The sequence below is a fragment of the Hemiscyllium ocellatum genome, chromosome 11 (assembly GCF_020745735.1).
Source record: "Hemiscyllium ocellatum isolate sHemOce1 chromosome 11, sHemOce1.pat.X.cur, whole genome shotgun sequence".
NCBI lineage: Eukaryota > Metazoa > Chordata > Chondrichthyes > Orectolobiformes > Hemiscylliidae > Hemiscyllium > Hemiscyllium ocellatum.
In genome coordinates, this window is record NC_083411.1 from 93,154,785 (window position 1) to 93,285,606 (window position 130,822).

At 40.2% G+C, this 130,822-nt stretch overlaps 1 protein-coding gene across 1 annotated transcript; it reads left to right on the plus strand.

Moving 5' to 3' along the window:
* Window positions 1-2,817: 2,817 nt before the first annotated feature.
* On the plus strand, window positions 2,818-108,468 carry zdhhc9 (zinc finger DHHC-type palmitoyltransferase 9). Its single transcript, XM_060832264.1, has 9 exons — window positions 2,818-3,241; window positions 70,745-70,905; window positions 77,865-78,023; window positions 80,650-80,787; window positions 88,730-88,778; window positions 93,538-93,640; window positions 94,982-95,085; window positions 103,409-103,496; window positions 106,289-108,468. Exons 1-9 carry the CDS (start codon window positions 3,084-3,086, stop codon window positions 106,511-106,513), a joined length of 1,185 nt encoding a protein of 394 aa, XP_060688247.1. The 5' UTR covers window positions 2,818-3,083; the 3' UTR covers window positions 106,514-108,468.
* Window positions 108,469-130,822: the final 22,354 nt, after the last annotated feature.

Here is a 130,822-nt window from a genome sequence, read left to right on the forward strand (position 1 = left end):
ATGCAATAAGCATTGTTTTTGTGTGTGTGTGTGGTGTAGCTGGTGGGATGATCTAAAGGGAGGACAGAATTCATGTCTGAAGTTGTTGAACTCAGTAATGAGGTATGAAGGTTGTAAAATGCCTAAGCAGAAAATGAATGGCAGAAAATTAGGATTGTCAGTGGAGCTTGCACTGTGCTGTATTTACGTGATTTGGAATCTTCATTAATTTATATGGCCCCATACTTTGCAGAAAGGAAGAATAAGGACATACTCCACACCTATTTCACCTCAACAAATTTGGTGACAGCAATTCAATTGTTATTTCGCAGGGTAATTCCATGACTATATGAGTCTGCCTGATTTAAAATTTAATCAAAATTTAATCACTGTTAGCAGTGTTAGTGGGTTCATTGTCCTTGGCAAGGTCTCTACTAATATCACAGTCAACTTGTCAACAGTTTGCTCTCTCCTATTAATATTCGTTTTCCACTTGAATTTCTGTTTCTGCAAAATACCCTGAAGAGTACCAAGATGAAAAGCTTTAACAAAATGTAATTTTTCAGCTCTACTCTAGTCTGTCTTATTGTTTAATTACACTATAATGTGAGCACAAACCGACTGTTTTGGTATATACAGTATACCTAGTGTAAATGGGAGAGTTTTTTGTAGACTAGTGCATGTTGATTTATTCATTTCTTCTTCTATATTTGGATTTTTAAAAATGTCTCTAAATAGAAAGAAATCTGCTGCTATTGCTGACAATAGTCTGCTTGTCATTTTAAAAATTGCTCTAACAGTATTTTGTACTCCTGCAAAGTGTTAAGAACATTGTAACCACTGTGTGGAATCATTGCTCAGAATTTGCGTTAACTACTAATGACTTGCATATGACTCGAGACAATATCATGTTTTTTTTGTAATTGAGAGGACATATAATCTTGATCTTTTAAAATGCTATGAAGAATGGTTAACTTGGATGTATTCAAATTTTTAAATTGGACTGAGTGTGCAGTTAGAGGATGTGTCGAAAATCAATTAAGCTTAACTCAGCTTTCAGATTGGACTGCTTTTTGTCCAGTGGTGCTATATGAACGGACATTTTTTTTGGGGGGGAGGGGGCGGTGAGTCCAAGATGATCAAATACCAAATACTAATTTGGCCAATTAAATATTTTATCTTAATTAGAATATAATTTCCAACCCACTAGTTTTCTTTAATTTAACAACAGATTGATTGTGAAAGCAAGACTTACTTGGAAACGATGTACAGATAATTAAACAATTTGAAATACCACGCCAGCAGGTTATAGTCCAACAGGTTTATTTGAAATTACAAACTTTCAGAAGTCGGCTCCTTCCTCAGGCCTGAAAAAGGAGCTGAGCTCCTAAAGCTTGCAATCTCAAATAAATCTGTTGGACCATAACCTGGTGTTGTTTGATTTTTGACTTTAGAAATACAAAAGTATAAAAATCAATCTTTCTCATACCCCAACATATGCGCTTCCTTTCACATCAGGAAAGAAAAGGTGGAGAAAACTGATTTCCTTTATGCAAAGATTCACTATGTGAAATGCTGGTTAGTTCTTGAAGCCAAAAAATAAGATGTGGATTATTCAAATAGTTAGCAGTCTGGCATTCTGACACATAGAAAGAGGTGTCACCAAACACAAGAACTTATCTCTGGGATGTTTGCAAAAACCAAGTTCCCTGGGAAGCACAGAATCAACGATTCTTCTGGTTACTCTTCAACAGGACAACTCAATTTCGCACTGGATTCACTTTTTTTACAGTAACAGTAAAGGTTGCTAATCACCAAATACCATAAGTAATATATAGCTAATGCAGAAACTGAAATATGAAATTTTAACCCAGGGAAGTGCTCTTTATTTAGCAAGACATGACTACCAAGAAATATCTTACAGTCTTTCATTGTCCTTTCATTGATCTCTAAACAAAATCCAGATATCCTTCAAATCCAAGTTCACAAAACATATTTAATATGAAATCATTACAAGAGTGGAGAAAAATAAAGATTGGATTGAGGGAAAAGAGCTTTAAAACTTATATTTCACATATTTAAAATATTCAACAATAAAAATCCCGAGAAATGAAACTCTACAATGCTAAAGTAGTTAATTGACTGTAGTCAACAAACCTATTGTTTGAAAAATTCTGATGGCTATTCTAGTCTTAATTAGATATGCAAACCTGAAATAGCTTCACAAAAAGCAGGCTCCTTACGTCAGTGGAGAGCAGCTTTAACTTTCTGTGGCGAGTATCTACTGCACAAATTCATTTTTACGCCGTTCTACGTAGCTCACTGTTCAACTAAACAGACACTGTTTTCAGAAAGATAACAGCATGATGTCTCTGTGACATCAAGTTTTGGATTTCCATATTGAATCACATATTTATATTTGCCATTAGTTGCCGAAACATTTACGCATCATTGAGATTTTGGTGGGGAGGTGGGGGAGTGTAGGACGATATTCAGCGCAATTGTTGTGATCATGGATTGAGACACTGATTTTAATAGATTTAATACTTCCACTGAAACAATGTAAAAATTTCCATCCCAAAAATGCCCTTGATGATTGGCTAATAATATCTGCAAAGACAAGCCTCTATTCTGACCTGATGCTCTTTCGAAACCTGGTTAAATATACGGTGTAGCAGTGACTCACAGCAGCCTCTGTGACTCTCGGGTAAAGATGGTGCGAATGAATGGGTCGCTTCAAGCTGTAGGTGCGCGCTCGCGTGTGCAGGCGCGCCCCCACGGGAACCAGCAGGTGAGCGGGGGCGCGCACGGGCTGTCTCACAAAGTGGAGCTGGGAAAGGGCGTGGCTGATAGCATTGGCTGAGTCTCAGAGATGGAGCAGCGTACGGAGAGGTAGTGCTGAATCTGCTTGAATATAGGAGCCGGCAGAAGCAAGAAAACAGGGGACTGCATACCCAGGGAACAAAGGCAAAGAGCAGTCCGCTGGGGGATATGCTGTCATCGATCTGAGACTTTTGTTTAAAGACTTTAATACATTTGATTGAGGTTTTTTTTTAAAAAAGAGATTTTTCACTGGAAAGAGTTACCGAAAGGAATACAAAGCCATGAAGAGCGAGAAAAAGCCAACGCGGAAATGGCAGAAGCTGCCAGGGAGAAACACGTTCTGTTGCGATGGTCGGATCATGATGGCTCGACAGAAAGGAGTTTTTTACCTTACCGTCTTTCTCATCGTGGGAACCAGCGCGTTGTTTTTCGGCTTTGAGTGAGTAACAATGACAAGAATGTAGAATTGTGTTTTGAGAGAGATGCGAGGACTGTAAGGACCTGGACTTGTAAAACTGGCGAAAATCACATCTAAGCAGAAAATCCTTGTGTTTGAGGGGCCATAAAGCTTTCGCGGCGCAGCTTGGATTTCTATTTAACACCTTTTTTTTTGGCGTACAGCTTGCAACTGATTTTCATGAATTTTAAATCGTGGTATGTGAAATCGAAACATCCTCTGTCCACTACTTTTGTTAGCCACCTGCCAAATCTTAGCTTTTTGAATGCAAGTCGCGCTATTTTGTAGAGGGAGAAAAATCTCGCTATTATTTGTTTGTTTCAAGTTTGAGCTAATTATTCTCCATAAAATCTCACTTGTGAGCGCAGTGACCTTGACAACTATGGTGTCTTTTTTTTTAAACGTTTGGATCCTTTTTAGATTCTGCAGTAGTAATCATTTTGCAAATTATTATTTTGGTCAACGAAATACACTGCTTCAAAGGTGACAGTTCCTGTGGATTGGGAATGGAGCCCAGCAGGACATCTCGAGTAAATGTCATCGTGGTGACGTTCGCGGTGAAATGATGCGTTTTAATTTGATTTCCTTGATGCTGTTGTATCTGGTTAATGTGAACAAGATAGCCTGCCGAATAATTGCATTTGCAGCGTTCAATTTAAGGTAGTTATCTTGGTTGGAATACTTTGTTTAAAAAAAATTCCTCCTTTTTTTTGTTCCTTTTTTTTAGTTTTTAAGATATTTTAAAAGTTTCAGAACTACTTTGTGGTAGCATAAACGATGGTGCTCTGACAAGTCCTCAATTTATTTTCTGCCTTTTATCCTAGTGAATCTCTAGGTAAAAAGTGGCTACCTTATTATTCTGGCTGTAGAATAAGGAATATTAGCCAGGTTTCTCTGGCTGCAGAGCAGTTTGTGGGAACTGTGTGCTGAGCTGCCCTTGTCCTCCATTGACAAAGCAGGGTATTTTTGTGTCTTCAGGACTAGAAGAATTCGCCTTTTAATGCATTAGACACTTGTTTATTCATTTGGAGGCTCACTGAAGATGTTGAAAATGTGTTGCTGGTTAAAGAGTCGCAGGTGAGGCAGCATCCAAGGAACAGGAAATTCGACGTTTCGGGCATAAGCCCTTCATCAGACCTCACTTTTTCTTCACTGAAGATGTTACCTAGTATGGTGATGAAACGTCTGAAAGCGAACCTTCCAGCTCAGCGAGCAAACCTACATCCACACTTGTTTATGTTTGGGGAATGTCTAGTTTCTGCAAATCTACATCTCTTTTTTAGGAAGGGGAGAAGGGTATAGACTTTTTTTAAAAAATGCTTGTGAATTCAGAAAATGCAATAGGGTCTTAGGTTGGACTAAATTGTTCTGTTCCTCATTTTACAGTTACCAGATAGTTGTGTATGTAAATGCAAGTTATAAATTTCTTGCCTTCAGGTGTTTACTTAAATTCACAGCATTTGACTGTTTTCTAAACAAAAATATTTATATTGTAGGACACTAGAATTGCTTATTATAATGTTACCTGTTTTCAACAAATATATTACAAAATGTGTTACAAACATTTTGACTTAAACTGTACTAACTTCAACTGATCTTAACAACATGATCCATTTTCAGCTGACTGAACAGAATTGTATCAATCTTAGTATTGACAATAGACAACCATGTCAGGCATCTGGCCTGAGGGCACAATATTTATAATTGACAATGACAGTGCTGTAGAGACACTCTTCTTCATGTGCTGTGATTCATGTTTTTGAGGGTCATCAGTACAGTTTTAATACATGGAATAGACATTGTAATTAGAAATGCCTTGCCCTTTCATAGTGTATTCAGCTTTTCAACTCTGATCTGCAATTCACTATGATCATGTCTCCTCTATTTGTTTTTAATTCCTATACCCTTTCTTTTGATGCCTTGCCTAACAGGTTTCCATCATCTTCCTTCAAAAATATTAAATTACCCTATCTATGCCACCGTCAGAGGTAGAGTTCCCAAGTTGTGCGATGTTTAAAACTTCTCCTCAACTAATTCTTTCTTTCTAAATGGACTCACCAGAAATACAGCTTAGTGTACAGTTTTTGGGGTGGTGTTAGTTCTTCTTTCTGTAGTCTCCATGTAGTCCCTTTGGTATTGCTATTCAGATTAATGTTGGTTAAGCTAATTTCCATTGGTATGTTTCCTTAAATTCACTTGTTTGTATCTGTAAACTGCACTTTAACAGGACATTGGTCAGGCCACTGTTGGAATATTGCATGCAATTCTGGTCTCCTTCCTACCAGAAAGATGTTGTGAAACTTGAAAGGGTTCAGAAAAGATTTACAAGGATGTTGCCAAGGTTGGAGGATTTCAGCTATTGGGAGAGGCTGAACAGGCTGGGGCTGTTTTCCCTGGAGGCTGAGGGGTGACCTTCTGGAGGTTTACGAAAGTGAGGGGCATGGATAGGGTAAATAGACAAAGTCTCTTCCTTGGAGTTGGGGAGTCCAGAACTAGAGGGCATAGGTTTAGGGTGAAAGGGGAAAGATATAAAAGAGACTTATGGAGCAACTTTTTCACACAGAGGATGGTACGTGTATGGAATGAGCTGCCAGAGGAAATGGTGGAGGCTGGTACAATTGCAACAATTAAGAGGCATTTGGATGGGTATATGAATAGGAAGGGTTTGGAGGGATATGGGCTGGGTGTTGGCAGGTGGGGCTAGATTGGGTTGGCATGGACGGGTTGGACCAAAGGGTCTGTTTCCATGCTGTACATCTCTGATTCTATGACTCTAAGTTTGAAGTAACATTGTGACTGTTGATTAGAATTGAGGCTGTATGTATAGGTAAAATAAACACAGGTTTGGTGTTCCACCTCTTTTAAATTATCTTGGAATGTTAATGAGACAGCTTGTGTATTTTGGAGCTCAAAAATTGTCCCTGAGCACAACTTCAAATTCTCTATTCAATGTTAAAATTCTTCTTTACAATAAAAGTGCCAGATCCTGTCATCAAAGCTCTGTTTTCTGTGTTAGTCTCTGGTTTCGTATGTTGGAATCAAAAAGTGTTTCTGGAAAAGCATAGCCAGTCAGGTAGCATCTGAGGAGCAGGAGAGTTGACAATTTTGAGCAAAAGCTCTTCCTCAGGAATGTGGGTCATCTGTCTGTACTAAGTTCTAATAGCATCCTGACCTCAAACTTGTCCAATCCTCACCCTCCTTTTCAATTCATTCCAGCTTGCTGTTGAAATCATGTAGATGCTCTATATAATTGTTTTAATATGTAGCTTCTCTTGTTTACACCCTACCTCTAGCCAATGTTGTATTGATTTAGTCTTCGTGTATTGCAGCTTTACTACCTCAAACCAAAAGCCTTTTCAAAACCATGAAATTTGACCGTAATATTTCTTTTTGCATGTGTCATCTGATTTTCTGTAAAATATTTATTTCCCTGTTTTGGGAGCTGCTTTGTAAGTGTAAGTTGCCTTTTTTTTTGTCCTACTTCCCTATGCCATCTTTCTGGGTCCCTTGAAATTACCTGTAACAAGCATTTTGTTGCAATATCTCACAGCTCAAGAGAATAGGTAAACTGAGAAAATGAAACCTACTTACTCTAGAGCAGTTAGTGTGTTGAAATGTTTTTAAAAAACCTTTTAAAAGCAGTGCAGCATATTAAAATTTTTTGTCTATCTATGTGCTTTACTCTTTCAGATTATAAGATGTTTTTAATTCTGGGATCTAATTGGAATACAATTGAGTGCCTGAAGTGTGGTAATTCACAAGTTCTATAACTTCATGTGCATAGAAGTTATGAACTGTGAAACAGCACATTTAGAAGATTTAATAATCCAATTTATTGGATCAGGTTTGCATAGAATATGTTGTCAACTCGGGGGATGTTTACACTGAGTTAAAGCTGGAGAATATAATTAGACTAAATGGGAAGTGATGAGGTATGTGAGAGATCTTGTGCTTTGTTAGGAATGCTTGCACTAGAATTTCTAAGTAATTTTTTTCCTTGTATCCAAGCACTTTTCTATGAATATCTGCTTTGTGTTCAGAGTTATTGCCATATTACACAATGTTTTCTTTGATAATCAAGGGACATAATGTGTGACATCAAATATTATTTGCAATAGAGAACAATGAGTCAGGGTCCAAATAATGGCCTGTAGAATATAGGTACAGAACTTTCGCTCATTGCACTCGGGTTTAGAGTGCACAAAGTACTAACTTTTAATCACTGACCAACAGTCATGTTGCTTTGAGACTTTTATTTGGGATGTGGGCATCCACAGTGGTTGTTGCCAATCCCTAATTCACCCTTGAATTGAATAGTTTGTTAAGAATTTTCAAGAATCGTTCAGAGTAAGCCATGCTACTATGGATTTGGTGTCACCAACCAGGCGAGGGAAGGTTGGCAGAATTTAAGCCTCTCAAAATGGAGGCATCCTATCTCCAACTTCAAAGTTACAAAAAATAACTCCTTTTATGAGGAAGGTGATTCTAACTGCAATTACATTTTGAGGGTAGGTAGGCAGGGAGGGCTTAAAAGCTTACTTGAAATACTGGTTCCCCCGGTGTGCATCTCCTAGACCTCTGTTAGAGGTTGTGTCTGAGCTGACTATCTGCGTGGTAGCTTTCCCCATGCATTTGTTCTCCCTTCTGATAATTAACCATGGTTTTTTTTCCCTGTCTCTGTCTACCCTAATGAGTCTCCTCAGAATTTTGAGTTTTAATGAGCTTGCCTCTTCTTGTCTTTTGAACTCCTTTTTATTTTGTCTCAACAAACATCTCTTTCATCCCAAGAATCAACTTTGGAATTGCCTGAGAACTGCCTCCAAGGTGAAGCATGTCATCCCCTTAAATGAGATGACCAAACCTGTATCCAGATATAGTCTTGTTAGCACCATGTATAGTTGTCCTATATCTATATTCAATCCCCTTGCAGTAATGGCTAACAATCCGTTTGTCATCTTAATTATTTGCTGTACCTGTATACAAACGTTGAGTTCTGTGGTGTCTCTATATTTAAATATCTTACATTTCTATTCTGACACAAGTGAAAGGTCTTGCATTTTCCCATATTATACAGGCACTCCATTTATCAATTTTTTTTTGCCCATTCACTTAAACTATCTATAACACTTCATTTTTTTTTATTGCATTCCCCTCAAACTTTCTGACCTATCTCTGTATTATCTAGAAATTTAGCTGCAATGCAGTCAAGTTCATCAAGTAAAGATCCACAAGCCTAACCGTCCTGGCCGACCCATTGTCTCAGCCTGCTCCTGCCCCACTGAAATCATCTCTACCTACCTCGGTACTGTCCGATTTTCCCCCCCCTAGTCCAGGTACTCCCCACATACGTTCGAGAAACCGCCCATGCCTCCACCTCCTCCAAGACTTCCGTTTCCCCGCCCACCCCAACGCCTCATTTTTACCATGGATATCCAATCCCTCTACACCTCCATCTGCCATGACCAGGGCCTCCAAGCCCTCCATTTCTTCCTCTCCCAACGTCCCCAACAGTACCCTTCCACCGACCCTCTTGTTCGTTTGGCCGAACTGGTCCTTACCCTTTAACAATTTCTCATTCTAATCCTCCCACTTCCTGCAGACCAAAGGGGTAGCCATGGGCACTCGTATGAGCCCCAGCTATGCCTGTCTCTTTCTTGGCTACGTAGAACAGTCCATCTTCTGTAGTTACACCGGCACCACTCCCCACCTCTTCCTCCGCTACATTGATGACTGCATTGGCACCACCACGTGTTCCCGCGAGGTGGTTGAGCAATTCATCAACTTCACCAACACATTCCACCCTGACCTTAAATTTACTTGGACCATCTCTGACACCTCCCTCCCCTTCCTGGACACCTCCATCTCCATTAATAACGACTGACTTGACACCGACATTTTTTACAAACCCACCGACTCCTACAGCTACCTGGATTATACCTCTTCCCACCCTATCCTGCAAAAATGCCATCCCGTATTCCCAATTCCTCCCCCTCTGCCTTATCTGCTCCCAGGAGGACCAGTTCCACCACAGAACACACCGGATGGCCTCCTTTGTTAGAGACCTCAATTTCCCTTCCCACGTGGTTAAAGATGCCCTCCAATGCATCTCGTCCACATCCCGCACATCCGCCCTTGGACCCCACCCTCCAACCGTAACAAGGACAGAAACCCCTGGTGCTCACCTTCCACCCTAACAACCTTCGCATAAACCAAATCATCCAACGACATTTCTGCCACCTCCAAACAGCCCCCCCCCACCAGGAATATATTTCCCTCCCCACCCCATTCCACCTTCTGCAAAGACCGTTCCCTCCGTGACTACCTGGTCAGGTCCACGACCTCCAACAACCCTCCCTCCTGTCCTGGCACCTTCCCCTGCCACCGCAGGAATCGCAAAACCTGTGCCCACGCTTCCTCCCTCACCTCCATCCAAGGCCCCGAAGAAGCCTTCCACATCCATCAAAGTTTTATCTGCACATCCACCAATATCATTTATTGTATCTGTTGCTCCCAATGCGGTCTCGGTCTCCTCTACATTGGGGAGACTGGACTGCCACCTCCAAAAAAACACCACCACCAGGGATATATTTCCCTCCCCACCCCTTTCCACCTTCCACAAAGACTGTTCCCTTCGTGACCAACTGGTCAGGTCCACGCCCCCTACAACCCACCCTCCCATCCTTGCATTTTCTCCTGCCATTGCAGGAACTGTAAAACCTGTGCCCACACCACCTCCCTCGCCTCTATCCCAGGCCCTAAAGGAGCCTTCCACATCCATCAAAGTTTTATCTGCAGATCCACCAATATCATTTATTGTATCCGTTGCTCCCGATGCGGTCTCCTCTACATTGGGGAGACCGGACGCTTCCTAGCAGAGCGCTTTAGGGAACATCTCCAGGACACTCACACCACCCTGTGGCCCAAAATTTCAACTCTCCCTCCCAGTCTGCTGAGGACATAGAGATCCTGGGCCTCCTTCACCACTGCTCCCCCATCACCAGACGCCTGGAGGAAGAATGCCTCATCTTCCGCCTCGGAACACTTCAACCCCAAGGCATCAATGTGGACTTCACCAGTTTCCTCATTTCCCCTTCCCCCACCTCACCCTAGTTCCAAACTTCCAGCTCCGCACTCTCCATGACTTGTCCGGACTTGTCCTACCTACCTAGCTCCTTTTCCACCCTCCTCTCTGACCTATCACCTTCATTCCCACCCCCACTCACCTATTGTACTCCATGCTACTTTCTCCCCACCCCCACCCTCCTCTCATTTATCTCTCCACCCTTCTATTCCCTACTTTGTACTTAATGGTTATATTATGTTTTTCTCTCTCTCTCTCCCTGCCCCTCTCTATTTTTCTCTCTTGTCTCTTCTCTGTCTCTCCTCCCCTTTAGAACTGTGCTGTTAAATATTGTTTCTTTCTATGCTTTTGCTAAACAGCAGCACCATTCAACCATCTTTCTCCTTAAGCCTTAGTTTTGTTAACCAGTATTTTAATGATATGGACAACATCCACTGCATTCCCCACATTATTGTTCTATTTCATATGAACGGTTAAAGGCCATTTGGCCCATCAAGTCTGCATTGACCAAGATCATCCCTTCCAGACTCCGCATCCTAACCTATCCCTGCATTTACCCTGGCCAATCTACCTAACTTGCACATTGTTGGATTATGGGAGGAAACCAGAGCACCCAGAATAAACCCAGACAGATGTGTGGAGAACATGCAGACTCCATGCGGACAGTTGTCTCAGGCTGGAATTAAACCTAGGTCCCTCCTGCTGTGAGGCAGCAGTGCTAACCACTAAGTCACCATGCTGCTTGGTTTCTGTGCCTTCATCAAAAAAATTCATTTAGATTGGTTAAACATGCTCTGCCTTTTAGAAATCCCTGCTGACTTTCCTTAATCAAATCAATATGCACTTGGCAAGATTTGAGGCTTATGTTCCCAAATTTATTGCTTATATAAAATGATCCATTCCTGAATCTGACTGGTTTGTTACGAGAAATGCCTTCTGCATTTTTCTTCAATAAGTGTGTTGTGTTTGCCACATGCCAATCCTCTGGTTGACCACCATCAACATTGTCTTTTATTAAATCTAGGGAGGATTAGAACATCAGGGCAGTCTTTTCTCATTTTCTTAGCTACTGAAAAGCAAGCAATTCAGGCAAGAATTACCCTATCCAAGCATAGTCAACCCTTTCCACTACATTCTATTGATCAGTTTTTGTCCCCATGCTTTAACGCAACAATTCCAACAATATTTTATCATCCTCTTTGAACATTCAACACTCCTGTTAAATATTCTAAACTGTGGGTCGAAATGTACGTCATCTTTCCATGTCTAACGTTATGTGATGCTTCCTAACTGTTTGCTATTTACTTGCTGGTGGGAAAATTTAGATTACCTTTTTAATGCCAACTGCCATTCTGTTCACCATCTTTGCCAGATAATAGACAATAGGTGCAGGAGTAGGCCATTCTGCCCTTCGAGCCTGCACCACCATTCAATATGATCATGGCTGATCATCCTTAATCAGTATCCAGTTCCCGCCTTATCTCCATAACCCTTGATTCCACTATCTTTGAGAGCACTATCCAACTCTTTCTTATACGAATCCAGAGACTGGGCCTCCACTGCCCTCTGGGGCAGAGCATTCCACGCAGCCACCACTCTCTGGGTGAAGAAGTTTCTCCTCATCTCTGTCCTAAATGGTCTACCCAGTATTTTTAAGCTGTGTCCTCTGGTTCAGCACTCACCCATCAGAGGAAACATGTTTCCTGCCTCCAGAGTGTCCAATCCTTTCATAATCTTATATGTCTCAATCAGATCCCCTCTCAGTCTTCTAAACTCAAGGGTATACAAGCCCAGTCGCTCCAATCTTTCAGCGTAAGGTAGTCCCACCATTCCAGGAATTGATCTTGTGAACCTACGCTGCACTCCTTCAATAGCCAGAATGTTTTCCCCCAAATTTGGAGACCAGAACTGTTAGTTAGTCTAGCTTCCTGCTTGAGGAATTCATCTGACCTATATAACACAGCTTTTTATTTTATCATGTTTCTGTCTCCCTTGTCATCCAAGAAATCCTGCCTTTAGTTGCCACTTGCAATGTGTATTGAAACAGTTTTTTCCTTCAGTCACCTATTAATGTATTGTTTTTTTTTCTCTGTCAAAACTTTGGTTCTGTTTTTACCTCCCCCAGCAGCCCCCCCCCCCCCCGCCAAGCCATTCCTAATTGAGTGATTCTCTTTCAGACCTGGACCTAGGTTGCAATGCTCACTCTTATCTAGATGATCTCATACAAATATTTCCTTACTCATTCCATGGCATCAGATACAGCATTGTCTTCTTCCTAATGGGACTGAAATGTATTGATCAGGAAATTCACCTGACATTCCTCTTCTTGTCTTCCTTTTTCTAACATAATTATGCTGATAAGAATAAAAATATCTTCACATTGTAGTTCTTGCTCATCTGTATGATTTCCCTGCAGATTTGCCCTATTAACTGTTCCTTGATTATATCGATGCCCTCCGTACCATGTTCATACTTTCTATTTTCCCTCTGAACTCTAACCAATTGAATTCTATCCTTTTTTGTCTTGATCAAGTGTCCTTTTTTCAAAACACTACAATGTCTTCCTTAATCAATGCTGTTGCTGCACATCTACACTTTTCCCAACCAATTCTATTAAAACGTTTGAAAGCATGTGCCAAAGCAATATTGAGAAGAATAAAATTTATTAGATGATTTGAGTAATGCTAGCAAAGCCTGGATATGTTGCTTTTAAAGGCTGTGAATTCCCACTTTTAACTCACTGCAGTACATTCTTAGGGCTTTGGCTCTAGGATTTAGATCCAGCAACAGTGAAGCAGCAACATTATATTTCCACATGAAGCAGCTGCATGATTTGTGTGGATTTTGGGTGATGGTATCCTGTGCTTGTCCTTGTCATTAAGGTATTGTACTGGATAGGGTGCTGATCAAATATGCTGCTTTGTCCTGGATGGTCTTCAGATTATCTGAGCTGCATACGTCCAAGCAGATTTAAAAAAAACACTCCATTGCATTCCTGACTGCTGTTATACAAATGGTGAATGGGAATTGGAGATAGGAGAAGAACTAGAAGTGGAGGAATTCATACTGTCTGATCTAATTTCAACAACAGTGTTTGGACAGCTGGTTTATTTTTCTTTTCTGACCAGTGCCAATGCTGGTATATTGATTTGTGGGGAACTTGGGGACAGTTGCGTTATTGAATGTGATTGGAAAATGGTCATTGAGTAGGGTGGACATCAGCTAAATATTGTTGAGGTCTAGTTGCATTTAGGCGCTATTGGTTGGTCTGTTATTGGCAACATTTGTGAATGGTAGTGAATACTAATCATGTGTGAGCAGCATCCCTGTGACCTTTTTATGGTGGAGGAACAGCCATTGACGAAACCGCTGATGATGCTTAGGCCTTGGACATTTATCCTGAGGAACTGTTGCAGTGACATCCTGGATCTGATGTGGTTGTTGGGAATAACTAATTACCTTTTTTTCTAGTTATAAAACTAGCCAATGGCGAATTTTCCCATGGTTTCCTCATTGAATTAAATTTTACTGGGGCTTTTTAGTGCCACATTTGGTTAAATGCTGCTTTAGTATCAGTGGAGTCCCTTGCACTTGACCTTTTGAATTGCACTCATTTCCATTTGTGAACCAGGAGCAATGTGGCCCCGGTAGAACCTAACCTAAGTGAGTAGGTGCTATTTGATGGCTTGTCAGTTACAACTTCCACATTGATGGAATAGCCTGATGCATCTCCTATGGCTGGTTTTATTTTATTTTGGATAGGACATAACTGTCCAGTTCTCAACATTCACGTAGATGCTAATGTAGTAATACCGGAACAGTGAGATTTAAAAACTTTGGCTAGTTCTAGAGCTCTGTCTTTCTTTTCTGCACTATATTCCCAGATATACAGCTTTTATGTCTAGTGCTTTTGAGTGTTTCTTGAGATCTCAGACTAATTCATTGTTTTAAGACTGGTACGTAGGATGTCGATGGCCTCAGGAGGCTGAGATGTCATCTCATTGACTTGTCTGCCTTGTTTGCACTGATATTGTGGGTACCACCATCATTTGAGGATGGGAATGTTTCCATAGTCTCTTCATTCCTGTTAGTTGTTGAATTATACATACATAATCTTGATTAATGCAACATGATGACGCCAGACCTATGCTCCATTGGTCATGGGATCACTGTTTGGTTTATAGCATTCTGTAATGTTTAGCATCCATATTTTCCAGTATTGTGTTGTACTTTGCTAATTTGGTATCTCGCACTTGATGCAACTCCTGGCATTTTTCCTGCACTTCTGACGTTATGATGAAAGGAAGTGCATTCATAAAGGAGCTGAAAATGATCAGACCTAGTCTTTGAGGACTTTGCAGTAGGAACTCTGAATGTCTTGGATATAAAACAATTGGCCTGTAGCAACCACAAACATCTTGCTTTGTGCAATGTATGACTCCAACCAGTGGAGACATTGTCACCAATTTTTATTGGCTTTCTTGTTCTTCGGGCTTAAAGTCACACAGATCAAATGTTGCAGTGAGATTGGGAAATTGTAAGAAAGTTAAGGATCAGATGTTAAATATCAATTGGACTGCCATATCATTTAATAGTATCATGTGTTTACTGATTTTTTTTTATTTGTGTTGCTTATTAGTTTGTGGAATTACTCCCTTGCTTTATTTGAAGAACTTATGACTTGATTGTGTCAAAAGGCCTTTGGGTAATTGCTTGTGTCAATACCACACTTGCTATAACAAACTGTTCAATTGATGGTTGGTTGATTTGAGTTAGTTGATGTCGTGAGTGAGAAAGTATTGCCCATCAATTCTAGGCATTAAAGGATTTAAAACTAAGCCCTGGGCACTGAAAGGCCTTTAAGTGCCACATCAAAGCTTATTGTAAAAATAAAGCTTTTAACCTGAAGGGCAGACTTAGGTATGTGTATGAGAATGGCCAGCTAACAACGAATAGGCAAAAAATGAACTTGTTTTAAAATCTAGTGAAGGTGTAATGAATAGTGTCAGCCATACAGCATGGAAACAGACCCTTTGGTTCAACCAGTCCATGCCAACCATGCTCTCAAATTAAACTAGTTCCACTTGCCTGCACTTGGCTCATATCCCTTCAAACCTTTTCTATTCAAGTACTTACCCAAATGTCTCTTTAAATGCTGTAACTGGATCTACATGCACCACTTCCTCTCAAGTTCATTCCACACATGAACCACTCTGTTCTTTTTTTTGAAATGTTGCCCTTCCTGTTTCTTTTTTTTCCTCACCTTAATATGCCCCTAGTCTTGAAATCCCCCATGACAGGTGTCTTTTCCCTATGATTCACCTTTTATCTATACCCCCTCATGATTTTATAAACCTCTGCAAAGCCGCCCCCAACCTCCTGTGCTCCAGTTAAAAAAGGCTGTAGTTTATCCAGCCTCTCCTTGTAACTCAAACCCTCCATTCCTGGCAACATCCTGATAAATCTCTTGTGAACCCTTTTCCAGTTTAATAATATCTTTCCAAGAACAGGGATCAGATCTGAGGCCTCAAATGTTTTAAGATTTTGTTGCTTAATTTGCTGATGAGACTAAGTTAGGCAGGAAACTAAGTTGTGAAGAATGCCTAAAGGAATCTACAAAAAAGCAGAATAGATTGAGTGAGTGAAGATCTGGTAAAAGGAGTGGATTGTGGGGATTGTGAAATTGTTCCAATCCAAGGATAAAAGAAATCAAATCTATTACCCTTTTAATGGTGAGGGACCTGGGTGTTCTATGGAATGAATTACAAAAGGCTGTATGCAGGTACGGCAAGCAATTAGGAAAGATAATGGAATGCCTTAAGAGAAAAGGCTAGACATGCTGTAGTTTGCTGGAGTTGAGAAGAATAAGTGGTGTCTTGATTGAAATTTACTAGAACCTGTCAGAACCTGACCGGTTCTATGTGAAAAGGATATTTTCTGTTGTGGGAGAATCTACAACTAGTGGTCATTTTTCTTAAAGGCTGATGTGCTCCAAAGTTAACCAACTTGGTATGTGTTTGTACTTATGACTTTGCCTGTAACATTTTTTTGGGTCATAAACAAAGCTTCAGATTAGTAATAATGTGATCTCCTATTATGGGTTCTGGAAATAGGAAGATTTTTTTGTCATGGTAGCTGTCCATATTCTGTATGGGTGGTTGCTTTACCCGAAAGACTACTTAGGTAGTGTGTCCCACTTGTCTTCGTCCTCATCATCCTAAAAAGACGTTCTTTGCGCTGAGTCTGTAAAGGTCACTGGTGTTTTTTTTCCATGGTTTTTTTGGCAATTCAGAACAATGGGAATGGATATTAGGGCAGTTGCATGCTCCTCCTGTGGGATGTGGGAGGTAAGGGTCACCATTAGTGTCCTCACTGACTTCATCTGCGGGAACTCCAGCTCTAAGGAGGCGTGGGTTCGCATCCCACCACTGCCATCCGTGCAAGTCGCCTTGTGCGCTTCAGTGTGTTAAGCATTTATGCTCAACGCAGCAGGCTCGGTTTGCTTTAAATGAGTGGCACAGTGGTTAGCACTGCTGCCTCACAGTGCCAGAGACCTGGGTTCAATTCCCACCTTGGGCAACACTCTGTGTGGAGTTTGCACATTCTCCCCATGTCTGCATGGATTTCCTCCGGGTACTCCGGTTTTTTCCCACTGTCCAAAAATGTGCAGGTTAGGTGAGTTGGCCATGCTAAATTGCCCATTGTATTAGGTGTAGGGGAATGGGTCCCTCTTCGGAGGGTCGGTGTGGACTTGTTGGGCTGAAGGGCCTGTTTCCACACTGGAGGTAATCTTATCTTTTTAAAAAAAAAACACCCAGCTCCAGCTCCTTGGAAACAGTGTTAGGGAACTGGAGCTGGAGCTCCAGCTGGATGAACTTTAGATCATTCGGGAGGCAGAGGGGGTTATTGAGAGGAGTTGGAGGTAGTCTCACCTCAGGTACAGGAAAAGGGTAGATGGGTTACAGTCAGGGGATGGAAAGGGAACAGGCAGACGGTGCAGAGATCCCCGTGTCCATTCCCCCCAATAAGTATCCCATTATGGATATGGATCAGGGGAGGGGGAATAACCTACCAGGGGAAAGCTTTAGGTTGGCCAGATCTCTGGCACTGAGCCTGGCTCTGTGGCTCAGCAGGGAAGGGTGGAGAATAGGAAAACACTCATGGTAAGAGACTCAGTTAGGGAAATGGACAGAAGATGAGGAGATTTACTAGGATGTTGCCTGGTATGGAACGAACGTCTTACGAGGAAAGGCTGAGGACCTTGAGGCTGTTCTTGTTAGAGAGAAGAAGGTTGAGAGGTGACTTAATAGAGACATACAAGATAATCAGAGGGTTAGATAGGGTGGACAGGGAGAGCCTTTTTCCAAGTATGGAGACGGCAAACATGAGGGGACACAACTTTAAAGTGAGGGGAGATGGGTATAAGACAGATGTCAGAGGTAGTTTCTTTATTCAGCGTAGTAAGGGTATGGAATGCTTTGCCTGCAACAGTAGTAGATTCGCCAAGTTTAAGTGCATTTAAGTCGTCATTGGACAGGCATGTGGACGCACATGGAATTGTGTAGGTGGGATGGGCTTCAGATTAGTATGACAGGGCGGCGCAACATCGAGGGCCAAAGGGTCTGTACTGTGCTGTAATGTTCTATTGTGTGGTCATGAATGGGACTTCTGGAAGTTATGTTGCCTCCCAGGTGCCAGGGTCTGGGATGAGTTTGCTGCACCTCTGGAGATGATCTTTGCATCCTCACTCTCCATGGGAATAATACTGGCTGATTGGAGGGAGGTGAATGTTGTTCCTCCATTCAAGAAATGGAATAGGGAAATCCCTGGGAATTACAGACCAGTCAGCCTAATGTCTGTGGTAAGTAAGGTACTGGAAAGGATGCTGGGAGATAGGAAATCATAACTATTTGGAAAAACATAGTTTGCTTAAAGATAGTCAGCATGGCTTTGAGGGGCAGGTCATGCCTCGCAAGCCTTATTGAGTTCTTTCAGGATGTGATGAGACAAGTTGACTAAGGTCAAGCAGTGGATGTGGTGTATGTGGATTTCGGTAAGGCATTTGATAAGGTTCCACGTGGTATGCTCATTAAGAAAGTTAGGAGGTATGAGATATAGAATTGGTTGGTTGAAAGAAGACAGCAAGTGGTAGTGGATGGAAAGTATTCTGCCTGGAGGTCAGTGACCAATAGTATAACGCAGGAATCTGTTCTTGGGCCTCGGCTGTTTGTAGTTTTTATAAATAATGTGGATGAGGAAGTGGAAAGGTGGGTTATAAGTTTGCTGATGATACTGAGGTCGGTGGTGTTGTAGATAGTGTCAAGGGCTGTTGCAGGCTACAACAAGACATTGATAGAACAAGAGTTGGGTGCAGAAGTGGCAGATGGAGTTCAACCTAGATAAATGTGAAGTGATTCATTTTTAGGAAGGTTGAATTGGAATACTGAATACAGGGTTAAAGACAGGATTCTTGGCAATGTGGAGGAACAATGGGATCTTGGGCTCCACAGAAATCCCTCAAAGTTCCCACCCATGCTGATAAGAGGGTGTATGGTGTTTTAGCTTTAATTTAGTAGGGGGATTGAACTTATGAGCCACGAGGTTTTGCTGCAGCTCTATAAAACTGTGGTTAGACCACACTTGGAATATTGTGTCCAGTTCTGGTTGCCTCATTATAGGAAGTGTAGATGCTTTAAAGAGGTGCAGAGGAGATTCGGGATGCTGCCTGGATTGGTGGGTATGACTTAAGAGAGACTGGGTGAGCTAGGGCTTTTCGCACTGGAGAGAAGGAGGAAGAGAGGTGACTTGATAGAGGTCTACAAGGTAATGAGAGGCATAGATAGAGTAGATAGCCAGAGACTTTTCCTTAGGGCAGAAATGGATATCATGAGGGATCATAATTTTAAAGTGATTGGAGGAAGGTTTTCGAGGAGATGTCAGAGGTAGGTTCTTTACACAGAGTGGTGGGTGTGTGGTTTGTTCTGCCAGTGGTGATAGTAGACTGAGACATTAGGGACACTTAAGCGACTGCTGGACAAACATATGCATGGCAGTAAATGGAGGGGTGTGAGGGTTAGGTTGATCTTAGATTAAGATAAATCTCGTGGGCTGAAGAGCCTGTACTGTTCTATGTTCTATGTCATGTTTTGACCCATTTTGGAGTTTCTTGCCAAAGTCTTAATGATTTGGAACTTCTGATATCCGGAACTTCTGTTTTCCTCGGCTACTTTTCATGATTCTATTGGCTGAAGACTTCTGCACATGGACTGCATACTTTCTAGTGTTGGACTAGTTGTTGCGACATGTCCAAGCTGTGACTTTGACCAACCATATCTTTGGTTTCTAGATGGTTTCCCTTCGCTGGTTTGTGGTATGGCTTTCTGGCCTGCCAGGAAGGGCAATGACAAATGTTTGTGTTGTGCACTCTGTCTAATTCAATGTTGGTATTTTTCTTTTCCCCGTTTGGAAGATTAGAAACTGTTCTTGGTTTGTCAGAGACAAATTGCAAACATGATTCTTTCACCCCTCTTTCCCCCACTCATACTTCATTTGGAAATCATGGATTCTGTCAGGGCAATAGTGTATATTTTTGGAAGGTCTGATTTTTAGTTAAGTGTAAAACATTGGGTTGACTTTTATTTCCTAAACGTTTTTTTAGTTTTAAATTTAATTCCTGTCCCATGCTTGCTTAGGAAGCTGTGGGTTGTGAATTCGTGAAGAGAATGCAGTCAATGATCCATTGATCTTTGCCTCTTACATGGGGGAAATGTGCGATGTTTACTGTTAGGGCTGTGCGACTAGAGCTATTACTTGCTCCTCAATTGAAAATTAAATAATGTGTACTTTTTTATTAATGTTTATGTCCATCTTCTTGTATTTTGTTTTTCCCTCCCTCTAACATTTACATAAGTATTAGGTATACCCTGGAGCTTGAATAAGATCTAATAGACATCTCCACTTTGCTGTCTTGAGTCGATGCTGTAGGCAAGCCTCAGTGATTCACTACATACCTTTTTTTTCTTGCATGTCCAACATCTACCAATTTTTTGATTTGCAATCCTATGGTTGAATTTACAAACAAAATTGCTTCAGTGTTTTTGCTTGTAGTTGATGCCCTCAGGATTATCTTTTGATTTTGGAAAGTGGCAGAAAAAGCACTTGACTGCTTGGGCTGTCACTGTCCAACTTTAACCAGTTAAATTCATGTGGATTTGTAAGAATTATAAATGTTGGGCAATGTTCCCTGTAAGCTGGAGCAGCTGGGAGATTTTGTGCAATCGATGGGTGTGTTCACCCAATTACTGCTGAGCAATGACCTTGGAGGTGCAGTGAGGGGGAGAAATCCTTACAGGGAATTATACCTTTTAAAGACAACTGCATACGATTATCATTGTGTATCCAACCATTGTAATCTGAGGGTATATAGGTCTCGGACTCTATCCTACTGAGGCCTTCTGCTACATGACACTGAAAGTGTGCTTCTGTTTGTAACTTAATGGCTTACTCTCATTAGTCCAGCCACATTGTGAGAATGTGTATACCAGCAGCTGTAATGAACATCGATTCAATCTTTCATTATCACGTTACTCAAGTTTACTACTTGTGTTGGGATCAAACCAGCATTGCCCATTAGGTACAATTACCTTGCCGCATCACAGCTGCAAATAAACAGGTTTAAGTATGCCTACTCAAAGGATGAGAAATTGTTCATGAGGATGGTCCCTGGTATGAAGGGATTGTTTTACGAGCAAAGGTTGGATTTATAATGAGAGGTAATGTCATTGAAGTGCATAGGATTTTTAAGGAGTTCGACAGGGTAAATGCTGAAAGGATGTTTCCCTTTATGGGAAAAGCTTGGACCAGATGACAGTCTCAAAATAAAGGGGCACCAATTTTTAAGACTGAGATGAGGCGGAATTTCTTCTGTCAGAAGGTACGGCTGTACAGGACACTGGTTAGGCCACTTTTGGAATATAGCATGCAATTCTGTCTCCTTTCTATTGGAAGGAAGTTGTGAAACTAGGGTTCAGAAAAGATTTAAAAGGATGTTGCCAGGGTTGGAGGATTTGGGCTACAGGGAGAGGCTGAACAGGCTGGGGCTGTTTTCCCTGGAGCGTTGGAGGCTGAGGGGTGATCTTATAGAGATTTATAAAATTATGAGAGGCTTGGATAGGGTAAATAGGCAAAGTCTTTTCCTTGGGGTTGGAGAGTCCAGAACTAGAGGGCATAGGTTTAGGGTGAGAGGGGAAAGATTTAAAAAGGAACAGTGGGGCAACTTTTTCACGCAGAGGGTGGTGCGTGTATGGAATGAGCTGCCAGGGGACCTGGAGGCTGGTAAATTGCAACATTTAAAAGGCAAGTGGATGGGTATTTGAATAGGAAGGGTTTGGAGGGAAATGGGCCGGGTGCTGACAAATGGGACTAGATTAGCTTAGGATATCTGGTCGGCATGGACGAGTTGGACTGATGGGTCTGTTTCCATGCTGTACAAGTCTGAGGAGGTTGTGTCTTTGGAACCCATTACTACAGAATGATGTAGGGGCAGAGTCCTTGTACACATTTAAGACTGAGAGGGGTTCTTAATCAGTGGGGGAGTTAAGAAGTATGGGGAAAGGTAGGAAAGTGGACGTGAGGAATGTCAGATCAGCCATGATCCAATTGAATGGCAGACCAGGCTTGCAAGACTTACTCCTTTTCCTATTTCTTTATGCTCTTGCGGGGAATTATGCGTGTTGTAAACTTAACCTTGCATATAGTCAACTTTCTTGTTTTGAAGTTTAATGCATATTGTTCAGTGAGACCGTGGTTTTTTAAAAATCTATCTTTTGTGCTGGAGACTTCAGGAGGCTAAAATGGATCAGCCATTTGTCTTCATGTGGTTGCTTTGTTATATCTTGCTACAACAGCCAAGATCTTGAGAGATTATAGGCAAAGCTGCTTCACTTTTGACACACTCATCCTACACCAGATTGCACAATTAACTTATCTCTGTGTGTACATTTTTTAATGCCTGAGGTTGAAATATGCATTTTATTCCCTCCTGGCTTTCAGGATTTATCATTTAAGGTTGCAGGAGGGAGCTAAAATCCCTGTTTCCCAGTTTTGGGATTCAAGACTGGACTTAACTCTAGTTGCTAGTTCTGGATCTTTCATTAGAATACAAGTAATGTATATAGCTTGCTCAATCTTTTGTTCTGAGGACCTACTTTCATTTTTAGAAAGAAATACTAATGCAACACTATTAGTTGAAATGTCATTGATGTTGGTTTACATATAGTTGCTTCCAGAATTATTGTTGAGATTTCCTAGCTATTGCAAGTGTTTTTGTAATCTCAAAGGTACATGTTGACAAAGCTACTGACCTCTAATGGCAGAGTGCCAGTGACATCAATAATTACCCAGTGAATAATACAATATGCAAGCTTTTGAGGTTATGGTGTTCCTTGTGTACCTTTGGTAACAATTATCAGTCCTGTACAACATGATGTTTTAATAAACACATATTTTGAGGCAATTTGGTTTTTTTTAATAAAAATAAATATGATGCTGACTAACTTAAATTAATTAGTCTGTTTTGTTCTTTAAGAATGAATACATTTAAAAATCTTTATCAAATTGGAATGTTGAGTAAGTGATTATGTTGCTGGTGGGGTCTTTCATTCTCCTGCCTCAAAAGATCCTTTGACTTTGAGAATCAAAGGATTTGTGTAATAGGCAAGTAAGTGGAATTGAAGCCCAAAAATCAGTTGTATTGGGTGGCAGAGCAGGCTTGACAGACTACATGGTCTATGTCTCCGACATATTGTTGTGTTGCTCTTGTGACTAACACACAAACAATTTGACAGATTTTGTTGTCATAAGATCAATTCAGATAGAGATTTGTTAAAATGGTTGACAAGTTCAAGGCAGATGATATGCACATTTCAGCATGCCAAGTGTGATCGGCTGACTAAGTAGGAGTGGGGAAAAAGAAACCAAGCCATCGTTAGTGCAGAAGAAAGCTATTCAAATCATTGTGGCGACCATTGAGCAATTCACATACTGCTGCACTTTGCACACACCTCTGCACATTCCCCTTCCGGTATTTGGAATGTTTAAAGAAGTGAAACATTTTAACAGCACAGTAGGAAGCTGCTCTGCCCATTCAGTCTGGACCTACTGACTGACAACTGATCCATCTTAAACCCATTTTTTTTCACATCTGTCTGTATTACTGGAGGTTATGGGACTTCATGTACATATCCGGACAGTGTTTAAGCCCTTATCCTCCTCACTACTCTACGAGGAAGAGAATTCCATTCTTCTGCCACGCTCTCTCAATTTTCCGTCTAATCATTCCACCAATCACTTTTAATCTCTGCCCCCAATTCCGAACATCAAAGAATTATAGTTCCTTTCCCATCACTCTACACAAGCCCCTCAGCCTTGCACACCACAACCTGAACTCCCTTCAGCCTCCTGTATTCTACCCCTGCTACTGTTAAGGGTAATAGGTCCAAGGCAGGTATATGGAATTCGGCCATAGATCAGCCTGGTCTCATTGACTGGTGAAACAGACTTGAGGGGCTGAATGGCCTACTCCTGTTCCTATATCTGCTGCAGTTTCCACCCCCCCCACCCCCCATGATCAAACAAGCAGATAATTTTTATTTTGCCTACAAATGTCTTGATTGTGTTCCCCTACATTTTAATTCCAAGTCACTAATATATTGCATCCCAGCCTTCTGTGCAATATTGAGCATTATAGCAGTCAACTGGAACCAGCCTTCCACTTGCAAAACATGCCCACAAATGATTAGTTTGTTTTCTACCACGGAACCAATTTTGTCTCAGCTTGTTACATTCCCTTAGAACCCAGAGGCTTTTGTTTTTAACTAGTTGCCATGTGGTAATGTGATACTGCTGGTGAATCCATGAGTTTTAATGAAGGAATGAGCTAGTGGTGTCTTTTGTGCATTTTTGTTGTGTCTTAAAATAATAAGATTTGCCCTTATCCTAACAGTGTAAAGCTGAATGGGATCGTGACTACATCTGTATGGTGACGTTCAGGATGCAATTTTTAGCTGATTTTTTTTTTAATTGTGGGAGATGAGCATGAGTTTTCAACTGGAACGTCAGTATTGTCTAGCTGATGTTGATTTTCTGAGGTGTACAACATTAAACATTTTTAATGTTGTACACCTCAGTCCAACACTGGCACCTCCACATCTTGATTTTCTGTGGGCTCATTGCTTTGTTGCAAAATGAACAAGTACACTTAAAGAACTTATTGACTGCTGTTAAAATTGGTCTGTAATGTTTAATGAATGGAGGGTTGCCAATCATTTGTAGTCGATTTTTTTTAAAAAGAAAAGAAAATTTATCGGCTGTTGAAAGTTATGCCTGCTTTAATGTGCTGTTACTATATATAAAATGAAAATGGAATGGAACAATGAGTAGATGGCATATGACTGTTCAGTTTCCCAGTCTGACACCAATTATTTTCAGAACGTGCTGATTCTGAATGACATCTGCTGTGTAAAGTCAAGTTATGAAGGGCTGACTGTGGAGGCAATATGATGTCACTTGTATTTTTTTAAAACGGACTGCAGTTTTTTGTCTGTCTATCCGTGTGTCTTGAATTAAGGTAGTCATAGGCTAAGTAGCTAAGGAATCGATCAATGTTCAAGGTTGAAACCAAAAATTAGTTGGGGTTAGATTGGGGTGGCATGGTGGCTCAGTGGTTATCACTGGAGCCTCTCAGCGCCAGGGACCCAGGTTCAATTCAGCCTCGGGTGACTGTGTGTCTATGTGGAGTTTGCACATTCTCCCCTTGTCCATGTGGGTTTCCTCCAGATGCTCTGGTTTCCTCGCACAATCCAAAGATGTGCAGGTTAGGTGAATGGGCAATGGCCGATAGGGTTCAGGGGTGTGTAGGTTAGGTGCATTAGTCAGGGGAAATGTAGAGTAATATGGAAGGGGAACAGGTTAAGGTGGGAAACTCTTCAGAGGGTTGGGCCGAAGAACATGCTTCCACACTGTATGGATTCTATGTTAGTAGATAATGGTTATAATTGATGTTTTTTGGTTTATTATTCTCCAATGGAATCGAGATTAATACAGTTTAAGTTTGTGTTTTAATAACAAACACATATGAACAACTATTTTATACAAATAACAGCTGACTGGATCCATTGTCATAAATGCTCTTTAGTAAATAGTGTAGGCCATTGCCAGCCACATTGTTTTGAGTTGATTTGAAATTACTTGGCTTCTGTATTTTGAGGTTTTTAATATTTTACTGAAGTTTAAAGGCAACATTATAAATTTGCAAATTTCTCAAGCTTTTTATTCTCAAAGGGTTTGCATTAGTGCACTTTGCTATGAGGAGAAAGTGAGGACTGCAGATGCTGGAGATCAGAGCTGAAAATGTGTTGCTGGAAAAGCGCAGCAGGTCAGGCAGCATCCAAGGAACAAGAGATTCGACATTTCGGGCATAAGCCCTTCTTCATTCCTGAAGAAGGGCTTATGCCCGAAACGTCGAATCTCCTGTTCGTTGGATGCACTTTGCTATAACAAACTAGAGTAATTATTTGCATATCCTACACATTAATAGGTTTTTAAAAATTGGTCAGAGTGAGGGTCATCAGTCCTCTGCTAATAAATTAAGTTGAATTTCATTCTATAATAAGGCAGAAGGCCTATACTATTAATTTACCTATTATAATCAAGCAGGTATGAGAATTTTGTTTTAAGATTCATGCTTTTGACAGAAAAATATTGGTTGGTGTTCACACGTCTGAATGAGGTATTTATTTGTGAATGTCAGTTGATGATAAGATCTGGCTCCATCCCAGCAGTAACCTGTCGTAAATCTGTTGGAATGACCTGAAAAAGACTCTGCCTTAAATTTAGACAAAATACATTTAATAATGCAGCAAAAGAAGGGAGGAAGTTTTTCATGTTTGCACCAGACATGGGGGCAAAAGAAAAATTGCATTTGCCTTTGGCCTTTTAGGTTTACTCATTCTTTTATTGTTGCCATCCTTAATCAACTGGCTTGCTAGGCCATTTTTTGGGGGGTGTTTTCAGGATCAACCACATTGCTGTGAGTCTGAAGTTGCATAAAGACCAGTCCAAGCAAGAATGGTGAGTTTCCTTCTACCGAAGGCCATTAATGAGTGGCCGAGGTTGTTGTTAATTTGATTTTTTTTCCAGATTTGTCACGGCACGGTGGCTCAGTGGTTAGCACTGCTGCCTCACGGCACCAGGGACCCAGGATCAATTCCTGCCTCTGGCAACTGTCTGTATGGAGTTCGCATGTTCTCCCCGTGTCTGCGTGGGTTTCCTCTGGGTGCTCCGGTTTCCTCCCACAGTCCAAAGATGTACAGGTTAGGTGAATTGGCCATGCTAAATTGCACGTAGTGTTAGGTGAAGGGGTAAATATAGGGGAATGGGTCTGGGTGGGTTGCTCTTTGGAGGGTCTGTGTGGACTTGTTGGGCTGAAGGGCCTGTTTCCACACTGTAGGGAGTCGAACCTAATCTAAAACTGTCCTTGTGTTCACCACCACCCCCCCCACCCCCCAACTTTTTGATGGGATTTGATTTGAATCCCTATCCAGATCATCAGCCTGGTTTCCAACTGCTCAGGAAGGGTTCATGACAACTTTTTGATGCCTTTGAAGCTATGCACTTCTCTAGGTTAATACTCCAGTGTCATTACTACCCGTGCAATTGTCTGCCTGCAAAATAAATAAGCTTCAGAATTATGGTGTTTTATGCTGAGCAACCTTTTTGAGCTTTGTTGTCTTGAATAAATAAAATGTGGAATCGGGTGTCCAAGTTTGCTGCAGTTTTAGCTTTTCCCTTGTCTCCTCACTAGGTTTTTTATCGTTTCCTCATCTTAAATATCTCTTTTCAAGGTGCTGGATGCAGGGTGTAAAGCTGCTGAAATTTGGTGTTGATTTATGCTAAGCAGGTCGTCTTGCATTTGGGAGGAAGCAAATAGAGGAATATTCAAAATTTCATTACAAAATGAGGCCTGATCAGAAGTTTAAAAATTATTAATATTAAAAAATGTTAGAATTTCAAAATAATTCATGGGCCGTGAGCATCACTGGCTGGGCAAGCATTTATTGCCCATCTTTGGATGCCCAAGAGAAGATGGTGATGAGCTGCCTTCGAGAACAATTACATATGCTGGAAATAGACAGACAGGCTATTAAGGAGTGGGGTTGGGAGAGGTTGGGGGGGGGGGAGGAGGTATTTCAGGTCACGAGTTCCAGGTTTTTGATCAAACTGCTTTGGAAAGCAGTCGCTAGGATTTCAATTGAATCTAGTAGTAATATGTGAAACAATCTTGTTCTTATTTTTGCTTATCCTATCACTTATTTTTGTCTCCTCTGTGAATCCTTTTCCCAATAATACCACAAGAGTGTATCTGTACAATTTAAAGTCTGAGCCTGCATAGAGAACCTTGACATGACTAGAACTGCTCTGATTTTATTTTGTGTATTTTAGTAAGGAGTATGGATAAGCCCATGCCAATTAGCATGAGACTCAGCAGCAAATTGCTGTTCAGTTGCATAGATCTCTCTCTAATGTTGGCAGCTAAGCATTCAACTGAATAGGCATCAAGCTTTGGAATCTCTTCCTAAAACTCTCTGCATTACTCTCCTTTTGTAAGATACTTCTTCTGAAGACTTGATTCAAAATCTATATGTCTTAACCTCACTTTAGATAGTACAGTGTCAAAGATTGTTGGCTGAATATGTAAGCCACCTTGGGATGTTTCACAATGTTACTCTATATAAAGTACAGCTGGTTGGAGAAAAGTGGGTTTAGGTAAAAAGACAATGGATAGTGCCCCCATGTCTGACAAGTAGTGTAGTTTCAGACTGGAGATTTCATCAATTTTTTTTCTTTCTGCCTGTTACAAAAATAACTTTTATTCACTCTGCTTCCTATTGTCCAAATACTTGACCAGCTGTTTTCAAAGAAATGATCAAGATAGATAAAATGCTATGAATATTTAGTATGTAGCTGCTTTGTACCACTCAACAGATCAATGGCATTTTTCAATTTCTAGGCCACAGCACTTGTTTTGGCTGCATGGAATGTTAATTTTTTAGAATAAAGAACCAGTTTTTTTTCTTTCTTGGAGAAACTGGCCAGAGGTAGCTGTTCAGCCTGCTTTGCTATATAGCAGTTTTTCTCTTTTGAGCTTTACCATGTTACCATTGTGGACCTGTAGGAAATTGCTGATTTTGTTTTTTATTTGCATATTGGAAGCTTCACTCTTGGTGTGAACCAAATGCATTCTCTTTATTCTCCTACCCTAATGAAGAACTGAAGTTATAGAGTCAGAGATGTACAGCATGGAAACAGACCCTTCGGTGCAACCCGTCCATGCCGACCATTTATCCCAACCCAACCTAGTCCCACCTGCCAGCAACCGGCCCATATCCCTCCGAGCCCTTCCTATTCATATACCCATCCAAATGCCTCTTAAATGTTGCAATTGTACCAGCCTCCAACACTTCCTCTGACAGCTCATTCCATACACATACCACCCTCTGCGTGAAAAAGTTGCCCCTTCGGTCTCTTTTATATCTTTCCCCTCTCACCCTAAACCTATGCCCTCTAATTCTGGACTTCCCGATCCCAGGGAAAAGACTTTGTCTATTTATCCTATGCATGCCCCTTACAATTTTGTAAACCTTTATAAGGTCACCCCTCAGCCTCCGACGCTCCAGGGAAAACAGCCTCTGCCTGTAGCTCAGATCCTCCAACCATGGCAACATCCTTGTAAATCTTTTCTGAACACTTTCAAGTTTCACAACATCTTTTCCGATAGGAAGACACCAGAATTGCACGCAATATTCCAACAGTGGCCTGACCAATGTCCTGTACAGTTGCAACATGACCTCCCAACTCCTGTACTCAATACTCTGGCCAATAAAGGTAAGCATACCAAATGCTTTCTTCACTATCCTATCTACCAGCGGCTCTACTTTCAAGGAGCTATGAACCTGCACTCCAAGGTCTCTTTGTTCAGCAACACTCCTGAGGACCTTACCATTAAGTGTATAAGTCCTGCTAAGATTTGCTTTCCCAAAATGCATCACCTGGCATTTAGCTGAATTAAACTCCATCTGCCACTTCTCAGCCCACTGGCCCATCTGGTCCAGATCCTGTTGTAATCTGAGGTAACCCTCTTCGCTGTCCAGTACACCTCCAATTTTGGTGTCATCTGCAAACTAACTAACTGTTCCTCTTATGCTCGCATCCAAATCATTTATCTAGATGACAAAAAGTAGAGGACCCAGCACCGATCCTTGTGGCACTCCACTGGTCACAGGCCTCCAGTCTGAAAAACAACCTTCCACCACCACCCTCTGTCTTCTACCTTTGACCCAGTTCTGTATCCAAATGGCTAGTTCTCCCTGTATTCCATGAGATCTAACCTTGCTAATCAGTCTCCCATGGGGAACCTTGCTGAACGCCTTACAGATGTCCATATAGATCTCATCTACTGCTCTGCCTTCATCAATCTTCTTTGTTACTTCTTTAAAAAACTGCTTCAAGTTTGTGAGACATGATTTCCCACGCACAAAGCCATGTTGACTATCCCGAATCACTGCTTGCCTTTCCAAATACATGTACATCGTATCCCTCAGGATTCCCTCCAACAACTTGCCAACCACCGGAGTCAGGCTCACTGGTCTATAGTCCCCTGGCTTGTCTTTACTGCCCTTCTTAAACAGTGGCACCACGTTTGCCAACTTCCAGTCTTCTGGCACCTCACCTGTGACTATCGATGATACAAATATCTCAGCAAGAGGTTCACCAATCACTTCTCTAGCTTCCCACAGAGTTCACGAGTACACCTGATCAGGTCCTGGGGATTTATCCATTTTTAACTGTTTAAAGACATCCAGCACTTCCTCCTCTGTAATCTGGACATTTTGCAAGATGTCGCCATCTATTTCCCTACAGTCTATATCTTCCATATCCCTTTCCACAGTAAATATTCATTTAGTATCTCCCCCATTTTCTGTGGCTCCACACAGGCCACCTTGCTGATCTTTGAGGGGCCCTATTCTCTCCCTAGTTACTCTTTTGTCCTTAACATATTTGTAAAAACCCTTTTGGATTCTCCTTAATTCTATTTGCCAAAGTTATCTCATGTCCCCGTTTTGCCTTCCTGATTTCCCTCTTAAGTATACTCCTACTTTCTTTATACTCTTCTAAGGATTCACTCCATCTATCCTTGGTGTTGTGCATTGAGAAGCCAGGAGGTGACTTAATGTCTTTCTACAGTCCATGGAAATGAAGGTAGCTCTCTGTTTAATCTGCCTCAGCAATCAGCATTTTCAAATGGTCTGTCCCTCCCACATGCGCTTTTTCTTTCTCGCAGGTGCCCTAGCCTGCAGTGAGGGTTCATAGGTGGGTTTGCCAGGGAGCAGTAAGTAGAATGAACATTGACTATACTTATTTTAAACTTTATCAATTTAAGAATGTATGCAGTATTTCAACTTACAATGTGTAAATTTCTTTGAAACCTAATTTCAGTTTTTACATTGGTTGCAGTGGCAAAATCTGATTCATTTAAAGTTGTACTTCAAAAGATTGAACAATGTTACATTTGCAATGAATTGCTGTACTTAAAATTGATGATACCCAAGACAAGACAGTTCTCTTAGCACCCTGTTCACCATCTTCAGATCTTCATTTCCTCACATTTAAAATTTATGATCTCTCAGATTTATCATAAGCCCTCATAGAACCTTTCACTTTGAAACTGAATAACTCTTGAATAAAAGCTACAAATTCCTTTTCGGTAGATCAAGGTTTGTTCACCGCGTTGATGCTTTTTATTAAGTGGTGAAACTAAATTTCATAGGTCTGGATATTAAGTGATGGACATAAGTGATTCTAGCTCTAATGAAGACCTAGAAGAAGCACCAAAGTAGCCCTTAGAAGAGATGTCTTGTAAATGGATACAGTGTTTATGAGGACAAGAAAAATATTCTAGAGTTTCATTTGCTTTCTTTCAAAAGTTGGTACTAAGTTTTAAAAATCCCTCCCAGATGAAGTAAATGCTGCTTAAAGTTTTGCAGAAAGATTTTTTTTGTATGGAAGGAAAATGTTCAATAGCGGTTTTCCATATTCAGTGTTTTTGATTTTCATATATGGCAGTCTGAGTGAATAGTGGTCCTTTCTCCCACTCAGTCACTGGCAAATATTTTTATAAAACTTGGTTAAGTTATGATTTACATTGGTTCATTCTGATCTTGGCATTTTGTCTCACCATCTGTTATTTTTAAGTTACAAGACCCACATTTTGGCCATTGTTCATATTATCATGTTTTATAACTCTACAGAAGTAAGGATCTCTCTTTAACTGCTTTCCTTTTTTTTGTCATCTTTTTTATTTTAAAAGTTTTTGCATGCAACAGGTTTCGAGGCATCAAGAGGGCCACACCACCATTTAAATTTATTGCACCATCCAGTCCAGGTTATACCACTGTTACAAACAACATCAAGGGAAAAATATAATCTTCAAAAACAAAACCTAGCTTTAAAAAAAAAGTTCACTTTTATCTCAAGTTATATATTTCAAGAAAGCACATGGTGATTTACCATTGAAGTTTATATCTGTCTTTGTCTACACATAATCTGGAACATGGAATAATATGATATTTCACACCCAGCATGTATCTTGGAAAAACGTTTCTGCATCATAGTGGGTTTGATGCAGAATTGCTAAACTAGTCGAATATTTGCAACAGCCATGGAAACCAATTGTGCAATATCTAAAGTATACCATCTTTAACTAGCATTTGTTCAGAGTTGATATTTTCTTGTCAATTTGCCCATTGTTAAACATTTACCACATTCATGTAGCAATGGATAAAGATGATGTTAACTGACAAGCATTTACCTTCACCTGCTATTATTCACCCACTCCTTTTTGGAAGGGTGGAAGCTATGTTGAATGTGAACTTTATTTTTACCTTTATGTTCATCCAGACCACCTATGAACAGTCATGATTTGGAGATGCTGGTGTTGGACTCGGGTTACAAAGTTAAAAATTACACAACACCAGGTTATAGTCCAACAGGTTTAATTGGAAGCACACTAGCTTTCAGAGCGTCATTCCTTCATCAGATGATAGTAGAGGTCTCGATCGTAACACAGAATTTATAGCAAAAATTTAGTGTGATGTAACTGAAATTATACATTGAAAAATTGATTGTCTGTTAAGCCTTTCATCTGTTAGAATACAGTGATAGTTTCACTTCTTTCATGTGTAAATCACAAAACCATTTTTAAAAAAAAGTTGCATTCTCGGGTTAGCTGTTAACAATGGTGATAGCTAGACAATATGTTGAAGGTGTTGGCCCCCTGTGTTCTCTGTCTATGCCATGATATTTAGATTGATTCTAATCTAAAAAGTGAGATAACAGAGTTTTACATAAATGCATGCAGTTTTTGAGCATAGTACCCATAGGGAGGGCCTTAACCAGGACCTTTGTTCATACCATGTGAATATATCACTGTATTTTAACAGATGAAAGGCTTAACAGACAATCAATTTTTCAATGTATAATTTCAGTTACATCACACTAAGTTTTTGCTGTAAATTCTGTGTTACGATCGAGCCCTCCACTGTCACCTGATGAAGGAGTGTCGCTCTGAAAGCTAGTGTGCTTCCAATTAAATCTGTTGGTCTATAACCTGGTGTTGTGATTTTTAACCTATGAACCGAGCTTGCTGCGTACTCCTAACAGTATTTACCCTGGATATTGGATAATGGGTTAGTAATTCTTACTGATAGCTTGAGTACCAATTGGCTTCTCAAAGTGTAGAAGTATTAAAAGACTGACATTTAAAAACCATAAGATCTGTACTCTAGAAAAATTGGGGTACATGCAGTTAAGTTAGAATTCAGTAAAGCTGTGATTTGTGATTTATACTGCATCCATTTGAATTGTGGAATGTCTAACAGTACAATTTTATGGATGTAGATTATTCCAAATACTGTAATGAGTAACATATTTCCATATGATTAATCAACAGCAGAAGTAATTATATTGATGTTGATTTGCTGAGACATTTGTTTTGTAGTTGCTTTGAAATGGAAGGAACGTTTTTCCAAGGTACATGCTGGATGTGAAATATAACCTGGAACATGGAATAATATGACGCGTTGTCAAAGGTAGATATAAACTTCAATGGTAAATCATCATGTGCTTTCTTGAGATAAGAGTGAACTTTTTTTAAAGCAAGGTTTTGTTTTTGAAGATTATATTTTTCCCTTGCTGTTGTGTGTAACACAGTGGTAAAACCTGGACTGGATTGTCCAATAAATTTTAAATTGTGGTGCGGCCCTCCTGGGACCTGTTTTGAGATCTAGCCCCAAGGATAGGTGGGTTGTCTTCCATTTTTTTTTAAGAAAATGTGTCACAAAATTGTGTATGAAATTACTAGCAGTATTAATACATTTTTTTTATAATTCACATGGTTCAAAATTAATCCAGTGCTAATTGGCAATCAGCTTCCAAGCTGCAGAGGTGTTTTAGTAAATTGAAATTGTTTCTTTGCAAATCAAGATATTTCATTGGAAAGCTTGTACATTCAGAAAACAGTGTATTTTTAAGTTTCAGTTCAAAGGATAACAGGGAAAAAAAACTTGCATTGCTATAGCACCATGCTACACTTCGAAGTCATCCCAAAATTTCAGTTGTCAGCTAATCATGGTGGCTAATTTGTGTGAAGCACAATCTCAGTGCATGGTCAAAAAGAGTGGCGCTGGAAAAGCACAGCCTGTCAGGTGGCATTTGAGGATCAAGAGAGTCGATGTTTCGAGCATAAGCTCTTCATCAGGAATGTGGCATGGTGTTGAGTAGAGATTAAGCCTTAATTTCCATTATGAAAACCACATTTCATCCTGGCAACAAGATGGCTTGCATTTCAAAATTCATCTATAGGCTAAAAACAAGTAATGATACTGATTCGGGACAGTCAACATGGCTTTGTGCATGGGAAATCATGTTTCACAAACTTGATTGAATTTTTTGAGGAAGTAACAAAGAGGATTGATGAGGGCAGAGCGGTAGATGTGACCTGTATGGACTTTCAGTAAGGTTTTTGATAAGGTTCCCAATGAGAGACTGATTAGTAAGGTTAGATCACACGGAATACAGGGAGGATTAGCTATTTGGATACAAAATGGGCTCAAAGGTAGAAGACAGAGTGTGGTGGTGGAGGGTTGTTTTTCAGACTGGAGGCCTGTGACCAGTGGTGTGCCACAAGGATCAGTGCTAGGTCCTCTACTTTTTGTCATTTATATAAATGATTTGGATGTGAGCATAAGAGATACAGTTAGCAAGTTTGCAGATGACACCAAAATTGGAGGTGTAGCGGACAACGAAGAGGGTTACCTCAGATTACAACAGGATCTGGACCAGATGGGCCAATGGCTGAGAAGTGGCAGATGGAGTTTAATTCAGATAAATGCGAGGTGCTGCATTTTGGGAAAGCAAATCTTAGCAGGACTTATACACTTAATGGTAAGGTCGTAGAGGGTGTTGCTGAACAAAGAGACCTTTGGAGTGCAGATTCATTGCTCCTTGAAAGTGGAGTCGCAGGTAGCTAGGATAGTGAAGAAGGCGTTTGGTATGCTTCCGTTTATTGGTCAGAGTGTTGAGTACAGGAGTTGGAAGGTCATGTTGCAGCTGTACAGGACATTGGTTAGGCCACTTTTGGAATATTGCATGCAATTCTGGTCTCCTTCCTATCGGAAGGATGTTGTGAAACTTGAAAGGGTTCAGAAAAGATTCACAAGGATGTTGCCAGGGTTGGAGGATCTGTGCTACAGGGAAAGGCTGAACAGGCTGGGGCTGTTTTCCCTGGAGTGTCAGAGGCTGAGGGGTGACCTTTATCGAGGTTTTCAAAATCATGAGGAGCAAGGATAGGGTAAATAGGCAAAGTCTTTTCCCTGGGGTCAGAGAGTGCAGAACTAGAGGGCATAGGTTTTGGGTGAGAGGGGAAAGATATAAAAGGGACCTAAGGGGCAACTTTTTCATGCAGAAGGTGGTGCGTGAATGGAATGAGCTGCCAGAGGAAGTGGTGGAGGCTGGTACAATTGCAACATTTAAAAGGCATTTGGATGGGTATATGAATAGGAAGAGCTTGGAGGGATATGATCCGGGTGCTGGCAGGTGGGACTAGATTGGGTTGGGATATCTGGTCGGCATGGACTGTTTGGACCAAAGGGTCTATTTCCATGCTGTACATCTCTATGACTCTATTACTGAACCAAATAAGCCATATCTTGCTGGTGGCATTCACATCCTTCGACCAGATATGAAAATAAGTTTTTCATGTAGCCTTCTCCCCCAAACCCTCTGTTCCTTGGCTTTCCTTCTCCCTTCCCCCTACAATTGGGAGTCAGCTTTTCATGAATGAGATTGCATGTTATAGGGTTCCCACAACATTAAACTTCTAATTTTTTGATTAATATCCTTCCTACACAATTGAGATGCTGAGTCAAAGGAGAGGTTATCAGGTCTCCTGGTGCATGTTTCTCTTTAAAGTGTTATCTACCATCTGGAATAATACTGGACAACATGGAGAGAATTGTTTGCTTCCCAATAGTGCCATCAATCACTCTATCTATCGGGTGACAGGTTTACAGCTGCAATGCTTATCAGTTTCAACCTAAGTTACGTGTATAGCCCAAAATGAGGCTTGAACTCACAACCTCTGACCTCCATCTTTTTAAGTACTTGTAAACTAAGCTGACAATCTAGAAGAATTAAATTCTTCCAGTTAATTATCAATTGCTTGAACTTTGTTCCTTCTAAGTCATGATTTTGATTAATCATTCCATAATTACTTTTACCTAAACTTTCTAGGATGGACACTTTCACATTTGTATAGGTCAGTGAATGGCTTGAGTCAATGGTAGTTTCTCTTCAGCTATATGTAGTGATTAACTTCTGTTTAAAAAGTTGCAGTAAACATTATTGCGCTCTGATTCTGCGGAAGGTGATTGAGATATAATATGTATTCCAAATACTTGGGAAAAACCTCACCATCTCACTCATGTTTGTACCCATTTCTGTGTGTCGTGTGTATGATTTCATTAGTCAGTAGAAAAAAGGAACTGCAGCAAGTGTAGAAAAGTTAGCCAGGAAGCCTGTTAATTGAACTTCCTAAGTCCTGCCACTTGATAAGAAACAAGCATATCACTTGTTTATATTATTTATTCATAGTTACAGCAGATTATTTAAAGCACAGTTACTGCCACATAGACTTTGTTCATAAAATTTAACTTAAATTAACTGAAATTACTTTGGCTTTTTTTTCTGAATAGAGACCCATGTGCAAAGTTATATTTTTTTTGTGTGGGCCATGCAGTTTGAATATTTTGCAGCGCATCAGGAACAAATTTAGAAACCTTTCTGCTATTTTATCATTCCGCTTGTGATGTGCAGCAGTATTTTGCATCTGATGTGAGTCTGTAGACAAAACTTTGTGAGGCACTGATTTTGTTTTTAAGCTAACTGGGAATGAAAGAGTAAACACTGAATTTCAAAAATGGCTTCTCTTCAAGAATCTCTCTTTATTTTGAGGGCAATTAATAGAAGATTAGGAAAGAAACTTAAGTATTCTCTAATGGTGCAGAGGACCCCTGGACTGGAAAATCTGGGTTCAAGTCCCGGCTGTTCCAGAGGTGTGTCATAACATCTCTGAACAGGTTGATTAGGAAAAATGGGTTAAATTTTGTCGGCTCAGTGGTTAGCACTGGTGCCTCAGTGCCAGGGACCCGGGTTTGATTCCACCCATATGTGGAGTTCACATGTTCTTCCTGTATCTGCGTGGATTTCCTCCCACTTCAAATGTGCAGGTTAGGTGGATTGGCCATGCTAAATTGCCCTGTAGTGAGCAAGCCAGGTAGGATAGTCATTGGAAATGCTGTGTATGGGATAGTGGGTCTGGGTGAGATGCTGTTCAGGGGGTCAGTGTGGACTTGACTGGCCTAATGGCCTGCTTCCACACTGTAGGGATTCTCTGATTCTTTTCAACAATCTGTTTCCATCACATGGCACACTGAGAGATGTTCAGACTGCATTTACATTGATCAGGAAACAAGCTGGTAAATTCACAATAGATGGATTTTGGTTGTGTGCATTGATGTATGAAAATAAAGCTACATTTAATGTTTTCAAGTATTTGTTTTTGTGTATGCAATTTGATCAGGAAGATTTCTGATAATTCAGCCATTATAGCACTTTCATGCTATTCGGTCAATGATGTGGCTTGGCATTAAATTGTATTTTTTTGATAATTCTATTTGCTGGGTCTTGTGTGGTTTTCACAATTCTGATAGAAATCCTGTTGAGTCAATAAAATGAAGCCAGGGCTCCATGTGGGAGTTCAAGTACTAGAAGTACTTCTTAGAAGTCAAACAGGAAATATTTTAACAAATGGCTTTTTTCTACCAGTTCTTTTTGACTCCTGCTGGAATTTGTTTCCTGGTCACGAGCTATCAGGTTGTAGGTATCTCTCATCTAACTGAGCCTTGATAATGGTGTTGGTGCTACTTTAAATCTGACTGCACACTTTTCTGAGTTTGTGGATTGCTTTTACCAGCAGGAGCCCCAGCGACCATTTGTTCCCTTTGGAACAATGAATGTTGAGGTTTTGTGATGTCTCAATTGCATGTGCAGCTGAGCTTAGCATCTGTTACTAGGTGTGATATAATAGAAAAAATTGCCTACATTTCTGAAAATAATAATTGGTCTCAACATAGTTTACTTTAATTTTTGGATGAAGGACATGGGCCAATAAAAATTAAAGCTGGGGACAATGGCTGGTTTAATGTAATGTTGACTTCAAGTGTATTTTGACTGCAGTGAGCTTGTCGAAGGCCACAGGTCATTAACAAGTTAGCTAATGTTTGGGTGTAATGCAGTTCACCAGATGGGTGAAGGGATTTGAAAAAATGTTTTTGAATTTATAAAGCTCTGCCTTGATGCTTGCTACCCCAATATTTATACATCACAATGTTTCATGAAAATGAAAGTGATTCTATTGCACCTTTAACCTAGGGAATGTGCTCTTGTTTATTTTGCATGGATTTTGATTAAATATATGCAATATTGTTCCCTTGCACTTTGGATATTGCTGTTAAGCAAGCTAGAGTGTGAGATGCACCAATCTAGGATTTTCTTGGTCTACGGTCTGCACTTCAGTACATATCTGAAAATGTGTTGCTGGAAAAGCACAGCAGGTCAGGCAGCATCCAAAGAGCAAGAGAGTCGACGTTTTGGGCATGAGCCCTTCTTCAGGAAGGCAGATCCCTGAAGAAGGGCTCATACCCGAAACGTCGACTCGCCTGACCTGCTGCGCTTTTCCAGCAACACATTTTCAGCTCTGATCTCCAGCATCTGCAGTCCTCACTTTCTCCACTTCAGTACATATCCTTTGAGCCAAAAATACTGGTTTAGAAAGTTGTTTTTTTTAAAACAAGATGTGTAATGTCAGCACGTGCTCTGAAGAGCAAAATATGTTATTCCCTGCTGGTTTCTCAACTTGAATTTATTTATGGTTGAAGTTTCATTTCTTCTGAGAATCAATTCATAAGGTTGATAAACATTTAACCTGTTTATAATCAACACTTTTTTGTTTTGTTCTTTTTGACACTAAAAGAAGTATTTGTTGAATAGTGCTGTATTGGACATAGCAAGAATGAATATTATCACAAAATGAGCCATTAGTAGCACACCTATCATTTAGTCAACTGGCCTTACATTTTTAGTTGACACGAGTTGTTCTAGATGATGAGTGAGCAAAACTTGGAGTCATGAGTTTCAAACAACTGCACACAATTGATTTCAAAGTTTCTCTCTGTGCCATGAAATATATACCCCAATGCAAGCTGAATAAATTCCAGAGCAGTTTCCAATTATTCTACTAAGCTTGTTATTGATTCACTGTTTACCAGTGGTTTATGGACTTTGCTTCTGATGCTTGTTAAAATACACACAGATGACATTTGACTCCAAGAAGCTGTTTTCCATCTGTTCTTATTTGTGATTCAGCAGAATTCAGTGACTGCATTAAGGAATGTAATGGATTCCTCCCTTTTGGCCAGCAAGATCTGATGGATGTGTGTGAGCTTACTGCCCAACAATGTGTGTGTGCGAGCGTGAACAGTTACCGATTTTTGGTTGATTTGTACTTCTAAATTTGTGGCTCAAAGACTAATAGAGCTTTCAGAGAATACATTGCTTGGCAGGGATGTAATTTTAAGGCTTTTGCATAGTTCTGAGTTTGAAGAAGCTAGTTCAGTAAATTAGTAGAACAATGGTGCTAGCCACTTTAAAGTAACAAATCTGCATGCTCCACTCTGTGATGAATAGGTCTTGTACATAAGTTGGGGGTGGGGGGGGGAAATTAATGTAAACAAACTACATTGCAGGTATGAAAGTCTTGTTGTACCTTTATTGAAATTCATTCCCTCTCAATACCCCACTTCCTAAAATGTAGTGGCTCATATCTGATTTTTAACTTGTAGAAACAACTGGCTTTTCACGTATTTACATAATTTTCAAATGCTTAAGTAAATATTTTTCACACTCTGCACATATACATTTTTGTAGTGGTGAGTGGAGCAAAACCTTCGGTCAAAATCTTGCTTCTAGAGAATCATTGATGCTTGTGTAGTGATTGGAACTAGGTGGACCTCATTGACTATGAAATCCTTGATTGGGGCTGTTAATGTGAGTCAATCAGAAAATCCCTGGCTGACCAACTTCAACAAAAAGGGAAAAAAAATAAATGGGAGATTGGTATCCCCTGAATTCAGGGGACTGATTCTGAGCTGGCTGATTTATCAGCCAGTGTACTATACACAAATAAATAAGTGGTGACTGAATATCAGCCTCTACAGTTATTTCATTGTGTTACATGTTAAACTTCTGTTCCTGAACTGAAAGTTATGTACCTTGTCAAGTTGTACCAGGCTCCCTGCTAGGTCTTGCATAATGTTTGTCACCACAGTCATATTGCAATTCACATTAATTATCTAAGCAGGTCCATTTACATTTTCATTTTTAGTTAAGTATACCAAAACTGGCTGTTTTGTTTTCCCCCCAAAGTGAGTAGATTGCAATATCAACACACCAGTTGATTAATGCACATATTTGTTAAACTGGGTCTTTCCAAGGTTGTTTTTTTGTGTGTGTACCTTTTTAAGCACGTTAGCAATTATCTTAAGATTGTGGCAACAAATTTATTGCTTGACAGACATGTGTCTCCTCACCACCTTTTTAAAAGTTTCTTCAAAACTTGCCCCTGGCCCAGAGCAGAGGGGTTTATGGATTAGCTCTTGTATTAGCAAATTGCAACTTCTAATATTTATTCATTGCTTTAATCAGCTAAACTATTTTAACGGCTGGAGTATTTCTACTAAAAATTTGATTTGAGCACTGACTTTGTCACTTGCAGCCACTTCTGACAGGAAATCTATTGTCGTCATACCCTTCTATCTTGCACCATCCTCACACAGCCACTGTCAGTTGCCTGCCACGAACCTGACATCGTCGTTTGGTTGGCTGCTCTTATGGCTGCCCTCCACTCTGCCCTTGAAGCATCAGAACATGTAACAAATAGCTGAAATGCTGGCATTTTCTTTTCTGAATGTCGGTTTGTATTTTTTTTGTTTAGTCCTTGCAATTTCAAGTGCCTCTTCATTTTAGTCTTACCTGTATTTGATATCTGCAGTAACCACCTTTTCACAGCCTCCTGCTATTCCATTGATCTTAACTGTTTTTTGAGGCATAAAGAATTTGCGTTGAATGTAGCATCTTAAGAATTTATTTCCTTGTTAGAAGCTTGAGTTTTCTTGTTAACACATCCTTCACCTTCTCTCAATTACTTACCTGTACTTCTGACTATCTCCTACTCTCATTCTGCATTAATATCTGCTACACTTTGTCATGTGACCACTTGACCTAATCATTAGACAAATGTGTGACAGTGCATCACCATCCACTTCAATGTTTACTCATTCCTTTTGTATTCTTTTATAGCTACTTCCCTAAAATTGTTTTTGTCTTTTTCTGTTCAAACTCCATGCATATATAAACTTCTACAGAGGATTGATAATATTTTGTAGGACTTTCTCTGAATCTGCAAGTAATTTTTCTTTGTTCTTGTGTGGAATATTGGTGCCACAGATCAGGGTGCAATTTGCTTATCTTGTTGCTTATGATTTGGCTGGCTTGCCAGGCTATTGGAGAAGGCAATTAAAATTTAATCTCACTTTCCTGCATCTGGAAATAGACGAAGTAAAAGGTACATGAGTGAGCCAGATCAGTTTTTATGACCGTCAGCAATGACTGCCTTTTTTTAGCCTAGCTTTTTAATTTACATGTCGTCATTAGCCAGATGTCGCCACCTCATTAATTTCAGTCTTTAGATTGCTTGTTCAATACTACCTGGTCTTTGTGTCCCTTTTTAAGTGTACTGTTATCAACAGATTGCAAGTTTGTTTTTACTTCCTGTTTTTATCCCTGGAAATACATCTGACTGCTTGAATGTTTGCTCAATGTATCGATCAAATAACGTTGACTACATACAGGTCATTCTGCTATAATGTGCGTTTTATTAATGTGCATTCACTATACCGCGATTGACAAATTGGGGACACTGTTTCTAAAAGGTGAACTTTTAAAACATATACTTGTTATAGGATGATTCTGGTCTGTTTTAGTTTAAACTGTGCTGTTATTGTGTGATTTGTGATTTTGTTTTAATAACATGGGATTGTGTGAGAATGTAACTACTGCATTACAGCAAAACTGACTGTACAACCTATGTTCCTCCCCACCTGAATCATACCTGATCTGTCACATTGCTCACTGTTTGTTCTTTATTCACAGTCTAGACTTTAAATATTTTAGCAACATTTGTACTATCATTTGGTGATAAACATAATCAAACATACTTTCATGATCCATTAAGCATTTAAGGTATTGCTTGCTTCTAGATGTTGACTGTGTTCTTGGGTTAAATTTCCCTCTCTTGCTACTCCCGGGTCAAAATCGAAACTCTTTCACCGACTTCTGCTTTGGTGCTTATTTCTTTACATTCATGATTCCTCTGGTACTGAAGCAGCTCATGTCCAAAAGCAACAAGAGCTGGACAATATCCAGGCTTAATCTGGAAACTGGCAAATAACATCCATGCCAGGCAATAACAACAATCTAACCTCCAGCCCTTGACATTCAATGGTGTTGCCATCACCAAACTCTCACTATCCACACTCTGGGGATTACCATTGATCAGAAACTGAGCTGGACTGATAATTACTAAATACAGTGGCTACAAAACCAGGTCAGGAGAAGAATACTGCAGCACGTAGTTCACCTGTCTCTCCAAAGCATATTCACTACCTATAAGGCACAAGTCAGGACTGTTGGAATATTCACCTTTTTATCTGGATGAGTGCAGCTCTATCAGCACTAAAGAAGCTTGATGCCATCAAGGACAAAGCAGTAACTTGATTGGTACCACATTCACTACCTCCTCCATACCATGCTCAGTAGCAGAACTGTGCACTAAAAGATTTTTAAAATTTAAATCATTCACAAGATGACGGCTTTGCTGGCCAGACCAGCATTTATTGCCCATTCGTAAGAGTCAACCACATTGCTGTGGCTCTGGGGTCACATGTAGATCAGACCAGGTGAGGATGGCCGTTTTCTTCCCTAAAGGACATTTGTGAGTCAGATGGGTTTTTCTGACAATCGACAATGGGAGATTTATGGTCATCTTCTTTTCAGATATTGATTGAAATCGAACTCCACCATTTGCTGTGGTTGAATTCGAACCCAGGTCCCCCAAACATTACCTGGGTCTCTGGATTAACAGTCCAGTGATAATACCACTAGGCCATCACCTCCCCTGCAAAAACATACTACTGAAATTCACCAAAGATCCTTGGTCAGCACCTTCCAAACCCACCACCACTTTCATCTAGAAGTACAAGGACAGAAAATAAATAGGAACGCCACCATCTTCAAGTTCTTTTCCATGCACCATTGCCAAGACACAATGTATCACTGTTCATTCACTGCTGAGGCGAAATCCTGGAATTTCCTGCCTAATGGAATTGTAGTCTGTACACAGCACTTAGACTGCAGTGGTTCAAGAAGACCGCTCACATCATCACCTCCTTAAGGACAACCAGGGACAGGCAATAAAAACACAATCCAGACAGCGACACCCACATTCCACAAATGAGTAAGAAGAGAAGATTTTCCAGTTGCTTGACTTGAGAGACTTATGAAATTATTACACTGTATTTTTGCTGTCTGTAAGGGTGAGTTTAACCATATGTTTCCTCTTGAGAAGACTTGCATCTCTTTATTTAAATGATAATTTCTGCATGTTTGGGAGTTGTACACATGAAAATGGTATTCAACTGCAACTTCAATCACACACAGGTTTTTTAAATCAATTTTTTGACGACACGCTTCCAGTTGATTCTTTCTACAAATAAATTCTGATCAAAATGTTACACTTTACCCACTCCAGTCCATAAACGCAAATCCAAAGAACTATGAATGCTAGAAATCAGAAACATATATAAATTGCTGGAAAAACAGAAAGAAAGCAGAGTTAACGTTTCAGGGCTAATGACCTTTGTTCATTAAAAGGAATAGTCTCAATGTTAAAGCTGCTTTCTCTCCACAGATGCTGCCTCATTTGAGTTTTCTCAGCGGTTTCTCATTTTGCTCCTATCACTACCCAATTTGCACAGTTCACATTCTGAGTCACGAAACATGATTAACCAATGTGAACATGTATGTACTGCAGCTGGGAGACATTAGTCTTTGATTACCGGTTACCCTATATTGTTTTACCCCCATGGCCTATAGAAGTCTATTTTTCCCTTTTCAGATCTTTCTGGCAACTTAAATAATGAACATCTCAAGTCAATTGGAATATTAACTTGAAATGTATTTCATCCCAAATTCTTTCTTTTATTTTGTCTTTACTTTCTTCTTGGGCTATGAATGTGATGAAGCCAGTAGTTGTTGCCCTTCCCTAGTTGCCCTTGAACTGTCACTTGCTGGGTGATTCAAGAAAAGAGCATCCAAATCGATCACACTGTTACAGGCCCGGAGTTGCATGTAGGCCAGACCTGCTGTAAATATTAGATGTTCTTTCCTAAAGAATATTTGAAAACCAGATTTTTCTTTTCTATAGTAACTTTTATGGCCAATATTACTGAGCCCAGTTTTGAATTACAGAATTTAATTGGTTGAATTTAAAATCCGGCAGCTGCTGAGTTGACCGATTTAACCCATGTCTCCAAAGCATTGGTTTGAGTTCATAGGTTTCTATACACATGAAAGTAACACTTACACCATTTCCAGTTCGTTCTTCAATTCTGTTCTCCAAGGGCTTTCTTCTGTTGATGCTTCGTCTATGCTGAAACATTTCCCGTGCTCATTATTATTTTCAAAGTGTTCCTTCCTTCTGATATCCTGTCCAGTTCAACATTGAGTGATAGAGCATGGATAAACAGGCCTCTCGGCCGAACTCATCCATGACAGCCAGGTTTCCTAAACTGAACCAGTCCTAAACTGCATTTGGTCCACATTCCTCCTAAACCTTTCCTATCCCTTACTTATCCCAATGTCTTATGTTGTGACTGTACTTCAATCAATCTTTCAGCCCTTCTTATTCATATACTCATCTAGTTACCTTTTTTAAATATTGTAATTATATCCACCTCCACCACATCCTCTAGTAGCACATTCCACATATCCAGCACACTGTGAAACAGTTGCCCCCTTGGATTCTTTTTCTTTCCCCTCTCACCTTAAACCTACGCCTTTTATGTTTGGACTTCCCTACCATGGCTATTCACCTTATTTACACCCCTCATGACATTAAACCTCTAAGGTCACCCCTCAGCCTCCACTCCAGGGAAAATAGTGCCTGCTTATTCAGATTCTCCTTATAACTGCAACCTTCCAGTCTTGGGGACATTCTTTGTAAATTTTCTTTTTTGTACCCTTTCCAATTTTAATAGCATCCCTGCTTTGTCAAGATGACCAGAATAGTACACTGTACTCCAAGGGTGGCCTTACCAATATCTTGTACAGCCATAAAAACTCTATACAGACATCAAAACTCCTATACTCAATGCTGTGACTGATTGAAGGCAAGCATGCCAAATGCTGTTTCCAAGGAACTTTGTACCTGCATCCTGAGGTGTCTCTGCCCTATTAGTAACTGAGTAAATCCTGCCCTAGTTTGTCTGAGCAAAATGCAGCACCTCTCATTTATCTACATTAAACTCCACTGTCCCAGTTGGTCAAGGTCCCATCTTCACTGTCCATTAGACCACCAATTTTGGTGTCCTCTGCAAACTTGCTAACCATCTTCTGGCGCAAGATGGCGGAGTTACATAGCTGCATGTGAACATTTGGCCCAGGGCCCATCCACTACCAGCTGCTTCCTTTCTTTGTTTTAATTCACTTTGGCTTTTGCTCTTTTCTTTCACTTTACTTTCCTTTTTTCTCTTATCTGTTTTTCTTTTCTGTGGCGGGTTGGTCAGCAGCCCCAGTGCAGCAGCAAGAGTGGGTTGTACGTGGAGTGGGGGACATGGTTTTTCGTGCTGTTTGTGGCTGGTGGAAACAATTTCTTCAAGATGGCAGTGCTGGCAAGGCAATGATCCACAGCTGAAGTGTGACTTGTGGCCTGGCGTAATAGTGGAGTCAGGGACTGTTGGTTGTAGAGAGAGTGTGGGTTCAGTGGCATCAGTGAAATGGGCCCAGCAACGAAAAGTGGGGTGACTCCTATGTTAGTCAGATCTCCCTTAAGGCTAGGTATGGGTGTGGACAGGGTTGGGAAGATTGATAATCTGAACTTTTTTTTTACTACTTCATTTTTCTAACTTATGACCTATAATATTGGACATTTTATTTTTCTTCTGATTTTTGGTTTCCTTAGAATTTTATCTTGAGTATCTGTACCTAAAGATAGCAGTGTAATGTGGTAACTGCAAACTTTTCACTGCATTCATTCAAATACATGGGACAATAAAGCTAATTCAAATGCCTCCAATTTTCTCATCCAAATTGTTTATATAAATGATGAACAATAGCAGACCCAGCACACGTCCTTGCAGCACACCACTGGTCACAGGCCTCAAGTCTGAACAACAATCCTCTACCACTACTGTCTCCTACTGTCAAGCCAATTTTGTATCTAATTGGTTAATTTCCCTTAGGTCCCACGTGATCTAGCCTTACTAACCAGTCTCGCATGTGGAACATTGTCAAAGGCCTAGCTAAAGTCCATGTAGATCATGTTTACTGCTGTGCCCAGATCTATCATCTTGATCAACTCTTAAAAAGAAAAATCAATTAAATTCTGTTTCATCTGCCTTTACCCTGAGTACTCCCTCAAATTGACATACCAAAATATATACCTCCAAAGTAGTTTGCCAGTAAGTTAACCAAATTCTTCTTTTCCATTTCTGTTGCAACAGCTCATTGTTTGAAATTATCAGTTTGCTTTGGAAACTTTTTTGATTTTTCTCTTCATTTCTGTTTGCCCTTTTGAGAATCCCTGAAAGGTACAAGTAAAGGAGGAGGCCGTTTTCTATCTTTGATCAAGCTGCTTGATTTAAGTCCTTTTTGTTTCCTGCTGCTCTGCAGGCTTTGAGGAAGGAGTGGGGTTCTGAAAGCTTATGGTTTCAGATAAACCTGTTACACTATAATCTGGTGTCGTGTGATTTTCTGACTTTGTCCACCCCAGTCCAACACTGGCACCTCCACATCATGCTGTTTATTCAATTCCCTTTTTATTATTAAATCTGGTTGCATGACTTTTTTTTATAAGAAATGCATTCCAGGTCACCACTATCTGTGTGCAAAACTCAAATCTTCATGTTGCCTTTTTTTTTCTTTTATCAGTCACCTTTTGAAATCCCTGTCCTCTGTTAATCCTTCTGTATTGGAAACAGTTTCTGTTTATTCATTTTGACAAAATCACTTCAAGATTTTGCACGTTTCAAATGTTCTCTTCATTTTCCTTTTTTTTAAGAGAACAACCCCAGCGTCTTACCTGTCGTGAATCAAAGGCAAAATGCCACAGATGGTTCAAGTCAGAAATAACTGAAAATTCTGGAATTACGCCACAAATTAGGCAAAATCTGCTGAGTGTTTTGTTTTGGTTCAGTGACTCTCCATCAGAACATGTGACCTCATTCCTGTGTGGAGAATGGCTACAATATTCCAGACCAGGCTTAATCAGTAGCATAACCTCCTTTTGCTTTGCACTCTTTGCCTCTTTTTATGAAACAATATTATAGTTTTACTTTAAACTGCTTGCTTAATGTAATTTTGTGTATACGCAGCTCCAGGTGTCAGTTTCTGTGCCATCTTAAAGTTTTAACTCTGCTCATTGCCACTTCTGAGTCAAAATGCATCACTTCACACTACTTTCTAAATTTCCTCCGCTATTCATGTGAATATTTAGAAGTTCACCCACGTTGACTTGAAGTTTGTTTTACTATTCTTCTCTCGATTTGCAGATGACACCTAAAAAGCCTGGTATAGTAAACTTTTTCTTAAATTGGAGTATTTAGGCCACAAATATAAATCACTAATACCAACACTGCCCCATAATCTTTGCTTCAATTTTGTTAACATTACAATTCATTACAGTTTTTTGAACACCATTTGACTGCCCTCCTAATCCCCCTCCTACTTCAAAGAAATTAATGGTAACTTATTTTGCCTCTGACTCTAACTCTATTTGTGCTGTGCTTTTTTTTGCCTTTACTTTTCCTAATTGTAATCAAGTGTGTCTATACTATCATCTCAGGATACCCTGTATCTAAAGGAGGATGTGTTGGAGGGGGTCCAGAGGAGTTTCACAAGAATGATACAAAAACAGAAATTGCTGTAATCACTCAGCAGGTCTGGAAGTATCTGTGGAGAGAAATCAGTTAACATTTCTGTTCTGGTGACCCTTCTTCCAGTTCTGAGGAAGGGTCACTAGATCCAAAATGTTAATTCTGATTTGTCTTCACACATGGTACCAGTCCAGCTGAGCTTTTCCAGAAGTTTCAGTTTTTGTTTATGATTTGAAACATCTGCAGGTCTTTCAGGGTTTTTATTTCATGAGAATGTTGCTGGGATGAAGGACTTGTTATAGGAGGAGCAGATGAAGACTGTGGTTCTGTACTCAATGGAGAATGGGGGGGGGGTATCTGAAGGGCCTGGATAGAGTGAATGTTGAGAAGATGCTTCTGCTAGTAGGAGAAACTGGGACACAAGGTACGGCCTTAGGGATGACCCTTTTAGAACTGAGATGAAAAAGGATTTCTTCAGCCAGGAGATGCTGAATCTGTGGAAGTCATTGCCACAGAAGGTTTTGGAGGCCAAGTAGTTGACTTTTTTTTTAAGACTGGTTCTGCACATGTAAGGGGATCAAGGATTACAGGTAGAAGGCAGGAAAATGGATTGCAACCCAATCAGCCATGATTGAATGTGCTTCACCATTCAGTGGGCCAATTGGTGTAATTCTGCAGTTGTATCTTGTGGTTCCACAACACTCAAAGCTTGACACCATTCCAGGACAAAGCTATTTGCTTAATGTGCACATTACTGCATTCAGGTGGTGTTCCTTCCACCACTGGCATAGGGTGGCAGCAGTTTGTATTTGGTGAAAATGAGGACTGCAGATGCTGGAGATCAGAGTCAAGATTAGAATGGTGCTGGAAAAGCACAGCAGGTCAAGCAACATCTGAGGAGCTGGAAAATCGACGTTTCGGGTAAAAACTCTTCATTAGGAATGAGGCAGGGTGCCTCCGGGATGGAGAGAGCAGCTTGTATTAAGCAAGACTGCTTGAACAGCACCTGCTCACCTGGTGACTCCTAGAAGAGGAAAGGCAGCAGACCCATTGGAATCTGTCACTTGCAAGTTCTGATCTGAGTTGTGCACAAAATACTGAAGCTCCATTCCTAATGACTTTAGATATGTCCTTGCATGGCTTGCAGAGGGCTGTACTTTGCACATCATTACCTGACCAAGAGATGGTAATGAGGGCTGACCTGTCAACAGATCCTAACAACAATTTTTAAAATCCAAAGTTGTTAAGTATGCAATAAAATATTAAAACTTAGATTGTTTGGAAAAGCTTTTGAATATTTTGAATGATGAACCTAATACTCCAAGAAGGGTTAAAATTGGTTCATGAACCAATGTCAGATTATTGAGATTGGCTGAAGAGATTGAACCAGTGTAGGGAGTTGCCGTTTTCCACCAAAGCTTGCCATCATTACTGTTGGCAAACTGAGGACAGAAATCCAATTAATTTTAGTCTTTAAGTAGAACTAGATTTCTTTTTCCAACTATATTACAAAAAAGCATCAAAGCAGTGTAAACTTAGCTTCAAACATTTTCTGGGTTGATTTTCATTAAAACAGATATTAGTTGCTATATCTCAGCTTCATTTAACAAAGTGTTGCAAATTTAGCATGGTATCAATCGTTTGTCCTAAGAGAAGGAAGTTCTGAAAGGAGTGAATCATTTGTCACTGGGAATGATTTGAGTTTAAAGGTGTTTGTTTTAAATATGACCCCTTGGTTATGCTTAAATTATTCTTAACCTAATCTATTCATCTGGAAGTGGACTTTGTTTTGTTAGCTGCCTATTTTTGTTCTTCATTGTTATACCTGCTTTTGGGTATTTGTTAAAGAGCAGTAAATAAGGAAACATTGAACAGCTGGTTTTCAATGTTTGATTTTGGTTCCCACGAGAACAATTCACACCAAAAATGTGATACTACTATATCATTACTAGTGTAATATAAGGGGAAAAATTCCCCCCCCCCAGTGATCTGTTCAGAACTTTACTTGCTTATCTCCAAGGAGATCTTTAAAACTTTTGCCTTTTGGTGAGATATCCCCACCCTTTTCTATGAAATAATTTAACCTCTGACACCTGAGAATAAATCTTTTGCAGAAAAACACTTTGTATTCACTAATTTGCATATGTCCAAAGGATGTTTGAATAAATTCATCCTGATCTTCAAGGTCAATGTCCTTTTGTTGATTAGCAAGTGAAATATAGATACGGATTGCTTATGCTAACTTTGTAAGTTTTTGGGAAACTTATCACAGATAATGTTAGAACTTTTTCAAATCTCCAGTCTAGAAGACCTGTAAAGTGTTTGACATTGATGTGCTTTGAGTTTTATGAGCACAATGCCAGAGGTTGGGGATAAAGGGGAGTGTGGAAATGGAATAAATGGGTGTCCATTCAGTTATATATAATTCGGATATTCCTGATGCCTCAAATGTGTATAAATATCGTCTTGTACAAGTAACAAATACATTGGGGTTTGCATACTGCACAGAACTGAACAGGTTTAGTCACTATATATATAAGGATATTTTTATCAATAAGTATATTTTTGAAATAATAAAATGAAACAAATAGATGGGTCTATCTGCTCAAGGATAGATTTCCTGTTTTTGTCCTGAGCGTTCTCAGTCAGATCTATCGATATCAAACTGGTGTTCTTCACTGACCACTGTTTCCTGCTGATGAACTGTCACTTACAGGACAGGTGGGCAAGGGAATATGGAAGCTCAATGTGAAACTGCTGACCCCAGAACACATCAAGGAGCTTAGAAGGGATGACCTCGGTAGGAGAACCGTAAAGCCCATCGGAGTCTCCAGCAGCCTGGTGGGGAACATCTAGAGGTTCTTCATCCTCAGTGATGTTCAGAAGCTAAGAGAGAGAGTGCGAGCAGAGGAGAAAATTGTCTAAAACACCAGAAAAGCATGAAGAACTTGCACCTGCTGCAAACTCTCTGGGGTTCACTGTTGATAGTATCTCCAAGACAAAAACAAGCAAGTCTTGCTCTTTGCCTTGGAGGCTTCCAAGATAATTGTCTAGTTGAGTTCAGATCGTGGAGCCAGATGAGATGTGCTCATGTTCCTCCTTCAAGGTGTGCAGGGAGATCTCTGATCAGCAGCCTAAAGGAAGAAGTTTGATCAATGTGCACTCAGACTGACTATGACAGGCAGCCGTCAGACAGCAGGGCACCCCAGTCATTCCTGTCCTCTATCACGGAGGTATTAGGTGACAGCACATGAGCCAACTGTTTATCTCTGGATGATCTGAACAAGGTCCTTGAGTTAAGAATAAAACTCCCAGAAGTGACCAGCTTTACCAGCTGAGTCATATTCAGCTCTGTGGTCTTGACAGGCCAGGACCTGCTGGAGTTGTGTGATAGTGTGCTTCTGGCAGGAAGCATGTGCAAATCCATGAGGAAAGGTATCATCACCCCCCTCTACAAGCAGAAGGGGAGAGAGAGGAAATTAGAAATTGGTAACCAATTTCACTGCTGAACACGGATACAAAATCCCAGCCTAAGGTAATCATCAACCGAGTCAGGTCTGCTATACTCTGGGGTCAGTGATTTATCCTGTGCGGTACCAAGCAGGATGATCTGAGAGCACTCCTCAGGGATATGTTTTGCCTATGTGCAGGATGGGGGGAGCAGTAGACACTTACCTTATCAATCTGGATCAGGAAAAGGCCTCTGACCAGATATTGCGCACCTACATGATGGATGTGCTGTCCAAAATAAGCTTTGGGGAAGGCATCTGCCATTTGGATCTGTCTGTTCGACACCAACATTGATTAACGAGTGGGAATCTGAAAGCTTCCTGATCAGATATGGAGTCAGGCAGGGCTACCCACTCTCCTGCCTTGTTTATGTTTTTTATTAGGCCTTTTGTGTCCATCAGGAAGGATGTGAGCCTGAGAGGGGTGACTATTCCAGGCAGTGGAGGCCTGTAGGTCAAAGCCTTCTCATATACGGACTGTTTTCAGCTCCAATCTGTTGTCAGTGCACAGACTTGTGAGCATCTGCGACCAGTTTGAACTGGCCTTGGGAGCCAAGATAAATTTGAGGCAAGAGCGAGCCCATGTTCTTTGGGAACTGGGGCAATTGATGCTTTATCCTTGTCACCATCAGGACAGATTACGTGAAGGTGCTGGTCATATGATTTGGAGGACCTGGGCCGTGTTCAAAAAAAAAGGGAGAAATGTATTGCCAAGAGGCAGAAACTAGGCAGGTGAGAGCACTGCTCCCACACCATTGCTGGTAAATGCCTGGTCATCAGGTGTGAAGTACTCCATGGTGTTGCTATATGTGGTGCAGGTTTAGCCCATTCCCAGAACCTGTGCCTTTGTAGTTACCTGAGCCACCTTTCACTCCATCTGGAAGTCAAAAATGGACCAGGTCTGCAGGAACACAATGTACAAAGCTCTGGGTAAGGGGGAAAGGTCTGACAAATGCTGCCCTTTTCTTGTGTGGCTGCGTTAAGCTGTATGTAGTCCCTTGGTCTGCGAACACCATGTGCCACTATGTACTGAGGATCTACGGGTACCTGGTGCATTGAAGGATGGGCCTGATCTCTTTGTAGAATGCAAACTTGTCCATTGTGGAAGAATTCGCGAAGAAAAGCACTTTTTTGACCAGACGTTCGTCAGGAAGTGCTCAACATGTAGTGTCCTTGAGACCCTGTGGAAAAGGAGGGTGGATCCTATCATGTGGCCCCCAGAGCAGACTGTTAGTGGCTTGGCAGAATGCCTCATCACCAGAACTTCCTACCAAGAACCAAGATCCAGCTTGGTTAATAGTGAGAGAGACACTAGCTGAGAGATCCTTTACGCACGTCTGGTTTCTGTGCGCCACTGCATGCTGCCCTCTAAGTGGCTGCAAAGACACATTCCAGGTGGGTGGAAGTCTGGAGAAAGATGCAGTGGTTTTTGTTAAGGTTTGTCCTGAGCAGCACCATGACACAGGACTCTGTCCTCCTGTGACGTGTTCCTTGCGACACACCAAGACAAACATTTGACTGTGCCTGGAAGACCATCAGCACTGTGAAAGATGCTCTTTGGTCTGCCTGAAACGTAAGTATTCCTGTGTAAAGAGCTGAAAATGTGTTGCTGGTTAAAGCGCAGCAGGTCAGGCAGCATCCAAGGAACAGGAAATTCGATGTTTCGGGCACAAGCCCTTACTTCCTATGTAAAGAGTTAACCTTGACTGACTGTTGCAGACTTGCATGTTTCAAAGTCCAGGACTACGTGTTGAAGTTAACACTAAAGCCGTGTGGAAAGACCATTGTCTGAAGTCTTTCTGCAAATGTATGATAAGGGTCCATTCAGACTCTCTCTCTTGCTTCAAAATGAATATAAATAGTTTCTGCGTAAGTAGAAAATGCCTTTGTTTTTACAACTGCAATGAAGTCTGAGAAATGTCACCATTCCAATCTTTATGCTTTCTTTGCAAAGGCTGCTGAATTGATATAGAACCTTTTTATAAGTACTTCTGATTTTTTTAAAAAAATGAATAAAGTACTGTTTTAAAAAGGCAAGCATCCGGTAAATCAAGGCCATGTTTGTAGACTGAAGAGGTATTGTTGAAAACACTCAGTTTCTGTTGCTTCCACAGTTGAGGAGGCAGCATCATGAGCAGTGAGTAAATAGATAATCACTAACACCTTTGAATGTTTGTGGCCATGGTGTAAATGAAGAATGAGGTAAAAATAATGACTGCAGACGCTGGAAACCAGATTCTGGATCAGTGGTGCTGGAAGAGCACAGCAGTTCAGGCAGCATCCGAGGAGCCGCAAAATCGACGTTACGGGCAAAAGCCCTTCATTGGGAATAAAAGCAGTGAGCTGGAAGCATGGAGAGATAAGCTAGAAGAAGGTGGGTGGGGGTGGGGAGAGAGTAGCATAGAGTACAATGGGTGAGTGGGGGAGGGGATGACTGTGATAGGTCAGGGAGGAGAGGGTGGAGTGGATAGGTGGAAAAGGAGCGAGGCAGGTCGGACAAGTCTGGACAAGTCATGGGGACATTGCTGAGCTGGAAGTTTGAAATTAGGATGAGGTGGGGGAAGGGGAAATGAGGAAGCTGTTGAAGTCCACATTGATGCCCTGGGGTTGAAGTGTTCCGAGGTGGAAGATGAGGAGTTCTCCGAGGTGGTGAGGGAGCGGCGGTGAAGGAGGCCCAGGACCTCCATGTCCTCGGCAGAGTGGGAGGGGGAGTTGAAATGTTGGGCCACAGGGCAGTGTGGTTGATTGGTGCTGGTGTCTCGGAGATGTTCCCTAAAGTGCTCTGCTAGGAGGCGCCCAGTCTCCCCAATGTAGAGGAGACCGCATCGGGAGCAACGGATACAATAAATGATATTAGTGGATGGGCAGGTAAAACTTTGATGGATGTGGAAGGCTCCTTTAGGGCCTTGGATGGAGGTGAGGGAGGAGGTGTGGGCACAGGTTTTATAGTTCCTGCGGTGGCAGGGGAAGGTGCCAGGATGGGAGGGTGGGTCGTAGGGGGGCTTGGACCTGACCAGGTAGTCACGGAGGGAACGGTATTTGCAGAAGGCAGAAAGGGGTGGGGAAGGAAATATATCCCTGGTGGTGGGGTCTTTTTGGAGGTGGCAGAAATGTTGGCGGATGATTTGGTTTATGCGAAGGTTGGTAGGGTGGAAGGTGAGCACCAGGAGCGTTCTGTCCTTGTTACGGTTGGAAGGGTTTGGTCTGAGGGCAGAGGTGTGGGATGTGGACGAGATGCGTTGGAGGGCATCTTTAACCACGTGGGAAGGGAAATTGTGGTCTCTAAAGCAGGAAGCCATCTGGTGTGTTCTGTGGTGGAACTGGTCCTCCTGGGAACAGATACGGCGGAGGCGGAGGAATTGGGGTGTTAAACGTTTAATGGATAGGTGGTGTTGGAAGCCGAGGAGGTCATGAGGGTAGCTTTGGAACACAAGTCACTATTCAAATATAAGTCTGTGTTTACAAAAGATGTTAGCACATTTAGGAACAGAGAAAAAAGACAGTGCAGTTCGCATATTAATTGGCATTTAAAAGGAAATAGATTAAGGTTTGAACTTGGCTAACTACTTGTCATCAATCCAATTTGCCTTGAGGCTTGTATTTGTGTGATAAGATTCTGGATAATGACTGGCCATTATATACTCTGTAAGCAGGTAAATGTAATAGCTGCAAGCAAGGTTCATGTGTTTCTAACAACACACATCAGATTTTAACCTTGGACAACTGACAAGCCCCACAGAAATTCCTTTCTCTGAATAGGCAAGATTGATTATGGATAGTAAAGCTGGAGCAAGCAAATCAACAGTAGTAAAAATTTTCCAACGTCGCTGATACTTTTGAATGATATGTTGGTCTCGAATGCATAATATCATCATACCCAATGAAGTAGTGATTGAATAGTTGAAATGCCATTCTTGGTATATTCATTGAAATCATGGAGGTGGATTTTCCTGTAAAGGGCAGGAAACTAGATTAATGTTTGTTTGTTTGAAGAACTGCACTTGTACATTATAGCTTGCCACAATAATGTGATATCTGCAGGTGGGAGAGGAGTGGAGAGGAAAAGCAATTAAAGGCAACATGAGCATCTGTGGCAAATGGAACCAGCAGCATTTCTACCCCTATGGAAGAAAAAAATCTCACCCACTGTCAAAGTGTGTCAGGTCCACGAGTCCAAAAGGGACGGGTTCACTGATCAATTAAGCTGACCGTATGAGTCCGGAACTAGGCTGTTTCAAAGGTTACCTGTATAAGGGTGTCATCATAATTACAAGGCCTTAGATCATAGAATTCCTTTCAAGCTGTCAGCCAGTCCATTAACATGCATCACTTGGTAAACTCTGTCTTACCTTTCCCAAGATTAGAATTCTAAAGCACACAACTATGGAAGCTGTTGTCCATGAGGAGCCCTTTTAATTGAAAATAGGTATTCAGTAAGTCAGAGGTAAGAGGGGAGAAAATAAATCTTTGTCAAAGTTAGTAGCGTGGCCATACATTGGTGAGCTACGACTTATTTTGAGCAGTACAAAGAGTATCAGCAACCTAATTTTTTTCCATGTCGGCAGTTTAAGGTAATCCTTGACTGGAAAATATCACTTTTGACTTTGGCACTAGGTTTAGCTGCGTTTAAGCTGCTATCTTCAATCACTTTTTTTTTGTTTTTTTTAACTGATCTAATTAAGTAGCTCGCTGTAATTAAAGCATGCCAATTCAAATTTTAAAAGTTAAGTCTCCCTTCAAGAAATCTGGCAATGACATCAAGAACTCGAACAGTCAGTATGTCTTCTAAGGGCACTGGTTTTAGAACTCCATATTCAGATTTCTGTTTAATCTGTGTAGGTACTTTAAGATTCCTCTAGAGATTGAATGATTTTGTTAAAACACTTTGTTTTTAAAGTGAAATAAAGTAAATGAACATTATTAGAAGTATCTGCGTTCTTAATAGTCTGATTTATTTGTGGAGAAAGTGAGGACTGCAGATGCTGGAGATCAGAGCTGAAAATGTGTTGCTGGAAAAGCACAGCAGGTCAGGCAGCATCCAAAGAGCAGGAGAATCGATGTTTCGGGCATGAGCCCTTATTTGTGAGTCTGATTGCAAAAGGTAAAAACTTGCTCAGCTTCAGACTTGGTGCTTAATTCTAAGGTAATACTGTATCTTGAACTGCTGCCTCTGATATCCAGTCTGGAATTCTGCTTTTATTGACTGGGATTATTTGTGCAAGGATTATATCTCCTTCCATTTCTCCTTTGTTGTAATTCTGTATTAAATTCTTTCATAAAGCTGAATTGTATTACTCGTTGTACTGTAATTGTGGATAGTCCAAGGCTTGAGCATCATTGGGTGGATGCACTGCAGTTTTAGTCAATGGAAAATGTTAGGCAAATGTAAGGACACTGTACGCAGTAATTTTTGCTTTAGTCGTGTGACAGTGTTTAGTGTGGGAAGAGAAGCCATTAATGCCTGCCTATGAACGGAGGGGAAGGGATGAAATCTGTAGCTTGTAGATACTGGTATATAGTACTGGTGGTTGTTCATTAGAGAGATTTACAAACCAAATTTGAATTTTTAACCATTTGTTGCTTGGAAAAAGTTTGAAGAAATATTTAGTGACATGGCACTCTTTCTGGAGTCACTGCCTGGGTTCACAATCCCTCTTTGAGGAAAGACGATTACTTCTTGTGTGACTCAAACAACATTTCCCATTGGCACTACTAAAAATGTCACAGAAGTAATCCTCAATATTTTCTGGCATCCTCTGTGGGGAGAAATCAAAGTTAGCATTTCAAGTCCAATGACCCTTTAGACCCAGAAACGTTAACTCTGCTTTCTTTCCACAGATGCTGCCAAACCTGCTGGGTCTTTTCAGCAATTTCTGATTCCCAGCATCTGCAATTCTTATTCTTTTTTTGTTCCTCCTGGGAAGTTTTGAATAGATATAAATCCGCAAACTGCGCTTTGTTTCTGCCTCTCTAGGATAGCATAAAAGATTTTCACTTTTTTATATAGGAGCATTTCTTTTGTCAAATTGGCAGCTTTCAATCAGGAACATTTATTTTACACTTTAACATGCTCAAGAGAAAAGATGGAACTTAACATAAGTAAAACAGTGTAAAACTACAGAAAAATGTCCTCTGATTGGCAAATCTTCATACAATACTGTTTTGAACTCCATATGTGGTGATTGTGACACCAGGCTGAAAAGTAGATGGATAGTTGGAACTTTTTTTTTCTCAATGGAGGAACATGGTCTGGAGAGAAGATAGGATTGAAGTGTTCAAATTGATCAGTTGATGAGGTTACTCCCAGTTTGAAAGGATATTGTTAGGGGATCTCGGCAGCTGTAATGGACCAAGCCAGATTCCATCAAAACATTAAGAAATACCATTCAAAGAAAGGAACTAAATTAGTAGTTGAAATGGGAGTTGTAGTGTTTGTCGTGAAATATTAATCCTGCCCCATTTTGTATCAAATTATAACTGCAGTGACATTATGTAAGGAAAAGTAAACTTTAAAAGATTTGAATAAATCTTATTACAACAGTTTTTGTTTTACTGCTTCACTTTCAGAAGTTACGTTTTGGTTTCATCTGTTTCATACGCGTGTAACTGGAGTACACCATGATCTGGGGCAAGAACAACTGGTTTATGCCTGTCTATAGTGTGTGTGTGTGTGTGTGTGTGTGTGTGTGTGTGTGTGTACACCAGGTTATAGTCCAACAGGTTTAATTGGAAGCACACTAGCTTTTGGAGCACCGCTCCTTCATCAGGTGATAGTGGAGGGCTCGATCCTAACACAGAATTTATGGCAAAGCCATATATATTCGAGTAAAAGTTGATTTCGTAAAAGTTGACCCCCTATTTTTGGCCAAAAAATCTGGAATTTTCCATATATCTCATGTAAAAGTAAATCCTTCACAGATAACTGGTCAACATTTGTGAGTTAAGGTGGTGTCTTATATGATATATAATGAGGAAATGAAATGAATTTTTTTGTTCTTATGTGATTTGATGTACAACCCACACCACTTTGGTGCGAAAGAATCAGGTGACAACCAACCTCTTGGAATACTGTCATATACCTAGTTGAAATTTTGAAATTTTTTATGTGAAAATGCCCTCTGGGGAAAAAAACCAAAAATTTAACAGCAGCATTTAAACTGCAAGCTATTGAAATTGCAGAGAAGACAAATAGCTGTGGAGCAGCAAAAGAATTTGGTTACAAAGAGAATGGAGAAAGATAAATACCTTCAGACACCTAGCAAGTGGCCACGATTGGCGAAAAACATTTGCTGAGTGGATACTTGAAAATTGTCAAAAGTGCAAAAATGTTAGTCGTGAAACCATCCAAATCCATGCACGAAACGAGTCAAAGAAGGATAGAATTTCACATTTTAAGGCAAGTGCTGGATGGTGCACAAGGTCCATGAGAAGGCATGACTAAGTACTTTGGCAGAGAACTAAGATTGCACAAAAGTTACCTGCTGAACACAAAGATATTACAGCTTCACCAGTTTGTAATCTGAAATTGGTAGAAGAAAGGCTACAAGTTATCATGCATTGGAAACATGGACAAAATGCCTATTATACTTGACATATGGGAGAATTGAACTGTGAACCAAAAAGGAGAAAAAACAGCCAGTGGTTCTCACCGACACTATGCGAAAATTAAGTTTCCGTGAGTTCATTCTTGTATGGCTGATGGCACTAACTTTAAAAACAGCCATCGGTTTTAAGAGGAAAACTTAGCTAAAGGAGGAATTGTTGTGGTTCTGTTCGCCGAGCTGGAAGTTTTTGCTGCAGACGTTTCGTTCCCTGGCTAGGGAACATCATGGATACCCGAGCTACAAATCTTCAATCAGATTTTAAAAGGAGGAATTTCCAAAAGGAAATGGTCATCCAACCTGCCCTGTGGATGCATACGAATGTAGGTGGATGTAGAAAATGGATAAAGGAAGTTTTTGTAATTTACGACCTGGGGGATTACATAAGGAAAAGATTGCTCATGTAGGACTAGTTTAGGCGACATTTAGTGAAGAATGTTGTTGCTAACACCCAATCGCATAACACTGACGTAGCTGTAATTCCTGGCTTACAAGTGTTTTGCAACCAACAGATGTTGGTTTCAACAAGCCATTTAAGGACCTGATGAGAATGAAGTGGAATAATTGGATGTTTGATGGAGAAAAGACATACATGAAAGGAGGCAGTATGCGGGCTCCATCACGGCCACTGCAAATGGATCGTTGATTCGTGGAAGGAAATAAAAGCTGAGACTACTTTCAAAACATGTAAGAAATATGGAATTTCGAATGCTTTGGGCAGTACAAAGAATGAATGTCAATGGGATGACATACATGATGATGAAGAAGCAGTTGGTGTGCTACTGCTAACTTGCAGACAGCAAAGATGAAAAGGATCCATGCAATGATATAATTCAGTCTGATTTATGAAGCTTTATTTGGTGAAGGTGGTGAACAGTGATTTTGCAGGCTTTTAAATAACTTTTTTGTTCTTGATAAGTTTAATTTAAAATGTAACATGTAACATGTAATTGTGATTTAAAGCCATATTATTTCAGTTTCACTTTGTGTGTATAAATAAAAGCTTATTAATTTTTGTTTCTATTGTCTTTATCTGGTAATTACCATAAATCCATTGTGTTTTTTTTCCCTTTATTCGTTTAGAGATCAATTGGGCTTCTGTTAATGATACGGTATTTTGATTTATAGCATGACTTTTCAGTCCCTTAAAAGTAGTATCCGTGTAATAATTTTCGGGTAAAAAATGAGGTCTGCAGATGCTGGAGATCACAGTTGAAAATGTGTTGCTGGTTAAAGCACAGCAGGTCAGGCAGCATCCAAGGAACAGGAAATTCGACGTTTCGGGCATAAGCCCTTCATCAGGAATGGCTGATGAAGGGCTTATGCCCGAAACATCGAATTTCCTGTTCCTTGGATGCTGCCTGACCTGCTGTGCTTTAACCAGCAACACATTTTCAACTGTCATCCGTGTAATAATTGACCTGATAAATTTAGCCTTAAAAATAATTTTAGAAAATTGAACATTCACGTGGGTATATATGGTAAATAAGCTGTGAACATTTAAAACTACTGAACTTTTTACTCCTTTCACAATCTTTTATAGTTGGTGCTTGAAAGGAAAAAAATTGAGCTTGAGATGGGTCTTGAGTAATTCGCTTAAATGTTGACCTGCTCGAGTAAGCACAATGCAGTAAACAAAACTTGTTAATTATTTCCTATCTTTTGGCTCCAAGTGTTGTCATTTTCTGTTGTTTTTTTTTGAACAGGGGTTTGTTGTGTACCAGGCTTGATTGTGTTCAGTATAATTTTGCAGTATCATGCTATTAGTTACTCCCATGTTGTACATTAATCAAATGACTGATATCTGTCGAGAATGAACATGTGAAAAGACATCTTTGATAGTACACACTAGTAACCTATATAAAGGTGTAAATAATGGGAATATTTTAGTGAATAAGTAGTTGAAAAGTATTTCTTTAATGATGAGCAAACAGGGTGAGGCACAATGTATATGTCAGCACTCCCATCTTGAGATACTTTTAGATCTGTATCTCCCTGTGTAAGTAGCACTCTTGGATTAAAGCATAAGATAAGGCAATATCTATCTAAGAAAGCACTTTTTTTTTGCATTGTTCTTGATGTGATTCTATTTTGCTGTGCATGTACAGCTAGTTTTTGCAGTCTGTAAATTATTTGGACCACTTCCAATTCTTGGCTTTAAAGATGTGCTTGTTTTAACTCCTCCCACTCCACAAAGGACTTGCAAATTCTGGCCGCCTCCACTGCCAAATCCAAGCCAACTGATGCCTGAAGGAAGAACACCTCCTCTTTCACCTTGGTACCCTCCAACCACATGGAATCAACATAGATTTCCCCGATTTCCTTATCTCCCCCCTTCTCCCACGCCCCCACCCCAAACCTTATCCCTCATCCAACCTCCCAACTCGGCACAATTTTCATGAGCTGTCTAACCTGTCCATCTGCCTTCCCGCTTATCCACTCCACCCTGTGGGTTTGCAATGTGCTGTCAAAACATCTCTTGACAAATTGCTGAAGTACATCTTGTTGATGGTATGCTGATGGTCTGACCACTGTACAATGGAGGAAATTACATTTTGGGACAGGCCAGAGATGGTATCTGGGCAGATTGTCCTGATTGAGTGTAGGAGCTGTGCTCTGCAAGGGGAGTGGATTTTATTCTTTCTTCACCAGTCTGCTTTATATTGTATGCAGGCTTTAAGGGGTCAGGAGGGAGTGTTAACCCAAGCCTAATATTGTTCAGGTTTATTGCATATGGGCACAGCTTCATTTAAAAAGCACTGGACGAAATAGTGGAAGCTCTGGATCAATTTCCAATCCTTGCAGCTCAGGTACCAAATGATTGGAGGTCTGCATGTTTTGTACGATTATTGAAAGAGTGAGAGATACGGACCAAATAATAGTCTGACGTTGGTGGGAAAATTACGATAACCAATATTGAGAGATGGGGACAACTTACCAAGAGAGAAACTGATCAATCAAAGATCAGTGGTTAGCACTGCTGCCTCACCGCGCCAGACCCGGGTTCAATTCCCGCCTCAGGCGACTGACTGTGGGGAGTTTGCACATTCTCCCTGTGTCTGCGTGGGTTTCCTCCGGGTGCTCAGGTTTCCTCCCACAGTCCAAAAAAGTGCAGGTTAGGTGAATTGGCCATGCTAAATTGCCCATCGTGTTAGGTGAAGGGGTAAATGTAGGGGAATGGGTCTGGGTGGATTGCGCTTCGGCGGGTTGGTGTGGACTTGTTGGGCCGAAGGGCCTGTTCCACACTTAGTAATCTAATCTAAAAGGTAGTCTGTACTTATTTGTTAAGGTAAGTGCACGTCTTTCTTTAATGATTTACTTTTTGAGGCAGTAACAGCAGAATTAGATGTTCTGTATGTGGATTGTAGCTTACAGTTGACAAGGACCCAAATGGCTAGTCCTCCCTGTCTTCCATGAGATCTAACCTTGCTAATCAGTCTCCCATGGGGAACCTTGTCGAATGCCTTATTGAAGTCCATATAGATCACATCTACTGCTCTGCCCTCATCAATCTTCTTTGTTACTTCTTCAAAAATACTCAGTCAAGTTTGTGAGACATGATTTCCCAATCACAAAGCCATGTTGACTATTCCGAATAAGTCCTTACCTTTCCAAATACATATACATCCTGTCCCTCAGGATTCCCTCCAACAACTTGCCCACCAATGAGGTCAGGCTCACCAGTCTATAGTTCCCTGGCTTGTCTTTATACACTTATACACTTTAATGGTAAGTTCCTAGGGAGTGTAGATTCATAGCTCCTTGAAAGTGGAGTGAAGGATAGGATAGTGAAGAAGGCGTTTGGTATGCTTTCCTTTATTGGTCAGAGTATGGAGTACAGGAGTTGGGAGGTCATGTTCGGTCTGTACAGGACAGGTTATTGCGTGCAATTCTAGTCTCCTTCCTATCGGAAAGATGTTGTGAAACTTGAAAGGGTTCAGAAAAGATTTACAAGGATGTTGTCAGTGTTGGAGGATCTGAGCTACAGGGAGAGGCTGAACAGGCTGGGACTGTTTTCCCTGGAGCGTCTGAGGCTGAGGGGTGACCTTATAGAGGTTTACAAAATTATGAGGGGCATGGATAGGGTAAATAAGCAAAGTCTTTCTTTTCCCTGGGCTCAGGGAGTCCAGAACTCGAGGGCATAGGTTTAGGATGAGAGGGGAAAGATATAAAAGGGACCCAAGGGGCAACGTGTTGACGCAGAGGGTGGTACCTGTGTGGAATGAGCTGTCAGAGGATGTGATGGAGGCTGGTACAAGTGCAACATTTAAGAGGCATTTGGATGGGTATATGAATAGGAAGGGCTTGGAGGGATATGGGCCAGGTGCTGGCAGGTGGGACTAGATTGGGTTGGGATATCTGGTCGGCGTGGACAGGTTGGACTGAAGGGTCTGTTTCCGTGCCGTACATCTCTATGACTTTGTGACTACATGGCAAAAATCAAACCTGTGGGTCACTGCTGGGGAGTTGGAGCCAAAATTGACTCCGTAATAGGAAGCCAAGGGTAACTGTTAATAGGTGCTTTTACAAGTAGAAACAGCTTTCCAGGGTGGTCCACAGGGCTAAGTTGGGTCCATTGTTATGTGATATTTACTTATTCTTCTCACCTTTTGGTTGAAATAATGTTTTGAAAATTAGCAGATGTGTCAGGAATAGATAGTGACATCCTGAAAAAAGTCCATATTACAGAGGAGGAAGTGCTAGATGTCTTGAAACACATAAGTGGATAAATCCCCAAAACCTAATCAGGTGTACCTGAGAACTCTGTGAAATGAGGGAAATGATTGCTGAGCCCCTTGCTGAGATATTTGTATCATTGATAGTCAGAGGTGAGGTGTTGGAAGACTGGAGGTTGGCTAAGGTGCTGCCACTATTTAAGAAGGGTGGTAAGGACAAACCAAGGAACTATAGACCAGGTGAGCCTGACATTGGTGGGGGGCAAGCTGTTGGAGGGAATCCTGAGGGACAGGATTTAACGTATTTGGAAAGGCAAGGACTGATTAGGGAGAGTCAACATGGCTTTGTGCATGGGAAATCATGTCTCACAAACTTGATTGAGTTTTTTGAAGTGACAAAAAGGATTGATGAGGGCAGAGCAGTAGACATAATCTATATGGACTTCAGTAAGGCATTCGACAAGGTTCCCCATGGGATGCTGGTTATCAAGGTTAGATCTCATGGAAGATGGGGAGAACTAGCCACTTGGATACAGAACTGGCTCAAAGGTAGAAGGCGGAGGGTTGTTTTCCAAACTGGAGGCCTTTGACCAGTGCAGTGCCACAAGGATCAGTGCTAGGTCCTCTACTTTTTATTATTTATATAAATGATTTGGATGTGAGCATAAGAGGCCAAACGCCAGCTCGCGGTCGCCTCCTCCTATTACCCCCTTGACCACGACCCCACCTCCCACCACCAAACCATCATCTCCGAGACCATCCATGACCTCATCACCTCAGGGGATCTCCCATCCACCGCCTCCAACCTCATAGTCCCACAACTCCGCACCGCCTGTTTCTACCTCCTGCCCAAAATCCACAAACCTGACTGCCCCGGCTGACCCATTGTCTCAGCCTGCTCCTGCCCCACCGAACTCCTCTCCGCGTACCTCGACACAGTTCTGTCCCCCTTAGTCCAAGAACTCCCCACCTACGTTCGGGACACCACCCACGCCCTCCACCTCCTCCATGATTTTCGCTTCCCCGGTCCCCAACGCCTTATCTTCACGATGGACATCCAGTCCCTGTACACCTCCATCCCCCATCACGAAGGATTCAAAGCCCTCCGCTGCTTCCTTTCCCGCCGCACCAACCAGTACCCTTCCACTGACACCCTCCTTCGACTGACTGAACTGGTCCTCACTCTGAACAACTTCTCTTTCCAATCCTCCCACTTCCTCCAAACTAAAGGAGTTGCCATGGGCACCCGTATGGGCCCCAGCTATGTCTCTTCATAGGATATGTGGAACAGTCCATCTTCCGCAACTACACTGGCACCACCCCCCACCTTTTCCTCCGCTACATCGATGACTGTATCGGCGCTGCCTCGTGCTCCCACGAGGAGGTTGAACAGTTCGTCAACTTTACCAACACCTTCCATCCCGACCTCAAATTCACCTGGACCGTCTCAGACTCCTCTCTCCCCTTCCTAGACCTTTCCATTTCTATCTCGGGTGACCAAATCAACACAGACATCTACTATAAACCGACTGACTCCCACAGCTACCTGGACTACACCTCCTCCCACCCTGCCCCCTGTAAAAACGCCATCCCATATTCCCAATTCCTTTGTCTCCGCCGCATATGCTCCCAGGAGCACCAGTTCCAATACCGTACAGCCCAGATGGCCTCCTTCTTCAAAGACCGCAGATTTCCCCCCAGACGTGATCGACGATGCCCTCCACCGCATCTCCTCCACTTCCCGCTCCTCCGCCTTGAGCCCCACGCCCCCCAACTGCCACCAGGACAGAACCCCATTGGTTCTCACCTACCACCCCACCAACCTCCGTATACAGCGTATCATCCGCCGTCATTTCCGCCACCTCCAAACAGACCCCACCACCAGGGATATATTTCCCTCCCCTCCCCTATTAGCGTTCCGCAAAGACCACTCCCTTCGTGACTCCCTCGTCAGGTCCACACCCCCCACCAACCCAACCTCCACTCCCGGCACCTTCCCCTGCAACCGCAGGAAATGCAAAACTTGCGCCCACACCTCCTCCCTTACCTCTCTCCAAGGCCCCAAGGGATCCTTCCATATCTGCCACAAATTCACTGCACCTCCACACACATTATCTATTGCATCCGCTGCACCCGATGTGGCCTCCTCTATATTGGGGAGACGGGCCGCCTACTTGCGGAACGCTTCAGGGAACACCTCTGGGACGCCCGGACCAACCAACCCAACCACCCCGTGGCTCAACACTTTAACTCTCCCTCCCACTCCACCGAAGACATGCAGGTCCTTGGACTCCTCCATCGCCAGAACATAACAACACGATGGTTGGAGGAAGAGCGCCTCATCTTCCGCCTGGGAACCCTCCAACCACAAGGGATGAACTCAGATTTCTCCAGTTTCCTCATTTTCCCCTCCCCCCACCTTGTCTCAGTCGATTCCCTCGAACTCGGCACCACCTTCCTAACCTGCAATCTTCTTCCTGACCTCTCCGCCCCCACCCCACTCCGGCCTATCACCCTCACCTTGACCTCCTTCCACCTATCACATCTCCATCGCCCCTCCCCCAAGTCCCTCCGCCCTACCTTTTATCTTAGCCTGCTGGACACACTTTCCTCATTCCTGATGAAGGGCTTTTGCCCGAAACGTCGAATTTCCTGTTTCTTGGATGCTGCCAGACCTGCTGCGCTTTAACCAGCAACACATTTTCAGCTAAGAAGTATAGTTAGTAAGTATGCAAATAACACCAAAATTGGAGGTGTAATGGATAGCAAAGAGGGTTACCTCAGATGACAACAGGATCTTGACCAGATGGGCCAATGGACTGAGAAGTAGCAGATGGAGTTTAATTTAGGTAAACATGAGGTGCTGCATTTTGGGAAAGCAAATCTTTAGCAGGACTTATACACTTAATGGTAAGGTTTTAGAGGGTGTTGCTGAACAAAGAGACCTTTGGAGTGCAGATTCATAGCTCCTAGAAAGTGGAGTCGCAGGTAGATAAGATAGTGAAGAAGGCGTTTGTTATGCTTTCGTTTATTGGTCAGAATATTGAGTACAGGAGTTGGGAGATCATGTTGCGGCTGTACAGGACATTGGTTAGGCCACTTTTGGAATGTTGCATGCAATTCTGGTCTCCTTCCTATCAGTTCAGAAAGGGTTCAGAAAAGATTCACAAGGATGTTGCCAGGTTTGGAGGTTTTGAGCTATAAGGAGAGGCTGAATAGGCTGGGGCTGTTTTCTCTGGGGCATCAGAGGCTGAGGGGTGACTTCTAGAGTTTTATAAGGGGCATGGATAGAGTAAAAAGACAAAATCTCTTCCCACTGGTGGAGAATCCAAAAATGGAGGCACAGGTTTAGGGTGAGAGGGGAAAGATATAAAGAAACATAAGGGGCGAACTTTTTCACGCAGAGGTATGTGTGTGGAATGAGCTGCCAGAGGAAGTGGTGGAGGTTAGTACAAATGCAACATTTAAAAGGCATCTGGATGGGTATATGAATAGGAATGATTTGGAGGGATATGGGCCAGGTGCTGACAGGTGGTACAGGATAGAGTTGGGATATCTGGTCAGTATGAATGAGTTGGATCAAAGCGTCTGTTTCCATTCTGTACATCTCAATGACACTATGACAACAATTGGCCAAGTAACTGATAGTGAAGTGGATGGTAGTTGATTGCAGAATGACATTAGTTTGGCTGAATGTACAGAAAAGAGGAAAATGGAATTCCAATCTGGAGAAATGTTATGCATTTGGAGAGGGCAAGTAAAGCAAGAAATTGATTATTAGAGGGTATTAACAAACGCAGAGGAAGTGAGTCCTTGGATAACGTGATGACAAAGGCATGTAGGACACTTGGGTAATGGATTGAATACAAAAGCAGGGATGTAATGGTGGAACCTTGTAAAGTACACATTATGCTACATTGGAGTTTTGTGTTTAGATCTGGACACCACATCTTTTGATGTAGCATGGAGGTAGCAGGTGTTTCAGTGAAGCCTAAGTATTTTAAGATGATTTGAGACTGATTTAGATTGGTCAGTATCGAAAAAGAGAAACAGTGTATTGCATAATAAATATATGTACCTGCTCTAGCAAGGAACACTCCAGCAACTTTGATGAAAGGGGAACAGGAACTTATAAAGACATGAGAAATGAAACCACAAGGAGGCAGATATTGACTACCCAAATACTTCGCCTTCATTTGGTTCAGTGGAAATATGGCAGAGTTGACAGTGATCAGCAAGAATTGTGTGTATGTCCAGAGGAAAAGGTGTGTAGGAACTGTGAATAACCACAAGTTCACAAGACAATGTCCAACATGTGGATCACACCAAGAGCTTATGGAAATTTGAATCATTGGGAAGGATGCGTGAAACAGAGGAATATGGTAAAGAATTTTTTCAAGACCTAGCGAAAGGTTGGATGGGAAGGAACAGGAAACTAAATATCCACACCCCGGATAATACTGTGAATCCAGTAGATGTCAAAACAACAAAACTGTATCAAATGTTGAGGTGGAACAGTTCTCAGAATAGACATGCCCATGCCATTTGGATTGGGAAGGTGGTAAGAAATCTCATTCCAAAGCACAGATTACCAAGACCCTCAGACGATATGAGAAAATCTTTTCTGAAAATGTGAAAGAAGAAAAAAATGTGATGCAAAGAAATTAAATATCCCAATCTGAAGTCATACGGAAAAGTGATTTGAAAGCCAGGAACAAGTTGGAGGGACACAAAGGAAAGGGATATTAACTGCATGTTCTGTGTCACAGAATTGACTAGCTCTGCTTTCCTGGGGTTGAACAGTTGGAAGTGTTGTAACTGATCTCAAACTATGAGCTAAGGAAGGTGTGACCGAGATTAAAGGTACCACACCTATTGATTTGCAGCCAGAGTATTCAGAGGCCAATATTGAAAGACATACTTTCTTGATAAAAAAGTAAAGAGGGCTAATTCAAAGTTCAAGCAACGAAAAAGGTGATTTCCAGAGACATGCAGCAATCCAAGATAACAGCTGGAGGTAGAAAATAAAGCCACTGACTTTGAAAGACTTAACCTTAAGCACTGCATAACGTGTTGTACTGAAAATGAGCATTATGGAAGAGAAATTGCAAGCTGTGCAATTAGAGGAGACATCCAAGGAGTTCTAGACCAAATAGGTCAAAACTTCAATAGCATGTAGTTTAAACAGAAGAATTTGAACTTGAAGTACTGTACTGAGGTCACAAAACCAATTTGATGAACTGCAGAATTAGCTGAGTACTATTACTCTGGGAGAATGATTGATTTAGAGAAGACTCCTAACAATTAAGAAATGTGGAGTGTTTAAGAGGAAATGATAAAATTTAAAATGGCGAGCAGGAAGCTAAATAAACTAGAAGATTGGCAAACAAAATGGATGGAAGAGGAGGATTAGCAGCAGGGTGAAAAGTCTGAAGAATAGCAGCTTTGCCATGTTCATGGATTTTGCAAGGAATCTTACTGCAAAGAAATGAAGTAAATGTAACTTGCTGATCTGTTAGAATTAAGGGTTTATCTCAAAGCTCCATGACAAAGAGACTTACAAAATTCCACTCCTGATGTTTGGCCATCATTTAAAATAGAACCATGTGCCTTCAAAAGGTGTCTGCCAAGTGTTGTATTTCTGTCCACCCTTGTAATGTGTTGTGGCTGCACTCTCATAAAATTCAAACATTAGCATAGCCACTTCACTGGACTTCAGTTGGAGATGCACAGCTTTTATGCTTTACTTTGGATCATTAACTGGCAAGTTATTTTATTTTAAATTATATCATGCTGTATCACATCCAATTTGTCGAGTGATTTAAAGTCTAATTACAAGTACAGATACAGTTCCTACTTGGATATGAAGCATCAATTAAAGGGTGAACTTAACCAGAAGCCATGAGTTATCAAAGTTTTTTTCTTGAAATTTTAAATGAAATATTTTAAAAATAACACATTTTCATAACCAACTTTGTTATTTCTGTAGCAACATGTAAACATAGCTTCTGATTGTTTGTCAAAGGCAACAAAAAAGTCTGGAAATTGCATTCACCTCCTGTCTTCAACATCATACCATTTCACTTTTTTTTAGCCTCAAATGTCCATTCGAATTTCATTTGTAGTATTGTTTGTCTGTTCTACATGAGATGTTGATCACAGAAATCATAGAATTGTCTTTTAAGTACACACTGAATCGTACTGAAGCTAACATGAATGTAAAATATATGCTAGTGTGATTTAAAACTGAGGTATTATGGCATAGCTCATTTCTGATTGCATGGTAGGAAGTTCTTTCTTTATATCCACGTCCCTGCTGCAAGATAGTTTAGCATTTAATTTTTTAATCAGCCTGTTTGGATATGTTGTGATGTACTTCTGTCATAAGTGGGACTTAATGTTGATCCAGGAGGAGGGACACTTCCATTATGCTGCAAGACTCCTTCAGCACTGAGACATTGAGCAATTTTATCCCGTCACTTACTTGTGTGTAATTTGTATTCTTGTATTACGAAGTTGTTGGTTTGGTTAATGAATCCTAAAGTTGGTGGGATGGGTGCTTGAGGTGGAAGCAGAGAATTTGTTCCTTTTCAAGGTTTGTGTGATTGACTTGTAAATTTTTAATGAGCTCTAATTGTTTTTTTTCTCTCTTTTTTTTCCTCCTTCACTCCCCTCCAGGTGTCCATATTTGGCTATACATCTTTCCCCTGCCATTCCAGTGTTTGCAATAGTTCTCTTTATCTTTGTAATGGCAATGTTACTCCGTACCAGCTTCAGTGATCCTGGTGTGCTACCACGTGCTGAGCCAGATGAGGCTGCATTTGTGGAGATGGAAATAGGTAGGAAAAACTGAACACAAAATAATTGACTTGGATTCGATGTCTGTTTTTCCATTCTTACATGACTGCAAAAGCGTCACTTTCAGAGATGAGAGTTTTAACTGCTAGTTTGTAGTTTGCTTGACTGTTAGCATGGTGAAATGTTCCTTGGTTCAGAATTCTTCTAAGATGTATGTAGATTTCTCATGGTTTTCAAAAAGCTTTGGACAGTTTCTGTCCAGTTTTCAGTCGAAGCAAGTCCACAATTTATTTGAAGTTGCACTTGACCAAATTATTGTCATACTTTGAGATGAAGACTCTTTCCTGCATTGGGGCAAATGGAAGTGACACCACCGATGTTATATATACAACCTTGCCACTAAGGTCCTTGTGGAGTCAACTATTTTTGTTTTGTCTGTGTTATTCCTTTTTGAAATGAAACAGTTGTGCATTAAATTTCATTTGCCCATTAACTTACTTGCCTGTCCTCTTTGAAATTCTACACTATCCTTCTTGTAGAACATCATACTTCTAAGTTTTGTATCAACAAATTCCCTATAAACCAAGGTTTAGATTATTTATGTGTATCATCAAAGCAAAGATCCCAACATTATTCTTTGAGAAATTTCACTACGAACATTCCTCCAGCCCAAATCCATTAATCAGTACCCAAATGACTGAGTGACAGGCAATATCAATTCCATTTTGCTATTATCCCTTTTATTCCAGGAGGTATAATGTTCACACTGTATGATCTGTGACATTTTATCAACTGCTTTTTGGAAGTCAATGTATACTGTAATTATCCTGGTCAAATACCTTCTTAATCATCATGACAAAACTCCCAAGTTAACATGATTTGCCTGTATATCTGTGCTGGCTTGACTTCAATAATCCATGTTTGTCCAAGTGACTCTCTGAATTTTGTTCCAATTTACTCTTTCTAGAAGGTCTTCATCATTGAAGTTAAAGTAGCTGGGCTGTAGTAGCTGAGTTTATAGTACACACCCTTGTTCAAAAAAATGATGGCAACATCTGCAGTTGCTCAGCCCTCTTGGCACACCTTCAAGTTGAAGGAAGGCTAGAAAATTGACCAGTATCTCCCTTTTATCTACTCTCCCTTCAGTTTCCTTAGAAGGGTCTCATTTGGTCCTAGTACCAAGTCTGGTTATACAGACACCCTATCCAATACATTTTGTAACTTTAATTCTAAATGCTTCATGTTACTTAAATATCTCCTTTCTTTGCCATAACATGAGCACCTGAAGAAGGAACAAATTAGGCCACTTAGTTTATTGGCCTGCTGTGCCATTCAATAAAGATATGGCTGATCTGATTTTAACCGAAACATTCATTCATTCATAGCCCCAAGAATCTTTTTATCCTCTTGATAATGAAGAATCTACTTCTACCTTTAAAAGTACTTAAAGATTCTGTAAAAACTGCTTTTTGTGATTTTTGAAGGACACAACTGCAGAATTTGTTTTGTTAAATGGACAGCTAGGGACGTTTTTTTTTTAAGGGGTATAATTTGAAAAAGCAGGTGGGTTGAAGGAAAGAATATCTTGCCAATTGGATTAATTCTTGGGCTTTGTAGCAACTGAGGGAGCCCATTTCAAAGGGATGTGTCTATATATTTAATTCTAGTTGATCCTAGTCTCCTTATTCTCCAGTATTGCTAACATGCCACTTGAATTTTCACTTGGATGCTCCTAGAATTGATGCCCTTATTTGTGGCAGTTGACCTAAAGAAATATACTTTGTGCTTTTCCCTCAAACTTCTCCTTTTTTGTTCAGATTAAAACTCTTCTACCAAACACTCTGCCTGACTCCTCCTCTCGTTGTATCAATACTAAGAGATGTCAACCTCTCTTTTTGTTTTCTTGTAAATCTTTATGGCCTTGGTTTTTTTACTTAAAATACCCAGTGTTTCCGGTTTATCTGTCATTTGTTCTCTGGTTTTGAATCTTTACAAATTTTTCTCTTGTTCTTTTACATCACTTGATCCTGTGCACTATAGGCTTTGGCCCTTAATGTTGCACTCAGTCAAATTTGGCTTAATCTCTTGACACTGATTACTCACCTTTTTCTTCCACTCCATTTTCATTGGCCTTTTCCCTTAACCATCTCCTTTTAAGTAAAATATTATTGGAGTGTAGGCAGACACTTGCACTGCTTGTTTCAATTGAGGGATCACAAAAGCTTAGGGAAAGGATACGAAACATATTGGCTCTTATATTATGCACAATAATGATATGCCCAGTTTATTTTGTATCTTGGACTGAAGTTAGTTGGATTCTTTCCTTTTAGGACTATAATTAAAATACTCTGTTTGTATGTCATCTAATTTATGCTGGTTAAATATTAGTGGAATTTAATTCCCTTTGAAATAGGAATACATTACATGGGATGACGTTGGATAAATAAGCACAGAAAAAGATCATTTGGGCATCCAATCCATGCTGCTGATTGTACTGTGCTTATCTTTTTTCTCTTCCTATCTTTTTTCATCTATATCTTTTGTAGTTGTCTTGGCCTCCTCCCACTTTTTGTTTTTTAGATTAGATTACTTACAGAAAAGATTAGATTACTTACAGTGTGGAAACAGGCCCTTCGGCCCAACAAGTCCACACCGACCCGCCGAAGCGCAACCTACTTATACCCCTACATTTTACCCCTAACCTAACACTACGGGCAGTTTAGCATGGCCTATTCACCTGACCCGCACATCTTTGTGACTGTGGGAGGAAACCGGAGCACCTGGAGGAAACCCACGCAGACACGGGGAGAACATGCAAACTCCACACAGTCAGTTGCCTGAGGCAGGAATTGAACCCAGGTCTCTGGTGCTGTGAGGCAGCATTGCTAACCACTGTACCACATGGGATGTGACATAGCTGGCTAGACCAACATTTACATCTCACCTTTAATTACACAGAGGGTATAAGGGTAAGCCATAGTGCTTGGTGGGTCTGGAATCTCTCAGGCTAGACCAGGTAAGGATGGCAGTTCCCTCCGTTTCTTTCCCTAAAGGACATGAGTGAAGCAAGTGGGTTTTTCCAGCAAGCATCAATGGATTCGTGGTTATCATTAGACATTTGATTCAGATTTTTATTGAATTTCAAATTCCGTCACCTGTGGTGAAATTTGAACCCACATTGCCAGAACATTACCTGGGTCTCTGGATTAACAGTCCAGCTATTAATACCATTAGGCTGTCACCTCCCCTCATGGCCTATCTTCCACTTGAAAGCATCTGAATTATTTGCTTGAACCACTGCCTGTGGTAGCAAGTTGCACATATTGTTATTCTTTGATCTTTAACAAAAACAATTTTGGATTTCCTGATGCCATGCTTATATGGATAGCTCTAGTTATCCCCTTTCTACAAAGGAAACAATCTCCCCAGGTCTTCAAAGTTATAAAACCATTTGTTTGGATTAGGCCAGCCCTCCATATTCCTTCCTTAGAGAGTCATGGAGTTCATTTAACTTTGACCATTTCAGAGTAGAATGTGCAAAGGCACATCGAGTTTGAATTGAACTGAAGTTTCCAGCCATGGCATTGAACAATAATAAGGGTCTTTCTAAACTATTCGCTAAATTTTCTATCATAACAGACTCCTTGCAGAAGCAGAATTTACAGCTTACAAAAAGGATCTTTTTTAAAGATGAGTAACATTTGAGGGTTGAAATCCAGTTGCCCTATTCCTGATGAAGGGCTTTTTCCCGAAACGTCGATTTCCCTACTCCTTGGATGCTGCCTGACCTGCTGTGCTTTTCCAGCACCACTCTAATCTAGACTCTGATTTCCAGCATCTTTTGCATATTCACTTTTGCATATTCCATTTTAAATCTGTTTACTGGTGAAACTGTTTGGTACTTCACCTTATGCTAAGAATTTTTGAGAGTAATTTTTTTTATCTTTGCCAGTATCAATTTATTCCAGCTACATGTTCCTCATTGTGCTCTGTCCAAGGTCTGCAGCCAATACTTTCAAAGTGCCAGCAGTTCTTACTCCCAGGATTTGCTTGCTACCAGCATTACACAAAAATGTAAGAAATATCCAGTGCCACTTTCTCCCTCCTTTTTAAAGATCCACATGTGAGAAAGGAAGAAAACATGATTGATATTTTCCTAGTTAAAAATCACACAACACCAGATTATAGTCCAACATGCTTACTTGGAATTACAAGCTTTCCGAGCGCTGTTCATTCATCGGGTAGCTACCTGATGAAGGAGCGTCGCTCCAAAAGCTTGTAATTCCAAATAAACCTGTTGGACTATAACCTGGTGTTGTGTGATTTTTAACTTTGCCCACCCACTCCAACAACGACACCTCCTCCTCATGATATTTTCCAAGGAAACAGGGAGAATGAGACAAGCATTGCGTTAGATCCAGGGGATCTTGGGGCAATGTACATTATCATTCTGTCTTGCACCATAGGAACTGCGTGTAAGCAAGCATGTGGAAGAGGTTTCCAACTTCCTGATGGATTTTTGCAGCTATGAGTTGGAGCAACAAATGAGAATTGGGTCATCAACTGTTGTCAAAATAATAATTGATTTAACAGGAATAAAGTCATGTCTGACTTATGCAAGGTATAATATGAACTGTAGTATCAGGAAAGTGTAAAGTTGACTTGTACACAAGAAATATGGAAAATAAGGATTCTATGGCCAAAAGCCAACTTTTACACAAGACTGACTGTTACTTGAGTTTAGTAAACCATTCTGACAGTTACTGATTCAATTTGGGTATCATTATGAATGGTAAAATGTGATTGTTTAGATCTTCAGAAGTAAATCAATTTTAAATTAGGCTGGACTACAATTAACACTTTGATTAAATATGGGAAAGTAGAGTACAGTTGAAATGTCTTTACTGATTGGAGGTGACCTTCTGTCAATAAATAGAGTGAACATGTGCTATCTGAGGCAAGTCTGACAAATGAGACTGGTGCTTTACAGGCATAAGTGCTGACAACTGCTCAAAGACCATCCTAAAGGGTGGTAAAATAGATCATCTCTGCTTCATGACTCTGGATTTCTGTAGTTTGATTTTCTGAATGAGATATGGAATAATTGCTTTTTTTTTGTCCCTTCAATACAGTTTTTTTTGTACTTCTAACTTATTCCTACTTCATTTTCTTAATGCAGCAGAAATGCGTCTTGAATTCCAACTGGGTGGAAGATTGTGTTGGCTGTCTATCATGGAACTTACTGATTTTTAAGCAGTTAATTTACAATGAGTGGGCATATATTCTGCCAGCTTACTTTGCTTATGTTAAAGTTGAAAATGTGCAGCGTGTCAACTATTTTTGCAGCTGCTTATTTTTTTTACTTAAGCCTATAGGCAGGTTCTACATTATTCTTCACTCTGGTTTTTGCTCTGCACATAGCCACATGTAATGGTGGTAGAATCTCTTGGAACATGTTCGTGTGCAGTCTTTTTAGGAGCAAATATAACTGCAGTGATTGTTGGGTCAGGATTGCAATAAACTCCATTTTGTATGAGTTGTATAGAATGACCTGGTTCATTAAATTGCTGTTTCTAGTTGACTGCAGTTATTCATTCTTGAAGAGAATGTCAGCATGAAGTGGAAATAATAGTTAATTATGGATAGACTTTTCTCATTGCACAGTTTCTATTATAATCACATGGGTTCCTGACTGAGCGTAATGGCTCTAAAATAGTACCCTCACATTAAAGTTGTCATTTATTTAATATTGCCTGCTCAGTGTGGTGATAATTCATGGAAGTAAAAAGAGAATCTGAATATATTTCAGTTACAGCGACTACATAGCCAGCGAAGTAAATTATTAACTTTGTCTTTTGTGATAAGGGGAATCTAAAAATGTTTACCGTTCAAACAGTTGCTGTGTGACTGAGACCCAGCATGTTCGACATTAAGTAAGAATAAACTGTTCTTGATGTTTTAAAATGCAAGCATTTGTGACAGTCATGTTTCTTATCTTAAAAATCTATCAACAGAAATAAAGTAGTTTCAAAGATATATGCATAATTATAAACTTACTCTCCTTCCCTGTCTCAGACACCATGAATGGACAGGACCAGGCTTGAATCTCCATTTGTTCTCGAGCAATTTGTAGAAAATATAATTCCAGAAGTAATTGCAGGGGGAAGGAAGCTATTGAAGTATTCAGGAACCTAAAGAATTTCTGTATTTCAAATAGGAAATCACTTTCATTGAAATGGAGTAAATAAATAGATTTGGCTTTTTAGACGACACTAGTAGTTTGTAAGCTACAAACGTTGTGAAAATCTTTTTTTTTTAAAATCAAGATGATAGTGGTGGGGTGCAGATTGCCTCCAGTCCACTCCACCTCCTTTAGAAACTGAATTTTTTTGAATTCCAAGTCTTTTTAAAAAAACACTAATTCAGTAACTGCCCCATATCCTTACTTATGGACAGTCTGTTCTGTGTATATTTACTGATTTCTTATTTTCCAAAAATGGATTATTATTCACTTTTAATTCTTGAAATTTGGTTTAGTTCTGTTTTTGCTTACCTCATGGTTCTGTAACTGTTAGGAGCTTTAGGGAAAAAGAAGTAGACTATCATTTTTCTCTGCTATTGATGACATTCACTACATTTTCAAAGCGAGATTTTGTGAAGCTCTATTATTTCAGTGAAAATGAGGTTTTGTAATGTTTAATCCTTTTAAATAAAATAATTCACTACAGCATAGACATGAAATATCTAACTATCTTTTCAACAATACTAATTACTTTAAAACTATTTGAGTAAATGTATAAGTGTTGATTTCGAAGCTGGAGGCTATTGGTGAATTTGTCACTATCCTCTATTCCACTTTTACTCAGTGTGACTTTGATCTTTGATCTTTGTTATTTATTTAATTATATTTTGATATTTTATTACTTTTATTACTTTATTATTAATACTTTATTTTACTGTTTTAATTAACAGATCTTGTTTTGTTTATTCTAATCTCCAGAGGCAGCCAATGGGAATGTCCCAGCAGGCCAGCGACCACCCCCAAGAATCAAAGATATCCAGATTAACAACCAGATTATCAAACTGAAATACTGCTACACATGCAAAATATTCCGTCCGCCTCGGGCATCCCACTGTAGTGTTTGTGATAACTGTGTTGGTATGTAATATGCATTCATTCTTTAGAAATGCACTTGGGGACAATTTGGGTAATCTGAGGGATGGAGGCACATTGTCTACACTAATTTAATGTAGACCCAGATTTAGGAAATCATTCATTGTCCAGATCCTAACCCCTTACCACATATACATTATTTATGCAACACTATCTTGAAATGAAATGACCTAGTTAGGTGAAACTTGTCTTTGATGTAAAATTAGAATCCAGCTTTGCAAGGAGATAGGAGATATCTGTTAATCAACATTGTTGAAGACATATGGCAGTCATGATGTGCTATCACTCCATACTGAAACAGTTTGGCAGAGTGTTGGAGGACTGGCTGGCACAAGATCCAGAAGCTGCAAGTTGCCAAATAAGAGGTGTTATGTCTGATTTTTCTCTCGTCTGCTCTCTCTTTCCTTGCTTTCTATTTATGTTGAACTGACAGCTCTACATTGAAATACACAGATTTTTAGTGTTTTGCAGGTCAGCAATTTTGAAATCACCTTCTGGTACTCCTGGCACATTGGCAATCTTTTCATTGAGCTCCATACACCATTAACCACAGGCAACCAAGTTTCTGACATTTCTTCCCACCATAATCCTGCCCTAGATTTGAAAAGTCCGGTATGTCTCCGACGTTGGAACACTGACTTGTGGTGTTTTCACATCAGAGACATTACGTCAAAGGTGGTTTCCTTGATTTTGCCTTATGAAGGTTTTTGCTACAGTGCAGGAAGTCAGACGGTGAATTAATTCAGTATGTGCTGACATCAGGATAAATATAACTTTTAAAATCCCCATTCAAATATTTCATCATCACTTTATCTGTGTTTAGTGTAAACATCAAATCTTTTATTGCATTTTATAATGGGTTACACTCATCCAAACAAAGAGCTTTGGGTATCCATATTATTAATGGTCCATTCCCTTGCTTGGTGTTGTTTAATACTGTGTAGTTACTAATTGTGGACAGTAAGTTGAGGATGATTGAAAATTTAACTGTGTATGGGGGCAGGGGTTTTGTAATTGAATTTCAGGAGACTAGAATTACATCAGTATCAAGTAAATTTGTAGTTATCACTGAGGAATGTTGAACTGGTGAACAAAAGCTGCTGATTGACTTGTCTCTTAACATTTACATAAAAGCTTTGCAAAGCAACGCAAAAGCACTGTGGTTTAGACAATGCCCTTGAAATCTGAGTACTGCACTGGTCTCTGATTGGAGTATGTGTATTTGTCAATCCTGTTGTGCAGGTTGTATCAGTAAAACTGAAGTTGTGAAAACGTCAGTGAATGCATTGGTAGGAATTATAAATCTGCAATGTACTGTGCTGTTTCTAAATATTTTAAAACTTTAGAAGATGAACGTTCTAAAGAAGTGCAAGAACATCAGGACCCGGGAATCTAATTATTTTTGTTAATTGAACCATTCAGCCCAGCTTTTGGAAGGATATAAAGGCATAAAGAATTTCAGAAAAGATTGACATGAATGGTTTCAGTATGAGCTTCAATTGTGGTTAGGCTGGGGAAGCAGGGGTTGTTCTCACAGAGAAAGTTGAGGAGATTTTAATAGAGGTGATTGAAATGGAGGTCTCTGGATTGTCTTGATAGGGAGAAACTGCACCCATTGGTGCAAGTATCCAGATCTGGACATCAGTTTAAGGTGATTGGTACACAAAGCATTTTTGATGTGAGGCAAGTTACTTTTAAATAGTGTTTGGAGTTTGCATTGCTTGAAACTGTAATGATGGTGGTATCAATTGAGGCCTTCAAAAGGAAATTGATAAATTATCTGAAAAGATTTGTAGGACGATGGGGTAAAGGCAGTGAAGTGAGGTTAAGTTAGTTGCTTTTTCACAGAGCCAGCATGACTCAGGCTGGAGGACCAATTCTGTGCTGTTCTGATTTTTAATCGGTCCAGTTGTTGCCTTTAGGTACAGTGCTTTTAAGTAGTCAGGTGCCTAATGTTTTCTGTATCAATGGGTTGTTGTGCTCACTTGGTGCATTTTTAAAATCTCTTAAATTTTAAATGCTTCTAAATAGTTAATACACAAGCCACATAAGGAGCAAAGTCTACTGTCAGTCAAATTTACTTTGTGCAATCTGCAATTTCGTTTAGATTTGGTTCCATTTGCATGGTGTTTTTTAAATTTCATAGTTGATTTGAAATGCGTTTTTTTTGTTTCAGTTTAAAAGACTGAGTTTCAAGGTCAGTGCAATGAATGTTGATTGTGATTGCTAAACATTGTACAAAGTGTCTTATGACCAGATCTCTATCATGCATTAAATCCAATTGCGAACATTGACAATGACTCTTTGTTAAAAATGCCAGCCCCCACCATGGTGCTGACAATTGGGAGATTTTCAGAAAAGCAAACACCCTCTGAAAAATAATGTCATTGCAAATGATATCTTGAAATTTCTTAGTGAACTGACATGTTATTTTACAGACCATGTTTTACAGTTTAATATATTTGATAAATCTGATAAATTCTTGTATACTGTATACCATTCCAAATATTTTTGCTTCAGCATTGAAAAGTCAGGAACATAATTTTGAATTAGACAGAAAATTGCAGGAATGTGCAAAATTTCTAATTTCCTGTTCTTTTTCCTTCCTTAGAACGCTTTGATCACCACTGTCCATGGGTCGGAAACTGTGTTGGAAAGAGGAATTACCGTTTCTTTTACCTCTTCACCATATCATTGTCATTTCTCACTGTCTACATCTTTGCTTTTGATATTGTACATGTGGCACTGAGTAAGTAACCAAGAGACAGTAATTGCATTGTCAAATGTTTTGAGCAATAACTTTACGATAGATTTTGAGGAAGTCTGATTAGCTTATTTATAAGGAAGAGTCCATTTTGAAGCTTTCTCTTTTCACTTTTTTGAGTTACACCAAATGTTGATTCACATTTTTTTAAAACAAAATTCTGCTTCTATAATATTAATGATCGTGAATGGAACCTTTTCTTAACAGAGCATCACAGGTTATATTCTGTTCTGTCACTGGGCAACAGATCATCAGTTGCAATTATGTGAAATGCCACACTACAAAACTGTAACCTGAAAAGCTTGCTAAGTTAATACAAAAATCAGGACTACTTCAGATTGTGTCAACCAAAAGCTACCTGGAATCCGTAACTAATTATGTATAAGATGCTTTGGGGTAGCAATGAAGGAAGGCTATTTTTGTCCTAGGAGTGAGAAGCTATTTTGTGACCTACTACATTGGTCTCTCTTCTCTTTTCATCTCTGCACTTTTCCTTCTCCTTTTCACTATCTCAATCTGCATCTACAAAACTTGTACATTTATATTTAACCTTTGATCATGGGATGAAGCACCTAATTTATATATTCATTTTTAAATTTGTTTCGGAATCCTTAGACTTGGGGTTTTTCCTTCCTGGGTGTAACAAGTTCTACTAGTAGGGATGCATTGAGACAATTAGCGTACAATCCCAATTGACGGTTTTGCAAATGACTTTGAATTTTCAAAGATGAAATAGTGATGAGATGAAGAAGATTCAGGCACAATGAATGTTTACTGGCAGCGGGTATGCTAGTGGCAGATTAATCTGAGACCGTCAAAGGGGTATTAGGTGGTTATTTGAAAAGGAAACATGTAGAGAGCTGCAGGGAGAAAGGTGAATGGTATTAGGTGAGATACTCACTTAGAAAGTTTTCACAGGACAATGGTTTAAATAGTCTTCTGCATTAGAACAACTCATTAATTCTGAAAATGTAGGGGTACCAAAATTTTTGCTTGGCGATGTTCCAAGCTGTGGAGTAGTTTGTTTTGCAATAGTTATTTTTTAATGTGTGGACATGTGATGAGCTAATTTTCAACAAATCAAGAATTAGTTTTTCCTTCTGTTCTCCTCCAATTTAAACCTGACGACCAGCAAAGAACTGCCAGCTCCCAAGTAGAGGCTCACATCTGTTTCCATTTGGAATACTGCATCCAGTTCTGGTCTCCCTGCTTTAGGAAAGATGTTGCGAAACTTGAAAGGGTTGAGGGTTTCAGCAACAGGGAGAGGCTGAATAGACTGGGGTGTTTTCCCTGGAGCATCACAGGCTGGGGGGGTGACCTTATAGAACACATGGTGCATGTATGGAATGAACTGTCAGAGGAATTGGTGGAGTTGGGTACAATTACAGAATTTAAAAGACATTGGTATAGATATAGGATTAAGAAAGGTTATGGGGAATATGGGGCTAGCTGAATGGAGACTATTTGGTTGGTGTGGATGAGTTGGACTGAAGGGGCTGTTTTTATGATGTACATCTCTATGATTCTATGATTGTGCATTTAAAACAAGGTTGTCTGTTCCACATTTCTCCTCTTTTTGTCCTGATTAGATCAGAAAAGGAGTCTGGAAGTGTACAATTGGCCTGCCAGATCTGTGGGAAGAGACTGCAGTGTTGGTTTTTAGATGATTGGAACTCATTGGAAACTCGTTGGGGTGGCGGGGTGTTGCGCCATATGGTCTGCCTCCCAGAATCCCCAAATTGTCCTAGAAATTCTACTCTTGGGACCAGAGAAACATTGGCCCTGTCAGGAGGATGAAAAAAAATGAAGGACCACTGCTGCAATTACAAACTGGTTCTGCAGAAAACACAATGAGGCAACAGACTGGAGAGAAACAGTTTGCGATTGGAGGGGTGACATGAATGGTAGCAGTCAGCAAGTTTGAAGGAAGCAGGGGTGAGGACAGCAATGGAGATCACTGGCAGAGGAGTGTAACGAAAGGGTGCCAGGCTGTGGAGGAAAGCTGAGGTTAGGGATGTGAGTGGGGAAATATAGGCCCTGGCTGTATTATTATGGCTGTTTATTTGGCATTTCAAGAAACGCAAGACTATTATGAGATCACTTAAAAGGGAAAGGACCATATTCTTATCAATTGAAATTGCTGAAGTGGTAGTGTTTTCACATTAGATTTAGTGTTCCAATAGTCAAGATTAATGTTAATGCTGAGCTTTCTTTGTAACCAATATGGGATTTAAAGCAACAGCAATTTGTTGAGCTACCTAATATTGTTATGGCTTCACAGAATATAAGAACAAAGCATTGTGCCATTCAGACCCAAACGTACCATTCAACCCCAAACGTACCATTCAACTTGTGACTGAGAACTCCAATATTACTGAAATGATAAATGCAGTGGCCTGGATTTTGCACCCTGGCGGCAAAGGAATTGTGGTTGCTGTTCATTATTCTGACAGATGTCAACAGACCTGTGATGGCCTTTTGAATGCCTATTCATTGTTAGTAAAGCTGATTTCCTGTTTTGCACCCTCTGGAACCTACAGCATAAGCTGATTAAGTAGTAAGTATTTTGTCATTCAATCAGATTTAGCCAGTCTCAATCAGAATTAAGTATTAATGTTTAGAACATAGAATATAACAGCACAGTACAGGCCCTCCGGCCCTCAATGTTGTACCGACCCGTGAAACCAACTTGAAGCCCATCTAACTTACACTATTCCATTCTCATTCATATGTCTTTCCAATGACCATTTAAATGCCCTTAAAGTTGGCGAGAGTACTACTGTTACAGAAAGTGTGTTCCATGTACCTGCTACTGAGTAAAAACACTACCTCTGACATCAGTCCTATATCTATCACCTCTTAATTTAAAGCTATGTCCCCTCATGTTAGCCACCGTGATCCGAGGAAATAGGCTCCCATTGTCTACCCTATCTAACCCTCTGATTATCTTGTATGTCTCAAATAAGTCACCTCTCAACCACCTTCTCTCTAACGAAAACAGCCTTGCATTCCTCAGCCTTTCCTCATAAGACCTTCCTTCCACACCCGGCAACATCCTAGCAAATCTCCAGTGAACCCTTTTCAATGCTTCCACACCCTTCCGATGATGTGACGACCAGAACTGAACGTTCTACTTCAAGTGCGGCTACACCAGAGTTTTGTACAGCTGCAGCATGATCTCTTGGTTCTGAAACTCAATCCCTATACCAATAAAAGCCAACATACCATATGTCTTCTTAAAAACCCTATCAACGTAGGTGGCAACTTTCAAGGATCTATGTACATGGGCACCCAAGATCTCTCTGCTCATCTACACTACCAAGAATCTTAATATCAGCCCGGTACTTTACATTCCTGTTCCTTCCAAAGTGAATCACCTCACACTTTTCCGCATTAAACTTCACTTGCGACCTCTCATCCCTGCTCTGTGGCTTATCTATGTCCCTCTGTACCTACAACATCCTTCGGCACTATCCACAACTCTACTGACCTTAGTGTTATCTGCAAATTTACTCACCCATCCTTCTACGCCCTCATCCAGGTCATTGTAAAAATGACAAACAGCAGTGGCCCTAAAACTAATCTTTGCGGTACGCCACGAGTAACTGAACTCCAGGATGAACATTTCCATCAACCATTACCCTTTGTCTTCTTTCAGCTAGCCAATTTCTGATCCAAACTACTAAATCGCCCTCCATTCTCTGCCTCTGTAGTTTGTGCAATAGCCTACTGTGGGGAACCTTATCAAACACCTTACTGAAATCTATATACGTCACATCAACCGCTTTTACCCTCATCCACCTGTTTGGTCACCTTCTCAAAGAATTCAATAAGGTTTGTGAGGCAACACCTACCCTTTACAAAACCGTGCTGACTATCCCTAATCAACTTGTTCCTTTCTAGATGATGATAAATCCTATCTCTTATAAACCTTTCCAATACTTTGCCATGACTGAAGTAAGGCTCACTGGGTCTATAGTTACCAGGGTTGTCTCTACTCCCCTTCTTGAACAAGTGATTCCTGATGAAGGGCTTATGCCCAAAATGTCGAATTTCCTGCTCCTTGGATGCTGCCCGACCTGCTGCGCTTTAACCAGCAACACATTTTCAGCTCTGATCTCCAGCATCTGCAGACCTCACTTTATACTTCTTGAACAAGTGAACAACATTTGCTATCCTCCACTCTTCTGCCACTATTCCTGTAAACAATGATGACATAAAGATCAAAGCCGAAAGCTCGTCAATCTCCTCCCTGGCTTCTTAGAGAAACGTGGGATAAATCCCATCTGGCCCAGGAGATTCATCTATTTTCAAACTTTCCAGAATTTCTAACACCACCTCCTTGTGAACCTCAATCCCATCTAGTCAAGTATTTTTCTCAGCAATATTGCCTTTTTCTAGGGTGAATACTTATGAAAAATATTCATTTAGTGTTTCCCCTATCTTCTCTGACTCCATGCAGAACTGCTATCCTTGATTGGCCTTAATCTTACTCTAGTCATTCTTCTATTCCTGTTCCTTGATCCTATCCACCAATAACTTTTAGATTAGATTAGATTAGATTACTTACAGTGTGGAAACAGGCCCTTCGGCCCAACAAGTCCACACTGACCCGCCGAAGTGCAACCCACCCATACCCCTACATTTACCCCTTACCTAACACTATGGACAATTTACCATGGCCAATTCACCTGACCCGCACATCTTTGGACTGTGGGAGGAAACCGGAGTACCCGGAGGAAACCCACGCAGACACGGGGAGAACGTGCAAACTCCACACAGTCTGTCGCCTGAGTCGGGAATTGAACCCGGGTCTCAGGCGCTGTGAGACAGCAGTGCTAACCACTGTGCCACCGTGCCGTCCAACTTCTCATGTCCTGTTTGATGCCTCAGTAATTATACCTGACCAAAGTTGTAATTGCACTTGCTGTCATGCAACAAACTACCTTGTTTTCTAAGAACAGTCACTCTTTCTTTGGTCAATGTTGGCATATCATCTACTTCTAATCATTTAGGCCCGAAACAAAACCAAGATTAGATTAGGATATTTAATCAATGTACAATAAAGTGAGAAAGAGAAGGGCAATAAAAATGGCAGGTAATTTTAAAAAAAGTGCACAATTAAATTCTGAAGGATCAAGACTCCACACTTCTAAAATTGTTTTTAGAGAAAGGAACAAAATGTTCTTGAACTGCAGCAGGTCAAGAAAGGTGGCTCACCACTACCTGCCTTGGAGTAATTAGGGCTGAGCAATGCTGGTCCAGCCAGTGACGTCCACATCTCCTGAACAAATGAAAAAAAGCTCCAACTCTAGAGTGGGCATGCAATGTATTGTCCCTTCTATCATTATACTGACATGAAAGGCATTTAAAGAGCTCTCAAAAACCTGGCATGTTATTTGCATTCTTACAAATGCATAGCTCTTCATTGAAGCTTATTCCTGTCTGGTTGATTCTCTAACTAAGTTGAAAAAATAAATATAAAGAGCTTCCATCTCCACTCCAGAACTTAAGTTAGTCACAGTGGCTTAGTTGTTAGCACTGCTGCCTCACAGCACCAGGGACACTAGTTTGATTCCAGCCTTAGGCGACTGTTTGTGTGGAGTTTGCACATCCTTCCTGTGTCTGCATGGGTTTCCTCTGGGTTCTCCTGTATCCTCCCACAGTCCAAAGATGTGCAGGTCAGGTGAATTGGCTGTGCTAAATTGCCCATCGTGTGAGGTGCATTTGTCAGTGGGAAATAGGTCTGGGCGGGTTACTGTTCGGAGGGTCGGTGTGGACTGGTTCGGCCGAAGGGCCTGTTTCCACACTGTAGGGAATCTAATCTAATCGAATCCATATTTGACTTATTCACGTTTTGAAATCTGTGATAAATTCCATCAAAGCAGCTGAGCCATTCAACAATATTTAAATGAAACAAAACTCAACGTTCTTTTAAAACAAAAACATTGCTCCATCTTCCAATATGGATTCTGTTGAGGTATTTAAAAACTCCAGATTCAGATCTTTTCCAAATATCAACCCGTCTTCAGTTATAACGTGTTTATGTACTGTGTTTTGTGAAATCTGTCCTTTTTTTTTTCTGGTTTTTTTTAGAAATGTGTTTACAGACTAATGAAGAACTTGCCTCATAACAGGTGGAGGAATGGTACTGAAAGGGTTAAAATTAATGTAACATTGGCTTTACCCTTTCTACTGATGTCTCACAATCTAGGGCTGAAGACTAGAAGTTCTATCATTCTTTTATGGAAGGAGCAGAGATATCATCTCCTGAAGATTTGAGTAATTATGCCTGACCATTTGTGGGTGGCATGGTGGCACAGTGGTTAGCACTGCTGCCTCTCAGTGCCAGCGACCTGGGTTCAATTCCCGCCTCAGGCACCTGTCTGTGTGGAGTTTGCACATTTTCCCCGTGTCTGTGTGGGTTTCCTCCGGGTGCTCTGGTTCCGTCCCACAGTCCAAAAATGTGCGGGTTAGGTGAATTGACCATGCTAAATTGCTGGTAGTGTTAGGTGAAGGGGTAAATGTAGGGGAATGGGTCTGGGTGGATTGATCTTCAGAGGGTCGGTGTGGACTTGTTGGGCCGAAGGACCTGTTTCCACACTGTAAGTAATCTAATCTAAAACAAAATGTAGTTGTACTACTTTTCAAGCTTTATCTGAGTGCTACAATCTCTCCTCTAGATAGTTCATGTTGGGATATCCTCTCCCTCCAACCTTTAGATAGGCCACAGGCAAAGCAAGGATAATGGAGAATTGGTGCAGTAAATGATCTCCAACACCCAGGCCCGCTTAACCAGTAGAGGTGACAAATGCCAAAAGGTGCCAGGAGTGGTCATCTAGGAAATTGCACACCCACCTTCAGAGATGAGGTAGTTTGAGAGTTTGTTGCCAGAGAGAGTTTGGCAACAATTGAAACTTATCACGCCATGAAAGCAAGCCATCACATTTTCTGGTATGAAACAAAAATCTCATCATCCGAGCTGTAAGTGTTCCTTTTAAGTTTAAAAACAAACTCCAATTGTGCAAATTTCCAACTGACCATAAAAAATGGGTCACCCTGTTAGGTTGTAAAATGTTAAAGTCATTAGATTAAGGCTGCCAAAGTAACACAAGAAGCCACCTAGGCTAAAGAAATACTTATTTACAAGTTCATTTTTGTTTTTTGTGTCTGAAGCTAGCTAACTCAAAATTCAAAGGCAAACTTCTACATATTTCTAATATTTATTTTTTGTCAACATTCATATTCGTAATAGTAAATGCAAGATATCTGTCAAATGTAAGTTGATCAAATAAGCAGTTTGATCAGACTGGTTTATCTCATTTTCCCAGACTTTCCAACAGTCTGAATCAATAGACTATACTGGTACTCTCACTTGAGTCTAAAAGTGAGTTTTTTTTTATTATTAGAAAAATCAGTCAAAATAAAAATTGTCATTATTGAATCAGTTGTTTAAAATTATGATCAAGTGCTGATTGAAATCTGGTTTATACCAGAAGCTTAAAACAAGTACCTGTCCTGACCCATTAGTGATATTCCTGGTCACTGTGCCTGTTGGGAGCACACAAACCCTTCTTTCTTGCCTCTGCTGTGCTGTTTTCCTGCAGACCTTTCAGTTTAATTGTGCCAGTGACCAGGTTTTGAAAATGGTTTTATGTTTTCACTGCTAATCCTACAAGCCTTTTGCCATGACATTATTTGCAGAATGGAGGAAATTGTTCTTTCATTTTTTTTAAGTTGTACAGATTTTTATATCTGTTGTCTTAATTTGTCAGTTTCTGAAGGGATGCCCTATATGTCTCTTATTTTAATGCCTCTTTACAATTCTGCCGTGCCCCCCACAATCACTACCTTCTGTGAGGTAGAAGACATTGTTTTCCTTTTCAATCCTGTCTATTCAAAATGTTTTCATTTGTTTTTTAAACAGGATCTGTGGACAATGGCTTTTTAAACACCCTGAAGGACACACCAGGAACATATCCTTTTTGATAGAGTTAAAAACGTGCATTTGTCTGATATTGAATAAACATTGTGTAAACCTGTTATGGTTTATAGGAATTTGAAGGTTGCATTGCATGATAACATACAGCATGCGTCTCTTTTATTTTGTAGTTTCATAGATCAGCTTTTCTTTAAAAAGAAAAAACATTTGGATGCTGAAATGGTGTAATGTGTGTATCGATGAACAGAGGTTGCATAGACTTGAGTGATTTTAGGATTTTAGGATGCTAATTCTACAAATTAAACTCTGAGACTTTTTCCATTGTACCTTTTTTTTATTTTGGACGTTTAGTTTGGGCTGCTCCCAGGAAAGGCCATGATATTTTATACATACTGATTATATAGCTATATGACTCTTTAACATTTACCTTGTATGATGAGTAGTGAACGACTTAAATTATATAGAAATGGGATTATTATTCTGCTGCTTAAGGAAATAATCAGATACCATGTTTCATCAAGCTTTTTTCCAAATGTATTCAGCTGAATATGCAGTTTAGTTGACCCTTCCAGTGGTCATCTCTTTTCATTAATTCATCACACTGCTCTAGAGGTCACCTTGTGGGAGGTATCCCAGTGCACCCCAGCATTAGATATTAGTAATTCTAAACTGCATTTTCATCCTCGCTCCAAGTTTAAGGTTAGGATTTCATTGTAAAGTGTATGATCATTATGGTGGTATAAACAATGACTGCAGATGCTGGAAACCAGATTCTGGATCAGTGGTGCTGGAAGAGCACAGCAGTTCAGGCAGCATCCACAGTGCAGCGAAATCGATGTTTCGGGCCCGAAATGTCGATTTCGCTGCACTGTATGATCATTATGTACACTTATGTTGTTTCGTACTTTCTTTCTGAATTTTCAAAATTTCATTAAATAGATTTTTATGAATATAGGACATCCCCACTTTGCTTTGTAATCAACAAAATATGTTGCAGCAGTATCACAATTAAAACATTAGGAGGTACCATACACCATTTTCCCACTGCTGCTTGTAGGATCTTGCAATGAGGAGAACAACCAGAAAATTGATTTGTAATATTGGTTGTGTTAATTACAATCTTGGGTAGATTATAGAATCCATTACAGATCAATTTTCCAATCACTTGAGTTTAAGAATGACTGCTTATAACAAGCTAACATTCCAAATCTTCATTTGGAGACATTGTACAAAAAAATCCAAGACATTGTGATTTACTGACTTGCCAGTAACAGACTTACGACAGGTTATGATGCATGCTCCAAAGCAGCAGTAAAGTTGCTTAGACTATATATTCATACACTACAATTATTTATGGTTATTTTTAGCCTCTGATTTTCAGGCTATTTTGTTTGAACCATGAACTTTCAGCTACTTCACGAGTATCAGTTTTACTTTTCTAATGATTGAACACCACGTGCAAGAAGAAATGAGCTTTGTGCTTTCCAATTGAAGAAACAATAAATGCTATGGTAGAATAGTCAAGTTGCAAGCTTAGCTCAAAGACAAAAAACACTTCTGGTTTCTTGCCTGAATGCAGTACTCCTAAAAGTGACCTAACCAAAGTTTTTTTTAAAGCTACGACATGGCATCCTGACTCTTGTATTCAATTCCCTGACCAATAAAGGCAAGCATGCCATACACCTCCTTTATCACTCTATCTACTTGTGTGGCCACTTTTAGGGATATATGGACTTGAACCAAGATTCCTCTGTACATCAGGATCTGGATTTTGCCATTAATCGTATACTTTTCCTTAACATTTGATCTCCCAAACTGCAACACCCCACACTTAGCCAGATTAAACTCTGCCCATATTTGTAACTGATCCATATCTCACTGTATCCTTTGACAACCTTCTATACTATTCATAACTCCACCGATCTTTGATTGTCTGCAAACTTACTAACCCAACCACCTATGTTTTCATCCAAGTCATTTGTATATAATCACAAAGAGCAGAGGTCCCAGTACACATCTCTGCAAACACTGCGACTCTCAGACCTCCAGCCTGAAAAACACCCTTCAACCACTATCCTCCACCTTCTATTGCTAACCAATTCTGAATCCAGAAGTTGATGTCACCGAGGATCCCATTCATTTTAATCTTCTGGGTGAGCCTACCAGGAAGGACCTTGTTGAAAGCCTTACTAACATCCATATAGACAACATCCACTGCTTTTCTGTCATAGATCCCCTTTGTCACCCCCTTAAAAGATTCGATCAAGTTAGTAAAGCATGACCTGCCCACACCAAAACCATGCGTTTCCAAATGTATGTAAATCCTATCCCTACGAATTCTTTCCAATAGCTTCCCAACCACCGATGTGAGACTCATCAGTCTTTAGTTTCCTGGATTATCCCTATTTCCCTTCTTGAACAGAGGAAAAACGTTAACTGCTTGCCAATCTTCCAGGGCCACTTCAGTGGCTAACGAGGATACAAAGATCTTGGCCAAGGTCCCAGCAATGTCCCCTCCTGCCTCCCTCAAAACCTGGGGTAGATACCATCGGGCCCTGGGGATTTAATCACCTTTATGCTCTTCAGGAGACCCAACACCACCACTTTGTTGATTTTAAAATGCCCAGCATATTAGCATGCTCTACACAAATCTTACTATCCTCCATTACCTTCTCCTGAGAGATACTGACCCAAAGCAGTTATTTAGGATCTTGCCCACATCCTTTGCCTCCAAGCACAAGTTTCCTCCTGTTATCATTGAGTGGTCCTACCTTCTTCCCAAGTTCTCCTCTTGTTTTTAATGTATGTAAAGAATGCCTTGGGATTCTCTTTAACCCTACTTGCCAACATCATTTCATGACCCCTTCTTGTTCTTTTAATTCCCTATTTTAGTTCTTTTATATTGCCTTTAAAACTTGGATCCCTCAGCTTAAATCCATGCCCCTGATCATTGACAGGGAAAAGTTTTCAAGATGGCTGCAGCAGTGTTCAGGTTCAGTGTTTCCCTGTCTGGACGCTTTGTTCTTTTCTTTTCCGTATCTTTTTCTATCAAAATTCACTTTTTTCTGCGGCTGCGGTGGAAGAAGGTGATTGTCCGGGTCTGCGGCTACGGCAATATAGTGGATCTGGATGCTCGTTCCTCATGGCCGTAGTGGTCACAACGTTATCAAAGACTTTGCCGTCAGTGGGTCTAGTCCATTCCTCCTGCCAGCGGCATGGTGCTTTCAGCAATGGCTGTACCAGCAGCGGCATGTGGTTCCAGTTTGTTCCTCATGGCTTTGTGGCTTCAGGCAGCAACTAAAGTCGCAACAGCTTGAACTGCTTCAGTGGTGGCAGCGTGGTGGGTCCAGTCTGGAAATCCTTGCTTTGGCAGCCTCCAGGATGGCCTTTGTGGTGTCTTATAGCCACTCCATTAATCCAACTTGTGGTGGAGGGAACAAAAGATGAACTTTGTATCAATTATTTCTTATAATTTCTGTAAATAAAATGGCAACAAATTATGGCGACTTATACACATTTATCAATGCAAGTGAGAATAAATTGCGATTCTGTTCTATTTTAAGTTTCTTCGTATCTACGATATCTATGCTCCTCATAATTTTATACACCTCAATCATGTCCCCTTTCAGTTTCCATTGCTCTGAGGAAAACAACCCCAGTCTGTTTAACCTCTTAACTGAACTCCTCCAGCCCAGGCAACATCCTGGTAAATCTCCAGTGCTATTATATCCAACCCACAATGTGGCTTCCAGAACTGCCCAAAATATTCTAGCTTTGGCCAAATCAACTTTTTTTTTTCATAATCTCCAGCATAACCTCCCTTCTCTTAAAACTCTCTCTGCTTTGGCGAAAAGCAAATAAAACATAAATGCCTTAACCACTTTATGCACTTGTCTTGATACCTTAAGGGACTAATGTACATACACCTTTGATCCTGCTGTTCATCATGTATTCCCTTGTCTTGTTTGTCCTATTATATGAACTACTGTAAAACATTACAGCAAATGATAACGTGCTATAAACATTAAGTCTTTCATTGCATGTAAATAATCAGCTGTGGTTTGTGCATTTGTTTCCACGAGGAATATACTCTAACAAGCTTGCACGGAAGAGACTGACTTTTAGCAAATAAAAATAAAACCTTTTTTGCATGGTAGTCTACTGTTTTCTAGAGAAAGGACCTCCATTGTGTAAAAATGTAAGCTTTTGGTATCTCTAAAGGATTTTATTTAGCTGTGCTAGATGTACTGAAATGATTTATTTTAAAATCCTGGAGTAGTGTGTACAAAGAGAGTCCAAATTTATAAACTTAACCAGTAGTCAAAGAATATTGTATTGTGCTTAATTTAGAAAGGATAGCCATGTGGGAATGTAGCATTGGTAGTAAAGTGGAACATTATCCTTCTGTGAAAGCCTCAAGTACTTCTGTAATACTTGAAGTTGGGGTGTGGGTCTGTTTATGATCTTGTTTGTCTGCTCAGATGCAAGTCAGAGCCTCTGAATTTGAGGAGTAAGTTTGGCTACTCTTGAGTACTTTAATTTGTGCAATTTAAAATGCAAGTGTTCTTATTACACAGTAATTAAGTATTTCCTCATATTACTACTTTGATATTAAGAGTTGCTGTGACTATTGAGTCAAAATGCTGCATTATGGCAGTGCTGCTTACCCAAGTAATAGTGACAATGTTAGTGCATTATTTGAAATCTTCAGAATTTACTGTGGAAATAGAAATAAATGTTATGACTGTATGGAAATGTATTTACTCTTGGGCATTCTTTAACTCTTTCATTACGGTACTAGAAGTGGTGATCTGCTTCTTCACATTATGGTCAGTGATTGGTCTGTCTGGATTTCACACCTATCTTATTGCACTCAACCAGACCACCAATGAAGATGTAAGTAATGTGTATGCAACAGGGGAATTATTAGGCTATGGGGATATAAGTATTATTAATCAATCAAAGTAATATCTATTTTATTTTAATCATTACAAATTTTTAGATGATAATGTGTGTTGCTGCTTTTATTCCAAAAGTTGAACATTGCCAGCAATAGTTATGGCTAGCAACATTACAGTGATTTATTATCTCAACTTGATTGCGGTAACTGAATTTTTTGTACTGTTTTTATAAATACAGTAATGCTTCCACTTATTTATATTGGTAACATCTAAACAATGCTTTCATTTCTGAAAGCTCCTCTTATTCGAAGGGTGGTTTTCCCACCAATCATGCTCAGTCAATTGTTTTGAATTCCAAGAACTGCTGTTGGATGAACAGACAGAAATCTTTTAATCTATTGCCCTCTGATTAGTCCTGTAGAGGCTAGCAGTACACTGCAAAATATTAGACTTGTGTTGTACACAAGCACATCTTGTCATTAATATTAAGACTGTTTCAAGTGGAGTATAATAAATTGATGTAAAAACATCCTTTCACAAATAGATTTTAAAAGAAAGATTTGTACTGATTATATTGAAGTCAAAATGGCTGCTTTTACTTACAAGGTAATTCTACAAAACAATGTAATCATTGCTACTTTCCTTCTAGTCTATTACCTTTTAAGACTTTTGGTGAATGTTGATCCCTTTAGTTGTAAAGCTTGCATTTATGCTTGGGTTTTTTTTTGCTTTAAAAATGTTGATTAAAGAGCCAGAGAACAGCTTGACAATAAGTAACGTATGTGGCAAAACCTTCCCCAATCAGATCCCTCTTGCCAACTAATCAGCGCAGTCTCTTTTTTCATGCGGTACATCCCTTTTGAGATGTGGCATTTGTGCAATTCTGGGCTGACAACTGTGTAAGGCATAAAGCTTCGACAGCAGCCCTTCTTTTTCTGCATTACTCCAGTCCTGTACTAAGCAATAGCTAATAACACAAATGGGAAATGTGATCATTGTCAAAATATGAGCAGTTAAACCTTGTATTCAGTAAGTTCAAGTACAATTTTGACTTCTAAAATACAAGCCAAGTCTGACTTTTCATTTGGGTTACCATTATTGGTTTTAGTTTATTTGGTGATACTTTATTGAAGCAGTGATCAATGTTATGTGATGGATGAAGTGGAACTGGAACTAATACTGGGGAAACTACTGTCTTTAACGTGAAATAGCCAGTGCTGTTGTTTTGAATGCTGCATTCATATTGGTTAAATTGTATCTATGGCTCCTGCAGTTGGAGGTGAGTGTTTAGTATTTGAAAATATTATTCAAAAATGTTTCAATTTGTCTTTCACAGATTAAAGGTTCTTGGTCAGGAAAAAATGGAATTCATAATCCGTACAGCCATGATGGTGTGTTGAAAAATTGTTGTGAGATCCTATGTGGACCAGTTCCACCAAGGTAAGAAATTGTGGATGCTGTAAATCAGAAACAGAAATTGCTGGAAAAGCTCGGCAGGTCTGGCAACATCTATGCAGAGAAGTCAGGGTTAGCGCTTCAGGTTGCGTGACTCTTCCTCAGAATGGAAAATATTTTGCACAGAGTTTTGAAATCCCAAGGCCAACTAAATGATGTCAAACCTGCTGAGTAGGAGTTTGGTGATCTGTGTCTTGGTCAATATTCATTTGGTCCATAACCAAATTAGACACTTAGTTAACTTGTCTTTTTTAGTATTTGAGACATCTCTTTACTGTGCACAAACCAGCTACCTTATTTGCCATTTTAAATCCTGATTACTGTGATTTGATTTATGTTTGGCAAGGTCACTATATTTATTAGTGGTGTGCTACTGTCTTGAGCCTCTGTAGTCCATGTGGATGGATCCGCAATGATGTCAGGAAAAAATGGAATGATTTTGCCTGAGTGACAGTGAAATAATGGTGATGTATTTCCAAATCAGGATGGTTTGTGACTTGGGTGTGGAAGTTAAAGAGAAATGTTCCTGCTACTGGGGATTCAGTGCTGCTAATGTCATTAAATATCTTGGGGCAATGGTTAGACTCTTTCATTGTTTGCAATGGCCATTGTCTACCAACTGTGTGCCATGAATATTATTGGCCATGTAACATCAACTTGCATGTTATTGACGTCTTGTGAGCATAGACTTTGGTTTCAGATTTGAAAAGCCCCACTTCTAACCTTCTTGGAGGAGGGAGAGTTATTAAAGCAGCTGTAGGTGGTGGTAGTAGGGCTCTATGCTAAAGTGCTCAGTGTTTGGCCCTGAAATGGGACCTGGAGCCAGGTTGCCCTGGTAGTACTCAAGCTATATATCAGTGCACAGGCTGCTAAGTACTGACAGTACTTTTGATATCAGTTTCCATCACTGAGTGGAGAATGATGACATTGTAATTGATGAGTTTGGCAGTTTACTGTTGCAATTTTCCATGTTATGGGACAGATGCCAATGTTGCAGCTTGGCTAATGATGTAGCTAGTTCCCAAGCACAGTTTTGGTACTAAAGTTGGGATGTTCCATTTTGTATCATGTACATTAAACCATTTCTTGATGAATGTGGTATGAATTGAATTATCTTAAAGCTGATTAGATTATATTATCCACTCTTGCTGAAACTAATAGGAGACCCTCTTCGCAATGACTAACCTAATTCCATGAGCTAGGGAGAGAATAGGGCCTCTCAAAGATCAGCAAGGCGGCTTTTGTGTGGAGCGGCAGAAAATGGGGGAGATACTAAATGAGTATTTTACATCAGTATTTACTGTGGAAAAGGATATGGAAGATATAGAATGTAGGGAAATAGATGGTGACATCTTTCAAGATGTCCAGATTAGAGGGGGAAGTGCTGGATGTGTTGAAATGAGCAAAGGTGGATAAATCCACAGGACCTGATCAGGTGTACCCGAGAACTCTGTGGGAAGCTAGAGAAGTGATTGCTGGGCCTCTTGCTGAGATATTTGTATCGTCGATCATCACAGATCTTCACTATCCTATCTACCTGCGACTCCACTTTCAAGGCGTATGAACCTGCACTCCAAGGTCTCTTTGTTAAGCAACACTCCCTAGGACCTTACCGTTAAGTGTATAAGTCCTGCTAAGATTTGCATTCCCAAAATGCAGCACCTCACATTTAGCTGAATTAAACTCCATCTGCCACTTCTCAACCCAGACTGGAGGTTGGCAAATGTGGTGCCACTGTTTGAGGGTGGTAAGGACAAGCCAGTGAACTATAGACCAGTGAGCCTGACGTCGGTGTTGGAGGGAATCCTGAGGGACAGAATGTACATGTATTTGGAAAGGCAAAGACTGATTATGGATAGTCAACATGGCTTTGTGCATGGGAAATCATGTCTCACAAACTTGATCGAGTTTTTTTGAAGTAACAAAGACGATTGATGAGGGCAGAGTGGTAGATGTGATCTATATGGACTTCATTAAGGCGTTCGACAAGCTTCCCCATGGGAGACTGCTTTAGCAAGGTTAGATCATGGAATACAGGGAGAACTAGCCATTTGCATACAGAACTGGCTCAAAGGTAGAAGACAGGGTGGTGGTGGAGGGTTGTTTTTCAGACTGGAGGCATATGATCAGTGGAGTGCCACAAGGATCGGTGCTGGGTCCTTTACTTTTTGTCATTTACATAAATGATTTGGATGCGAGCATAAGAGGTACAGTTAGTAAGTTTGCAGTTGACATCAAAATTGGAGGTGTAGTGGACAGCAAAGAGGGTTACCTCAGATTACAACAGGATCTGGACCAGATGGGTCAATAGGCTGAGAAGTGGCAGATGGAGTTTAATTCAGCTAAATGTGAGGTGCTGCATTTTGGGAAAGCAAATCTTAGCAGGACTTATACACTTAATGGTAAGGTCCTGGGGAGTGTTGCTGAACAAAGAGACCTTGGAGTGCAAGTTCATTGCTCCTTGAAAGTGGAGTTGCAGGTAGATAGGGTAGTGAAGGTGGTGTTTGGTATGCTTTCCTTTATTGGTCAGAGTATTGAGTACAGGAGTTGGGAGGTCATGTTGTAGCTGTACAGGACATTGGTTAGGCCACTGTTGGAATATTGCATGCAGTTCTGGTCTCCTTCCCATCGGAAAGATGTTGTGAAATTTGAAAGGGTTCAGAAAAGATCTACAAGGATGTTGCCAGGGTTGGAGGACTTGAGCTATAGGGAGAGGCGGAACAAGCTGGGACTGTTTTCCCTGGAGCATCTGAGGCTGAGGGGTGATCTTCTAAAGGTTTACAAAATTGAGGGGCATGGATAGGGTAAATAGACAAAGTCTTTTCCCTGTGCTCAGGGAGTCCAGAACTAGAGGGCATAGGTTTAGGGTGAGAGAGGAAAGATAAGAGAGACCTATGGGGCAACGTTTTCACAGGGTGTTACGGTTATGGAATGAGCTGCCAGAGGAAGTGGTGGAGGCTGGTACAATTGCAACATTTAAGAGGCATTTGGATGGGTATATGAATAGGAAGGGTTTGGAGGGACATGGGCTGTGTGCTGGCAGGTGGGACCAGATTCAGTTGGGATATCTGGTCGGCATGGACGGGTTGGACCGAAGGGTCTGTTTGCATGCTGTACATCTCTGTGACTCTAAATTTCATGAAATCTAGGGAAAATGTGGGGGATTTTCAGGGATGCTCCTTCCTGACTGTTATCAGTGTACCACCTTCATCTGGTAATGGGGGAGTCTGAGGAATTGGCTCTGAAGTATGGTGCAGTGAGTATGGACAATATGTTTGATTCTCCTTACCTGACATATTGGTGAGAAGGAATGGTTGGGTTGTGCCTCATTCAATGGTAGGTAGCCCATCGGGTTTCACTTGACTTTGACAATGTTGTAGCATTTTGAAATAGCATGAATGGCTTTCTGTTAGAGGTTAGTTACAAGTCAATTGCATTGGCCTGTCGGAGTGGAGTTCTGTGGAATGACTGACAGGTTCCCTTCCCTGAACGACATTAATAAATCAGATGGGATTTTATGATCACCCATTAAGACTGGAATTTTATTCCACATTTATTTAATTGATTTTCAATCCTTTCAATGATTTGTGTTTCAATTAGAATGTAGGGTAACTGAATTATTCATCTGTTCACAATTACCACTGTTATGTAACTCCACGATAATCTCCCTTTTTGTGATTACGCGATAGTTCATTTGCTGGGAAGAACTTTGTTCTGAGAATTTAAAAAAGCTTTGAAGAAATTGTTTTGAATTATTTTAGTTGTGTTTGGTTCTCATTTTTCCATAATTGTAGAAATCTTCACAGAAATAAGAAGTAAGTTATTTTTGCTGAGTAAGCGCTGTCCATTGCACTGCCCGAGTACTTTAGTTGTGATAGTAAACTTAAGGTAGTCCACCTGTTCAAATGGATCAGGTGAATATCAAAGACTTCATGGCAATGTTCAGAGAAGAACAAGGAGTTTTCCCAATAACCTATCTGTTACTCCTCAAAGTGCCAAACATGATCTGTCTTTGTTGCACTTGCTGGTTTTGGAAACTTGTGTTGTGCCAGTTGATTGCCTTGCAATAGATTTTTTGTACACACAGTTTTTATTAAGCTCAAAATTAAAGGTAAGTGTATTTTGAAAGTACTCCAGTTTTGAGATAGATATTGGCCAAATCTCTCACTGGCCATGTCGAATACTTAGAAAAAAATGTCTTGTGAAATGTAGCTTCAGACCTTGTTTATTTACCTGTTCTAATTCGCACTTCCATTCTGTCTGTCTGTGTCCCCCTCTCCCTCTCTCTGTCGCTCGGTCTCTTGCTGTGTCTCTCTCTCTCCCACCCCCCCCCCGCTCGGCTGGTCGCTGTCTGTTGCGCTCTGTTGGTCTCTGTCTGTTCCTCTCTGTTTTGCTATTGCTCTCTTTGTCTCTCTGTCTCTGCCTCTCGCTGTCTGTCCCTCTCTGTCTGTCTGTCTCTGTATGTCACTCTGTCTCTGTCATTCTGTCGGGTCTCTGTGTCTCTCTGTTTCTGTCCCTCTGTCTGCCTGCCTCTCTCTACCGCTGTCCCTCTGTATCTGTCTGTGTCTACCCGTCCCTCTCCTGTCTCAATGTCTGCCTGTCCCTCCATGCCTGTCCCACACTCTTTCTCTCTCTCCTTCTTTCTTTCTCTCTCTTTCTCTCTCTCTCTCTTTCTCTTTCTCTCTCTCTCTCTCTCTCTTTTTCTCTCTCTCTCTCTCTCTCTCTCTCTCTCTCTCTCTCTCTCTCTCTCTCTCTCTTTCTCTCTCCCTTTTTTCTCCTCCTTCTCCTCCCCTCCTTCTCCTCCTTCTCCTCCCCTCCCCTCCTTCTCCTCCCCTCCTTCTCCTCCCCTCCTTCTCTCTCTGTGCCCCCCCCCTCTCTGTGTTCCCCCCGCTCTGTCTGTCCCCCCCCTCTGTCTGTGTCTGTGTCTGTAACCTAGCGGAATGGATGAACTGAAGGGAATTTATATTAGGCAGGAAATGGTGTTGGATGGACTGTTACATCTGAAGGCTGATAAGTCTCCGGGACCTGATGGTCTGCATCCCAGAGTATTTAAGGAGGTGGCTCTAGGAATTGTGAATGCATTGATAATCATTTTCCAATGTTCTATCGATTCAGGATCAGTTCCTGCGGATTGGAAGGTGGCTAATGTTGTCCCACTTTTCAACAAAGGAGGGAGAGAGAAAACAGGGAATTATTGACTGGTTAACCTGACATCAGTAGTGGGAAAGATGCTGCAGTCCATTATAAAAGATGAAATTACAACTCATTTGGACACCGTAACAGGATAGGTCAGAGTCAGAATTGATTTATGAAGGGGAGGTCATGCTTGACTAATCGTCTGGAAATTTTTAAGGATGTAACTATGAGGATGGGCAAGGGAGAGTCAGTGGATGTAGTGAATCTGAACTTTCAGAAAGCCTTTGAAGTCCCACATAGGTGATTAGTGAGCAAAATGAGAGCACATGGTATTAGGGTAAAAAATGAGGTCTGCAGATGCTGGAGATCACAGCTGCAAATGTGTTGCTGGTCAAAGCACAGCAGGTTAGGCAGCATCTCAGGAATAGAGAATTCGACGTTTCGAGCATAAGCCCTTCATCAGGAATAAGAGAGAGAGAGCCAAGCAGGCTGAGATAAAAGGTAGGGAGGAGGGACTAGGGGGAGGGGCGATGGAGGTGGGATAGGTGGAAGGAGGTCAAGGTGAGGGTGATAGGCCGGAGTGGGGTGGGGGCGGAGAGGTCAGGAAGAGGATTGCAGGTTAGGAGGGCGGTGCTGAGTTGAGGGAACCGACTGAGACAAGGTGGGGGGAGGGGAAATGAGGAAGCTGGAGAAATCTGAATTCATACCTTGTGGTTGGAGGGTTCCCAGGCGGAAGATGAGGCGCTCCTCCTCCAGCCGTCGTGTAGTTGTGTTCTGCCGGTGGAGGAGTCCAAGGACCTGCATGTCCTCGGTGGAGTGGGAGGGGGAGTTAAAGTGTTGAGCCACAGGGTGATTGGGTTGGTTGGTTCGGGCGGCCCAGAGGTGTTCTCTGAAGCGTTCCGCAAGTAAGCGGCCTGTCTCACCAATATAGAGGAGGCCACATCGGGTGCAGCGGATGCAATAGATGATGTGTGTGGAGGTACAGGTGAACTTGTGGCGGATATGGAAGGATCCCTTGGGGCCTTGGAGGGAAGTGAGTGTAGAGGTGTGGGCGCAAGTTTTACATTTCCTGCGGTTGCAGGGGAAGGTGCCGGGGGTGGAGGTTGGGTTGGTGGGGGGTGTGGATCTGACAAGGGAGTCACGAAGGGAGTGGTCCTTGCGGAACGCTGATAGGGGAGGGGAGGGAAATATATCCTTGGTGGTGGGGTCCGTTTGGAGGTGGCGGAAATGGCGGCGGATAATACGTTGTATGCGCAGGTTGGTGGGGTGGTAGGTGAGAACCAGTGGGGTTCTGTCTTGGTGGCGGTTGGAGGAGCGGGGCTCAAGGGCGGAGGAGCGGGAAGTGGAGGAGATGCGGTGGAGGGCATCGTCGATCACGTCTGGGGGGAATCTGCGGTCCTTGAAGAAGGAGGCCATCTGGGCTGTGCGGTGTTGGAATTGGTCCTCCTGGGAGCAGATGCGGCGGAGACGAAGGAATTGGGAATATGGGATGGCGTTTTTACAGGGGGCAGGGTGGGAGGAGGTGTAGTCCAGGTAGCTGTGGGAGTCAGTCGGTTTATAATAGATGTCTGTGTTGAGTCGGTCGCCCGAGATAGAAATGGAAAGGTCTAGGAAGGGGAGGGAGGAGTCTGAGACAGTCCAGGTGAATTTCAGGTCGGGATGGAAGGTGTTAGTAAAGTTGATGAACTGTTCAACCTCCTCGTGGGAGCACGAGGCAGCGCCGATACAGTCATCGATGTAGCGGAGGAAAAGGTGGGGGGTGGTGCCAGTGTAGTTGCGGAAGATGGACTGTTCCACATATCCTACGAAGAGGCAGGCATAGCTGGGGCCCATGCGGGTGCCCATGGCAACTCCTTTAGTTTGGAGGAAGTGGGAGGATTGAAAAGAGAAGTTATTAAGGGTGAGGACCAGTTCAGTCAGTCGAAGGAGGGTGTCAGTGGAAGGGTACTGGTTGGTGCGGCGGGACAGGAAGAAGCGGAGGGGCAAAATACTGACTTAGATTGAAAATTAGCTGACTGACAGGAAACAAAGTGTAGTGATAAATGGATCCCTTTCGGAATGGCAGGCAGTGACCAGTGTGGTACCACAAGGTTCGATGCTGGGACCGCAGCTGTTTACAATATACATTATTGATATTGATGAAAGCATTAAAACTAATATTAGCAAATTTAGTGACGACGCAAAGCTGAGTGGCAGGGTGAAATGTGAGGAGGATGTTATGACGGTGACTTGGATAGGCTAGGTGAGTGGACAAATGCATGGCAGATGCAGTTTAAAGTGGATAAGTGTGTGGTTATCCACTTTGGCAAGAACAGGAAGGCAGATTACTATCTAAATGGAGTCAGGTTAGGTAAAGGGGAAGTACAAGATCTGAGTGTTCTTGCACATCCGTCAATGAAAGCAAGCATGCAGGTACAGCAGGCAGTGAAGAAAGCTAATGGCATGCCGGCATTCATAACAAGAGGAATTGAGTATAGAAGCAAAGAGATCCTTCTGCAGCTGTACAGGGCCCTGGTAAGACTGCACCTGGAGTATTGTGTGCAGTTTTGGTCTCCAAATATGAGGAAGGACATTTTGGCTATTGAGGGAGTGCAGCGTAGGTTTTTGAGGTCAATTCCTGGAATGACGGGACTATCATATGTTGAAAGGTTTGAGCGACTGGGATTGTATACACTCGAGTTTAGAAGGATGAGAGGGGATCTGATTGAGATGTACAAGATTATTAAAGAATTGGACACTCTGGAGGCAGGAAGCATTGTTCTGCTGATGGGTGAGTCCAGAACCAGAGGACACAGTTTAAAAATAAGGAGTTGGCCTTTTAGAACCAAGTTGAGGAGAAACTTCTTCACCCAGAGAGAGGTGGGTGTATGGAATGCTCTGCCCCAGATGGCAGTGGAGGCCAAGTCTCTGGATACTTTCAAGAAAGAGATGGATAGAGCTCTTAAAGATAGTGGAATCAAGGGTTATGTGGATAAGGCAGGAACAGGATTCTGATTGTGGATGATCAGTCGTGATCATAATGAATGGTGGTGCTGGCTCTGCAAGTATTGTCTATTGTCTCTCTGTGTGTCTGTCTGTCTCATTCCAATTCCTACCCATACCATATGTTCATACAAGGGAATAAAAGGTTTTACTTAATTAGGAATCAATACCAAGCGCATTTCTTTTTCAGTGTTCTTGACAGGAGGGGACTTATTCAGGATGAGACTGGTGTTTCGGTCACTGCTAATCAAATTGCAAGTACAGCGCCACAAATTACGGTAAGACTCAGGTGGCATTTCTGTATTTTGGATACTTGATACTCCATTTAAAGACTAAAATATGAACTAGGAAGAAACGTTGTGAAAATCATTTCCATTCTTTGGAGCAAGTTACTAGATAAAGGCACAAAGCTGATTAAAGAATCAGTTGTGTCCGTTCCTGTGGGAGAAAATTACTGAAGAGATTTGGTGGGAAGGGTCAGATTTGTTCGATTTCATTGCCTGTTTCTTCACCCAAGCAATGAGATTTGAGGGGCTTTCAACTGCATTGAGTGTAACTTGAGCACCAGCTAGTTTATCATTTCAGTGCCTTACTGAAGAGCATCTACGATGCTCATTACTGGCATTTTGAGGTTCTGAGCTTTGGCTCTGACTTGGGCTTAAAGACCTCATGGCACTTCTTTTTAAAATGGAAATCTGATTGTGATCCCTGCTGCAATCTTCACCTAAATAAATTTACAGTCAGTTGTTTGCTGGTAACTTTACTCTCCTTTTGATCTTGCCTTCAAACATTAGCTCGCTTTAAAAGCACTGGATATTGCACAAGCTATGGGCCCTGATAAAATTCCAGCAACCGTACAGAAGATTTGTCCAGAACTTGCTGCATGCCTAGCCAATCTGTTCCAAGCCTGTGATAAAACTACTCTAACAACTACCTGTCAAAGTGGAAAATTGTTTAGCTGGGTCCTGTCTGTGAAAAGCAAAATAAATTTAACTCTGCCATATACAACCCTGTCAGTCTACCCTCGATCATCAGTAAAGTGACAGAAGGCATTGTCAACAGTGCTGTTAAACAAAACTTGTTCAACAATCATCTATTCACTGACACTGGTTGTCCTCTGCCAGAGTAAAAAATGAGGTCTGCAGATGCTGGAGATCACAGCTGCAAATGTGTTGCTGGTCAAAGCACAGCAGGCCAGGCAGCATCTATTCCTGAAATGCTGCCTGGCCTGCTGTGCTTTGACCAGCAACACATTTGCAGCTGTCCTCTGCCAGAGCCAATTAGCTCCTGACTTCTGCATACAAGATTATCCACCGCAACATCCCGGTGGTGCAGTGATGAAATTTGCCTTTTCAGCATGAGAAGCACTTTCCTGTTGTGGGTGATTTGCTGGCATAAGCAGAGAGACTGATCTTCCCCTCTCTCTTTGAGAAGAGATCTCAGAAAATACCCTTACAGCCTGGTGTGTATCACAAAATGTGCAAAGCATGGGGTTCTATTAAATATCAATTTCTTGATGTCAGATGTATACAATGCACAGATCAGAATGAAGGGAACTATACATCACAACTCAATTCCTATCCAAATTGTGGAAATATCTCTAATTGGATCTATTCACACTTACTGGAAAAACCTACTAGTTTGTCATTGATTCTTTTTCCAGGTTGATTTGAGGTCAAAGTTTACACTGGACAATAGCCAAGACAGTCGTTTGGGCTTTAAAGGACACCTTTGCAAATGTAGCATTCTTGATCAGATTATCTCTGATTAAATGTCCACAATTTGTTGGATATTATTTCAAATACTTATCAGAAAACTGTGTTTGGATGTTTTGCAAGTTCTCATCAATATCCTGAATCCATTAGTGAAGCTGAAGAGCAAGTCAGAACTATCAAAATAATATTAAGCAGGATGAAGTTTTCAAGTTGCATTTAGAAACTTAAATAGTCCAGTGCAATATAGCTTAGCACTGTCAGATGTGTTGGTGTGCAGAAAGGTCTGAACACAGCTTCTGATTACCTTACAAAGCAAAATAGATGTTGGTGTCAGCCTTCTAGGCCGGCAACTATAAATCTCTTAATTGGCTCTACATTCCCACCATTTGTCTGCATGCGCACGCAAACATATGTACATGTGCGTGCACACACCACTTTTTGTATCTCTTTGCTTTGGGATACCAAGGACTATTGACTTTGACTTTGGAATTCATAATCATTGCCCCAGACAACTGTGTTGCTAACATGTGCATTTTTAAAAAAGCCACATTTTATTAGGTTAAAAATCACACAACACCAGATTATAGTCCAACAGGTTTATTTGAAAGCACTAGCTTTTGGAGCGCCGCTCCTTCACCAGGTGGTTGTGAAGGATAAGATCGTAGGACACAGAATTTATAGCATAAGTTTACAGTGTGATGTATCTGAAATTATATATTGAAAAAGACATGGATTGTTTGTAAAGTCTCTCATCTTGTAGAATGACCATGTTGGTTTTCAGTTCTTTCATATGTGTACCCCAGAACTTTCTTAAAGTTACATTCTCAAGTCTGATCAGTCTGAATATTGGGGCATAGACAGCCTCACTCCTTCAATATGTTATCTGGACTGACATGGTACTGATTGTTTAAGTTCACTTGAGAATGTAACTTTCTTTAAAGTTCTGGGCTTTACATATGAAAGAACTGAAACCAACATGGTCATTCTAAAAGATGAGAAACTTAACAAACAATTCAGGTCTTTTTCAATGTATAATTTCAGTTACATCATACTGTAAACTTTTGCTATAAATTCTGTGTCTTATGGTCTTCCACTGCATAGCTACCTGATGAAGGAGCAACACTCCGAAAGCTTGTGCTTCCAAATTAACCTGTTGGACTATAAGTTGGTGTTTATGATTTTTTTTAACTTTGTGCACCCCAGTCCAATACTGGCATCGCCAAATCATGGCATTTTATTAGCACAATTTTCATGGTTGTAATAATTTTGTTTCTTTTCCATCCATGTAGATAGTTGAATGAATTTGATTCAAGACTGTGTAATGGTAAATTTTCCTACTATTTCTCTTTCATTAGGCAAGTAGAACTCCATTGATACCCAACGAACAGGCACCAGTAAAAGAAAATCCTGTGGTACCTGGGCAAACTGAACCAGATGCAAAAGAGACAGTACCATCACCTGGCATGCACAAACAACTTCCATCTCCACAACCAGTGGACTTAAATATGCAGTCTGGCACTAAAGCCCTGCAAAGGAATGCAGTTACAAAAGAAACTTCATACCAGGGGCATACCTTCTAGTAAATTTGTTCCTGAACTAAGTGCAAAAAAGACTTGATGCACAAAAAGGAAGTTGGAAGACAGTTCAAGTAGCTAAACTGCGCTGCAAATTGGTTTGATACTGCAATTTCCATCTGATCAGTATTGTACATTTATTTTGTGAAGGAATTTTTAGGGGCGTGACTAATGAGCAGTAACATCAGACGAGGAATGTCGAAGATAGGCTTTTGAGCGTTTTGACCCTTTCGAGGCTAATTTACCCATTCTTGGCCAAATCTGTCTCTTCATAAATCACATTTATTACTTTAATTCAAAATACAAAAACATGTGACAGATGAAGTTTGCAAAAGATTTCACTAATCAAGTGTCTATTTATTACCCACATAATATATTGTAACATCATGAAAATGACTGGCAGGTAAATATCATGTGAATACCTCGTTTTGTGCTGAGTTTCAGGTGGGTACTATGCAAAACATGTCTATGTTTATAGCTGACCAGTTTAACTTTAAATGTCACTGATTCCAGGCATGTTATGAGCGATAAGCTGTCAATTTTAAGTGGTTGTGAGAAAGTTGTCTTACAGAATGTGCGTGCTTGTGTGTGTGTATGTGTGTAAATGGGAGTCTCCCTGGGTTAATGAACTTGATACGTAGGTTAAGTAACATTGAACTTAAAATTATTCCAGGTAGAGTGATACAAACTTTTTTAAAACCAAATTGTGAACTAACGCTGCCATCTGATGTTTTCAGATTACAATCTGACACTTATGGTGTGTGTTGCTTTTACTTGTGGATTGTGATCTGGGGCCACTCATGCTGTGATAGTATGTGAAATAGATGTGGCTTAAATAACCTAGCTAGGAGGAATAGTTACTGACAGAGTTAAACCTCTACGTTCCTGTGTGATTTATAAGATGGAGCCATAGTTTCACAAGTCATTCTGCCGTGTAATTATAAATGATATTGAATGCTCAGGTGTAAGACAGAGCTGACAAAAGCAAAGTTAGAAACAGAATCTTATGGTTCAAGTTTGTGTTACCAAAATCACTTGTTCTAAATTAGCAAATCTATTCTATTTGGAAGTACTTCCTATGAGGGAATATTTTGACTTATGGAGAAGTATATATAGTTTGGTGCCATTTATAATTTAATTTAAAAAAGTGCAGCAACAGTTACGCTATGCATAGAAAATTAGGTTTTCCCTTTTAATTGTTGCTAATTAGTCAGTTTTTCTATTGTCCAAAGATGACTATTGTGGTTTCTTAAGACTACCAAATTTCAAACAAGACCCAAGAGGAAGCAGTGGCCTTGTTCAAAGGCTGAAGTCCCTGAACTCCAAGCTGTGTTGGAACTCTGCAACTCTGATTTTTTTTTTAAATGTTAAAGCTTCTAACTGAGACATAAACACAAAAGAATGAGACTGATAAACATGCTTGTGCTCCTAATCTCTTCTGAGCAGACAACAGTGCCTTTCATGATACTGGATCCAACGATTTGAAATTCATTATCTTTTGGAAATGTGACTATATGTGTTAATGGTAATAAGAATAGAACTGTGGCATCAGTGAAAGTGGTAATTCATTTAGTTTATTTCAGTCATTCTCTTGTACAGAATTCAATTAGCCTATACATTATTGCACATATTTAAGTACTGCTATGTGCTGCTATGGTTTTAATAAAGTGATTCTATTCTGTAATTCTCCATGACGTACTGAAAGAACTGTAGTGCTGAAGCCACACTGACCCCAACAAGAATTTGATTTTCTTGTATGTGACTTTTGTTCCAAGTGTAAACCAAATTTGTGGAACCAAAATTTAGATTTTTTCTGTTTAAAAGATCTCTCATACAAATGATCAGATGCCTAAAACAGTATTGTTGAAGTATTAAACATTTATGGAGTACAGTAAGCTGTTACTTGACATGCTGGGAGAATGGGTGATGCCAATTAATTAAATGTTGTTTGGTGAGTTGTATTACTCCGAGCATAACAGCAGATGCTTTTCAATCTTTGAGGGGAGAGGGGAAGCAGCTGGGCAGTCAAAAGCCCCAGCACAGCAGGGTTTCAATAAAATTCCAATGATTGAAAACTAGATCGACACCAAGACATTCCACCTGGCATTTCTTTGGCAGGGTTGCGGGCTGGGCTGGGCTGGGGTGGGGTGGGGAGGGGGGATGTTCAGGTAGAAAGAAAAGGCTGTCAACCTTTTTGACAGTTACCATGTGGTTTATCTTTTTGTTCAGGTTCAATACCAAAACTGACCCAATAATTTTCAAGGACAGTGTAGGAACAGCTTCAGATTTATGACCTACTGTTCTTAGCTTGTTGAAAGTGACCAGCTTTTGTTTGTTTTTTTTAAAAGAAATCAAATTCTAGTTGATCAACTGAATGTTGTTTTTCACCATTCTATAATTTCAGCAAGATGACTTTTTATCCTGTACTTGGTTATGTAGGAGATGTAATGTAATCTGTTAAATGAAACAACATTTCTAAGTGCACCTTGCAAAGATTAACCATGCAACATTCGGCAAACATTTGGGAGGAGCATCAACTTTCTTGTTTGCCATGTTTTCAACGGACAAATTTTGATTTGAAGAATGAAATTTATGAATTTTACATGCCAGAAGACTGATTTGGACTATTTTATAGCTGGTTCTTTCAATGTTTGCGACCTAAACAAATCCCAGACAATTGAAGAGTATAATAATTTGAATTAATGTCTTAAATAATGTAGTTTCCATTCTCAAAATGCAAACCAAATTTATGGCTTTCTTTAGCTGTTTGTGAGGCTGTTTTTCTTGAACAAGAACCTAATCTGATTATTACTCCATTACTTTTTCTAAAATACTCTTCTGGCCAAACAGTGGGGAAACTCTTCGGAAATGAAGTTCTCTCTCGGTCAGTTTTGTATGTTGGTGTCAATGAAGATTAATTTGAAATTAGCCAAATAACCATTTGCATAGTGACCTAGATTGAGTGCAATTAAAAAGTGTTTGAGAGGTTACCTTTTTTTAGGGAATTTGATGTTTTTGTCATGATGAAGTGTAATCCAAATAATCTTTAATATTGGACCTTCTTTCCATCCTTTGCTCTTGCATTTGTTCAATCAGTGTCCAAAATAATCTTAAGATCAACACTTGGATGGAGTCAATGAAATTGGAGAGAGAATATATTTCAGTGAAGGAAGAAGAATCTGCTTTAATGGAGTGCTCGGGCACAAATAGCTGATGCGAATTCATCTTCCCTCTCATCCTGTAATATTTTGTGCGAACTCTTTTCTGGGAATTCTTGAGAAATTAGACCTTTTTAAAGTAAAATATGAAGGTTAAATATAGTACAGTTGTGGGCATATAGTCGCTTATTTTGAATTTTGTAGGATGCCTTGGCTATTTCTTGATGCTATGTGACCTGTTGGAATATCTTTCATTGTGGAATAACACTCCAGTGTATGCTGTATATTGGCATTGCACCTTTTTAAGAAGGAAGTTTTAAATATTCAACTTTAATTGAGGAGATATGTTTTGAAATTTCAGTACTTCATAACTGAACAGTTCAGAATTTAGAGTCATACAACATGAAGACAGACCCTTTGCTTCAACTAGTCCAGGCCAACCATGTTCCCAAACTAAACTAGTCTCACTTGTCTGAGTTTGGCTCATATCCCTCCAAACTTTTCCTATTCATGTGTTTGTCCAAATGTCTTTTAAATGTTGTAACTGTACCTGCATTCATCACTTCCTCTGGCAGCTCATTCCCCACACGAACCATTCAATAGAAAAAAAATGCCCCATTCCTTTTTAAAACTGTCTCCACCCACCTTTTTTTTAAAAAAAAAACCCCTAGTTTTGAACTCCCCCACCCTTGAGAAAAGATCAATTTTTATCTATGTCCCTCATGATTTTATAAACTGCTATAAGATCACCTCAACCTCCTATGCTGCAATGGGGAAAAAAGTGTCCATTTTCATAACTCAAACCTTCTATTCCCAGCAACATCCTGGTAACTCTTTTCTGAACCTTCTCCAATTTAATAATTTCCTTCCTACAGCAGGGCGATCAGAATGGCGCGCAATACTCCAGAAGAGGCCTCACCAATGTCCTGTACAATTTCAACATGATTTAGTTTCAATTTTTTCAGGATATACTGACTAATTTGATCTCAAATTAAATTGCAAGGTAAATTAATGTACAGTATATTCCACTAGAAAATGTAAGTACATATTTTATTTGATACATTTCCTTATTTTAGACCGTACTCTGCAATGCTTTTTTAAATTGGATAAGGAAAGGGCATCCCTATTTTCATGCAAAATATACTTGTGTTTAGCCATTTGAGAATTAGATTTCCATTTTATCAGTAACCGTGAATGCAGTAGTGCGGAAAAATTTTAATTTTAACAAAATCTTGATAACAAATGAAGAATTTAGAATCATGATTGTAATCTATTAGCTAAAATTATATACCTTCTTTCCAAATATTTTTCTTCAAGTACTGAAATCTGATTAATTTAAGTTTATTTTGTTTTTCTTTTTTAACGAGAAATGACAGCAACATTTTTGTTTTTAGTTGCCCACTCAAATTTATCTCCCTAAAAACCACCTTGAATAACTTTTTTTTTCTCCCAGCCATGATCGCGTCCTTCATCCCACCTGATCATGTCCTTTCCCATTTATAAAGTTATCCTCTTTTTTCTCTCTTAGCTGTTCCACATCACCACCGTCGAATATCATCACCGTTCAGGGGTGCACAGGATCCTCAAACTTAAAATCTCTCACGCCTCCTTGCTGACACTCATTTCAGAGGTTTTCCCATTCTTTCCTTTTGTGGATCAAACATCTAAACCTATAAATGGACAAATTTGGAGCAGGAGTAGACGATTCAGCTGACCAAGGCTGTTCTAAGGTTTGATAAAATCATGAATGATCTGATTGTGACTTTAGCTCCACATCCCTACCTATCCCTGACAGACTCTTGACAAATAAGGGAGTCCGAAATTAACCACTTCTACACTAAAAACATGCAGTGACCTTCCTGTGGGGAGGAAAGTCCCAGAGACATGTAACCCTCAGTTCTTTTTTCCCCCCTCACTGTCTTGATAGGAAACCTCCATTCTCATAGGATAAATGGTTTTTCGGAATCCACCCTGTTAAGTTGCTGTAAGATCTTAAATTCTTCAATATGACCACCTCTCCTCCTTAATTCCTCTGTGTACAGGGCTAACCTCTCCAGCTATTACTCATAAGACAACTCCTTCTTGCCAGAAGTCAGTCAAGTGCTGTCTTTTAAGGCATTTATGCCCTTCCATAAACAAGGGGACCAAAATCGTACACTGTATTCCAGGTGTGGTCTGACCAACATTATGTATGACTGAAGCACAAATTCCTAACTTTTTAAATATTTTGTTCGAGTAGAAAACATTTCATGTTTTTCTGATCAATTTTCATGATTTAGTGTATCCAATCTGTGTATTTAAATATTTTTTCTATTCATCCTGCTAATGTCGTCATGTTCACATTTTCCCACATTATTCCTCAGTAGTTGGTTTTTATTTGCTAATTGTTTAACCAATCTGTATCCATTTGCACGGTTCTTGTGTCCTCTTCACAGTTTGGAATTCTTATCTATCATGAGCAAATTCAGCAACCGTACTTCTCAGTTCCTTCATCCAAATCATCTTTATCGCTTTTTATATAGTTGAGAGGGCTGCACTGATCCCTGTAAATGCCACATCTTGCCAACCAAAAAAAACTATTCATTTTCTGCTTACTTGTTTTTTTTTGTTTCCTTTTAGCTGAATGGTTTACTATCCATGCTATATTATCCCCTACATCATAAGTTCTTATTTAGCATTGTAAACTTTGTGGCACCTTTTCAAATTTCTTCTGGAAATCAAGTACACCAGATCCACAAGTATTCCTTTATCCATTTCACTTGTTTCTTCTTCAAACAGCTGTAATTTTTTTTAAAAAAACTATTTTTAAAAAAAGTCAGTGCTGTCTGGCAGAGCCCACATGGTTTTGTGAAAGGGCAATTCATGCTTGATTAAAGATCTCTTTAATAATCAATTCCAGCATTTTTCTCATGCCAGATTTTAAGACCACATCTCTCAATTGTCTCTTTCTGTTTTAAGTCCAGTTTATCTCTATTGCAAATCTCTCCTGGTTTTAGTTGGTTTTTCCATCTTCAAGCCTTGCTGGCAGTCTCTTCCCAATTTTGCACAAAGTGCAACACAAGATCTTCTACATTCTGCTCTGAGAAAGGAACGTTCTGGTTGGAAATAGTGCTTCAATTCCTGTTGCAAAGTACAGCAGTGTAGAAATTGTTTAGAGTGAAACTGAGGGTGAAAGCTGGAGGGACACTCCTGTTCACTCATGAAATAAATAGAAAATTCTGACTCTTGATATGTGCAGAAGTTTACAGTCAACTCCCGTTTGATCTTTAATTGTAGTAAAAAGAGTACTTTAGACTAAGCAGCTAATTCTATTTTACAACGTGCTTGGCAGCCTTTTTGGAATTACAGAACACTGACTTTGAAGTTCATTGAAATAGGGGAGGAAGAAGGTATCAATCTGGGGGTAGCAATGCATTAGGAAAGGGATGGACTGCATATGTTTTCTTATTTAACTATTTTTCATCAGATTTGTATATGGCCAAATGAGAATCTTGAAGTCTTCTGAAGTTGTCAATACTTTCAATGTGAAGCTTGATAGAAATAAATGGTTAGTTTTGCCTCCTCTCTAATTTATTGTTCCAGTGGTACTGAACTGTCTTTTAAGATTTTGTTTTTATAGATTGACTCTTTTCTTGCGCAATCAGACAAAATTATTTGAGGGACATGCACTGGCTTTGAGTTTAAGAGATCAGCATTATACTAAATACATTCAGACACCTGTTGTAAAGTGAGAATTTAAAATATTTTATTCCACACAAATTTAAACTATTTTAATATTGAACTAAAGACCGTCAGCTATGCTGAAAAGGGCTCCATTGAGTTTTACTGAATCTAATGAACAATTTGTCCTTGTCAAACGTTTAACTGAAAATATTATATCATCTCATAATGCGCATTGTTGATATTTTTTGTTCTTTTGGTTAATTTTAAAATCTCCTTTAAAGGGAGCAACAGCTTTTAGCATATGTTTTTATGAAAGTCTACTTTTGGAATGTATGTTTTATAAACATTGGGTTTATCTAATTGGAATATTTTTATATATAAAAAAGACATCAATAAGGAAGAAATAAAGATAAATTTCAAAACTACTGGAAATGTGAATAAAAATACACAGGTCCGTCAATGTTGTAAGGCATCAGCTGAAATCCCAGGTAGGACACCTCCCTCAGAATTATTGGTGGAGATCCCCAGAGGAGCAGTTGACATTATTTTCTCACTTCATTATATTCCAGCAATGTTTTCAAAACACTGATACAGCAGACTTCAGACTGCAAATGTAGAGCCACTCCACTTTCACTGTGTTTTTGTGTGGTCCAAGAAAATGAGGAACAGAAGACCAGTCATTGGCGGAGATTGACCCTATTTCTTCAGATTAGTTGGTAGTTATACAGCACCCTGTATTCGCTTTTGCTACAGTGAAAAGATTTACAATCTGTATACAACCCTCCATATAATTCAACACTTACTGCATTTTGTTTGCATAATCTCATGCAAAGTAAATGCAGATTTATTTAATAGCTTTTTTTTTGCATACCTGTCTATGGTATCTGGAGATCAGAGTAATGAAATATGCAAATTGTATTTATCACCTCCCTAGATAGTTTCTCTGTAAATTTTAATTAGTTTTCACAGTTTCACATGTCTGAAAATAGGATGTTCTGTGGCTTTCATGATCCCTTTCTAGATCACTCATTGCAGTTGCCTATTGACTCTTCTCACTACTGTAGGTACATATTCTTTGCTGGTTTGAGTGCTGCGAGGTGGGGAGGAGATAGGGAAGTTTTAACAAATTGGGTAATGCATTGCATTTCAGTTCTGTTTTTTTCGCTCATTATTCTGGTAAGTTACATTATAACTTAAATTGCTTAAGATATGTTACTGGTATTCATTGCTGCTATAATGTGTAAATAAAGTGAATGTTTTCTAGAGAAAGTGTTTATTTGAAATGTAGCAAGAACAGTGTTCAATCTTCAAGAGGTGTTTTTGGTTTTTTTATATGTTTAAATTTTTGTCATTGACTGATTCTTTGTAATCTTACCTTTGGTTCTCTGAAAGATAACTGAAGACTTCTGGAAAATTTCAGTTTAGGAATATTGGCAGGTAGCATCTTGTATTTGATTATTTTTCAGATCATCTTAAAAATCAGGATTGTGTTATTATCTGTAGTTAGAATTAAAATTGTGGCATGATGTGCACTGTGTTCTAAGTAATACTCTCAAAGACATCTTGAGTCTGTTGAATGTTTTCTTTATGAAGTCCTATATGTGTCTGAATGAATGAAAGGACCTGATTCATGTAATGCTTTTCAATTCAGTCGATGAAGTGCTTTGGAAAATCGTTGTCTACTATCATAATAGCTAAAAGCTTTTGGAGTTCCCTTAAGGTGTGCAAACTGTAGATGAGGGTGTTGGTAGTAAGTAATATCAGGAAGTGTAATCCAGATTAATTGGAGATCATGTGCAGTTGGTTTGTAAAGCCTATTGTAGTCTTCAACAAAATTCTTCAAGGTGGAATTTAATGCTAGCCAAGGAATCCCTGAACATAGTTGGGAATGAGTAGTATGGCAGGAAGCCTGAAATACCAGCAGTATGGAAGTGGGAGGCTGCATAGAATGGAAGGTGGCAGGGAGGTAATGTCAATGTTGTTGCCTATTATGAACAGGAATTTTAGCAATGTTACTTTTAAAATCCAGTGTGAAATGCATGGGATAATTTGTTTCTCCCTTTCATGTTTACAATGTTAAAACAAAGTCTGCACCTTCTCATCCCAGTAAGGAGGAGCACCTCCTCTTAGAATGCCTGGAGAAGCTATAAGGAAACATTATTTGAACTGAGGTTACCCTTTATCTGCACAGTGCAATATCTCGGACAAATGCTTCCTTTTAGATCCTGATTAATGAACCTGGATGAGCAAGGCTAAGGAGATCTTCCTGATGATCTGTGGATTCATTGCAAAGAATATGGTTGGGCGTGGATGTTTGGTTGGATTACATGTCAGGTACTGTTCAGAAGAAAAGGCAATGCCTGAAGTCAGAGTATACAGGATGCTAAAAGCTCACTCTTCATTTCTAAATCAGACTAGACAACATGCATTTTTTTACCGCCACCAGGTACTGTTATCAGTCTTGGCAGTATTGCGGGAGAATTGCATCCTCTGAAATGACATTGTTGAGATATGTTCAGATTTTAACCTGTTCAAGTTGGATGTGAATGATCTCATGCAATTTTGAAAAGAGCAAGGGTGATCTCTCCAGGTCAATGTTTATTTCTAAATCTGTGTTATTGTGGGGTATCTTGTAATTGAAACAGAGCTGTTTCAGAAAGCTTATGATATGCTAATTGGACTTTTTTGGCCATAAACAGTGTTTCATAAATCCAAATTGTTTCTTTATGGAGTATTTATTTTGACAATTTAGTGACCTTTGGGTAATGCTCGAAGTCCTGTGCTGACCGTTAGAAATCATCATCCCTATTGTTCTGATTTTCTGAACAAAATTGGACCTGATTTCTTTTTCTTGAGAATGATTGATAGAATCATTTAACATATTTCAAAGTAGCAAATTTTAAATATCTAGGGAGGAAAATGTGGACCTTGTATCACTCTAGAGAATTTTCAAAAGCAGCATTTTCCTAAGGTGTCTGCTGCTAAGAATATTGTCGGGTGTCTTCAAAGCACGTATGAGGGGTGATTTAAAATTGGAACACACATCCTCTGTTACCTGTTTTTTTTGTATCTCCTGATTGATTCTCATTGAAGTACAATTTTAGAACAGCTGGCAGCTTTCCAATATCTTATCTGTATGGCTGTTCTTCGTATAAGTATCATTAGTGAGCCCTGATTGATTATTGAAGGAGGGAGGACATTTTGGTTTAATCTGATCTTTTTCTTGTCCATTGCTGTCATGTAGACTGAGCAGCAGAGGCCAATGAAAGCACAATCCTGATTGAGACTTCCTTTTGAAGTACAGCTTCTCATTCTATGCTGAAAGAACAATCTAGCAAACCTTTCTGTTAAGGAAAAATTATTTTTTTTTTCAAAACTAAACCTGCTTTGATGGATGAAATAAAAGGAGCAGACCCTTCAGTCCAACTTGGCTGTGCTGACCAGACATCCCAATCTGACCCTAGACCCATTTGACAGCATTTGGCTCATATCACTCTTAAACCCTTCCTAATCATGTACCCATCCAGATGCCTTTTTAAATGTTGTAATTGTACCAGCCACCACCACTTCCTCTGGCAGCCCATTCCAGACACACACCACCCTCTGTGTAAATTAATTGCCCCTTAAGACCCTTTTTAAATCTTGTCCCCCTCACATTAAACCTATGCCATCTAGTTTTGGACTCATCCATCCCAGGAAGAGGACCTTGGCTATTCACCCTATCCATGCCCATCATGATTTTATAAATTTCTATATGGTCACCCCTTAACCTATGGCGTTCTAGGGGAAATGTTCCAGCCTCTCCCTATTACTCAAATCTTCCAGTCATGGCAACAAGCTTGTAAATCTTTTTCTCGCCCTCAAATAAAACAACATGTTTCCAATAAATGGATATTCCTCTTCCTAATTCACTTTGTTTGCCCCCAGTTATATTCTTTTTTGCAAGTATTATGAAAAAACTATACTTGGAAGTCATACTGCACCAAGTTTTTTGTTCCATTCCATAGAACCACTGTTAACCATGTTTTATTGTTCCAGAACCCGAACAATGAGGACCATACTCTTAATGAATTTTGGCATTTAAGTTTTTAAAGTCAATTATTCAAATGTAGAGGTGAACACTTAGTGTGCAATTAGTTGGCAAATTGGTGGGGGGGGGGGGGGGGGGAGTACATGAGGTGAGGTTGGTATTCTTAAGATTTATATAAGTAGGAAAGCAAAACTGATTTGAAGTAAACCAGTTGTAGGCCAAGAATTAACCGTGATAAATATTCCACCATCTTGTGGGAAAAATCTTTTATTTGGCAAGCATAAATTTAAAGTTCCTCAAAGTAATAGTGCATTTCAAGAAAATGAGTGAGAATTTATCCAAGATTTTCCCATTTGTGTTCCAATTTTAAAAAAAGCCTGGATGATTTGATATCAAATTTGTTAATATCTAGATCCATGCAAAGTTTATTGGAATATTGTGATGTTGGAATGACTATGACTATTTATTGCACTTTATTTCATCTCTATTTCTTATGATGAGATATCCTAGGCTAGTTAAGATTTTGAGAGGAAAGGTTTTGGCTTTGGATCAATGTAGGATGTAAACTTGATTTGAAATTGCTATTGCTTCAGGTTTTATGAAGTGCTATGAGAGCAGCTCAAGGTATTTAAGTGATACCTGTAGAGCACCTAATTCCTAACATTTCTATCTAGTTCATAAATTGATGTGCCATCCATATTGCTGTTACTTGGACTTTCTTTGAATCTGGTGTGAAGTTATATTTTTGATCAGAGGCAAATATTAAACAACAAAGGGTTAACCCTAAGACAAGAAGATAACTCCTGAATTCTTGTGTTCTGTACCAATTGGAAGTGGTCTGTTTGTACAAATTCTTGCTGATAGTTTCTTAGCAGGATCTAATCTAGAATAAAATGGGGGAAGAGTAAGTGAATAATGCACATTTGCTATTTCTTTCAGTTTGTGCTGTGGCTGACATGCAGTCACTTGAAGCTATTGTTAGTAAACAAAGCTGAATCTTGATCATTTTGTAGCCCTACATAGTCTTGTCTTATTGCTATTCATCAATGGTCACTGTTTCAAAAACTCTTGCTATTTTAGCACAGTTTCCAAATTATGGATTACAAATATTATTCGTACCCCGTTGTATTCCGTGGGAGCATCTGTCGATCTGTTTAAAGGGGTAGTGTCAGGGAATCAAAACTCGGCTATTGCAGAGCATGGCAAGTTTGATCATCTAGATATCAAAAGGCATCTGTCCCAAAAGTTTTTGGTTCATTTGTTGTGCTCCACAAGCACTAAAGGGGAATTTATCAATTCCCTTTATCATTCAGTGTGACTTCAAAAGCCTTTTACCTCAGGTTTGCCTTTTTGGTTCAGTTGGTAAAATTATGTCCCACTGTCTGAATGAAATGTTAAACTAAATGCAAAAAAAATTTATATTCATCCTTTATAATAACTGTTTTAGAAAATTGTTCTACACCTTTTCAATATTGACTGTTAATTTATGATTCCTTTATTTCATTTGTCATGTATTTCTTTGCAATTAAATTAATGTATCTTTATCTGTAAATTATGTGTATATGAATATAATTATTGTACTTAATTTATTTCATGTGTGCTTCCATTGTCTTGCAGCAATTTGTGTTATGTAAGAGGACTACTATCCACTCGCTTCACACTCAAATAATGTCTGGCACTCCCATCTGTTGTAATAACCCATTTCCAAAGAGTATCTTACCTATATACATGGTTCATGATGGTTCAAAACCTCATTATGAAGAAAGTCTAATCAAATGGTGATATCAGAGCACTGTGAAATATTTTTATCTTTTGAGGTGATTTTGGTCGATTTTAAACTGTTCACCTTTTTGTGAATTCTTGTTAGAGTTTACTTCAAGGTGAGTCACCTAGTCCCACTAATACTAATATTTAAACTTTTAATTTAGTTAAGCTCTAAAAAGTTTGGTTACTGATTCGTTGTCTTGTCTATGGCTGACTTTCTTTTTGCTTCCTGACTGCCTTAACAAAGTAAATTCCTTAATTTAATTTGATTTATTGTTGTCACGTGTACCTAGGTACAGTAAAATGCTTTTTTTGTGAGCCATATAGGCCGGTCATAGTAAGCAAGGACATACAGATCATAGGATGTTTAGGTAGAGTGAGGCATACAGGTTACATTGCACAGCAGGTGCAAGAAGCAAGATCAACATTATTTGAAGTTAGACTCCATTCATCATTCTAATAAAGGCAGGGAAAAAGCTGTTCTGAACTTGTAGGTGCATGTGTTCAAGCTTCTGAATCTTCTGTTTGATATTTGTGAGGCAAAGGAGGGAGGAGCAGTCATATTGAATACACTAGTGGATAATACATTGGTGAACATTTGTGGGGGTAGTAGTTTGTATATCAGATGTAGTATCTTAGTTTGAATTATCATCTTTCTTATGTAACAACTGTAGCGATTTTCACCATTGCTAATTATTGCAAAATTGCTGAAAAAGAACAACGTGCATGTAAAACTTTTTTCGTCCTGCACTTATCAGCATGGATGCAAGAATGCCAAATTTCAAAGGGAGCATCAATTTTTGCTGCATGACAAAAGGTATGAATTATTGCTCTTTGAAATTTGACTGACTTCTGTCTTGTCCTGATTATTACTCCATATTTTTTTCGTCAAGCACTAAGTTCTGTACTATCAAGTATTACTATTGGCACTATGTTTATTTTGTTAATGCCAATTTAAAACCAAAGTGCACTGCAATCGAACCCTTTGAATAAATAACCTTTCTATACTTACTAACAATATTGCAATCTTCAGAAATTCTTAGAATTATGTCCAAGTAATGAGTTAGAATCAAAGTTGCACAAAATGGAAGTTTTGGCAAAGTAAGCTTAAATATAGCTCATTTAATTGGCTGGGTCTAATTGACACAGAATTGTAAAAATGGTCTCCTAATTATGTTGTTCATTCAGTCATTTGCATTGGTATGAATTATGTTTACCATGTAGGTGTGAAATTTAGAGATCACTGTAATTTGAGATTTGTTGGACTATTGGTTCCAGTATGATAGACCTTAGAAGGATGAGTGATCATATTGAGACATACAAGATTTTGAGGGGGCTTGATAGGGTAGATGTTGAGAAGATGCTTCCAAAGATGTGAGATTCTTGATTAAGGTACATGGATATGATGAGCGAAGCCTTATTCTGAAATGAAGAAGGGATTTCTTCCAGAGGGTAGTGCATATGCAGAATTCTCTACTCCAGAATGCTGTGGAGTTAGCTCACTGAAAGGATTTGTAGTCGGGAGGGTGTTTTTTTTTGGGGGGGGGGGGAAATATTGGGGAGTTGAGGACTATGATGACCTGACATGGAAGATGAGTTTAGGAGTTGGTTGGTCATGTTGCTGCTGTACAGGACATTAGTTAGGCCACATTTGAATGCTGCATGCAATTCTGCTATAGGAAGGATTTTGTGAAAATTGAAAGGGTCTAGAAAAGATTTTCATGGATGTTGCCAAGATTGGAGGGTTTGATCGATACAGGGAAAAGATGAATAGGCTGGAACTATTTTCCCTGGAGTGTTGGAGGCTAAGGGGTTACCTTTTATAGAGATTATAAAATCATCAAGGGCATGGATAAGGTGAATAGACAAGTCTTTTTCCTGGGGTAAGGGGAGTCCAAAGCTAGAGGGCATGGGTTTATGGTGAAAGGGGAAAAATTGAGTTTTTTGAAGAAGTAACAAAGAAGATTGAGGGCAGAGCAGTAGATATGACCTATATGGACTTCAGTAAGGTGTTCGACAAGGTTCCCCATGGGAGACTGATGAGCAAGGTTAGATCTCATGGAATACAGGGAGAACTAGCCATTTAGATACAGAACTGACTCAAAGGTAGAAGACAGAGAATGGTGGTGGAGGGTTGTTTTTCAGACAGGAGATGTATGACCAGTGGAGTGCCACAGGGATCGGTGCTGGGTCCTCTACTTTTTGTCATTTACATAAATGATTTGGAAGCGAGCATAAGAGGTACAGTTAGTAAGTTTCCAGATGACACCAAAATTGGAGGTTTAGTGGACAGCGAAGAGGGTTACCTCAGCTTACAACAGGATCTGGACCAGATGGGCCAATGGGCCGAGAAGTGGCAGACTGAGTTTAATTCCGATAAATGCGAGGTGCTGCATTTTGGGAAAGCAAATCTTAGCAGGATTTATACACTTAATGATAAAGTCCTATGAAGTATTGCTGAACAAAGAGACCTTTGGAGTGCAAGTTCATAGCTCCTTGAAAGTGGAGTTGCAGGTAGGTAGGATAATGAAGGCAGCGTTTGGTATGCTTTCCTTTATTGGTCAAAGTATTGAGTACAGGAGTTGGGAGGTCATGTTATAGTTGTACAGGACATTGGTTAGGCCACTGTTGGAATACTGCATGCAATTCTGGTCTCCTTCCTATCGGTAAGATGTTGTGAAACTTGAAAGGGTTCAGAAAAGATTTACAAGGATGTTGCCAGAGTTGGAGGATTTGAGCTACAGGGAGAAGCTGAACAGGCTGGGGCTGTTTTCTCTGGAGCGTCGGAGGCTGTGGGGTGGAGCGTCTAGAGGTTTACAAAATTATGAGGGGCATGGATAGGATAAATAGACAAAGTCTTTTCCCTGGGCTCGGGGAGTCCAGAACTAGAGGCCATAGGTTTAAGGTGAGAGGGGAAAGATATAAAAAGAGACCTAAGGGACAACATTTTCGCGCAGTGGGTGGTATGTGTATGGAATGAGCTGTCAGAGGATGTGGTGGAGGCTGGTACCATTGCAACATTAAAGAGGCATTTGGATGGGTATATTGATAGGAAGGGTTTGGAGGGATATGAGCCAGGTGCTGGCAGGTGGGACTAGATTGGGTTGGGATATCTGGTCGGTATGGACAGGTTGGACCGAAGGGTCTGTTTCCATGCTGTATATCTCTATGACTCTATATAGAAGGCACCTAAGGGGCAACATTTTCATGCAGATGGTGTGTGGAATGAGCTGCCAGAGGAAGTGGTGGAGGCTGGTACAATTACAGCATTTAAAAGGCATCTGGATAGGTATATAAATAGGGAGGGTTTAGAGGGGTGTGGGCCAAATGCTGAGCAAATGGGATTAGATTAATTTAGGATATCTGGTCAAAATGCAAGAGTTGGACTGAAGGGTTTGTTTCCATGCTGTACAACTGAGTTGAGGCTTGGGCCAGATCTGCTGTGATCTTGTTGCTTGAGGGGGTCAAATGAATGACTCCTACTCCTATTTCTTATGTTCTTTGTATTATTATGGTATGTCCCAAAATATTGATTTTTTAAAAAATTTGAAGTATTGTGATTCTCAAATTCTTCACTGAAAAAAAAATTTCTGCTTATAACACACTCACTTTGAGGAAACAGATTTGAGAGTGTGTTTTGGTTGTAGGTAATTGAATTCTTTAATAATTCCACAAATGATATGCTTTAGGAACAAGTCCATTTTAAAAAACAATCCAGCAGACCCCACCTCTGTCTTTCAAATTTCTCCAATTACTTGTTAAACTTGATATAGAAATGGTCTACCTTTTCACCTTTCACAAGAATAGGCACCTTGTGTCTCTAAATGGACTCGAAGGAAGGAAAATCCAGTGAAACTTGGAAATGATGGGTACTGGTCTGAATTAGAGTTCTATTTTGAAGCACATAAAACCAATATGGACCAATATCAGTCATTTCCACAGTTTACTGCTTTTTTTTTCTCCTTATATGGCGAGCCCTTTCTGAAGGCAATACTACTTAAAGTGAAAAGTAGACCACTTCTACATCAAGTTTAACAATGCTACATAAAAGTCATATATATTTGTCCTCACCCCATGAATATCACTGGCTAGGCACATTTATTGTCCATTCCTAAATGCCCAGAAAGCAGTCCTGACTTTCACCTAGAAAGCAGTTGAGAGTCAGCCACATTGCTGTAGGTCTGAAGTCCCATATTAGGTAAGGATGGTAGATTCCTTCCCTGAGAGACATTAGTGAACCAGATAAGTTTTTCCTAACAGTCAGCATTAGTTTCATGGTCATCGTGAGACTCTTAATTCCAGATTTTTGGTTCTCTGATTGAATTCAAATTCCACCATCTGATATTGCAGGATTCAAACCAGGTCCACAGTACATTACCTGGGTCTCTGGATTAACAGTTCAGCAATAATACCACTAGGCCATTGCCTCCCATTTCTCTTTGCTGTTAGTTGCTGAGTAACTTTGTGGTAGATCAGATGCTGAAGCAGATCCATTTCAAGAATCAGTCCAACAAGAAGTATGGGACTATTTTACTGAGACATTTTGTTTCCTGCATGTGCTTTGGAACTAAATTCCAATATTAAAGACCTCAATATAGTTAGAGTTTTCTTCTGCAAGTAGTATTAAGTCTCTTCAGCATACTATACAAAATGAGGTTGTGCACACCTTGTACAATGTTTAACTCTTAGGTTCCCATTTATCTGTTAACTGAGTATAATATGAGGGTATTTCTAGGCTATAATGTCTAATGGCAGACATTGAATGCTGAGTAGATAACCAGGGGAGTTCATGTTTTGCTAGCGCACAACATTACTGCCATCAATCCTTCAAAATAGGGTTCTTCAAGCTTCACAAGCATTTACAATTGTGTAAACTCCCATGTTCAGTACCAACTCTATATTTGGAAAGGAATTCTAGGTGTAATCTCCGTTGTGGTAAGGGACAAAACACCAGCCTATAATGAAAATGTGAAGTGAGTTGTCTTAAACACTGCAGCAGAGAACTGTGCTTGCTGACCTATTTACGGTATTAAATATAGCAGTGTTACATCACAGAAGGAATCAAGCCTACCTGGAGATGAGGCGCATGCAGATATCCTCACTGGTATATTCCAGACTAGTATCTCAAAATATACGTAGCAGTTTTGTTGTTGTATCTTGTGCTTTAAGTCAATGAGTTGAGGAATGATATATTTTGGATGGAACACACGTATTGCTGAATGTTTATGCTAAAAGTAAGTTTATTGTACTGCTCTTTAATGATGCCTCTTCATCTGGCTTGCACATACCAATTGAACTAAATCATCTTTTCCTGAATTGTAAATTCTATTTCTAAAACCAAATCACTGTCCCAAGATGATTTTTTTCTTTACAGAACTGAGTATAATGTGGTTTATTTATAATTAATATGAAGATGTAACTTCTGCACATGCCTACTTTTAAGGCAGCTGTCCTCTGAAGAGACTTAATACTTACAAAAGAAAACTTTAACTATGTTGAGGTTTTTCATCCAAATGTAACTACTGCAACACTCAAATGTTCTAGTGCGGAAAAAGAAATATTGCACTTACCAGCAATTTTTGCATACTTTTTAATCGGTTATGAAATCTTTTTAGACTTAAGTATAAAATCATTAATAGGTTTGCTCATGATTGATTTATACCTACCAATGGATAAGTGCCAGTGCAGCTGCTCTAGCTGTTTAGTCTTCTGAAAGCTTGTCTTATGTCCTATTTCCAACTACTGTAGTAACAGATGCTAAAAGATAATGTTTGCAATCAAATGATTGTGAATAACATTTTAAATGCATAAAATTATAATGTTACCAGTACTTTGTTCTGTTGAGAAGCTTAACTATTTGATCTTCCCAGAGTCATTGTTACAAGCTAAAGAAATCCATAACGGCTAGGTAGGATTCCCAGCATCGATCTGTTCTCCTGAAATATTTGGTTGGCAATAGGCATTCACAGGCTGGCAGCCTTTAATTGCCTGGAATCACTGAATATTTCTGCAACTGGTTTGTGGAACAGCAGTTAATTAAAAATTTTTTTGGCAAGAGTCCGTTTCATCTAGATACCAATTATAAATGGTTCATGTGTGATTTTGTACACCCCAAGATTGCATTGATGTGAAGTAACAAGTGAGACATCTGAGGAAGCAAGGCAGGACATTAGTTTTGTTTTAACACCTTATCCAAAGTAAAGCACAGTAATGGAAAGAAATACTTTCACTGCAAAGAAAGGTAAATGAGTGCCTTGTCCTATGTTGACAGAAATATCTGTAAGGCAGATATTACCCCCCTCAATTAGTGGGGATAAACTAGTCAATAAAGTACTTCACTTTAACTTGTGATTGGAAGATTCATTATTCCATGTTTAGTGCTATCTCTGGTAACTTGATTTACAACCTACAAATCACTTCCATCAGTTTTACATGATGTTATTAGCTGCCTGAAGCTATTTGAGAGGCATATTTTGTGTAAATTGAGGCTTATGCTTGAAGTTCTTGCATCAGAAATTTGTGTAATTCCATTGAAAGATTACAGGCGCAAGGAAGTAGACAGGACAGAGGATGATGACTAATATTCCTCTGATCAAATTTCCTTATCATCCGCTTATCCATTACATTAAACACTTTCATCTGGGGTGTACCTTGAAGTTTGGCAGTGCGCAAGTCACTGGGCATGAAAATATTTCAAACCTTGAAGAATGGATGTGCATACGTGATGTTTCAGTGGAGATTATTGGGATGATATTGCCCTTGGCTTTGAACTAATTTAAAAGTGACATGTATGAGGGATAGCAATTAAATGCTGTAACTAGCAGTTAACATATCCAAAGATGCAAGTTGATTCTACAGCCATTTTAGTATATAACTGCTATTAGGTCAAACATCCTGCTGATCCCTGGATGGAATTCCAGGATCTGTACTTCTCAACTAGCAATACATTGTGGTCAACTGGGAATTTACAATAAATACTTGTTCGCAACAGCCGTATCCTTTGAATTATTTTTTAAAAGTGATGGCGAGAAACCATCTGCACAAATGCGGGTGTGAGATACAACACACATGCCAGGCATTCATGCAAATGGCACTGGGACAAAACTAGACTGCACCAGTAGACATTTGAGCAATGCAACAAGCATTGTTTACCTAAATTATGGGAAGATTGCCAACACAGTCACATGAGATTTTTGCATCACAAGAGCAGAAAACTTTCTGATTTTTGACTGGACTGCCTTAGATGGGAACCTTTTAGGAGAAACAAAATGTGTATTTACTCTGCATTAGGAATTGCCTTTCATGAACACTAGTATCTGTCTGACTGACTCTTTAAGGAGAATTGTCCAGCTAAGTAGTATCCAGAAGAAAAAGCAGGTGAAATCTAATCTGTCCAATTACCAATCCCATCAGTCTACTGCATGGTGCTTTTGACTTTCTGGATGTTGGAGGCTGTGGATTATGTGCTCCTCTATGAAGCTTGATACATTGCTACCCTGCATCTTGTAAAACATACACAATGCAGCCACTCAGCACAATCATGGAGTGAGTGAATATTTAAGGTGTTGGATGAGAGGCCAATCAAGTGGTTGACTTTGTGCTATGATAGAATGCTTGAGTGTTGTTAGACATGGACTTGGAAAGAAGTGGAGGGTTTTCATAGAACATAGAACAGAGCAGCACAGTATACGCCCTTTGGCACTTGATATTGTGCCAATCTTTTACCCTACTCTAAGATCAGAATAACCTACAAACCCTTAATTATACTAACTTCAATGTGCCTATCCAAGAGTTGCTTAAATGTCCCTAATGTATCTGACCCTACTACCACCGTTGCCAGTGCATTCCTTGCACTCACCACTCTGTAAAGAACCTACCCCTGACATCTCCTTTAAACCTTCCTCCAATCACCTTAAAATTATGACCCCTCATGATATCCATTTCTACTCTGGGAAAAAGTCTCTGGCTATCCACTTTATCTATGCCTCTCAATATCTTGTACATCTCTATCAAGTCACCTGTCATCCTTCTTTTCTCCAATGAGTAAAGCCCTAGCTTCCTCAATGTTTCTTAATAAGGCATAACCTCCTGTCCAGGTTAATCCTGGTAAATCTCCTCTGCACCCTCTCTAAAGCTTCTATATCGTTCCTATAATGAGGTGACCAGATCTGAACACAATATTGCAAGTGTGCTCTAACCAGGGTTTTACAGAGCTGCAGCATAACCTCATGTCTCTTAAACTCAATCTCCCTGCTAATGAAAGTCAAACCCCATAAGCCTTCTTAACAACCCTATCAACTTGGGTAGCAACCATGACGGATCTATGGATGGGGATCCCAAGATCCCTCTGTTCTTCCACACTGCCAAGAACTCTGCCTTTAACCCTGTAATCTGCATTCAAATTTGACCTTCTAAAATTAATCACTTCAGACTTTTCCAGGTTGAACTCCATCTGCCACTTCTCAGCCCAGCTCTGCATCCTGTCAATGTCCCATTGCAATCCACAACAGCCCTCCGCACTATCCACAATTCCATCAACCTTCATATCATTGGCAAACTTACTAACCCACCCTTCCAATTCATGATCCAAGTCATTCATAAATATCACAAAGAGCAGAGGTCCCAGAACAGATCCCTGTGAACACCACTGGTCACTAAGTTCCAGGCTGCTTACTTTCCATCTACTATCACGCCCTGTCTTCTATGGGCCAGCCATATCAATATTCAGTCAGCTAGATTTCTCTCTATCCCATGCCTCCTTACTTTCTGAATGAGCCTATTATGGGAACCTTAACAAATACCTTGCTAAAATTCATTTACACCACATCCGTTGCTCTACCTTCATTAACGTATTTTGGCACATCCTCAAATAACTCAGTAAGGCTTGAGGCATGACCTGCCTCTCTCAAAGCCATGCTGACTGTCTCTGATCAAGCTATGCTTTTCCAAATAATCTCTCAATCTCTCAGAATCCTCTCCAATAATTTGCCCACTACCGGCGTAAGGCTGACCAGGTCTGTAATTCCCAGGGTTATCCCTATTTCCTTTCTTGAACAAGGGAATAGCATTTGCCACCCTCCTATCATTTGGTACTACTCCACTGGACAGTGAGGATGCAAAGATCATTGCCAAAGGCGCAGCAATCTCTTCTCTTGCTTCCTGTAGTAATCTTGGGTCCAACTGGCCCAGGGGACTTACCTGTTCTCATGTTTTTCAAGATTTCCAGCACATCCTCCTTAACATTAACCTGCTCGAGTATGTCAGCCTGTTTTATGTTGTCCTCACAAATGACCAGGTCCTTCTCACTAGTGAACACTGAAGCAAAACATACATTAAGGGCCTCCCCTACCACCCTCCGTTTTCAGGCACACGTTCCCTCTATTGTCTGGTCCTACTCTCCTTGCATAAGTGTAGAATGCCTTGGGGTTCATTCTGACTTCTAGATGTTAGGAAGATGGGAAGTCAGAAGGTGAGTTACTCAGTGTTTAGTGGACTCCTGTTGTTATGAGCAGAGTATTTATGTGGCTTGTCCTGTTTCTGGTCAGTCGTAATCCCCAGTATGTTGAGGGATTTGGACAATGGTCATGGCTGTTAAATTTTAAGGGTTGACGGTAAGATTCTCATTTGTTAGGTGTGGTCATTCTCTGCATTTCAGTATGATTATTTGTCCCTTTATTCTAAGCCTGAACCATGACCTGCTTTCCAACCTGAGGAGTTTGGGATGGAACTGGACATTGTAATAGAGCACCTGAAACAATTCACGTCCCTGGATTGCTGACCATATTGAGGAAAGGTTACTGTTGAAGCAATTGAAAATAAAGTTAAAAATCTCACAACACCAGGTTCTAGTCCAACAGGTTTAATTGGAAGCACACTAGCTTTCGGAGCATCGCTCCTTCATCAGGTGATTGTGGAAGGCTCGATCGTAACACAGAATTTATAGCAAAAGTTTGCAGTGTGATGTAACTGAAATTATACATTGAAAAATGGATTGTCTGTTAAGCCTTTCATTTGTGAGAATACAGTGATAGTTTCACTTCTTTCATGTGTAAATCACAAAACCCTTTTTTTTAAAGTTGCATTCTCGGGTTAGCTGTTAACAATGGTGATACCCAGACAATATGTTGAAGGTGTTAGCCCCCGTGTTCTCTGTTGACCTGATGTTTAGATTGTTATCTCACTTTTTAGATTAGAATCAGAGTTTTACATAAATTCATGCAGTTTTTGAGCTCAGAGTTCTACATGAATGTATGCAGGTTTTGAGCAAAGTGCAATGTAACTCTGCAAGTACAAATTCACCCCACAAAATATATGTGTGCATGTGGGTTTTTTGTGTGTGTGTGTGTGTGTGTGTGTGTGTGTGTGTGTGTGTTTAGTGGGTGCAGTGTCTTAAGTCTGTGAGGGGTGCATGTGTGAGTGTGTGTCTAGAAGGGTGTGTGTGGGTATCTATGTGCGCGTCTATGTGTACCTGTGTCTGTCCGTGTGTGTGTGTGTAGTGCATTGGTGATCACCTGTAATGTGACATGAACCCAAGGTCCCGGTTAAGGCCCTCCCTATGGGTACCGAACTTAGCTATCAGCCTCTGCTCATCTGCTCGGCCACTTTTCTCTGCTGCCTGTCCCGAAGTCCACCTTGGAGGATGGTCACCCGAAGGTCCGAGGCTGAATGTCCTGGACTACTGAAGTGTTCCCCAACTGGGAGGGAACCCTCCTGTCTGTTGATTGTTGTGCGGTGCCCATTCATCCGTTGTCGTAGCCTTTGCTCAGTTTCCCCAATGTACCATGCCTCTGGGCATCCTTTCCTGCAACGTATAAGATAGACAATGTTGGCTGAGTCACATTAGTGCCTGCCATGTACAAGGTGGGAGGTGTTCCCATGCGTAATAGTGGTTTATATGTCCACAATCTGACACGTCTTGCAGTGTCCACCGTGACAGGGTTGTATGGAGTTGCCCTGAGAGCCAGGCAGTTTGCTACGAACAATGATCTGTTCCCTCCCAGTTGGGGAACACTTCAGTAGTCCAGGACATTCAGCCTCTGACCTTCGGGTGACCATCCTCCAAGGTGGACTTCGGGACAGGCAGCAGAGGAAAGTCGCTGAGCAGAGGCTGATAGCTAAGTTCGGTACCCATAGGGAGGGCCTCAACCGGGACCTTGAGTTTATGTCACATTACAGATGATCACCATTGCACTACACACACACGGACACACGGACACAGGTACACATAGACATGCACATAGATACACACACACCCTTCTAGACACACACACTCACACATGCACCCCCTCACAGACTTAAGACACTCTGCACTCACTACACACACACACACACACACACACACACACACACACACACACATATATATTTCGTATGGTGAATTTGTACTTGCAGAGTTACATTGCACTTTGCTCAAAACCTGCATACATTCATGTAGAACTCTGAGCTGAAAAACTGCATGAATTTATGTAAAACTCTGTTATCTCACTTTTTAGATTAGAATCAATCTAAACATCATGGCATAGACAGAGAACACAGGGGGCTAACACCTTCAACATGTTGTCTAGCTATCACCATTGTTAACAGCTGACCTGAGAATGCAACTTTTTAAAAAAAAGGGTTTTGTGATTTACACTTGAAAGAAGTGAAACTATCACTGTTTTCTAACAGATGGAAGGCTTAACAGACAATCCATTTTTCAAT

Bases quoted from the DNA above. Each gene is read 5' to 3' on its own strand.
- zdhhc9 (XM_060832264.1), top strand. From the start codon at position 3,084: ATGAAGAGCGAGAAAAAGCCAACGCGGAAATGGCAGAAGCTGCCAGGG. The intron at 3,242-70,744 runs GTGAGTAACAAT...ACTCCCCTCCAG, and splicing joins GCGTTGTTTTTCGGCTTTGA to GTGTCCATATTTGGCTATAC. The intron at 95,086-103,408 runs GTAAGAAATTGT...TTTCTTTTTCAG, and splicing joins TGTGGACCAGTTCCACCAAG to TGTTCTTGACAGGAGGGGAC.